The 144,179-nt window shown below is 43.1% G+C and overlaps 1 protein-coding gene across 2 annotated transcripts; it reads left to right on the top strand.

The window, feature by feature from the left end:
- Positions 1–68,305: 68,305 nt before the first annotated feature.
- On the top strand, positions 68,306–135,302 carry LOC144251814 (lymphocyte antigen 86-like). Of its 2 annotated transcripts, none has more exons than XM_077794528.1 (5): positions 68,306–68,444; positions 93,094–93,184; positions 94,511–94,638; positions 129,273–129,325; positions 135,111–135,302. In XM_077794528.1, exons 1-5 carry the CDS (start codon positions 68,306–68,308, stop codon positions 135,192–135,194), a joined length of 495 nt encoding a protein of 164 aa, XP_077650654.1. In that variant the 3' UTR covers positions 135,195–135,302. The 2 variants fall into 2 exon arrangements, with proteins under 2 accessions (XP_077650654.1, XP_077650655.1); XM_077794529.1 differs by having other exon boundaries at positions 135,115–135,132.
- Positions 135,303–144,179: the final 8,877 nt, after the last annotated feature.

The following is a 144,179-nucleotide window of genomic DNA, read 5'->3' as shown; positions in this document are numbered from 1 at the left end:
AGGGTGCACCAATGAGTTTAGCCTGCAGTTGCTGTTAGGAGAAAAAAAAAAAAAAAGCAAGATGTAACATGCCCAGGGACAGTAGGAGTGGGATCCCAAATAATCACATAGACCTAAATAGCCCCCATCCTTTTCATTCCCATCATTCCCTAGGAGGTGACTGACAGATAATCCTTTCCCAGGGGCTACGGGTTTACTAAATAGTGTTGATCAAGAAGATATCTACGTGAGTGACTTAGACAACTTGACCAGCACCTGTGATGGGTTTTCATAGTTCCTGTCCCCCAAGAAGACTGTCTTTAATCAGATAGTCTGTTATCTTCCAAGTAGCAGGTCAGACACTCAGGCCTTTGGCAGTCAAATATCCAGAACTGCCCTGGTCAGTGAGCTGACATGGCCCTGCTTGTCTTCCCGGGCCCAGGTGGCATCAACTTTGACAGCTGTGAGAATGGCACATGTGATCTGGAAGTGCAAGAGAATTGGCCCCACGGGGCTCACCTTGGACAAGGAGGGTATAGGAATAAAGAGTTAATTCCTCCCCTTTCTCCTCCAGGGTGGGTGGACTGCAACACAGTGATGGGGCTCCTCTGAGGATGGATACCTGAGGCAGAGCCACCAGCCCATGTAACGGGGCCCAACTCCCTAATGCACCTTCTGTGGATTGTCCCTTCTGGCTTGCCCACTCTGCATCTCTTGCTGCTGCTCCCTAGGAGTTTCCTCCTGATGAGGTCACACCACACAGGGCTAAGACAAGGAGAAAGGACTCCGGCTGGGAGGTCGTAGATCCTTCATTGCATTGCTCCAGACAAATCACCCTGTTACTGCACAGTTGCTAGCAGTATTAGAGAAGGTCCCTGTGTTGGCCATGTGTGTGATGAGCTACTTTGAGAGGGAAGAAGGGAAAATCCCCTTACAAAAGCAAAGTCGAGCTGAGAACACCTCGGTTTTGTCCTGGTTAACATATTGCTGAGTCGTAGCACGTTATCGTCCACTTGCTGCCGGTGCATCTTAATTGCAGGCAAGGTAGGCAGGAGGAAGTAAACAACCCCCCCGAGTGCTGGCCTTGCAAAACCAGACCTCTAAAGCAATGACAAACGTTCTGTTTTGCAACAAAGCAGGACAATAATTGGGTTTCAGACAAACAAAATAAAAGACAACTGACTGAAAGCATTTTATTTATTTTTTACTTCAAATCAAACCTATAATTCATTAGCATACCATTTCCCACTTCCCATCTGGAAACCAGAAATATTGGTGATATACATCATGTACCAGGATCCGACATAATCATTTAAGAACCATAAATTTGAATGCAAGCAGAAAATTTGTATTTTATTTGTGGTGTGTGTGTGTGTGTGTGTGTGTGTGTGTGTGTGTGTTTGTGAGACGGGTGCTCTCTCCCTTTAGAGGAGTATGATTTAGATCCATTTTTCGAAGCACTGACTCTAAACTCAGCGCATTCTGGGGTATTCCAGAATTTATGTTCTACTTCACATTTTTCAGTCCCACTATTTCTTTCTAAGGTATCCCAGTGGGAAGTAACCAAAAAACCATTTCTGCTTTTCTTTCCTCAAGAATCTTAAAAGTCGCATAAGAAAGATGAAATGACCAACAATGACTCCCGAGGGGAATCTGAGAAACGGTGAAGATTCACGAGGCCTTCTTAATGCCCAAGTCTCACGACTGCATGAATGTCAGAACCCACAGGGTGGAGGACACAGGAGTCTGAGCCCTGCTTGAACTTTTACGGGGGCAGCTAATGACAAAAGATGTCCTCTTCCTCCCAAGAGGCACTGTCCACCACCCAGTAAAACATACCGTGCTGTCGTTCCCAGTTCCACCCCTTCCACTCCTCAGGGGAAGGACTTGAAGGTAGCCCAGCGGTACCAACCATTGGACTTAGTGTTAAAACGTGTTCCAGGGCAGCTCTGGGCCATTGCCAAGGACACACAGAAAATATTCCATCATTGCTTCCAGGAATGACTTCCTAAACAGGTCTGACCCTTGCAAAAAAAAAAAAAAAAGAGAGAGAGAGAGAGATCAGCTCAGGCTTGCACACCATGCACCCTTTGAATATAGTGATCAAGGTGAATTCATGCCACCTTCATAGAGCATTTAATGCACAGGATGGAAGAAAGAGAAACACTTGGATCTTGAGGCACTCATCATCTTGAACAGCAAAATGCAAAGCAAACCATCCTTCTCACGTGCCGGTAGTACTATAGATGCCTTACTGAAGACCTTGGGGGTGAAGAAGACAATAAAATGCTGCAGCTGGGAAGAGAAATATAGAATCCACTAGGATCTGGAGATAGACATAATCAAATATATACACCCAGATGTCCTAGGTGGGATTTTACAAATATCAAGTCACATCTAACACGTTGCCTCACGTGGAAAACTAACAATATTAATCATATTCATCAGTCTCAGTATTTTGAGTTTGGAATTAGACCCCACGGACATTGGCCCAAGCTTTTTCCATTTATCAGGAATGATCTGTTCCCTTTTTCCTTCGGGGCTCTTCATCTCAATGTGCTACAGGCCTCTCTTGAGGGGAAAAGTCAGCAACAAGAGCCACAGAGGGTTGGCAATTTGCAGTGCTATTGTTGTGACAATTCTGGCTTCCAAAAAAAAATTATTAAGGAAAAGGACCATCTCTTTGAAATCTGCATCAAGTTGTTAAGGCAACGAGACCAAGATTACGCCAAGAAACGTTCACCCATCAGCCCCCTCTGCCCACCCTGTTATCCCTCTTGCGCGTTCCCATCAGTTGTGCCAAATCACTGAAATCATGGCTCCATCTCTGTCACCTCATCCTGAGCCTTTGAAATAGCAACCGGAGGAAAGTGTGGATCTGAAAGATGGCACGGTAGTACGTATGGGTGCGAGGTTGTGTGTTTGTGCGCCTGCAGGTTTGTGTGCAATCTTGGAATCAGTTCATCCAATTTTTCCGTTAAACTCTGTCAGATTGAACCCAAGAGGTAGGATAATTGACAGTCGTCTTGGCAGCCCACGATTCAATGTGGGGGTGGCGGAAGGGGTGGTTGGAAAGGAGAAGGAGGAAGGGAGGGAGGATGGTGGAAATAGGAAATTCAGAGGGTGGGTAATGCATTCTAATTTGAAAGGGATCCAACAGACTGGGAGGAATCCAGATGTGGGACTTTTGAGAGAGGCGGGGGGCCGGTCATTCTGTCTACATCAAACTCAAGTCAGAAGATGAGCTTCTTGACCATGGAATGACAAGAGAAAAGAGAAGTGGCCTGGGGATGAGAGGAGACTGAGGCCACAAAAGCTCATTTGTAACCAGTGCATTTGTAACCAGGAGATTGAGGGCAGGACCTAACACGGGGAGCCCGTGTGAAGGCAGACAACCTGAGCAAGCAGTGCAGAGTCTCTGGCAGGTGAACAGGCTCTGTCCCGTCCCAGAGGTCAGGGGTGGATTCTGGATGTTTCTCCCTCCCTGGGTGTCTGAGCTCAGAGGTGCCCGGGGGGAAAGGGCTCCTGTCTCCCACACCTTATGACCCAGTTTCTATCTGGCTGACAGGTCTTCGGCCTCGGATGACAGTTCTGCCAGCTGCTCAGGAGAACCAGCTGTGAGTTCTGGGAACACGTGTCCACCGTAATTGAATGGTTTGCAGTTGGGCTCCTGAAAAGGAACTTTTTTTTTTTTTTAAGTGCTACATTTTATTTCACGAATCAGGACTTAACTGGGTAGAAGAAGACTCAGAAGACTGCCGAGTCCAGGGGTATTTCCTGCTGTCTTCGTTAGAGAAATTGTCTTCGGGGTGGGGGTGCCTATTCACAGGGGATCCCAGGGCCCCTGCATAGGAAGTGAATACCTCTTCCCAGGCAGCCGCTCCGAAACATGGGTGAATCACTTTGGAGAGCTCTTCACGTATAGATTTCTTATTCGAATCAGACCAATCCATAAGAACCTTGGGAAATTCAGCCCAGGAATATGATTTTTTTTTTTAACAATCTCACCAAATATTTCTGAGGCAGCCTTTTTAAAGAACCCTTTCTCAAACTGTCTTTTGGCCCTCCACCCATCCTCTGTAAAAAAAAAAAAAAATGATTTTTAACAGTTGCACAAGAAAGGAATTTTCTTGGCAAGGCCGATAAGAATGAGGGTGAGGGTGCTGATCAGGAAACAAAAAAAAAATTCTAAAATTGACATTTGTTTTCACCATGGTATTTATTGGTAAGATCAAATCACATACAAGCTTCATATAAGATGAGTATCTTTAGCAGCAGCAGAACTTTGCATCAAAAATGGCTGAGAAAGCTCACAGCTTGGGATGATGCCACACTTGTGTTATGCAAGACTGAACTTATCCATTTTCCCAGCATGTCCACTTCTCTGAACCTGAGTCCCCTCTTGTTTGGGCTGTAGACAGGCTGGGAATTCTCACTGCATTATTTAGGGGAACACATGAGACCCAGATCAGAGACTTAGAATCCTGTCAGGCTACACAGAGGAGGACCACTCCCTCTCCTCCCCATCTTCTCCAAAACCTGGTCAGCCAGGGCATACCACTCCCAGGGAACAGAAAAATCCTCTGCATTGCAGGGAGACGAACTCAGGAAGTAATTTTCTCCTCTTACCCCTAGCCGCAACACCAACACATCAAAACCCACCAAGCTGAGAGCTAACATCAGGCGCACACCTAAATGAATTTCTCAGCTTTTCTAACTCACAGGCTCCTTCTCTTAAAAAGCTCAGGCGATACAAAAATGCGTAATTTTGGCAGCAAGTGGGAAGATGTTGTCTTAGCTCTTGCCTCCTCTGAGTTTGTCTTCAGATGGGAGCTACTGATCTTGCGCATTTCACAGAGGAGGGTTTGGGTGGTCAGAGGCCTCTTCAAGTCAAGGCTAGGGCCAACAGAGGCCAGAGGCTGTGGGAGACCAGGAGGAGGAACAGGATGGAACAGGTCTCCTGGGAGAGAGCCCCATCTCCCTTACTCCGATTGTGCTTTTTATACCTTGCTGGGTGCAGACAGAGCTGTGTGCAACTTTTCTCCCCCAGAGCCAGGAGAATTCTCAGCAGCCCAGACTACCAACAGGAGATGCAAGTCCAAGCCTCCCTCCCAGCCTAGCTTTCCGATTCTTACCTTTGAGTTGTTGGCTAGAGCTTCGAACCATCCAGCCCCAGGCCAGCTACCTAATGCGGGAAACCGAGTACAGCTTCAACTTTTGAATGTTAGGTGCAACAGCGTGGGACTCCCAGGCAGGGGCACCTTCCCCCAGAGCCCCGGCAGGTGTAACCCCTGTCCAGGTGAGTCCTATGTCCTGGAGTGCCTGGCTCTGCCTGCTTCCTTGGCCTCCAAACACCGAATTCCCCGTATTATACAGCAGCCAGCTCTGCCTGCACCTCAACACTCACCTCTTTTGGTGTTTCTCCCAGAAAGTGCCAGGACTTTCAATTCATCTTCCATATCTCATTATCCAAAGCTCCTATTCTTGGTCTCCAAAAGTGGTCTCTTTTGGATGTAGGGTTTTTTTTCTTTTTTTTTTCCCCCATGTCTCATCCCATATTTCCAGGGACCATATCACCTTTGCTTAACCAATGCGAGGTCCCAAAATAGCTCCTGGATCCTAGAACAATCCCCCCCACTTCAACAAGATCTGCCAACTTCTCTGAAGAATTCTTGCCACAAGTAGAAGATCTACCTACTTCCTTCTTTCACCTCTCTCTCCTCCATAAAGTCCACATTAAATCCCCTGCTTTAAATTTAACAAACACTTGCGGAGTCGTCTTCGCAGCAGGGATCGGGAACTCTTTTGCGAGGCTGCTCACCGCCAGCCTGGTATTGAGTGTGTTCACCCAGAAAATATGCACGGAGAACCTTCCGTATGTTAGGCACGGAGAAGATATGGATGCACAAAATGGGGTAGCTCTTGCCTATCCTCCTATCTAGCGAAGAAGAAAACAATGGATACAATAACAAGAAGTAAAATTTCACATTTTTAAATTGTTGGAAAAACAACAGGAGGGATGGATGGTAGAAAGTGATCAATAGGTAGGAGGTACAGCAAGACTAAATCTGGTGGTCAGGGAACAATTCTTTGAAAAAGTGACAAGACAACTAGAACAGAACTCACCACAGCAGGAACTCTGTATGTGCACCAGGAGAAACTGCCGGAGCTCTGTTTTCAAGGAGGACCAAGGGCCCCTTGGGATTAACTATAAATCTCATTAGTAAAATAAACTCAAAATCTCTAGTGTGGCCTACAAGATTCTAGGTACTATATAGTTCCTTGCAATCTCTCTAATTTCTTCTTGGGCCATTCACTTCCTCTTATTAATATTCAGCTAAATTAGTGTGTTTTTTTGTTTCAGTTTCTTGAATAGACCCAAGTGTTTCCCTACCTCAGGTCCTTGGCACGTGCTGTTTCCTCTGCCTGGAATGCTGTTACCACTCTCTCTGGATGGCTCTTTCTCATCATCAGGGCCCCACACTGGGAGAACTAGCCAAAAAAACATTTAGTCACTGAGGGCTTATTTGTGATGAAAGGTGAGAAAGGGCTACTCGAAAGGCTGGACCCCAAGTTCAGGATCAGAGCAGGCCTCCCAACGTTCACAGAAAGCCCCCAGAGCATGAGTCTGGAATTTCGCCTTCCCAGCCATTTCCAAGTAGAGAGATCAGAACAGCGGAGACCCTCTGCAGCAGTAGCCAACAGCATGAAGGTCACGGAGAGAAAGAGAAACCCTCTCCTGGTTGAGCTCCAAAACCACACACCGTCACTGTGACTCTCCAGAATCCACAGATTCCAAGGAGAATCCTGTTCTCGGGGCCCATGGCTGCTGTGGCTCCCAAGTGGGGCCACTTGTTGAGCACGGAACTGGGTCTCACCGCGCCGCTGACTGTGCTCCGGTGTGCCATCACAAGTGCCCTGTCCCTGCCCCTGAGACGGGGCTGCCACCAGGGCTCCTCAGTGCTCCCAGTGTCGGGGTGGGGTCCTCTCTTCTCTGCACCACCCCTCCAAGTCCTGCTGCTGACTGGGGTCCGCAGGGTCACGGGGAGGCCTCCACCCACGTGGCTCTGTGGGTGCAGGTACACAAACACACACAGGTTTCCATGGCCCCCAACCTCCCTGTCCCCAGATTGTCCAAAGCTGAGCCCGTTTCTCGGGGTACCTGGTCCTAATGAGTTCCTGCCCCAGGCTGACTCCTGTTTCTCACAGGCAAAACTCCATCTGGTAACAGGTTTCATCCTGCTTTAAGGGGCAGACAGACGACATCAGAGGGAAATACGAGAACAACAAGAATGGAGTGTGGTTTGGGGGACAGAGCATGAAGAATGAGTGGACTGGATCAAAGGAAAAGGAGACCCTGAGAACAGAATATCTGGCTTTTCTTCCCTGAATCATTCAAGTGAGATGCACGTGGGACATGACCACGCTCTGGAACAGTAATTGGAAAGTTAAAACCCTCAGGTACCCAGCAAGCTGATGGGGACGGTTATCTCAAGGTTTAAATTTCGTTGTCTTTTCCTTCTTTCTTTCTTTCTTTTTTTTTTTTTTTAATTTCCAAGATTCCCAACTGTTTGCATTTGAGTCTGAATATATGAATCCAAATCTTTCTATCGTGCACCAGGAAAAATGCCATCCAGTAAGAGGGTAGGAAAGAGGATCCTGTTCAGTTGGGCTCACCGGAAACAGATGAGGGTCCACGTGCAAATGACTTTTTGGAAAATGTGTCCCTAGGGAGAGCCAGAAAGGAAGTGAGGGAGCAGGCCCAGGAAAGGAAGAGCCCAGTAAGGTCTTCAGTCTGCCCTTTTGGGATTCAGGGGTATGTTCTGCAAGATGGAGGAACTACACCTTACAGACTCAGCAGCCATCAGCCACGGGGCAAGGCTGCCCCAGGGGCCATAAATTCCCTTGGCACCTCTCGATCTCAGATGTGGCAGTGCCCTGGGGCTATGGAAAAGGGACACTCCCGAAGCCAACAGACACACAAAAATGGCATGAAAGAAAGCAGAGGTGATCCGGGCAGAGCACAGACATCCTCTGCTACAGGGAGCAAAAACCAAAATGAGAGAAAGGTTCAGACTGCCCATCTACATAATGAGGTGATACAGCTGTTCTGTGGCCCAAATGCCTTGTCTAAAAACTGGAGAATGCAATACAGCCACACATAGTCCACAATGGGCCGTGCATACTGTGTGATCCCCCGAATTATAATGCAGCTAAAGAAGTCCCCTTGTCTAACGACATCGTAGCCATTGTGGCACCATGAGGCAAGGCATGCCCCGTGTGCTCGGGTCACACCGGTGTCAATAAACCTCCGGCACTGCCAGCCACACAAAAATATAATATCATGATGAGGGACATGATACCTGGTAATACTAGTAAGTGGCTCTGTGGCTGGTTTATGTCTTATGATGCCATATATTTTATTGTTATTTTACAGTGTAGTTTTTCTATTCACAAAAAGAAAAAAAAATATTCCTGTAAAATATCCCTCTGTGTGAGGCCAGCAGAGGCCTCATCCGGGCTGTGTTTACCATCCTGTGTTTTCCTTCAGGAGGCTGCGCCCAGAGATGGACCTAGACCCCCTGGGGCTGTGTAAGTGCACTCTGATATTTACACAATAAGAAAATCACCAGATGGCACAGGTCAAAGAATGTGCCCAGTTATGAATCCAACGTGCGTCTGTGACACTGAGGTAGGATAGAGGAAATAAAAAGATCGGAAAAACCAAAAGGAAGAAGTAGAACCTTAATCTGAATCCCACAGACTTTTTCAGACCTGTCATTCCCCACATCAGGTCTTGGGGTGAGGCCTGTCACATCCCAAATTTCTGGGAAACTTGAACATCTTAGAGTTACTAAAATTCATCCATTTAGCCCACGGCAGGGGCACACACCTGTAACCCCAGCAGCTTGGAGGCTGAGGCAGGAGGATGGCAAGTTCAAAGCCAGCCTCAGCAAAAGTGAGACACTAAGCAACTCAGTGAGACCCTGTCTCTAAATAAAATACAAAACAGGGCTAGGGATGTGGCTCAGGGGTCAAGTACTCCTGTGTTCAATTCCCCCAAAATTCACTCACTTAAAAAAATTACTTTGTGCACCCTTAATTAGCCCACAAATAAATATATGAAGCAAAGATAGATATACTATTTTAAGAAACCTCTGCTCAAGAGTACTCTCCCAAGTTGTCTGCTAATCAGATAATGGAGATGGGGACCACCTAAGGATCCTGAGAATGGGCAGACCCCCATAAACCAGCTGGTGATCACCAACGGAGGGCATCCCTGTATTTCTCCCCATGTTCACCCCTCACCAAGCTTCTTGGAAAGGAAGAGCCCCAAAGCATCTCTCACTCACTTTCCCTTGAATGTGTCTTCCTCGTTTGGCTAAGTAGTAGACAATTCAGGAACAATGCATTTTAAGCACCGGAAAATATCAGCTACTCTAAATATTTACCTGCAAGTGTGACATCAGCTGGGACTACGATGCTTGATATTATCCCCAAAGAAATGCAGTGCCCACCCATGGACCCCCAAAGACTCAGAGGTCCTCAGCCTCTTTCAGAAACCAGAGGTTGCATTCTGTGTTACCAGGAAACTAAGTGGTTCCATGGGGCAGGAGGGACTTGGACAATATCGATGAGAAAGATGGAAACATTTCTCTGGTTAAAATTCAACCTCAAGTGTGTACCGTGACTCCTACCCTGAGCCTCTCTTGGGCACACTCATGAGCAGGGCTTTCAACACACCCCACAACTGCTCATGAGGTTAGCCCCACGCACACAGCGCTAAGTTAGGAGCCACGAGGGCGCCATTTTTATAGCATTCGAGTAGCACAAAATGTTGATTTTTCTCTGGAGAAGACTTTTTGAGAATCAGAGAGAATTAGTCATGTTTTCCAATGTGGGGATTTTAACAGTTGTGAAATGATGAAGGAGCCTGACTCAGCAATTCCAATATTGCAATATGTCACCTCACTGTCTTGTTACTTAAAATTACATGCTTTAGAAAAAGAGTGACTTTAAAAAGAACCCAACCAAGGTTGGAAAGAAAAGAGAGATGTGAAGGCAAAGCAAGGGGAAAATATGTAACTGCTGAACATTTTATAGAGCCGTTTAACAATTCTGAGCTCATTTAACTCTTTTTTTTTCTTAAATAGCACAGTGAATAGGCATGTTTATCCTCTCAGTGAATTCTACGTTAGAAATGCACTCATTAAACAGTGACTTATTTTAAATCTATAATACACAATCTGAACTGGATTTAACATGTTGCTAAATATTCAAATGAGTCACCCTTTGGGTCTCAGATGAATAGACTTTCACTAGACAAAGATGATTAAGTCGATTCAAGACCACCCTTTTGCTCTCAATCCTAGCCTCTTCATTAGGTGACTCCTCATTAACTACCCTGAATGAGATACAAATAGCAGTCAGGTCTTGTCCATTATATATGAAAATGGGGCCATTAGGAAGCACAGGACTCTTGAGGTGTCTTCCAAGAAGAGGGAAGGGTTTGAACTTTTTTAAACACACCTCTAGGTTTCCCCTGTCAAAAACATACATTTGCAAGATGGCGAGTCAGGGTGCAGAGGAAGCTAAAAGACTCCAAAAGAGATGGCTCTAATGAGGTTGGTCTCATTAACACTTGGGATAATTAGGGGACCTAGCCAGAACAAAGGCAACCCTGGGCAAATTTGAAGAGTCAGAAATAGCTCCATAAAATGTTAAATGCAAAGATAGAAGAGGTATTATGCTTTAAAGAACTAAATAAATTACTGAGTAGAGCAAGCCTCAGAATTTAATACAGTCAGGAACTGCAAAGAAAAGAGGGAAGGTTTTATGGTGATGAGATTATTGCTCCCTATAATTCACCAAATTTTACCTAAACACATTCCTCTCCTGATATATGTTTTGCTCCTATGGTGGGAATACCAAATATCAAATACATTGAGAGACCCCAGAATTGTTCTAGACAAAATAGGAAGTTTCTAATTCATCCAAAGAAGCTTATGCAGATTTCAAAATGACTCGGTGGTTATGTACATTGAACCAAACTTCGGGTAAATTAAATACAATTCCAACCATGAACTCCACCAAGATTTTATGTGAATTTGACAAATCTGTTCAAAAAGCTACCTAGAAGAATATAGCAAGCAATTTTCACAATAGCTAAACTATGGAACCAACCTAGATGCCCTTCAACAGATGAATGGATAAAGAAACTATGGTATGTATGTATATATGTATATATATACATACATACCATATGGAATATTACTCTACCTTAAGAAGAATCAAATTATGGCATTTGCCAGTAAATGGATGAAACTGGAGAATACTATGATAAGCAAAATAAGCCAATCCCAAAGAACCAAAGGCCAAATGTTTTCTCTGATGTACGGATGCTAATTCAAACAAGGTGGAGAAGGGGGAGAATAGAGGTATTTGGGACTAGACAGAAGAGAGTGAATGGAAGGGACAGGGTGTGGGGGTAGAAATGATAGAATGAACTGGACACTATTACCCTATGTGTATAAAGGATTTCATGACTTGTTTAACTCTACCTCATGTACAACCAGACAAATGAGAAGTTAGACTTTGTTTATGTATGAGGTATCAAAATGCATTCTACTGTCATGTATAACTAATTAGAACAAATAAAGAAATATTAAATTTCTTTGATTAAAGAAAAGAAAACAGAGCAAGGAAATTTACTTAACCAGATACTAGAATAGTACAAAGTTGAAGTCATTAAAAAGAAAAAAAAACAAAGCAAAACAAAAAATAGGTAGTCTTGGCATTGGAGAAAGAATCGATGGGACAGAACAGGAAGACCAGAAATAAACCCAAGTCACTGTGAGAAACTGTTCTGTAACAGAGATGGCATTATAAATGTGTGAGAAGGTTGGAAAAAAATTTATTAGCTGATGTTAGAAAAATATCACAACATTTTTAAAAATGACAAACAAAAATATAAACATAAGTGGATTAAAAACCCAGATAATAGGAAAATGAAAACCATGACATCAATATAGATTTTTTAAAAAAATATTGTGAAATTAGAATATTTGGAAAGAGTTCTTAAACAACACTTTTTAAATTCAAAGTAATAAAAAGGTTAACTATGACAAAATTAAGTAGAATCCTACAAACTTAACATATCAAGACAGAGTGGGACGAGAGATACACAACACCTAAAATGAACTGGGGTTAATATTAATACCACATAAGGAACTCTCACATATTAACAAGAAAGAGGTACTCTGTTTTACAAAGTGCCCAATTAATATGAATAGTCAATTCAGAGAAAGAGGAAACTCAAGCAGCAACTTTGTGAAAAAATACTCAACTTTATCCACAAGATTCAGAGATATGTAAAGGAAAATAACATTACACCTGTTGGGTTGGCCAAAATGGGAATGCTGATAAATGTTGAGCATGAGGATGTTCACATACGGGGACCTCTTACCCTGCTGGTGTGAGAAAAGCCAGCTACAGTGTATGACTATTTTGTTTGACTAGATTCAGTACCACTCTGCCACCTCCCTGGGAAGGAGTGTGCTTCCTGTGACCATGGGACACAGCCTGGTCTCATGTTGACTTCCTGTGTACTTCTCTGCCCTTGGACCTTCATCCTGGTCATGTGACTTGCTTGGGCCAATAGCATATTAACAGTAGTGTTTTGAATACAGGTTTGAAAGGTGGCAGTTTGGTCAGGCTTGATCTCTTGTGCTTCTGCTTTTGCCATAAGAAGAACATGTGCTACGTAAGTCCACCTTGAGTCCAAGGAGGATTAGAAACACATGGAGCAGTACTGACCCAAGCTGAACCTGACCAAGAGCCAAGCCTTGCTGAACTTCTAGCTGACCCACAGATGTATGAATGAAAATAAATTATTGTGTTTTAGAATGGACTGAATGCTGCCCATGACAGTTTGTTTCACAGCATTATCTTGGGAATAGCTGACTGATACACTGATACAGCATTCAATCAGCACTTATAGATGTATATCATGAGGTAAAAAAGAGCCATACAGCCTTCTCTACTTTTTTCCTTGTTGGCAGAGAATGTATCCCACTGTGGGAGATGACTGGACAAAATTCCAGACATCTTTATTTCCAGAGTCTGTTGTAACAACTTAAAATGCTAGTCAGTAGGACCCAGGGAGAAATCCACTAAGAGACTACTGGTAAAAGTCTTCCTCTATAATAAGAAGAGATACCTAGGAAAAGCTATGGCCCTTTTCTTCAGTGGCTGTGAGTATATCTCCCAGAGCTGCTAAAACCATCTTGAAACCACTGAGAAAAACAACTGTGACTACAGTGAATGGTAGAATCCAAAGGTGGAGACCATCTGGATCCCAGGCCACACCCCTGAGCTGCCAGTTCATCCTCTAGTCATCTCAGTTACATGAGATGCCCCAAGTTCTTAGTATTTAAGCCATTTTTAGGTGGGACGCTAACAACATCCTTCATTATTCATGAACTGACCCACTAATCTCAACTCCTAGACGTGAGCAGGCATAGACATAAGGAGTCGGGGTGACAGACAGTATCCATCACGATGATGTTTTGTGGTAGCAGCACTTGGCAGGCACCTAGGTGTGCACCACCTGGAACATGGATGAATAGAATGCCTGCAATAGAATATCAGAACAATCCAAAGTCGTAGACAATATTTCTATGAAGGATTTCAGTGAATTTCAGAAACATGGCATGAAGTATTAAAAGTAAAAAATGAAATGGGGTACATAACCGTGCCATTGGTGTAAGTACAGAATGCCAACTTATAAAACATCACCTGTTTTCCAATGATCTGTGTCCATTCAAGGAAAATATTGAAAACATTACAGTGCATACATAAGTGGGAGAAAAGAACATGAGCAGCGATGAGTAAATGATCTGAATAAATAATTAAAAATAAATAATGAAAAACTGCTGCATGACAAATGACCCCAAAATGTAGTAGTAGCTTTAAAACAATAACCATTGGTCATCTCAAATTTGTAGGGGTAAGGGACCCCGGCATGGCTTAGCTGGTGGCTTCTGACTCACATTCTCTCACAGGATCCCAGATGGTGCAGGGGCTGTGGTCTCATCTGAAGGCACAAAGAGAGGGAAGATCCACTTTCAGGTCCATTTGCACAGTTGGTAGCAGGGTTTTCTTTGTGGACTGCTGACCAAGGGTCTCAGTTCTCCCTTGGCTGTTGGACAGAAGTCTCCCTCTGCTCCTCGCCATCTGGTTCCTAGGACAGCTTGCAGCCCAAGCAGATTGATTCCCTCAGAGCGAGCGAGTGACAGAGTGGGAGAGAGAGTTCAAGGTGGAAATCACAGTCTCACATTTGCCACATTTAATTTACAAAATGTCAGCCCCTAGGTCCTGCCCACACTCAGAGGGAGAGCATTGCACAGGGACATGGAGACCAGGAGGTGGGGACCACTGGAGAACATCTGAACGATTCCCTGTCACAGCCCTGCTATGGTACGATGACCAGCGATGATCACTTACTATGAAGGAGGAAGTACCATCAATCTGACTCTATGCAACTCAGGTTCAAAACATGGACAGGAAATCAGATGGAAAAAAAGAACTAATGTGGCTTTAACTTTTACATACTTGCAGGTTGAGTGATACTTCATCGGTGCTAAACAATATTTGACACACTGAGTAGTCTTGGGGGCCAAAATGCTGACTTTATATCTGAAACTCTCAAGTAATACAAAAGAATCGTGGTTTTATTGTTAATGATCAAGATCAAGAGACAGAAAGAAAACAAAAGCAATTATTAGCATATATGCCCATTGAAAACAGCAAACTCAAATCCAAATTTAAGGTGAAAAATACTATTTTAGGGCATGAAAAAAATTTTGGGTGGTCATTCGGGTAATTTAATAAGATTACAATATTTCCCCCATTTGACAGATGGAGAATCAGAGATATGGAGGGCAGTGACTGACCTAGGATGGTGGCAGGCACGTCCCTCCATCAAGTGACTCTGTCAGGCAGACTCACCTGCCAGAGTGGAAATGTGATCTTTAAATCTCTAAAGACCATCGAGCATGACCCTAGATGGGCTAGAATTTCACACAAACCTCCTTTCCCAGGAAATTCACACCAAAGAGTTAATTGCATTGAATTGTTCTGTATTTAATTTTTGTCTCTTGCTCATAAGCCCAAGTTCAATTGCAGCCTCCATTTTCTGTCTAGAACCAGAGGAAGGTTTCTTTTACTTTGTTTCAACACTATTTTCCTGAAGCTCTCTCATCCTTTTCATGCTCTCATAACAGCGTTAAGTCCATGAAAAATTAACAGCCCCATTCAGCAGGGGAGCTAGCTCCTTTTAAAAGAAGGTTCTGGCAAACCCAACACCAGAACATGCCTCTCCAAGCAGATCTGCCTACGAAAGGTACAGTGCGTTACAGCAGCGTCTCCCTGGAGTGTGGCTCTCTAGGGCTACAGCAATTACATTAGCTTCCTTTTATGCTTCCTCTCCCTTCTCTTCTTGAGTCGCCTCATATAATAGGACACTCTGGATCTGTGAATTTGCAAAATCAAAATAAGCCACTGTCATGACTTAGGAGCCATTATACTTCCTTGGTCTCTATGACCAACGAGGGAAAGCTGATATCTCAAAGTCCGGATTCTACAGACAAAATGACATTTTTTCGGTTGCTGAATAAAACAATTGAATTTTATGGGTAAGACATTTTGTCCGCAAGAAAGAGTTTAAAATATCAGTGTCAACTAGGAAAATGTGCAGGGGAAACATGGAGAGAAAATGTACTTGCAATGCAAAAGTTCCTCCTGTGTCTGGAAAATTATATCCACAGAAGAGACAAGTTGATAGAGCATTTAATGAAAATTAAAACTGTTTCTTTCTAAAGCTAAAAATATAACTTAGATTTTTGTTCATTTTTGTCCATAGTTAAAAATAACCATTTGGATTACGATTTTTCGCTGGGGGGAAAAATGATTGGATCTTTCTAGGTGTCATTAAAGACTCACTCTGAGTGAAATAGCTAAGTATCCAACCAGACTTGGTCAATTGGCCTCCCTGGCTAAATAAGACCACCATTCTCTATCACTGAACCCAATTCTCCTCCTTTCCCCAACCTCGAGCTATTCTGACTTAGCTTGCTCCAGACCTCATACTGATTAGGCATCATTTCATAAAATCATAGAACAACACCATGTGACTCAATAACTTCAGGCTAGAAGAGGGCGTGACCATAAGGGACGGACACTGGCTGACAGCCGATGAAAAGCCAGTCAGAGTGAATTTTTGTTTTCCAATGCCTTCACTTCCTGTCATCCCTCAGTACCAGACTCGAGTGGATGGGTCTCTTTCCATTGGTGCTCCATCTCTGCTGCAGGCCAGACAGATCTTAAAAAAACTTAGCCCTGGGAGCCAAATTAGATAGCCAGGTTAGGAAACAGCCCTTCCTGTCCTCCCTGCTCTCCAGTCCCCTCTAGGTCTGATATTCTTTCTATCTCATCACTCAGCTCCAACAACAGCCCTCCAATTCAATAGTCAGTTCTTGTTTTTGACAGACTTGCTCATTCCCTAAAGCCTCTTCGAAAGTCACAATAACCCCAGGATCTTAGAATGAATAGAATGAAGTTGCAGGATGTGTGAGTCAGCTTCATGTACAAACTCGTGAAGGTTACCTCTCTCTAAATCTTTCACAAGTCCACCACCACCTTCCTCCTTAAGTTTTGCAGGTAGTGAAATGATTGGGCACAGGACATGAATTTCCAAGGAGCATATGCATTTTTTAAAAAATATTTTTTTTAGTTGTAGATGGACATAATACTTTTATTTGTTTGTTTGTTGTTATGTGGTGCTGAGGATTGAACCCAATGCCTCACACATGCGAGGCAAGCACTCTGCCACTGAGCCCCAATCCCAGCCCGTGTGTTCATTTTTGCATGAAGTGCTAATTAACGTCACTCTGATGAACCAGAATAATTCAGAGAAACACTAACAGGTCCTCTCCTCTTCCAAGGCTGTGTAAAATCTCTTAGGATCACATCAAGCCACCTCCATTCCATACACACACACACACACACACACACACACACACACACACACACTTTGGTCATTCTATATAGAAAAAATACACATTAACCATTCGCTCTATAGGATACAAAGTATAACATGGCTGCTAAAACAGCTGCACAGCCCAGAGCTGTGAGCAGGTTGATGGTCTGAAGGAACCCAGAGCTCTAGCAGTAGTGGTTGTACCATGAGCTCTTGAAGCAGCATAAAGCAGGTATAGGAGAGAACTCCAGTTAAAACACAATTTTAAAAAGTAGTTCTTCGGTCAAAACTATTGTGGTCTGAAGTCATTCTAAATCACTGCAAGATTCAATAGAAACTCAAAGTGAACTGCACACTAATGGATTCTCGAAAGAAAAACACATTATAATTGAACCGTCGTCTTATTCCTTGGCACACTTAACAGCTGGCCTGACCACACGTGGAGTATTAGGCGGGATTCTGGCGCCATATTTTAAGAGGGAGAATGACAAGCTGGAAGGCCTTCAGAACAGGATGAGCTATTCAGGAAACTATTTTATAGGAGAAATGGTAGAAAGAACTAGGGATCTGTAACTCACCCGTAGGAAAAATAAGGTCCCCACCTGCAACTGAGGGAGAGGCTGGCAAGTGGGTCTGGGACTCCAGGGAAGGGGCATGGAACACCTAATCAAGCCACAAGCCCTCATCAAGTAAGTGCAAACTACAACAACAGCGAGACACTATTCCACATTTTTGCACTTCAAAAAAATTGCAATATGCACCCACGTGTCTTTTTTTCCAATGCAAAATGTCTACTGTTTCACTGCTGAGAGAGCACAGAAAGCTTCTGTGCTGATCACTTTGGGAATGAGGATTGTGATGGTTTGGATGTGAATTCATCCCTGATGGGACTCACTGAGTGGTAACTGGAGGCAGGTGGGGTGTGGCTGGAGGAGGTGGTTAACTGGGGCCATGGCTCTGGGGTATATATTTTGCATCTGGAGAAAGGAGTCTCTCTGCCTCCTGATCACCGTGATGTGAGCTGCTTCCCTCTGCCACCTTCTTCCTCCCTGATGTTCAGCCTCACCTCGAGCCCCCAGGAAAGGAGCCGGCCTTCTATGGACTAAGACCTCTGAAACTGTGAGCCCTCAAATAAACTCTTCCTCCTCTATAATCGTGATGGTCATGTCCTTTAGTCACATCGGTGAAAAAGCTGCCAGAAACAAGGATCAAAAGTTTATTTATACCTCGGCACCAAATCTTTTCCCAGCTAAGAGTTTACCTTAAGAAAATCATCAGAAAATGTCTTCAAAGGCTGTTGGAGATAAATGTCTGTCCGTAATATGACGCTTACCAAAATATGGGGACCATAGCCCAAGTACCCAGTAGAAATCTCTAGGTGGTCTTCACTGATCATTGTTGGGCTTGCCATGGGCCAGTCATTGCTACATATTTTCCTCATGCCCCCCCCAACATCCCCCAGAAGCCCCATATGGGGAGTAGTATTATCCCCATGTTACAGATGAGGAAGTTGAAGTGCAAAGATGCTACGACGCTCAAGGCCTCCCCAACTGTGCATGATAAATCTGAGATCCCAACCCGAGCACCCTGGACGCAGGCCCTGCATTCACAACCACAGGAGGCTAGTTAAAAAGTCATCACCTGGCACAGCATGCAACACCATTTTATAAAGTCAAATAGAAGAACATGGCGAACTCACCAGGGTCAGCACAATCGACCTGGACCCCATTTTTAAGAAAATAAAGACCACACTGGCCTTTCATCAGTCTTTGGGCATCTCTCTCCTGTTCTGCAACTTTCTGAAGACCTCCCTACCGTGCCCTTCTGGGTCCTTCAGATGGGACTCTTCCAGGCCAGAGTGACCTCTGTCTCTGAGCAGCTAAGAGCTGACCTACGGTCTCTGGCCAGCTTCTGCTTTTCTCTTTCCACCGCTGTTGTGCTGCAAGGTGGATAGATGTGACTGACTAGGAAGCATATTTTTATTTTTATGTCCTTCACACACATGAAAAAAAAAGTATTTTCAGACACATTGGAAAATTAAAAGTTAACCATCGGTTCATTTCCTTTTTCTTTTCATTTTAGAATAATTAGGAGAACAATGGGACGGTCGATGTGATTACTAAGGAAGTTTCAAAACAATGGAGGGTCATCTCAAGCATCTTCCCGAATGAAGTCCAAGTTTTTGTATCTTTTCTTCATGCGGATAGATCCTTGTTACCATGTAGAGATAAACAAACAAACAAAAACCTTAACTGCCGCAGTCCGGCTGCAGCAAAATAACCGGGGGGTGACGAACAACTTGTGTACATTGATACAGCAGGAGTGGGAGCCGTTTATTGTAGGACAGGAGGGGTAGATATACATTCCACACAGCTTACCTTAATTAATGTAAACTAGATACAGCAGTCAACCAATAAGGAATCTCCACACTTAATGGCTCGCTGGCGCCACCTCACAAACCACTCCCCCTGGCAAAATGCCAGGCGCCATCCTGACTTGTTTACAGACTCTAACACTTAACTAACAAAAAAAAAAAACCAAAAATATAATTGTTGCCTTTTCTGTTTTGGAAGATATCTGACTCATTTTGTGAATGCAAGCACATGTTTTAAAATTCTGTTTATTTTTCTTCACAAAATCCCATTAAAATCTAGATAAAAATATAAATGACCAAAGTGGGGTCATTTATCAATACCAGTCATAAGTAGGAAAGAATATCTATGTGGAATTACCTCAAGTAATGCAAAGAAGTTTGCCATAGCAACAAAGGTATGCTGACCTAAATAACAACAGAGTCTTTAAAGACAGTTTATTCAGGAAACATTTGCAAATGCAGAACGTGTGGTACATATATATATATATATATATATATATATATATATATATATATATATATATGGAGGTGGCTTGAGGTGGGCATGTTTATTATCCACAAAGCAACCAGAGGAGACAAAGCAAATGGAGACAAAGGTTTTTAAAGGTAAAACAAGGAGTATACATAAGTTGTTTTGAGACAAAAGGCTCAGCGATGGCACTTAACGCATCAGTGCACACAGGACATCGGGCATGTGTTCTTGTACCTTAGCTCACCATCCTGTGCCACAGAGAGAAAGTTGCAGTTTGGAAGTCCTTGGCAAGGGTTTTTGTTGCAGGTATATAATACGTAGAGGAACCCTTCAGAGTCTCCTTAATAGATAGGATAGGCGTGTGAGCATGAGGGTCCTCCTAGCTTTATTTTACTTTATATATATATAAATTTTGTCAGATTTTGACAAGAGCGACTCCATTTTGACTCTGACAACATTCACAAGTATTGTACGAAGCACTGGTGGAATACTCAGAATTGCTCCACAGACCCAAGTTTGGTTTGGGGAGAGCTGGTGAAAGCTGTGGTCACCCTGATCTCCCCATTCCTTTGACTTAAACAGTAGCACCAGGGTTCATGGACAGTCTGGTGCCCTGCCAGAGATGTATCAGCTCCCTGGAGGAACCACAGCCTCCCATGGTCAACCCCACCCCTGACCGCGAGCCCCTGTTTCCACTGAGCTAGCTGTCAGGGTGGATCATACTGTGGTCCCTTACATGCTACATGTTGCCTCATTTCTGTACCAAATCCATCCAGATTTGAAGAGAGTGTTTTCCTTCATTTTCACCAAAAAAAAAAAAAAAGCAAGCAAATAAATAAAACTCATGCTCATACCCATCTTCTGTGTGGCAGACTTCAAATTTACACCTCAGCAATGCAAACTACAGAAACTGCACATAGGATAACACAGTTCCAGACCCGCTTTGGATCTCCTCCCCGCCATGAGTGGTTCGCTGTGAGAGGTTCACGGGTTACATCAAAACAAATCTTCTGTCCCCTGTGTCTTGCGGACTTCCCTCGACTTCTCCTCTTTCTCTCAATTCCTAAGTCCTGTTTATTTCTAGTGCAGATCACTTAGCTCTTTTATTTCTTATTCCTGCTAACCCCATGTGATTTGTTATTTTTTAAAAAATAAATCAAAAGTAAGAGCCGGTTCCGTGTAACAAGAAGGCTGATGTTGCTGTTGGAAAGGCTTGTTTTCATGTCATTTCCCTTGGAATCATAGAGCTGTGTAAGTCATTTGGTCCAACACCTTTATCTTAATAGGTGAGAAATCCCTAAAGAGAGAAGAGGGGAGGAATGACTTACTACAAGGTTTTACGTGACAGTAGTGTCAGAACAAGCATGAAATCCTCTTCTACGGACCCCAAGGACTTAGAACCAGCATATATTACAGTGATTATAGCAGCTCAATTCACAGTAGCTAAACTATGGAACCAACCAGATGCCCTTCAACAGAGGAATGGATAAAGAAAATGTGGTATATATACAAAATGGAATATTATTCAGCTTTAAAGAAGAATCAAATTATGGAATTTGCAAGTAAATGGATGGAGCTGGAGAAGACCATGCTAAGCAAAATAAGCCAAATCCAAAAAAAAAAAAAAAAAAAAAAAACCAAAGGGCAAATGTTTTCTCTGGTAAGCAGATGCTGATCCATAATGAGCGGGGGGTAGGAAAGAATAGAGGAATTTTGGATTGGGCAGAGGGGAGTGGAGGTGAAATGAATGGGGGAATGAGATAGACATTATTACACTAAGTACACGTAGGATTACACAATTGGTATGACTCTGCACCATGCACAATCAGAAGAATGAGAAGTTGTACTCCACTTGTGTACAATGTGTCAAAATGCATTCTACTGTCATGTATAACTAATTAGAACAAATTTTAAAAATAACATAGCTATTGAACAAAAAACTACTCCCAGGAACTTTGAATCATCAGATATTTTTGAGCACCGAAATGTTCTAGGTTGAGTAAATGCCTTGTCTGATACATAGATCCTTTTATCCATGGCCTTAAACTACCATTTCTAATTTATAAATACTATTTACTGAAAATTCTCCAAATGTTTACATCTCCACTCCTGACCTCGGTTTCATCCTTGTGCACCCAAGGCCTTCTTTACCAAGCCCTCTGGCTGATGAACAGGCAAAAGGGATGTCTTAACTCCTTCTTAGCCCCTTCTTCAATAGTTCCTTCCCCAGATTCCCCAATAGCATTGTGGTTGACCAGTTGCTTGAGCCAAAAATCTTCTGAATCATCTTGGATTTTTCCCATTCAATTATAACCTACGCCTGCCCTCTTGGTTTCTTTCCAAGATACATTTTGAATCCATCCCCTTCTGTCTCCACCATGCCAGCCTTGTCTTCATGACCTGACAGCAAGATCACTGGAATAATTTCCTTGCAAGAGTTCATCTGCTCTCTTCCTGTTGCATAAAATTTATTACCCACAAAGCAACCAAAGTAATTTTTAGCATGTAAATTGCATGAGACTCTCCGACTCCAACCCTCCAATATCATTCTGAGGCACTCAGGCATGACCCCCAAGTCACTTGCTTAGGCCTGTGGGGGGCTCTGCGTGGCCCGTCACTATTTCTCTATGATTAAATATATCATTCTTTTCCTTTACAGTTTTCATTTTGTGTCTTAAGAAATCCTTCCTACAGCACAAGATCCTTGGGATATCCTCCTAATTTTTTTTTTTCTCTAACTGCCTGTGATCATCTATCTAGAATTGATCTGAGTGTGCAAAAGTGTGATCAAGGAATCCAGTTGAATTTTTTTTTCCAACATAAATAACCAATGACCTTCTCAGCATTAGTCAGGTAGTGCATTCTTTTATCCCTGGGAAAATCTATTTCCCCCAGTGAGGTCTATTTCAGGCTTGCAATTCTGTTTCATTGTTCTGTTTATTTTTTTCTGTAGATGTGAGCCAATACTGCATTAGAATAATTTATATATTGTAGCTTTATACTAAACCTCCATATCTGATAAACTAGGTTCCTTACCTCCTGCTGCCTTTCTGTAGGAAAGTCTTCATTATTATTGGATCTTTGCTCTTTTATAATTTTCCTAATAATTTCGCTTGATTTATTACTGGCTGGCTTGTGTTTTATTGCTGTTGCAAAGAGCATCATTTTAGCGTATTTTTGAAATGTCTGTGGGTTGATTTTTAATATCGATCCTGTATCCACTTACTATGCTAAATATTTGGGGATCTCTTATAATCAGCCCACGGTTTCATTTGGATTTTCTTTGCAGAAAAGTATAATAGCTGCAGATAAGGATAGTTTTATTTCTTCCTTTTCAATTCTTACCATTTTTCATTGATTCATGTTTTCTTTGTTCTAGTCTCTCTCTCTCCTTCCCCTTCCTTCCATCACTCCTCCTTACCTCCCTTGTCCCCCCATCTTTCCTTCCTCTGTCTCTCCTTCCCTCTCTCTTTTTCCTGATCCACTTATGAAATGTTAAATTTCCAGAACAACATTAACAGTAACTATAACAGGGTCATATTTTAAAAAATTAAATAGAAAGAGATGAGTAGAATATCAAAGGGGATCGAGAGGAGAGAGGAGGACCACTATGTACATGTATAATTATTTTTTAAAAACACACAAAAAGGAAGCAATTATGGTAGTATGCAGCATTTTCTTGAATATGATTTTAATTCGGATGCTTCTAATGTTTCATCACTACATATGATATTTGCTGAAGGTTTTGGGTATGTTTATTTTTTCAGACTAATGATTTCTAGGTCCTGTTCATGTAAACTACAAATAGAGATTGAACATCATCAAATGTTTTGTCTGCATCTGTTGAAATAATCTTAATGCTTTTCTCTTCTAATCTAGTGAATAACAAATTGCAAACACCCCAGGATAACTCAATGTGGCCCCAGTTTTCACACACTGTCGGATTTAGTCTACCCAAGTTGGATTTAAGATATCGCACCAATGTTCATGGTGAGCTCCTACCATCTCTGCCCAGTTTAGGAAACAAGAGTGTACTAACCTCATGACATAAGTTCCCTCTTTTTTATAATTTTAGGAAGAATTTCTGAAATATATTCTCTCTTCCTTGAAACATCAATACAGCCAACTACAAAATTATCCAAGCCTGCTTTTCTTCTTTCTGGGAAGATTTTAAGCTACTAATTTTCCTTTTTGATAAATGTTGTTTGTGCTATTTTTTCCTTGATTTAGGTTTATTATATTTTCCTAGAAATTGTCTTTTTATGTAAAGTTGCCAGCTACTGTATATGATTTTTCATAGACAGTTGTTCAATTTTGTGTTTTGTATCTATGATCATATTCTTTTGATTTATTCCTAATTATTTAGTTGTGCTCTCATTTTAATAGAATAAGTTCACTAGGGATTTGTCTGTATTCCTAATGTTTTTCAAAGAACCAACTTTTGACATTGCAGGTTCTCTCTGGTGCATTCACTATTTTATTCATTTTCCCTCTTTGTATTTATTTATTTTTTATTTATTACTTCCTTGGACTTCCTCTCTAATTGCTGTTTTTTTTTTTTTTTACCAAACTTAGTTTGCCTCTTTAAATCACTAATTCTACACCTTTCTTCTTTTCCCATAGAGTCACTTAGACTTTCCTTGAATTTACTTCTTTAGCAATCACCCTTAGATTTTTGACATTTAGTACATTTATTATCATTCTGTTATATCTCTCCAATACTAATTCTTGGAAGTTTTTCTAGACTTGTTTTAAGGACTACTGCATGTACGGTAAAAAGCTACATATAGTCTTGAAAAGATGTGTTCTCCAGTTATTAAAGATTTTAGGTGCAGGGCTCAATATATACCTATAAACTCCAACTGTTAGCTATGTTTCAAATCTTTTCTACACTTGTTTGTGTCCTCTTAATCAATCTAATACTAGAGACATCGCTTAGTAGAGGATTTGCCTATTTCTCCTTGACATTTTGTGGATATTTTCTTTCTATATTTTGTATCCATCTTATTAGTTGCATATGTATTTAAAATTGATATGCACTACTGGTGAATTGAGTCCTTCAACATGTCATAGTTACACTATATGTAAATATAGATATAGATACAGGTACTCTAGGTTGGTTTGGGGTCGAATAGTTGTTTTCTTTGTTTACCTTATTACCTTTAGCCTTTCTATATCCTTAATTTGTTTTTTGTTGTTCTAAAAAGCAAATAGCTAGACTTTGCTTTTTATCTGGTCTGACTAAGCTCTGCCTTTTGATTGACAAGCTTTGTCCTTGTATATTCACTATGACTACTGAGGAATTGAATTTATTCCCACTGTTTCAACTATGTCAAACTCATCCTTTCCAGTCACTGTATATCTTTCATGCTTTTCCCTCCTCTGTTCATTGAACTCTGTGTTGTTGTTGTTGTTGTTGTTTTCTGTCAGAGATCACTCTTGAAATTTTACCATGCAGATTTAATGTCAAACATTAATCCAGTCTCCAGGCCCCTCCTGAGAAACACTTTAACTTCAATCATCTTCTTTGCAACTTGCATATTATTGATATCTGCTACCTGGGTTAAATCTATTTTTTATCCCATAAATATGGCATTATTAACATTACTGATTTAGACAGTTATTGGCATTATTCTGGATTCATCGTCTCTTTTTCTACAGTGGATCTTTTGGAATTTCATTTAGTTCACATCTGTTAGAGGTAAGCTCTCTCTGTGCTTGTCTGAAAAATGGCATTATTTTGCCTGTTTTCAGTTACAGTTTTATAAAAACTGTATCCAGTCCCTGAAAATAGTCAGAGCTTTTCGGTTTAATAAATAACTATTTATTTTCGCCATGTTTAAGGTACTTGTTTTATGTTTTTCTGTCTCCTGCTTCCATTGTTGCTGGTGAGAATTCTAACATTAGTCATATATTTCTTCTTTTTTAGATGACCTAGACTTTCTTTTCGAATTAAGACTGTCTTTTATACTACAATGACCAATGAAATACTACAATGGAATGTATTTTACTTACCCTGTTTATTTTTCTTTTATCCATGAAAGACCAACTTTTATCCTTCTGGAAATATTTTAGACAGTGTCTCTTCAAATTTCCCCTCCCCACACCATCATCTTTATTGTCTCATTTAAATTCTGATTAGACATACCTTAGACCTTTTCATTTTATTTTCTAAGACTACATAGCTCTCTTCTATGTTTTTCTCTCTTTGCTGTATGGGGGTAATACCCTCAGATAGTCTCCTCTAGGTCTGAACTCTCTTTAACTTACATATAATATGTTGTTAAAAACATTCATCGACCTTTCATTTCAACTGATACATAGACATACCGATTCTATTTATAGAAGTTCTATTCGCCAGTTTTCAAATCCCTCTGGTTATCGCTGATCATCTCTTATTTTTTCCTCATTTTGTGATTGCATTTATTTCTCTATAAATTTCATATTTTATATCCCATATCTAAGAAATCTAATATCTAGAGTCATTGATGGTCTAAATGCATTTATTTCTGCTGACTCTCACTACCTATGGCTTGTTTTTTATTCTTATTTTTTTGAGTGCTTATAATTTTTATTTGGAGTTTATATGCAGTTGAATTGAAGCCCTGGGAATTCCCTGGCGTTTACGGAGCAGTGCTCTCCTCGAGGGGTGATTTATGTTTGTTTCTGCAAGGTGCCTGGAGGCCCTGAGACAAACACTTGTCATGACATTTCAGCTCACTCGCAAGTCCCACTGTCACTTTAAGTTGCAAGCACAATCACAGTCCAGAAACTAATATAGCCAGTCCCTGACAATAGTCAGAGCTTTTCGACTTAATATCAAACCTGCTCTCCTCTGGGCACCTGCAGAGGAAAATCTGAGTATGGCTCCTCCTCTTTTTCCTCTTTCTCTCAGCATTTCCTTCCCAGTACAGCTTGCCATCTGCAGCCTCTGACCCCTCCAAGATTAAGGCAGGGCAAGAGGAGATTAAGAAGAAGAGGCCAGAAGTATGGTGGGTTGGTTTTACCTCTTAGGGACAATTTCATGGATACTTCAACAGAGATGCTTCTTCTGGACTTTTCCAACTGTAACTATGAGACTTGAGTGATATCTTTTTTTTTTTTAACATAAAGACTTTTTTCACACAAGAGTGTTAGGTTGACAGCAAAATTGAAAGGAAAGTAGAAAGAGTTCAGGGAGCCAAAGAGGCGGCCTCCGGATGCACAGTCCAGCCCACCATATGCACTTCCCCACCAGAGTGGTGACAGTTGTCCCAGTCAATGAACCGAAATTGGCACCTGCTGTCACCCAGTTTATGTGAGCCTTCGCTCTTGGTATCATACATTCTGTGGATGTTGACAAATGCATAGGGACAGGAACCCACCGCTGTGGCATCACATAGGATAATTTCACCACCCTAAAATTTACCTATGCATTGCCAGTTCATCCCTCACTCTCCCCCAACCCTGGCATCCTCTGACCTTTTTTACCATCCCATAGTTTTGTCTTTTCCAGAGTGTCATCTAGTTGCAATCAGGCCATCCATCCAAAGATGGCTTTTCCGAGTATCTCCCATCATTCAACAACATACATTTGAGTTTCCTCCTTGTCTCCTTTTATTTCCCCTGAGCACTCGACAATGTTCCCTTGCATACATGGACTATGGCTTATTTACTCCTTCACCTCCTGAAAGGCATCTTAGTTGCTCCCAAGTTGAACAAGCTTCCCGCCCTGGGCATCTGACCCACCAGGAGGCCCTCTTGCAGCTTCTCAAAATTGGGTCCATTATCCCCTCCAATCTGTCCTTGGGAGCAGAGTCTTCCAATAGCTCAGGTCAGCTCTCCGGCTGACAGAGACCAGCCCCTGCTCTGGTCCTTCCTTGAGGCAGCAGCGACAGTCCTTTATGCCTACCTTTCGGATTACCTGCTGGTAACAGAAGCTCAAATACAAAAGCTCTCCTGGCCCTAGAACATTAGCTTCCTCCAGAAAGGCTGTGTTTGCGACTATTGTCTGGAGGGCAGTCCCTGTGCATCCCAGTGAGACCTGAGGCCCCTGGCTTCGGGTGCTGCACCTTGTACCAGGGCTGCTCTCCTGATTTTTGCTCTTATTCCGGTGGCTTGATCTTCAAGGTCTCAACTGGCAAGGTCTCACTCCTCCTCCTTGGCAACCTGAAGTGCAAGTCATGTCTACCCAGAGACGGGATCGTGCCAGCGTCTTGGCTTAGCTTTTAAGCCTCTTAGCAGCTGCTTTTGTTTGATTTCTTGGCATCTCACTTCACATGCACAGCTTAGAGATCAAGAAGTGGTTTGCAGAGAAATTGCACGGAGACTCTCAATTTTCTTGGGTTCCTTTTCCTCTCTGTTCATGGTCCATCAAGTCCCGGCAATCTTGTATCCTGAACTCCAATTTTTTTTGACGGTGGCAAGCAATGAGCTGTCACTTTCTGTTTGGTTTCCACACCCCATGACACTACATGAGTCAGCAAATGGTCCCAGGGGACAAGACGGAGCTGTAAAGGCCTCACTTCAATGTGCTCCTCTCCTTCCCAACATCTTGGTCCTTCCCATCCAGCAGACTTGATTGCTCTTTGATGCTTCCAGGCCACTATTTTCTATTTCATTTTATTCAGTTTTCACAGTTCTTCAGTGCAAGGGTGATTCTGATACAAAGTCCTCCTGTACAGCCAGAAATGGAAACCTCCCCCCAAGAAATATACCAGGTGACATATTTTCTCATTTAAGGAAAATGTCCCCCTGTTGATTTTAAACGTGGAAGATTATAGGACATAGGGCATAGGACAGAAATTCTTCATTTGCAAATGCCTTTTCTTTAAAACTCTGTAAATGTTGTTCCATATTCTTTCTACATCTAATGTTTCAGAGAAAATCTTCCAAGTGGGCCTGATTTTTTTTTTTTTACTCTTTGTAAAAGGTGCTAAAATTAACTTCAATTAATGTTCCCAGCAAGACACAAAAAACGGATAAGATCAGCCCCCAACCAATGCTTGCATAAGTTTTTTTGAGAAGGGATTTCATACACCTTGAACCCTGGCAACAACCAGGGATGGGGCATGATGGGAAGTTGGGAGCAGGAATTTTGTTGGACTACTTAGTCCTCACCCCGCCCCGCTTTTTCACCTCAAGTGTGTGTGTGTGTGTGTGTGGGGGGGGGGGTTGGGGGACACTCGGAAACCCTGAGATGTTTTCTACCATGAGATTTAAAAAAACTTTCTTGCATAGACTTCTATCCATGTTTCTTTGAAACTATATTTAAAAAAGAATACATAGTGTAAGGTCTCAATGAACTTAAACGTGCACAGGAAAAAAAAATATTATTTAAGGAAACACCAAAGGATTATAATGTGTTTGGAATCTGGTAGGTATTTTCTCCTTCTTCACAGATTTACTTATTTTTTTTTTTATAAATTGACAAAGATATGTACTACCTTTTATAAGGAAAAAAAATAATACTTTAAAAATGCCTCAATATACAATGTTTAACACTGTCATGTTATAACTGTAATGTCCATATGTATTTTTAACATGCCACATATTTTAAAAATCCATATAGCAAAAGACCTGGAGAGTACATACACCCCTTCCGGACCCCAGCACCCCCCCCCCAAAAGAAAAGAACCCTGGTGTTTTTCTGTGGGTGGTGATTTCCCCGCATATCTGTGTTTTCACGTTTATATAAAAGGAGGTGGTTTAAGAAACCTCCACTTTCAGATGCATGGTGGGCCTACCTGTGCGCTGCGTGGTCGAGGCCACGACTTCAAGATGCCAGTGTTCTCCCTGCCCCAGCTCAAGGTTACCCTGTCCCCCTCCGGCCTCTTCAGGTGGCCACTGAATGGCTTCTCCTCATTACTTTCTCCATCACCTTCTCTGTCACTCAACCTCCCCCCCCCCCAGCCAGCCCCTAAGCCACTCCCAGCCAGTTCTCCATTCCTGGACCCTGGCCACATTCAATTCTTCTCACCCTCAATTTGGAAGTCTCATCTCCCTGGACGCCCATGAGCTCCTGGGAGGAGGGGGAACAGGGATGGGAGTGTCCCCACACTCCTCTAGGATGAGCTCAAGACAGGCTGCGTGCAAAGGCTACTAAACTGGACACGTGCCTTTCCTCACTGGGCTCTTCTCCTGCCTGGAAATTAAACCAGGTCCAAAGGGACCAAGAAGCGCCTGGGGGGAAAAACCCGTTTCCCTCCCAAGTCCGTCATTAGTGCGGTCTGGGAGGGGCTGCCCCTAGCTCAGTCGGGTCCTTAATGGCTCCTGCCCCAGAAACTGCCTTCAGATCGACAGCTCGGGGAATCGCGATGAAAAATTCATCAGCCTTTTCCAGTCCGCGGTCCAGCTGCGGGGGGAGCAGATGACCTCGGCAGGAGAAGTCCCGCAGTCCTTCACCGCCCCCGCTACCGCAGAGGGCGGCCTAGCGTCGCGCCTGCGGGGACCGCTGCGCCACCAAGCTGGGCGCACGGGAGGGAGGCCCCCGAGCCCGCGGCAGTGGGCTCAGGCATTATTGTGCACTTTAGTGGAAACCAGTGGGTCACTCTCGGGCCAGCGCCCACCGACCCAGATGTGCTAGAGGTTGTCCCTGATGCTTCGCCTAGTATTCTGGAAAATCCCAGTGGTACACACACCCTGGAGCCCCAGGGACCTTCGAGTTTGTAAATAGGGCGGCCCTAACGGCTGGAACTCCTAACTAGGACCTCATTCCTACCCACTACCAGCTGCGGCCACCATGGAGCGCGCGCCGCCCCTGGAGCTGCGGAGGTGGCCAGATCCAGCAGGTGCCGCAGGCCGGGAGCAGGGGTGGCGAGGGAGGATAACAGGGCCAGAGCGGGGGGGAATGCAACCGAGTCGCAAGTTTCTGGAGGCCTCTCCAGCCCTTGCCATCTGGGCACTGCGCAGACAGACGCTGCGTAGGCCCCCGGAGCTCGGCACCTCCGCGCAGCTCTGCCAGCCACGCCGCTGCGGCTGCAGGGACGCTCCACGTCGGGGACTGCGGAAAGGAACGCTGGCCCGCGGTGCGCTCACTCCCCAATTCTCAACATTTTTTCAAGTCTTTTTCTTGAAACCAAACTTCAAATAACCACCGATGACTTGCCTACGGGCCACGCAAGTACGGTCAGATGCTATTCCCTGGCTTTTTGGGGGATGCGCAGCGTTTTTCTGCTGTTTTGCTTGGGAATTAAATGTGGTGATTAGGGAAGTTTTCTATTCAGGTCAGGCTTTCCCAGGACCTCCGGGCTGGGGAATGGGCTGGATCTTAGGCCAACAGCACCATCTGGTGGTTCTGATCCACATGAGCGCGCCAGTGCGGAGAGACTGGGAGGGATGATGTAATGGTTTCACATTGGCTCCTGGAGAGGGTTCTGCGGCAGGCCCCGTGTTACGGGGTGTTTTTGACTCTTATTTTTTAAATTTTTGTTTATTTATTTATTTAATTTTTTTTTTGGTAAGTGGGCATTGTGCAAGGAGTTTATTCACAGGACCAATGCTATAGGTTGTAACAGAAATTTTCCTTTTTGCAATCTATCCTGGAATTACTGACTTTGAAACGTAGGGGTCAATGGATCTCAAAATCCAAAGACTTTCATTCGCAGCCATAAAACAGGCTACTTATCTGACTTTCCCTAGGTCCTTCCACGCCAGGACTTGAACCCATGCTGGAATCTAGAGAGATTCCTGCTGGGGAATTGTCTTTTTACTCCTGTGCCCTCTTGCATTCCTGTGACCTCTTCTGTTTTCTCAAGACTGAGGAACAGATTCCATACTGCCCGATAAACTTTAGGGACACTGATTCTCACCAGGGTCTATCTCGCTTCCTTCTGTTCCATTTCTGGGTCGTCTCACCAGGCTCTCCTGAACCTCCTGACACCTCCATTGTCTCTCTGCCCCTGGCCACCATTCTGCAGCAAGCCTCGTTTTAGTCTTGTCCCTCATCTCTCCAAGACTGTTTAGAGATGGTCATCAAACTGATTGGGTCAGCTGTGCATCTAGGCTATTCTGGAGTCTTCAGTCAACTCTGTGTTTTCAGCATTTGAATCCTGCATTGCAGGGCTCCAGGCGCTTCCTCCTAATCTTTAGCTCTTGCCCTTGCAGCACCTCACAATTCCAAAAACAAAAATCTCCTACTTTTCAGAGATGCAGTTCCCTTCTCACAAGTTTCCTTGGTTTGCTCCTTAAAACATAGGTTCATCTCCTGTCTTTCCCGCCTCCCCTCTCTTATTTCAAGGGGAAAAACATCCTTTGTCTTTTCCAAGCCAGATTCATTTGATTTTGCCTCTTAACATAAAATTCATCTGCTTTGAGCTATAACATTTAAAAACAAGAAAAGAGAAAATGCAAAAAGCAAAAGGATACTTCAAGAAATTATGATGGAGGGGAGGAAAAGGGATACCCTTGGAAACAATGTTGGCTGAATTCTATTATTGTGTGTCTGCATGCACATGTGTCAACAAATACCCACCATTGTGTATGTATCAGTAAAAAAAAATATGGAAAAAATAAAATCTCAGACATTAAAGAAGAAACTATCATTAACAATCTCAGAAGAATAGATTCCACAAGAAAAGAAATATTCAGCTGGGTGCAGTGGCGAACACCTGTCATCCCAGCAGCTTGGGAGGCTGGGGCAAGAGTATCACGAGTTCAAAGCCAGCCTCAGCAATTCAGTGAGACCCCCAGTAACTTAGGGAGACCCTGTCTCAAAATACGAAAGAAAAAGGTCTGGGGTGGTAGCTCAATGGTAAAACACCCCTAGGTTCAATCACTGGTACCAGAAAAAAGAAACTCATGCCAGGAGGAATCCTCCTCATGAGAGATTAGTGTCACAAGGCCACTACCATGTAGACCACCGTAGGATCTGTGGAGGGCAAGGTGCTAGCTCAGCCCTAAAGGTTTAAGGTCATGCCGTCCAATCCAGAACTCTTAAGCACACTGAGTGATTGAGGCTCAGATGTGAAATATGCTGTCATTGTAAGACACACATCTGATTTCATATAATATGAACAGAGAATATTAAGTAAGTCATTAATCACTGTGTTATATTGATTATATGTGGAAGTAGAAATATTTTGACTCTATTAGATTAAATGAAATTGTATTGAATTTAATTTTACCTGTTTTGTTTGACTCTCTTTAAAATGTGGTTACCAGAAAAAAAAAATTTCAAATGTAGCTTATGTTCCAGTTTTATTGGACCACGTCAGTCTAAAGAGACATATTACTGAGCTGGCACTAACCTTGTTCCTTCTGCGTTTGATTTCTTGCTCTCTGATTACAAGCTTTCCAAGCAGCCGGCCTAGCCCTGGCTCCATCCATCAGTTTTCAACCAAGGGGGAAAAAAAATCCAGCTATTTAAAAGTAAAGGAGATTCAATATGGGTTTGCCAAATTGTTCTAAAGACTGGAAGTTCGAAAAGTAGAAGGGGGTGTTTCCAGAACTCCTTATGTGCCAAAAGCCACTACCACCCACTACAGGAGCCAGTGCTGGTGGGAATCCATGCCACCCTGGCTCTGCCTTGCTGTTCAGCTGCTCCAAGTGTCCGTCCTCATGCTCTGGATATCCTAGGCAGGAGTCCATAGCTGCTGTTGTCAGAGTAGGCACTGCTGGCACTGTTGCAGGAGTTGATGGTCACCCTGTTCCACACTGACACTTGCTGAGTAAGGCCTTGCCAGAAACATAATAGCTTCTATCTCTTCACACTTTCCAATTCCGTGAATGCCTCCAACTGGCAGACAGAAGCCCAACTCGGCTGGGAAAGGCAACGGCAGGATGCAGTTTGTGGGCTTTCAGCCCTCATGGTGAAAAGTAGAGTTTGATAAGATGAAGCATGGAGACCTGCTAAAGAATCTCTCCTAGAAGAAAACGGAAACAAATAAATAAAATTGAATATACTGAAAGGCAAACCTCTGGTAGAACAGGAATGAATTATGAATAATAACAGAAAAGTAGAAGAGCAGTCAAAATTTAAAACTAAGTCAATTATAAACTCCAGGAAAAACAAAAAGTTGCACAATAAAGGAGATAGAGTCACGGCGCAATACTTGGTTCAGCTATGTCCAGTGCCTCTGTGGTTATACTAACATAAATTATGAATATCAACTTACCAAAAATTACATATAATTGTGTTGAGTTGATGCAGCAAATAGGAGAGTGCATGTAATAGAGGTTAGTGAATTTGCAATCTAACTCTTCATCTCTCATGGTAAGAATTTAATACCTAAATTCAAACTTGATTGGTGTTTGTGTGTGTGTGTGTGTGTGTGTGTGTGTGTGAAGAAATAGCAGTTTCAGTGGTTATTTAGATGCTTGTAAGTATATCCTCAATTAAAAGTTGAATAGGGAAAACAGGAACAAAATCTGGAAGGAGACAGGGGACAGGAAACTACATTTTGAGATTGTAAACCCTAGAAAATTATATAATTTCCTTTAATGATATATGCATTCTTGTACATTGTCTTACATATGAAATGCAATGTAGACTTATAATAAAATTTTATATACAAATTCTTGTCTATGAAGTACAAAAATTTTGACTTCATCATAAATAAGGAAACCCCTGCCCCACAAAAAACCTCTATTTCTCATAGAATATTCATTATGTACACAAATTTATGGTAATAATGAAAAGCAAAAGTCATCATGGTCCTAGTAAAACAACACTTAACAGCACTGAGTAGCATGATTTATATACGGAAGGAGAAGTTGAGCAAGAAGTCATTGTGATTCTCTTTAGCCAGTATTCTTTACCGCAGATTCATACAAGTGCATTTGTTCTTCAGATGAGTAATTGTAGGTACAAACAGAAGGATATGAAACACTCGTTTCCGACCTTCAGCCATGCCAAGGTGGTTAGGTAACTATGTTAGTCTACGTTGACTCTTTGAAGCAAAATTGTATTTGAACAGAGACAGTTACAGCTTCGTGGTAATGTTAAGCAGATCACGTGATCGATCCTCATCAACAGGCTATGAGTGCAAATGATTTGTGTCTCTTCTGAGCCACAGCATTTAAGAGCCAGTGCCCAACTTCGCAGCCCTCCCCCTCAGTTGCGTTGACTGCTGAGAGTCACAAGATGGCGGCTCTATCTCCAGGTACTGTCAGCACCTGGGGGTGTCACCTGGGTCACCCATCATTCAGTGTAGTTTGGTTGAGAAATCAGCTTTCATTGGTTTCAACCCTTGTGACACTGGCTTGTGCGTGCTGATGAGTCTATCCTGATACAACATTCTTTTTTTATTCATGTAATTTTAGTATGTGCTGTTTGTGGAAATCATTTTACTAATCCACCACCATAAATTCATAACCACATGCATTTAAGCCTTGGTCCTACGAAGAGCAATGGGCTTGTGCTGAATTGCACATACTATCTAGCAGCTGTGATGACTTACTTTATTGTTCAAAGAGTGTCTCAGTCAGTTTGCGCTACTGTGACAAAGTCCCACAGACGGGATGACTTACATAACAAATTTATTCTTCATAGTTCTGGACTCTAGGAGGCCGAGATCGGGGTGCCAGTATGGCTGAGTTCTAGTGAGAACCCCTCTTCTGGGTTGTAGATGGCTGACTTTGTATCCTCGTCGGACAGGAAGAGAGTGAGAGAGCTCTGTGGGGTCTCTCGTAAGGACAGTAATCCCACTCAGGAGGGCTCCCTTCTCATGACCTTTTCCCTTCCTAACAGCACCCCTCCTCCTACAGCCATCAGCTTGGGGGGTGAAGATTTCAGCATATGAATTTGGGGAGGAGGATACAGAGCCTTCTCTGTGTGAGATTAACCCACCATCGAGGGAACTGAATCCACAACCCCACGGCCAGGCCATCCTGTTCTAGCTGAGATAGTCACCAAGGACACAGGATGAGAGCAGTGAGTCTGTTCAGCCTGAGTCACACATTTCAATCATCAATCAATAACATTAATTGGAGGCCTGCTGAGTTCCATGTATTGAGCCAAGCACCCCATGAAGCTGAAGAGGAAGGGGAGAGACGCTCGACCCCCCGACACGTGGGGAAGCCACATTAAACACGCCGTGAGAACCACAGCCCAACCCATGCCCAAGAGTAGCCTTCAAATCCCAGGCCTCTGCCGAGGCCAAGGGGTAGAGAAAACTGGAGAAGTCACTGAGTCGGAGGGTTCCCAGGGATGAATGTCAAGATGGGCTCAGGTGGAGCCGAAGCACAAGTGGTAGGAGAAAGGTGAACATAGTGTGGGCTACCAAGTACCTGCACGTAGGAAAGTGAAGGAAAGAGCAAGTCACACGCAGATAGGGAGGTGTGGCTGAGAGCTTCTAAAGGGGGTATAAAAATGATCTTGGGATGGAGTGGAGCTCAGAGTTGGTGCACATGCTCAGCACGCGGGAGGCTCCGGGTTTGATCCCCAAATCAAAGAAAAAAAAAAGACACACAGGGGTGGGGAGAAATTAGCAAGGGTCTTGAAGGCCAGCGCTGAACACCATTTAAAGAAAAATTGTTTCAGGAGTTTTACAGAAAATAATTCTGAAAAAAAGAGTAAAGACATAAAGAAGACCCACAAGGATTTAATGCAATAATTAACCTATAAATATATAAATTGGGATAATGGTTTGGGATTTGGAAGGGAAGGAGAAAATCCAGAAGAAAACTCAAAAGGGCTTGAAGATGGATTCGATGTCAGGGTGGAAGAAAAGAGAGCGGAAGTGATTGGACCCAAGGTTCCAAGGTTGGGCAAACCAGAGGGTGTGTGCTGTGGGGCAAATGAGAAGCTTCCAGAGCTAACAGTAGCCATTCTCTAGAATCTCAGGGGGACCACAAGCTGGAGGCAAGGAAGAGGTAGAGAAGATCAGGGGAGAGGACAATGACCCTGCTCTACTGGCTTTTCGAAGCTGTTGATCACGTGCTTGATCATCCAGATTGTTTTCCCACTCCTAATACAAGAACTAGCCCCTGGTGCCAATCAATGAACAGTTACTGGGTGAGAGAATATGTTCTGTATCATTAAAAAAAAAATGCCATTTAAAAAAAAAATCTAAAACTAAATAAATAAATAAATAAAAAATGTCTAACTATCCATGCAGGAACCATTGCATGGACTTCTTTCCCACTCCAAGTTCAGCCTCCCTACCTGTCTTTCATGCTCGGACCTGCCCCACCCACCCTGGGATCTCTGCATTCTCTTTGCCAATAGAACCCCTATTTTGTTCTGAGTGGCAAGGTGCACAGAAACTTCTAGCTAATGTGGGTGGAGACAGTCACGTGACACATTCCTGGGAGGATGCAGAAATCCTAGGGTGATGCTTCCCTGGAGGCTTACTATAGGGGGCAAGCTCCACGGATGCGTACCCCTGTCCTTTGTCCTCTCACCCCCAAGCTACGTTTCAGTAATGGGCCATCTTGTGAACACAAAGCTAACATCCTTTAGAACCAAAGCTATGCACCCCAAATGGATGAGCAGAAGGACAGGAGGAGATGGGGGTTCCAACGGCACCACAGAGCCACTGTCCCCCATGCTGGTGTGCCTCCATAGAGATGCTAGGGTTTAAGAGAAAAATTATACTCCCGCCAACACCCTGGGTTTTTGTCACTTGTAGCCAGTGCAGTTCCCAACTGGTCTACTGCCTTTGCATATTTTTTAAGCAATTGCCCACCTGAACATCTCTGTTACCTCTTCTCAGCCACCCTTTCTGTCCCTCTGGAGGCCACACCTCCATGGCTGACCATTCCGTGTGTGATCCCTCATCCGGCTCCACAGTACCCACAGGCTCCCGCCAACGGTCAGCCTTTCTATCTCCCTGTTTCTCTAGTTATTTTTTTTTTGTGTGTGTGTGCATCTTCTCAACTACAACGTTGTAAGATTCTGGTGGCAGTGACCATGGCTGACACATTTTTATTTAGCTTTCCACAGAATCCTTGCACTTGGTACACGGTTCCCACTGAGTCGCTTCCCTTTAAAAATGTAACTCCATGACATTTTTTTTTTTTGCAATTAAGTTCGTGAACTCTTTGGTCTCAGCTTCCAACATACAGTACACTAATTATGATTTATTCAGCACAATAACACCAAACTGGAGCCCACACGCGCAGCACCAGGCCCAGCCAGCTAGTCCCAAAGCTGTGAGAAAACACCCCGTCTGGGAGCTTCCTTTAGTGAGGACTCCTGACTCTTCCTGAGGAGACGTCGAGTGACTCAGAGGCTCCCTTCTAACACTGCCACCTCTCTGTCCTTTACCAGGCCCATCTGGCTTCCTAGGGCCAAAATAGCATTTGGGAATGACTGTCCCCAAATGTACCAAAATAGATAGACTGAGAACGGCAAATCCTCTTCAGAGGCTCTCGGGTGTTTTTCTGGAATAGAAAGTAATAGCCATTCCTTTCTGGATCAGAATCCTTTATTTGCTCTTTAGACTAAAGCAGGTTCTGGTATCCCACCCCATCTGTCCCTTTCCAGCACATTATCCCCAATAACAGTCAACTCTACCCTATGTCCAGTGAATACATTGCTCAAGAATTTCCATTTGTTTCATCAATGAGCCTGTCCAAAGTCAGATGAATCTCCTCATGCAACTTGGTGAATGGACACCTCCCATCTATGGAGCAGCCCAGTCCATTCTGTTCCCTCACTGCAAAACAATTATTCCGGAACCCTAGGGGCTGTGTGTGCTGTGTCAGCCAATTGTTGCAGCAGCTCACACAAAAGCCAGATGCTGTGGAAAAACTCAGTTTGATTAACCCCAGTTGCATCTCCCTACTATGTCTAAATTCGCACTCAAGTAGGACCTGCATTGAAAAGTTCTCTAAATTATTCCTGAACTTGACTCTCTCTCCAACAGGTTGCTCCAGTTCTGGTTTTCCTTGTGGGAAACTGCAGACCGGCCAGATGGCCACTAGGGGGCTCCCGACTAACATGTCAGGGCCAGAGGGCTCAGTCCCTGAAGCTTTGTGGTATGCTGCACACAACTCACCAACTTGTTTGTTTTCTCCTTCCCCCGAGATTTAGAAAACAATAATAATGTAGCAGGGGCTTTGAAAGAAACTGTTTTTCTTTCATTTGCTTTTTGTTGTTTTTGTTTGGTACTGGGGATTGAACTCAGGGGCATGTGACCTCTGAGCCACATCCTATGGAGAGACAGGGTCTCACTGAGTTGTTTAGCACCTCACTGTTTGCTGAGGCTGGCTTTGAACTCGTGATCCTCCTGCCTCCGCCTCCTGAGCCGCTGGGATTACAGACTGAACCACCGCACCCAGCTTTTATTTACTTTTTGGAAAGAAATACAATTTAAGGTTGGCCAGCAGCATCCAACCTGACTGCGATTGGGCCACAGAAAGCCCTCCCCACTAGCTTTCCCAAGAAAGCCACCATAATGTTCCTCCAACCTGATGAATGCAGGGTGCAGGGCGTTCTGTCCTTGAAGAACAAGGAGTCTTGTCAGACCCAAGCCCAAAGTTTCAGTAAGCTAGGTGCTTTTATAAAATTAAAAATTTTATAGATCATTATTGCAGATTCATGTGCAGTATTCAATAGAGATTATTAGTATTAATCAAAAATGCTTTATTGACTTTTTTAATCAATAACCAAACAATTTCAGGTATACTTTACCTTTTTCCCCCAATGTAACATTTTTCAGAATTATAATACGTGATGACTGGTATGTAATCCCTTGAGCTTATTTATACTTCTCCAATTTTATTTGTACTCCTCCGTGTGTGTATGTGTGTGTTTACTTCTGTAGAGTCTTATTACCTGTAAATTGTGCATCCACCACAATCAAGAGATTAGACATTCCCAATGCCACAGAGATCCCTCCTGTTGTCCTGTGTAACCACATCCACCTCCCTTCACATCCCCATCCCTAGACAAGTGTCTGGTAATCTCCCTTCCACCTTCCCTTTTAAAATTTATTATGTAAATAGTTAGGGTTAGGGTTAGGGTTAGGATTAGGGTCAGAGTTAGGTTTTTTACTTGACACAGTTCATTGGACCATCCCTTAAGGCCACAAACCTGTCCCCAATTGTCTCCATTGGGCTGCCAGGTCTGTTCCACAGTTTGTACACACTCCCGTGTGTCTGACCTGTTAAAGTCCAAGGGAACTGACTAAAGATTGACCATTAAAACTGATGTGAGATTTCTTGGAAAATTGGGAATGGAACCACCGTTTGACGCAGCTATCCCTCTCCTCGGTCTATATCCAAAGGACTTAAAAAGAGCATACTACAGGGACACAGCCACATCAATGTTTATAGCAGCACAATTCATAATAGCTAAACTGTGGAACCAACCTAGATGCCCTTCAGTAGATGAATGGATAAAAAAATGTGGTATATATACACAATGGAATATTACTCAGCATAAAAGAGAATAAAATCATAGCATTTGCAGGTAAATGGATGGAGTTAGAGAAGTTAATGCTAAGTGAAGTTAGCCAATCCACAGAAAACAAATTCTGAATGTTTCCTTTGATATAAGGAGGCTGATTCATAGTGGGATAGGGAGAGGGAGCCTGGGAGGAATAGACGAACTCTAGATAGGGCAGAGGGGTGGGAAGGGGAGGTAGGGGACATGGGGTTATTTAATGATGTAGAATGTGATGGTCATTATTATCCAAAGTACATATATGAAGACATGAATTGGTGTGAATGTATTTTGTATACAACCAGAGAAATTAAAATTTTTGCTCTATATATGTAATAAGAATTGTAATGCATTCCATTGTCATATATAAATAAAAAAAGAAACTTATAATGCTATGCAAATAAAACAATTTGTTTATGAATAACACAGTAAATGGTTTCTCTATACCACTGTAACTTAGCATGACTAGAGAATAAACACCCATCTTGGAGAAAGAAAAAAAAAAAACTGATGTGAACGTTGGTGCAGTGTTTGGCACCAATGGCTAATGGTATGGAGCATGACCATGTGCCTGATTTCCAATCATAGATTCCCCTCGGTAGAACATCTCTTCATATCTTGTACCCAATTTCTAATGGGATTGATTTTTGACTATGATTGGGCTTTTTTTTAAAGAATTCTTTATATATAGTTTGGAAACTCATCCTTCACATATGTGGTTTGCAAATATTTTCTCCAAGACTATAGCTTGTCTCTTCATCTTCACATGGACTTTCACAGAGCAAAAAGTTTAATTCTGATGAGATCCAATGTGTCAATTTTTCCTTTTATGGATTGTGCTGGTTGGTAACAAGTCTCATGATTCCTTGCCTTTCCCTAAGTCCCCAAATTTTTATTTATTTTTTTCTAATCGGCTTTGAGTTTTATCTTTACCTTTAAGCCCATAATCTATTTTGAGTTAATTCTTACGTAAGGCATGAGATTTAGGTCAAAATTTATCATTTTGTCCTATTGAGGACCAATTACTCCAGCACCACTGGAAAGAGACCCTTCCTTCGTGAAATGTTTTGTGCTTTTATCAAAAGACACTTGAGCAGATTTCTGTGGATCCATTCCCAGGTCCTTTGTCCTGTTCCATTAATCCATAATGTCCCTCATAAAGATGTACAGATATTTTGTCTCAATAAAAAAGCCATCTATCCGCCTGTCCTTCTCCCAATGACTAGTCTTGGCCGCCGTTGCTACATAGTGAAACTGACTGATATTCCCCTTGTCTTCTTCCTTCTCAGGATTGACTTACTCTAGGGCCTGCATTTTTCCATAAAAACTCTGGAATAAGCCTGTTGATTTCTGTAAGAAAAAAAGTCACCTGGCTGATTCTGATAAGGAGACTGTTAGAATGATAGATCCATTGGGGTAAAACGAGCATCTCTGCTTCCTGTGAAGATTTTTTCTTTATCTCTTGGGTTTTTTTTTTTTTTTTCAAAATTTAAAATGTGTCTTGGCATAGATTTCTCTTAGTTTATTCCACTTGGGTCTTCTCGTCTTCTTGGATCTGTTATTTGATGTCTTTTGCCAAACTCAGGAGCTTTCGGCCATTCTCTTTTCAAACCCCCTTACGGCCGCCCTCTCCTCCTTGGGCTCCATGACAGCAATGCTGAATCTTGTCTCCTTGGCCGTAGAGCCCAGAGGTTCAGCTCATTTTTTTCCCTTCTGTTTTTCTCTCTGTTGTTCATCTTGGGTGAGTTCTTTCTTTCTGTCTTCAGGGTCACGAGTCCCCCCTCTGCTGTGAAAGAGAGCTTCCTCTGGCTCCTGATCATTGATGGGACGTCTTGCTGCCAGTGGGCACACCTGACAGAGGCAGGGAAATCCCTGGATGTAGGTCCCACCAGTTCTGAACACCTTCCCCAGAAGCCTCATAGGGCTGGGTGGGGGCGAGGGGGTCCAGAGACCATACTGAGGGCCCATGGAGCCAGAGAGTCACTGTATGCCCACCCTTGGAAAGATGAAGCAGAGATTGGAATGAGAAGTGACCCAGTGACCAAAAAGTTCCATGTGACCTATGGGTTACCAGAATAGATTTGTGGAGTGATAGTAGGAGTAAACCTTAACTCTATTGGAGGGGAAGGGCATCACACTTATAGACTTATAAACTTCAGTAACTATCTTGCACTACTTCACCATTCACAACCAGGGAAACTGAGGCTCGGGGAGACCCGTTACAGCTCCTAAGAGGCAAAGCTGGGCTCAGAAGCCAGATCTTCCCCTCCCTGGAAACCCATGCTTCTTCAGCTGCATCTCCTCACCATCTCTGAAAGGGTCCGGTCTCTGTCTCTGAGGTCCACCATGGGTACAATTCTTGTAAATGGAGCAGAATTGAACTTGCTTCTCACGTTCAGGTTCACCACCTTATTCATATTTGGGAAACAGCAATGCATTTGGGTTAAAACCAGGAAAGGCGTTGACTAAGGACTGAAGTGTAAGAAAGCCCCAACCTCTCCTGAAAGGAGCAGGAGTGGGGTACTCACCTGAGCAGCATTGACCAGGAGACCCGCCCCCCAACCTGCCCATCCAGCTTCGTCTCTTTGGAGTCACATACTGGAAGCATGAGATTCTCTGTCCCCTATCCAACCTTCCCCACCCTTTATGAGGATCCCCCCCACACTTTGGGTGCAAGCAAATACAGGTTCATAAATGTGATTAGAATTGGAAGAAAGCTGGAAGGGGTGGGGGGGGCAGGAAAGTGGCTAGCTTGGTGTGCATAGGACTTGGTGGGAGGGCACCAAGGGGAACCTGCTCCTGTTTCTTGTCATTCCACAGAGACAAAGGCTGGAATGCACAGAGACAAAGTCCCCCTCCACTCTCATCTCCACTAAGCCCAAACTGAGACATTTATTAAAACTGGATTTAATTTTTTTTAAATCTCTTTCATCCTAGAGGGGAAAAAATCATGCATAGCTGGTGCACCCTATAATAATGGATGTAATTAATATGTGAAGGTCTTTGCCATTTGAAACACAATCGGCTGGAGATAGAGCTGTTCCTTGGTTTTGCAGCCTTTGGCTTCCGAACAAAGTCTGCAGGTCTGAGAGGTGATGATGATACAGCATAAAACCCAAGGCCACCTTCTGTCAGCTCCTCTGTTATGTCTTTGGCTACGATGGCCTGTGGGTGTCAACTTTGGGGGGGAAATGTTATGTTTTAAATATCAACTCTCCTGAGTTTGGCTATAAATCTTTCATGGAAATTAAAGATGAAAAATACATTTCTTTTTCATTGGTCTCATTTGTCTAATAAATGCCTTAGGGACTCACAGCTCAATCAATGCTTCCAATCTCCTGAAATTAAATTATCCTCCTTTCAAGAGCTAGATAAAAATGATTTAAGTAGGAGGAATAATTTGGCTCTTATCTTAGTATTATTGAGCGAATAGCATTATCATCAATGTTTTTCCTCGCCTGTGTTATTTATTTCGAAAACAACCGAGGATTTCTGCAGAGAGAAAGAGAGAAAAGAGATTATTTCACTAAGAGGTTTTTCAAAAATAGTTGTCGTCATTAAATAGAAGGTCTCCTATTTACCCTTTGGAATAAAAGTATAAATTCTGGGCCAGTGGCCTTCATCAATTGAACATAGATTTAGTGTCCCCCAATCACAGCAGTCATAATAAATTTATAACTTTCTTATATGAGACAAGATAAGCATACAAATTAGAATCACAGAAGAAACTTAACAAAACGTCTTTATGCTTTGATAAAAATAGTTTATTTTGGCATATTTCATCTCTGTGTTGATTGAACACATATTCACTTAACAACCAATATGGACTAGACCCATGGCCAGGATCTGTGGCTACAGAGATAAATAATACAGAAGCCTGAAACTCACACCATTTATAGATGGAGAGGTACACATGGAAATAAATAATATGGATACAGTTTGACAAGTGCTATGGTAGAAATATACAACTGGTCCCTAAGTGGGAAGGTATTCTAGATGGGGTCAATCTGGATGACATAAGATCCTAGATGACCCATCCAATAGAAGTTTCTGTGCCGATAGATGGTCAGTATCCTCATTGTCCAATATGACATCCACTAACTGCATGTGGCAACTGAGCACTAGAAATTTCCCTTTCTATATCCTTTTAACAGTGGTTACTGGCTACCATATTGGTCTGCATCGGAACCACCTACAGATCTTCTCAGTTCTGATTCAGTAGTTCTGGGATGGGTCATTGTGAACTCCAGGTGACTGATGATGTCATTCTACAGATCTCACTCTGAGAAACACTGGGCTGAAGCACTCTGGTCTTCAGTGGTCAGCATAAGGTGAATATATACAATTGGCCACAAGTAGATGTGCTAGACAGCTTTCTGTGACTGTGACAAAATACCTGAGAAAACTTCTTACAAGGAGGAAAGGCTTATTTTAGTCTATGATTCAGAGGTTTCAATATCTGGTTGGCCCAGGGTTGTTTTTCTTTTCTTGAGGGGGGGCGCTTATGGTGAGTCATAAGAGTTTATTCACTTCATAGAAGTCATGAAGCAGAAGAGAGAGAAAAAGAAAAAAGAAAGAAAAAAAAGGTCCAGGAACACAACAACTCCTTTAAGGGCATGCCCCAATGACCTGCTACCTCCAACTGAGTCCTCTTTACTAAGTTCCCACCGCCTTCCAGCAGCCCATGGTTATGAATGTAGAATGGAAAGCTGATTAACTCGGCAAGTACAAATCAACCATCTCTTTTTCTTTTTACTCTTTGTGACGAGAATGTAGTTTTTTGGTAAAGCTCAAAGTATTATTTTACCTGCAATTTGGAAGATGTTTTGGAATGTATCAATAAAACAAGTGAGTAAAATGACTGATCCCAACTTAGGTATAGAAAAGAAATATCTATTGTGGCCATCAATAGGTTTATTTCTTAGAAAGTGGAGAGAAAAATTAAGCTGAAAATTAGTGGAATATAGAACAGAAACTATCAAGATGAGCGATTTACCAAGCAGGTATCATTTGATCACTCTTCTTTTTTTCTTCTCCTTCTTCTTTCTCCTTCTTCTCCTCCTTCTTCTTTTCCATACTGGGGATTGAACTCAGGGGCACTTTACCATTGAGCTACATCCCAGGTATGTATCTATATCTATATCTATATCTATATCTATATCTATATCTATATCTATATCTATCTATCTATCTATCTCTCTCTCTCTCTATATATATATATATATATATATTTAAATTTGGAGACAGAGTCTCACCAAGTTTTTGAGGTTCTCACTAATTTGCTGAGGCTGGTCTCAAACTTGTGATTCTCCTGCCTCAGCCTCTGGAGTCCCTGGGATTACAGGCAGGTACCACTGCCTCTGGCTAAATAGAAATCATTCTAATAGTGGAAAGTACATTGTACTTAAATATATATATATATATATATATATATATATATATATATATTTAAAACTTTATATTATACCCAAAGTAGTAACTCATTAAGAGTAAGTGATACATTTGGAGTGGAAGAAGAGGCTCTTTAGGGTGTTTGATATTCTAATTAATGAAGAGTGAGTCATGTAAGCAAAATGGGAAAACAGCGAATGCTCATGGAATTGGCACCAAGGCCCTCACAGCAACAGCGACAACCTCAGACTCATAAGAAACTACTGAATGAGGATCTCGGTGACACCGTGGTTTATTGGTGTTACCAACTCAATAGATCTTTTAGAGATTAATCAGCATATTTAAAACATTAAAAAGTCCCTACAGTTTTTTGTATGAAGGAAATTCAATACTGGGAGGATAAGGCAGATGGATCGACCTCAGCAACTTTGTGAAACCCTGTCTCAGCATTAAAAATAAAAAGGCTTGGAAATGTAGCACCATGGTAAAGAGCCCCTGGGTTCAGTCCCGAGTACCAAAGGGGATTGAGAAAAAAAAAAAAAAGAAAAAAATTCAATAGATGTTTGCTTCAATTTGATAAGAATACCAAATACTTACCAATAACTAAATGGAAAATGAAAAAATAATAATTTTTGCAACTATCCATAACAATAATAATCACAACCAATTCAGTCAATAAAGCTAGAAAAAAAGACTGGATTCAACCTTTCTCGTCTCTATGTAGGAAAATACCACAAAACTACCATCTTAAGAGAGAGAAGCCCAACACACAAAAATCCAGAGAAACAAGTCCTTATAGAGGAAAACCAGACAGCTAGCTCTTTAAAATATCATTTTTCTGTATTTTGTAATGTCAGTGTTGTTTGTCAGTGCTTTGAATACAATGATTTTAACGTTCATGAAATAGTTCCATCATTTTATATATTAGATTTGAACATTCATTGTGTTTTTTTCAAAGGGTCTATAAATTGTAAATATTCTAACCTCCACAAATCTGGCTTCACTTCTGTCCTGCCCCAAGTAATTGTGATCACATAAGCAAAATAATCTCAGGAAATGATTTCTTCGCTGGCGACCACGGTGCCTAATGCATAGAAGGTGCTCAATAAAAATCGACTACAGAATAAATGAAGGGTAAGGCCCACTGGTTGACTTAGTTTTCAAACCACCCAGAGGAAACAGAGGTCTCCTTCTTCAGGATCCATACAGGGACAAGGGGACTTGGTGCAGGGAAGACGCTCACCACTAGGCACCAGGATTCAAGCCAGGTCTCTCCATGGGGCATATTCTTTTCCATCTCATGCCACTCTGTCCCTGGGAGCAAAGGGAGAGTAGAGTTAAGAACAGCTCCTAAGTTTGCAGCCCAGGAGCCGAGGTTGAGTGGAAATAGAGAGAGAGCCACCAGAGGGCTGGTTGAGGGTGTCAGAGGAGAAAACCCAAACACTTTTTCTCTTCCATGTTCTCGCAATACTCAGCCACTTGGTCCGACATTTCTGCCGCGGGGCGGGCTTCCCACACACACCTGTGAAGCAGTTCTTCAGTGGACACCATCTGTGTGTCCTCTGACTCAACTTCATCGGGCACTGCTGACCTGAAGATAGCCTCAGATTCCACGGGTTGAGGGCTCCCTCCCCAGGATTTTCTCCCACTTCAAATGCCAGTTGCAATCTCCAGGCTGTGGGCTGTGATCAGGGCTCCCATCACCACCCCCCTGAGTTCATCTGCTGGGGCAGCTTGTGGAACCCGGGGAAACATATTGACCCATTTGTCATGAAGGTTACTGGGAAGTGTGACAGGTGACAGGCAGACGGAGCTGCCCAGGGCGAGATATGGGAGAAAGGCCACAGGACCTCCATGCCTCCCCCTGAAGGCCAGCCTCCAGGAACCGCCAAGGTTCAACTCTCCAGGACCCCGCCCCCCTCCAATCCTGTCCTTTGGGGTTCTTGTGGAAGCTGTATTATTCTGCATGGTTGATAACTCTTGCCGTTGGTGATCAACTCAACCTTCAGCTTCTCTTCCTCTCCTAGAGGTTAGGGGTTAGGGACGAAAGAGTCAGTGCTCCAGGTACACTCATCCACTGCTGGTGGGACTGAAAATTTGTGCAACCACTCTGGAAAGCAGTATGGGATTCCTTTTTGACCATTTGACCCATTTATCCCACTCCTTGCTATATACCCTAAGGACTTAAAGTCAACATACTACAGTGACGCAGCCACATCAATGTTTATAGCAGCTCAATTCACAATTAGCCAAGCTATGGATCCAACCTAGCTTGGATCAAACCAAGGTGTCCTTCAACAAATGAATAGATTAAAAAATATGGTGTATATATACACAATGGAATATTACTCAGCCATAAAAAGAAAGGAATTATAGCATTTGCCAATAAATGGATGAACTGGAGTCTATCATGTTAAGCGAAATAAGCCAATCCCCAAAAAACAAAAGCTGAATCTTCTCTCTGATATGCAGATGCTAAGGAGAGTAGAGAGAAGAAGAATAGAAGTCCATTGGATTAGACAAAGGGGAATGAAGGGAAGGGAGTAGAATTAATCAGACGTAACTTTTCTATCCTTGTATTTGAATACACGACCAGGGTAAGTCTGCATCATGTGCAACCATGATAGGATCTTAACGAGAATAACTTATACTCCGTGTATGTATAATATGCCAAAATACATTCTACTGTCATGTATGTCTAAAAAAGAGCAAATAAAATAAAATTTCTAAAAAGAGTCAATTCTCTAATCCTGCCTTGGTCTCTCCAGTGAAATTATCTTCAACCCTCCCGAAGCTACACAGGGCTTGCCGGCCTTCAGTTAACACACAAAAGACGCTCATCACTCTGGAGATTCCAAGGGTTCTAGGAGCTGTGTGTACAGAAAGAGAGACAAAGACCAAATATATATATATTTCACAACATCCCAGGGGGGGGAGAGAAGAGAAATAGCCTGATTCAAAAGGAAATCTTGCGGAGGCCACACTTTCTATTTGAACAGCTGGAGTACAGCTTCTCTCTCCTTGTTCTCCCAGGCTGACAAGTATTTTGAGCCCTGGGACTTTGAAAGAATCACTCCCCAGCTGTCCCTGACATTTTAAAATCTGTTCCCAGTTTGAATTAAGTGGAGTCTTCAGTTCTTGCCTACGAAGGCTCTTGCAAAAACGTTTGGAGAAAGCAATTTGTTTCAGCTTTTGTATCTTGTCGCAACTGACTTTCTAGACAAAAAAAAAATATGCACAATACAAACAGGTTTCCCCTGTCTCTGGTGAGGGCAGATCCAGGAGATACGATTCAGAGCCATCAAAAATGTGATGGACTCATCACTGAACTGGCGCAGAGGATTGCACTCGGCCATTCTCCCCAAGGACTAAGCCATCGTTTCATCAGATGTTAAGTTCATAAAGTGCAAGTAATCCTTCCATGTGTCTCCAACTGTCTAGAACTCTGTCCTGGGAGAAAATTCCAACACTGAGGTCCCCTCGGGGTGGGAGGAGGGTCCTTTTATTCCATCAAGGAGGAAATATTCATGAATTTCCACACTTTGCATTCTAACAAAGACATGGTGACTTGTTGCAGTACTTCCTGACAGATCTGTGTTAGCATCTTAGCATCTGACAAAGATAGCCCACCACAGCTGAAAACAGTCAAATCAAAACAAAAACGGATCACTTCACATTCTCCTCTTTTTCCTCTTAGAAAGCGTGAAAATTAAACAAAATTAAAAAAAAAATAGGGTGACACTGCCACAAGAAGCTGACTTTGAAGATCCCGGGGGAAGTTTCTTTCAGGTTTGAGGAAATGACATTTAAAAATGAAAGTGACAGTTTCAACTCCACAGCCTCAAATTGAGCTCTCTTTTTGAATTTTCGAGTTGCACAAATGCTATCTGGTCATTGTGAAAGATGGCAATGTTATCGGAGAGTGTTTCTAGAATACTCCTTTCTTCCCTGAAAATCACAAAATATCAGATTATTGTGAAAAATGACATCTGAATTTCTCAGCATAAAATAACGAGCCTATATTCCAGGGATAATATAAGGAAGTTAGACCACATTGTCTGTCAGGCACTGCTCCTGGCTCTGTCACCAGAAAATGACCCTGATGTCATCCACCCTCCAAATACCTTGTCGAGGTGAACAGCCGTTCCAAAATGTCTGCCCACAGATGTGAAGAGGCACAGAAAACATTCTTTATCAGGCCCAAGGAAAATGTCAAAGTCGAAGCAAGGTCACCAACTGTCTGGACGGTGAAGAAGCCATCTTTAGTCTGAGATGCTGAGAATACATCTTTCCTCCTTTGGGGGTGACTTCAACTATTCTTTCTTTAATTACGACCGTGATGGTAGTTTGGAAATTCTTTCCCAGTGTTCTCTCTTGCAAAGTAAAAGTTAGCAATCCCAGTTCAGCTTTAAAAAAAAAAAAAGTTCTAACATCTTGAAGTAGACAATTAATTCAGTGGCATTAAAAATGTTCACAATGTGGACCCATTCCAGAATTTTTTTTCTTATTCAAACAGAAACTGTAAAAGCTAAACAATAATTCCACATTCCCCTCCCTCAAACCCTGGGGCCTCTACTTACTTTGAATCTCTGTCAATCTGCTTATTCCAGGTGACTGTCAAGTGGAGTCACATGATACTTGTCCTTTGCTGTCTGGTTCACTTCACTTAGGATGTTTTTAAGCTCCAGACTTGCCATGGTGTATTATAGTTTCATTTTTTAGAGAGTCTGAAGAGCACTGCGTTGTGTGGATATACAACATTTGGCCTCTCTGTTCATCATTTGACTCTTGTCAAGAATGCTATGAACATTGGTGCACATCTTTTGACTCTTGTCAAGAATGCTATGAACATTGGTGCACAAATATCTGAGTGCCTGTTCTTGGGAATACATCTATGAGTGGAATTTCTGTATCGTATGGTGAGTCTGTATCTACCATTTTTTTTTTCTTGTCCAGGGGATTGAACCCAGGGGTGCTCAACCACTCAGTCATATCCCCAGCTCTTTGTATTTTTTATTTTGAGACAGGGTTTCAAAATTTAAAAGTTGCTCAGGGCCTTGCTTAGTTGCTGGGGCTAGCCTTGAACTTGTGATCCTCCTGCCTCAGCCTCCTGAGCTGCTGGGATTTACAGGTGTGGGCTACCATACCTGGCTGTGTTCTTGAGAAACTGTCAAGTGGCACGTGATGGCTGCACCTTTTTACATTTCCTCAGCATGTGTCAAACCTCAGGTTTCAACTCATCCTTACCAACACGTTATTTTCTGTTGTTGTTGTCTTGGTTCTGCATGTTTGTGAGTGTGTAATGTATTTCATTCTGCTTTTGATTTATATTTCCCTAATAACTCATGATGTTGATCTTTCCATGTGTTATAGATTTTCTTGGAGAAATGCTTATTCAGGCCTTTTGCTCATTTTTGAGCTGAATTGTTGTTGAGTGGTAGAAGCTCTTTATATATTCTTAATATTAATCCCTTCTCAGATGTGTGATTTGCAAATATTTTCTCCCATTTTGTGAGTTGGCATTTCACTCTGTTGATAAGGTCCTTTAATAAATAAATGTTTTAAATTTTCATGAAGTCCAATGTTTCTACTGCTGTAGCATGGATGTGGTTTGCGTGTTACCCAAGAACCAATGTGTTGAAGCATGGATTAGGGTTACAATGTCGGGAGATGGTAGAAACCTAAGATGTAGAGCCCAGGAAGAAAAGACGACCTTGGATCATTGGGAGTGTGTATCAGAAGATTAAAGTAGGTCTTGTGTAACCCTTGCATAGTTCTCATGAGAGGATTGTTAAAAAAAGGAGAAAGCCTGGTGTGCGTGCGTGCGTGCGTGCGTGCGTGTGTGTGTGTGTGTCTCCTTCCTGCTTGGATATGTGATGTGCTCCTCCTCTGTGACCCTTGTAATTGTGACTCTCAACCAGCTTGCACTAAGCTGTTTGGACTCTCAGCATCCAAAACCATGACTCAAATAAACTATTGCACTTTATAAAGTTAACCCACATCAGATACTTTGTCATAGTGTCAAAAATGACTATTATCTGTGCATTTTACATCATATCCATGAAATCATTGCCAAGTGCATTGATGTGAAAATTCCCTAACATTTTACTCTAAGAGTTTTTGTAGTTTCAGCTCTTAAATTTGAGTCTTTGGTCATTTTGAGGTGTTTTTTTAAATTATATATAGCATAAGCTAATCCTACAACTTCAAACTTTTGTATGTGGATATTTGCTTTTCCAGCACCATTTGCTGAAAAATACTATCCTTTCCCATTGAATGAACTTGATTTCCCTATTAAAATAATTATATATCTGAGGGTTTACTTCTGGTCTCTCTATTAGGTCCCACTGGTCTATATGTCTATCTTTATGCCATGGTTATGCTGTTTGATTACCATAGCTTTGTATAGGTTTCGGAATCAGGAGGTATGAGTCCTTCAACTTTGTGATTTTTTTTTGTACTTATTTTTATGTGGTGCTAAGGATTGAACCCAGTGCCTCACATGTGTGAGACAAGTGCTCTACCACTGAGTTGTTATTTTTTTTCAACATTTTTTGGGGGTCTTCAGGATCTGAGGTTTCACATGACTTTTGGGATGGGTTTTCTATTTCTGCACAACATGCCATTGAGATTCTCCTAGAGAATGCATTAAATCTGTAGATCCCTTCAAGTAGTAGCCACATTTTAACATTTAATCATATTAGGTCTTCCAATCCAAGAACTCCGATCTCTTTCTATTTATTTATGTTTACCTTAATTTCTTTCAAAAAATGTTGTTTTTTGAGTCTAAGACTTTTATCTTCTTGGTTAAAATTATTCCCAAGAATTTTATTCTTTTTGATGTTACTGTAAATAAAATTAATTTTATTAATTTCCTTTTCAGATTGATCCATATTAGTGAACAGAAATACAATAGATTTTTGCATTTATTTATATCCTGAAATTTTGTTGAATTAATGTGTTTTATTACTTATAATTAATAGCTTATTAATTTATTAATTTTATAAGTTTGTGTAATGTTTAGTTTTCCACATGGAAGAAGGTCATCTTTAACCACACGGAATGTTAATCACTCATTTCTGGTTTGTTGATTGTTCTCACTGTTGTTTATTTTTCTGATGCTGGAGATTGGACGGGGCCTCAGGCATGCTGGATGAGTGATATCTACCACTGAGCCACACTCTCGAGCCCTTTCCTTTCCAATCTGAATACCTTCTATTATTTTTATTGCCTAATTAGTCTAACTAGAACTTCAGGACTAAGTGGAATAGAATAGTAAAAGCAGGAATTTGTATCTTGCTTCTGATCCTAGGGGGCTTTAGTCACCTTCTTTGCTGCTGTGACTAAAAGACCTGACAAGAACAAATGTAGAGGATGAAGCATTTATTTGAGGGCTCATGGTTTCAGGGGTTTCAGTCCATGGACATCCAGCTCCTTCCCCGGGAACTCGAGGTGAGGTAGAACATGCTGGTGGAAGAGTGTGGCCGAGGGAAGAAGCTCACAAGATGATCAGGAGGGGGACAGAGAGGTCTCCACTCACCAGACAGAAAATACATACCCCAAAGCCACGCCCCCAAAACCACCTCCTCCAGCCACGCCCCCACCTGCCTTTAATGACCACTCAATTAATCTCACCAGGTGGTTAATTCATGATTGGCTTAAGGCTGTCACAACCCAATCATTTGTCCTCTAAACCTTCTTGCATTGTCTCCACATGAAGTTTTTGGGAGACACCTCACATCCAAATCATAACATAGGGGCAAACTACATTTTATTTAAAATTAAAAATGTCATGTTTGTAATTTCAAATATAAACCTCCCAAACTGAAACACACAGATAAAAAAGATGGAAAAGATGAACAGATTTTCAGTGATCTGTGTGATAATATCAGTCTGACATACAAGTAGCCCGAAAGAAGATAAATAATGGTACAGAAAAAAAAAGTATTTGAAGAAATAATAGCCCCCAAATTTCCAGATGTTAAGTAGTTCAACTCAGAGATCTAACATGCCCAAAGGACTCCAGTCAGGATTAACACAAATAAAACCATATCAAGACACATCACAGTCAAATTTCCAAACACCAAAGATAGTAAAAGCTGTGAAGAAAAAAGAAACGTTATCTATAGAGTAATTATAATAAAATGATCTCTATCTGCTCATCAATTCAATATTAATCAGAAAATAATGAGACAACATCTATGAAGTGCTGGGTGAATAATTGCTACCTAGAATTTTATATAAAATTAAAGCATCTTTCAAAAATGAAAGTGAAATAAAGACATTTTCAATACACAAAAACTGTCATAAGCAGATTTTCACTTCAGCAAATATTAAGGGAAGTCGTTCAGCTTAAGTGAAGTAATAGTAGATGCAATTAGATGTCTCACAAAAGAAGAGGAGCAGAAAAAAATGGTAAATATGTAGACAAATACGAATGATCATTTCTCCTTTATTTCAAAGAAACTGACTTTAATTAGAAGAAGCAGTCCACTGTGGGTCATGCATCTGTGCAAGTTCTTGTAGCATGGGCCAGATTACAAGACTTATCTGTCTTCTGATCAGGAGTAGCTTCTGTAGCTGGTCACCAGGTGACTAAGTAGCAAGGCAGGTATGATGACAGGAGAACTTCTCACCATGGTAGAAAGACTCAATTGTTTGCCCCTTTCTACAGTGGTTACTCCTGGCTCCAAAAAGTTCTATGCTCCCAGCTCTGGCTTCCTTACCTGTATCGCAAAGCTTCCGCATGTACAGCATCCACCCAGGTCCATCACATTGCCCAGGCAGGACTTGGAGGCAAGAGGAATCAATGTCAAGGTGCTGATGCTCAAGCTACAGATGACATGAGCAGTGAGTAACAAAGTCTCCGACCCGGGAGACCCACGTCTTCTGCCAGCCCCTGTGAAACAATCAACTTGTTAGTTGGCAAGTGGGATACAGTCTCCAAATCTTCATGGTTTTTTAACTGATAAAGCAAATGGGAGGGAGAGAGGGAGGGAGGAAGGAAGGAAGGAAAGAAAATGGACTGGGGTTGTGGCTCAGTGGTAGAGCACTTGCCTCGCTTGTATGAGGCACTGGGATGGATCCTCAGCACCACACAAAAATAAATAAACAAAATAAAGATATCGTGTCCATTTAAAATTTAAAAAAAAAAATTAAAGAAAAGAAAGAAAGAAAGGTAATATATTGTTGATTTTTATAACTCGTAGAAGTGCCATATATATGTGCAATAGAATGAAGAATAAAAGCAGTTAAATGTGAATGTATCCTCTGAAGTTTCTTACAGATCCTTAACTCAAGAAATATAATATGGATCACAAATGAAAGTCACATAGGTGATTTCAAATTTTCTAGCAGACATATTAAAAGCATAAGAGATAGAAGGCACTAATTTTAGTATTCTATTTTATTTAGCCCAGTATTTTCAAAAGATTATCATTTCGACACATAACGGACATAGACATCCTTAGTGAGCTGTGTTACATTCTTCTTACACTAATTCTTAAACAGACAGTGAGTATTTTCAACCATCAGCACCTCTCAATTTCTTTTAGTCGTATTTCAAGTGCCAGCGCTCCTTACAGCTATACCAATGGCAGCACAGCCCTGAGTCAACAACTAGCAACAGGAAACAGGAGGCATCACAAAAACGTCAATAGAGGAGATGACATGCAACAGAGAAACTCTACCTACTGTATTAATAATCCTGAAGAAGGCAGGAAACTAAAAGACAAAGGATAGATAGGAGAACTCACATTCCCAGGTAAGATCAAGTAATCTTTTGTCACTTCCAGCCGGGACAGGGCATGAGAACCGTGGACAAGTGGGTGGGAGTGATAGAAAGAGTCTGAGTCCCAAACCCACCAGTCACACGCTTTGTGAGCTTGGACAAGAAGCCGTCTTCTTCCTCCTGCATGTACCCTTTGATCCTGTAGCTCATTGATTCTTCTATTTGTTTACTTGGGGCAATATTTTGCTGTAGTGAAGAAAAGGGATTTGGATATTGCTCTCACACTTGAGTCATAGTTCTGCCATTATAAGACCTTGGACAAATGACTTAATTCTCTAAATTTCCGCTTCCTCGTCTAAATGACAAGTATGACACCATACCTATCTCAAGTCCATGTAAAAATATACTGATTTTTTTTTTATTATCATTGTTGTTCAGTTCTCTAGCTCTAAAGACCAGATGTCATTCAGAACAGTAAGAATTCAAGAGCTAATGACAAGGTTTTTCCCTCAGTAGGGAAGGCAGACGTATAATATCTGACGGATACCTAAGTGGCTACCATGAAACGGAAGCTAAGAGACAAGCAAAGCACAAGGGTAAAAACATAAGTGTCTCTATGCAGATGTTCCTATTATACTTCATAATCTTTTTTCCTTGAGAAAACACCACAACCAAGCAGCCTGAAAAAAAAAGTGGATATTTTTCTGACCCAGCTATTCTGTCCAATAATCAGTACCAATGAGTAGGTAGTCAATTATTCTTATTTAACTTAAAAGAACAGTTATCTACCTGATTACCAAGAAGCTCAAATCTTCTGAAACTTGTTTGAAATGGTTAGAAACCAGAGTGCTTTTGTTATATATATTTTTTTTCCATTGGCATTCTTTTTCAAAAGAACTGTTTGTCTCCTAATGAGGGCTACCAGGATGTGAGTGTCAGATCCACAGAAAGCATTTTCCATCTGTGCTCAATCGGATCTTGTTTTCAAACCTGAAACTTGTCAAATGAAGCTTCGCTTTTCACACAAGAGTCTGGCTGGCCAAGGTCACACAGCCATCAGTGGTGGGACCAGAACGCAGACACGGATTGCTGGTCTCCACGACCTTTGGCAGTCTTTTCCTTCCCAATGTCCCTTCACTGGTGGAGACTTGGAAGAAAGCATTTGGGAACATCAGCATTGCCTATTTGCTCAAAGGTTAAGAAACTGGCCCCACATTTCCAATTGCTCTTAACACACACCCAGAGCCTCCCAAAGGGACCAAGTCCTCTGAGTTGCAGTTATAACAATAGCAGCTGTCCAGAATGTGTTCACACGGACAAGGGACACAGCTGAAGAAATAAGCCCACAACTTCTCCGCTAATCCTGTGCAAATACAGGGAAATGACCAGGACAAATACAATATCTTATGTCAGGTATTATTTTTGTTTTTATGTATATATTATACACACTGTGTTTTACTGATAGTCTGCATCATCCTGAGAGTAAACTCAAGTCTCAAAAAAAAATCTCATAGCGGGACTTTCTTTACCTGCACCAGATGATAACAATTTAGTCAAGGATAAAGAGCACCAGGAAAAAGTGAGGTGACAATAATGTTTGTGGAAAGGAATTTTCATGAAGGTCTTCATCCATCTTAACTAGTCTCTTAGTTTCCATTTCTTTCATTCAAATTTGGTATCATAATAGAAAATGAGGCATTACCATGTGCAAGAATGAGCAAAGGAAAAACGACAAATAAACAGAAATAATAATGCAAAAAAATCCTATTGTATTATTGCTAAAAGAAACTTTTAAAAGTATAAGGAGAAACCAATGTTTGTCTGCTAAATTGACCAAAAATCTTTTAAATAATAATGCCTAACTGCTGATAACATTGTGAAATTGCTCAATATAATTGAAAAAAATATAATTGCATGTATCAAAAGCCTGAAAATTTTGGTAATTCTTTTTACTAAGCATTTTGCTTTTAGGATTTACCCTGAGGAAATAATCATGGCCAAACCAAAATGTAACGATTAGACAATTCACTCTATAATTATCTTCTATTACATTATTATAACAACTGTCTACAAGGTCAAAAGTAAAAACTGATTAAATAGATCATGGTCCATCCATAGAGTAGTATATTACAGCATCAGTCATTAAAAGTTATAGAATCAAAAAATTCTAAAGGACCAATGTGAGCAATGTCAAATGTTACTGTACAGTTCATGCAATGTGTGTGTATGTGTGTGATTGAAAGGACATTTCACGAAGTGACAACAGTAGTGACCTCCAGGTACCGAGATTACTGGTGATGATTTTTTCCCCTTTCTTCCAACTTCCCGGTCCCACAGGGGAGAGTTGGCCTGCATGTTCCAATGGTTCTTCGATTAAAATATATTACTTTAACAACGAGAAGCAAAAAGAAAAATGAGAAACTGGGCTTTGCTTTTGAAAAAGATGACAACACTTTGTTAATTTCTTGAGAAAGTTGAGAGAAAGCCCTTGCTTTACCTGACTTGTGATAGCCCCTGAGTCTAGGAGTCCCGCAGCCCAGGATGAGCTTGTTGGGACCCACTATCCTCTGGATTTCATCCATTCAATCTAAAATATCTTACTGAGTCCTTAGCATGTGCTAGGCACTGGGCATAGAAGAAAAAGCAGAAAAGAAAAACAAGGAAGAGAAAGACTCCCTGCTATACTATGGAGAAGTCTGACTTAGTTTGTTGTTGTTGTTGTTGCTGCTGTAATAAAGCATGAGACTGGGCAATTTGTTAAAAAAAAAAAAGGTAGTTTATTTCTTACAGTTCTGGAAGCTAGGAAGGCTAAGAACATGGTGTCATTTGTGGGGGAAGGGCCTTCTTCTTAGCATGGCACAGCATAACGTGGCAAAGAGCATCACATAGTGACACAGTGCAAGGCTGCTTTATAACAAAGCCACCACCTTATATTTTTATGAATCCATAAATGGACCATTTGATGCACGAGAAACCTCAGGACCCAATCACCTTCCAGTGGTCCCCATTCCAAATACCATTATCCTATTTTGGGGGGGGGGATTAAGTTTCTAATACATGAATCCTTAGGGACCAACATTCAAAACATAGCAGTGACCCCCAACTGAATGATCGATCAGGAGCAGTGCTGTGAGGAGGTAGGGTCCCAAGCTGAATTTAGAGGGGTCTCCCAGACACAGCAGAGCAGCTGTCTCCGGGAAGCAAGAATGAAACCCGGCTCTCGTGGAAGTGTCAGCATCATGACCCGGGAGCGGCTCCGAGCATCCCCAGGCATGTGCTAGTGATTCTGGGACAGGAGAAAACAGGCCGGCAAGACTGGAGTGCTGGGTCAGAAGCTGGAGATGGAGGGACAGATCTACAAGGGCCTGACAGGCACAGTCGGGGGATCACACTGATGGGCATTGGTAGGACATCCCTCAGCAGATTCACAGTCCAACACCATAACGCTGAGTGTGGGCTGGAGAATGGAATTCAGAGGGGCCCTGTCAGAGGCCAGGAGACCATGAGGACCCCTGTTTGGGGAGCCGGCAGAGGGCTGCCCAAACACACAGGTGGGAAGAGAGATCCTCACTCAGTCACCTTCCCTTTCATTGTAATTTATGAGAAACAAATTATTTTCAGTGACTTCATCTTTGACTCCCCTAATGAGAAGTCTCCAATGTTGCACTTCAACTGCTGTAACAGGGGCAAGAAGTGACAACTTGGAGCTGGGGACTTTAAAAAAAAAACAATGAAGTTGCAGGCGAGTGTAGAAGTCACAGCCATGAGAAGCACCAAGTGTTTTGTTCCTCATTATTTTCTGATAGCCTTACAGCTGGAACGGACATATTCATGATGCAAAGGAAGAGCTCAGTATCTGAATATTAAGCAGTTTACCATGAACTCTCTGACCCTCTGCTTCACCAGTGCCCAGTGGAGATTGGAAAAAGGTGCCGTTTATTGGCTTCTTCGTGGGCTGGTCATGTCGTCCCACCCTCCAAGGATTCTCTCTTCTCTTTCAGAGCCCAGTTTTTCATTGTCATTTTGCAATGCTCATGAGAAGATCCTTAGGCATCGTCTAGAGGCCCGTCCACTTAGTCATTTGCCACAGTGTCCACAATCCAGCATTAGCTGATGACCAGAGCCTGCAAACTAGAGGACTGAGACGCTTCAGGCCTCAAGGCAGCTACCATTATCTGGTTCCATCTAAAAATAAAAATATTAATACAGTTTCCATTTATTGATTACTATGGACTTTTCCATAGCTATGTAAATTAATATTCAGGGAGATCATGAGACCGGCCAATTACACAGAGTAGAGCCAAGATTTAGCCCAGACCTATCTGACCACCAAACCCATTTCCTGAGCAATACTACAATTTGTCCACTCCATATGATGGACAGAAGCCTAGGACAAGCCTGCTCCTTGCAGCTACATGGGCCAAGTCCCAATAGTGTCCAAGAAGGGGCATATTTTGCTCTGATATCACCAGGGGGGAAGATAAGCAAGCCTCAATAAGCAAGTTGTAAAGAGGACATTTCTCCGAGGTCAAGAACTTGGGCTCTGGAAACTATATGTCCAACCAATGACCCCACCACATGTAGGATCTTGGATAAATCACAAGCTACCTCAATTTCCTCAACCAGAGAATGAGGATCACAACACAAAAGGCCCAGAATCCCTAAAATGTTATCTTTGGGTTTCAGAAATTAGGATTTCTAAATTTCTTGATTTTAGAGAGGTCATAGAGTCTGCATTTCATCCCACCACCATTGTGTCTGGTACAGGCCCCAATGCATACTAATCAACCCCGTGAATATTTTTGCAGTGAAACAAATTAAGGTTCACCTAGGTGGGCTATATTAAAACTAGAAAAAAATTATCATCAGTCTAGATGGCATTTTTTCATCCAAAGAATTGACTTAAAAGAAAACCTTTTCTCTTTCAGGGCTTTGGGATTTCAGAGTTGCAGAAAAAGTAGTGTGGGAGGAGTGATTTATGGAGCTGTATCCACCTTTTGAGGTTGTTGTTGTGGGGATTAATTGTGTAAGGGAGAGTGTGTGTGTGTGTGTGTGTGTGTGTGTGTACACATTTAAAGAACGGCTGGCACATAACTGGGCTTGGTACATTTTGGCTATTCTTATACATGACCAAAGAGAAAAAATACAGGCTACTTTGAAGATTATTATTTATGTGTCAAAATTACTGTGGGTTGGGTTTACTATCCAGGGACTAGAAAGCTCTCCACGAGACCTTTTCAGAAGAGTTCTAGGTGGATTCAGCAGCTGCCACCAGTGGTCAAGAAAATCCACAGAGGTTATGGGGTGTAGCTCACTGGCAGAGCACCTGCTTACCACGTTCAAACTCCCGGGTACCATCTACAGCTCAAAGAGAGGGGCAGGGAGAGGGAGGTAGGAGGGAAGGAGGCAGAAAGAGAAGAAGGAAGGACAGAATCCCAAGCATCTGATCCTAAGAATAAGTCCTTTGATTCCGACCTTCCAACCTGTCTGTCCAGCCGAACATGCTCTCCAATAATCTGGCTCCAATGTGACGAGTGCTGACTTCACAGTGACAACTGGGAATTCTGGAGCCTGGAGTGGGAGGTGCACACCAAAGCCAGAGCCTGGGGGTCTAGCTCTAAGGATTGAGCTCCTTCTTCACATGACATGAAAAATGAAATAATTCTTCCCATTTTGGGCTACATGTCTGGTTTCACCCCTAATGCTTTTCTTTAGTGTATTGAAATCACTTCCATTTTATCCAAATGGAATCTTGAACACAATCTTAATAGGAGCCGCAGGATTTTCGCTGTAAGTAGTCAATGTGTCCCATGCTGTAGAGGATTTTTATACAGTGAGCATCAGCCCTTTCAGATTATACCTCGGTCATGGTTTAAATACACGGTGTCACCCCAAAACTCATGTATTAAACAATGAAAGAACGTTCAAAGGCGAAATGATTGAGTGACGAGAGCCTTGATCTCATCAGTGGATTAATCCACTGATGTGGATTAACTGTAGACGAGTAGGGTGTGCTGGAGGAGATCCTGTCACTGGGGATGTGACTTTGGGGTTCATATTTTGCCTCAGGAGGGCAAAGCGCTCTCTCTCTCTCTCTCTCTCTCTCTCTCTCTCTCTCTCTCTCTCTCTCTCCTTGCTTCCTTATTGCCGTGTCCTGAGCTGTTTTCCTCCACGATATCCTACCACCTCACGCCCAGAGCGATAAAGTTGGCTGTCTATGGACTGAGACCTCTGAAACCATGAGCCCCAGATAAATTTTTTCTCCTCAATATTGTTCTTGTCATTTCTTTGGGTCACGGCGAGGAAAGAGCTGACCTAAACAACCTCTCTTCCCTGAACTCAGAGCAGTTTCTTCTACTTTGATCAGCTATTGCAATTGTTTTTGCCCTTGAAGTCATTGGAAAATTGATCAGACTGATCTATAGCGGGCCCACCTCTTCTTGGCCTGGCAAACGTGCTCCTCCAACAGAAATCATTTCTGTTTGTTGTTTATCATAGAATTTATAGACCCATTGAGAAGCCAAATGCTCTGTATATTATGTCCCTGAAATAATTAAACATTAATAATGATAACAAATGGACTAACAACAAGAAGATGGGAAGACAGTAGCGTATCAGATAAGCCTGCCACAGTTTGTTCATGGCAGAAAACAATGTTGGAAAATCCTGATGAGCTACTGGTCTGGGGTTAAAAAAGAAAAAATTTAAGTTTATTGCCTGTAAGCAAGAGTCTGTTGAAAATATTTCAGTAAACTCAGTCCAATTTTCTGTGTGGAATACAAACAATTTTTCAACCAGCAAAGTCTCTTTTCTTTTATTAAACAATTGTGCTAAACAAATTTGTTTATTGATATTGCTTCCCATAGAAGGAAAGCTCTGTAAAAATGAGGACTTGGTTCTGGTGAGTTCCTGGGGCTTGGGATTGTAGCTGCTTAATATTTGTCGAATAAATAATTGAATGGATTTGAGGCAAGTCAACAAACAGATGACTTTTTCCCCCCACGTGTAGAGAAAGCAGGTGGCAGTTTTCTGCACATTTCTCAGATACATACATGGGATAGGTGACGTCAAGAGCCCAGGGGACTTTGTGGGCATCTTGCACTTTCCATGGGTGGATCCCAGGAGTCTGAGAGGCTGTGGGAGAGACTCTGAGGAAAGGTTCAGGAGGACAAGATCTTCACAGTTCTACAAGATCGGAACAGAGCCCACGTAATAGAAGGCGTTGAGATAACTGTCCCATCAGCAGGCACCCGCGAGGGCTGCTAAACTGTGTGGGTCATGGGAAGTCGCCTCCTTTCTGCAGAGACAGTCACAGGGCAAAGGAGCCCAGGAGAAACTGTTGCCTACCACAGAGTCCCCCACGATGGGGACATGATCTGAGAAACGTGTCCTGAGCGGTTTAGTCGTGGTGTGACTATCACAGAGTGCACTTACGCAGACCTAGACGGCACTGGAGGTTCGCTCTGGCAAGCAGACCTCTTCCACCCTCGGCTGACCTGGAATTCTTAGTCCAAAATTCTTCAGCAGCCTTCACAAGAGCGTTCCCAGGTCCACCGCTCCTCCAGTGAGGATCCCTGAGTCATCGAAACCAGCAGTAGATTCAAAACTCATCCCCGAGTTCAGCCTCATTCAGACACTGAAAACAACCTTTTTGCTTTGGCCATGATTGGCGTGGTGCCAACAGGGATGCACTCCTGCGTCTGGTCGTCAATCCGTGGTGGTGCTAGAAGCTTCTCCGCCTCTGGTACAGGGCCCTCTTGCAGTTTTGTTAGCCTATGGCCTGCAGGGAAGCACAACTTTCCACCGTTCCTGACACTTTGTTCTAGTTTTTCGAGATCTTAGCTATGTTGGGATGGGGTGCCCCTGACTGGTGAGCAAGAACGTGACATCCGTGACCTTCCCCCTCAGGGTCCTTTCCAGTTTTAATTTCATTTCCAGGTTAATTGCTCAAGATGGCCTCTTGCTGGTGCATTAGCCATGGATTTCGTCTGCTTAGGGGCCATGATGAACAGAAGGGCCTGGGGAGAAACCAAGCACAAGACAAAATGATGCCATCGGGAGACGTGTTGAGATGCGTGAGGCTGCTGCTGCCCACCATCCCGTGAGCAGTGTGTGTGGACGGAAACACTATTGTGCAGCACCCAACAGCTTGCACACCCGAGGGGGATGCGCAGAGGAGGCCACAGCTGAACACAGATAACGGTGAAGGCACAACTGCCCGTGGAGGCAAAGAGCTCTATCATCAACGCTTGGTGTTAAAAAGCAGCCGGCTACTTGCCCTCTGCTGGCCTGAACCTCCTTCCACGTCCTGGGGAAGTCTGACGCCCACTGAAGTTGAACCACTTTCCCAAGGGGCCTGTATTTCCAGAACCCTGTGTTGCACATCACACCAATGCAAACATGAACATCTTCCCCTTACACACACATGCACACACACACAGAATCCCCAGGGACGTAATTCTCAGACAGTTGTCACGCTGCGTATTACACAGCAAACAATCTAGAATCTGTTCTTCAAACACCTTTGCTTCATCCTACCTGCAGACAGGGGCTTCACCCCACCCTGCAGCAACCTTTGACAACTCCCTTCCCCCTTCTTCCCTCCACTCCTTACTTTTCTCCCTCTCCCTCTGTAACACTTTTTCATGTGGAGAAGGCTCATCCTTAGGCACCTTCATGGTGGGACTCCTGCTCTGAGTCACACCTTTCACTCTCCAAGTCTCTTCAACACAAGAGTCCCTTCTGAAGGACACTCTTTCTGTTAACGTTCTTACTCTGCAAGAAAAGAAAGACCATCACCAACCTGACTTCCATGGGAAAAGCCAAGTCTGAGATGCAGGAAGGGGATGGTCCACGTAGAAGATGGATCTGGGTGAGACCAGGGACACAGCTTCTTTAGCCACACCTTGCTAAGGCATCAGAAGTCCGTGTCAGAGCCTGACGATATATTTGGTCAAATATCATAAATGGATTCTAATTTTATTCATAGTTAGGGAACAAGACATTCTCAAGGAATTTTTTTGTTGTGTTTGTAAAGCTTCTGGTTGAAGAACTCAAGGTATCATTAGGAATTGATTCCTGAAGATGGGCCATACCTAGGGATTTCAGTCAAACCCTGGTTCTCAGGAAACAGAACAAATAAGTCGAATTCCTTAGAAAAAAATAAATAGCTTACTCCTTTTTTCCCTGTGAATATGCTACATGCTATTTAAACTTACAGCTATAATATAACAAAATAATCTTTTATTAAGAAGATTTTTTAAAATTATACATTTCCAATGGAATCTTACTCTGCCATAAAAAAGAATGGGATTCCACCATTTGCAGCAGCCCGGATGGACCTGGAGGACATTGTGTTAAGTGAAACAAGCCAGGTGCAGAATAATAAACACCACATGTTCTTACTCATATGCAGAAGCTAAAAAGCTGATCTTACAGAAATAGAGAGTAGATGAATAGTTACCAGAACATGGGAGGGGTTGGGGGACAGAGAGAGGATGGCTCACATGTCCAGGGCACAGTGGATAGGAGGAACAACTCCCATGCTCTACAGCACAGTAGGGTAATGGATGGCTGACATCAATTAGTTGTATTTTTCTGCAAGATAGCTAGTAGGGAGGATTTTGAACATCCCCAGCACAAAGTGATAAATGTCCACGAGGTAATGGACATGCAAATTACCCTGATCTCATCATTACACAGTGTATACATGTACTGACATGGCACATGGTACCCCCAAAGCTATGTATAATTATTACATCAATTAAAAATAATATATTTAAAAATAAAATAAAGTATATATACATGGATGGATAGATAGATAGATAGATAGATAGATAGTACATTCTATAACAGATCAAGTCCTATAACCCAAAGCGAAGTGTTCTCCGGGTGCAGCCGCAGACCAGCAACACCAGATCAGCACCAGGGAACATTTTTAGAAACACATGTGCTTAGGCCCTTCCTCATACCTGCTGAATCAGAAGCTCTGGGGCAGGGAAAGCAGTTGGTGTGTTAATAGGCCCTGCGGCTGACACTGATGCTTGTTTGTGTCTGAGAACACTGTTCCACTGGGTCTCTGAATGGCCATATTGAATATTTCTGAATTCCAGTCCCTTGGATTAGATTCTCTTCAGTGTGGAGTCTGCTGATTAATAAAAATCTAAGGCCCTGTCCTCAGATTACATGCTTTCTACAGTGTTTGCTAGAATTCTACCCCAAGGTGATGGGATTGTGTGAGGAGATGGGCTTTTGGGGAGGTGATTGGGTCCTGGGGGAAGAGACTGGGATTGATACCTTTATAAAAGAGACCCTAGAGATCCCCGACTGCTCTACCCTGAGAGGAGAAGGCGCTATCTGAACCAGGAAGTGGGTCCTCACCACACACCACGGCTGGTGCCTCAGAACTGTGAGAAGTGATTGTTCTTGTTTAAGCCATCTAGTCTATGGTCCTTCATTGTGGTAGTCAGAATAGACTAAGGCAGCATTCCTGCCCCTGCTGCCCACCGCTTTCAATCAGGATGTTACTCCCTACCCTGCACTCCAGGGTCCTTCCACTGGGATTGGTCATGCCATAATCTACAAGAAAGGAAGATCTTATCCTTAATTGCTCTCCTAATTCACATGTTCAGAGCTAACTCAACAATTCCTAGAACATGCAGTTATCCCAAGGGAAAGCTTATTTGTTCCTATTCTGGACTTACTGTGGATACAACACTTCCACAAAGGCCCATGGCTAGATGCTCACTTCCTGAGATCTTGCTCAGAGCACTGCTGACCTCCCCTCACTGGGACTATGTGGAGTGTATTAGTCCTTTTTCCATAACTGTAACAAAATAACTGAGGCTTGGTAAGTTATAAGTAAAAAGGTTTATTTAACTTATAGTTTTGGAGGCCACAAATCCAAAAAGCACAGTACTGGCTCTAGTAAGGACCCCCTAGGCTACATAATAGCATGGTGAGTGGCATCATGGCAGGAGCACATGCAAGAGGGAGCAATCACACCGTGAAATAAAAGGGAAAGACCAGGGAAGGGTCTGCTTCTTCTTTTATGAGAACCCTCTCTGGAGAGTGAACCAGGTTCCCATGAAAACTAATTAATTCCTTTGGAGGGCAGTGACCTCCTTGACCTAATTACTTTCAGGTTCCCATGAAAACTAATTAATTCCTTTGGAGGGCAGTTACCTCCTTGACCTAATTACTTTCCACTAAGCCCCACCTCTTAGTGGTCCCACACCACCTCCCAACGTCACCGCACTGAAGACCAGGCTTCCAAGGGTTAATCTTGAAGATCTGGGGAAGCACTGAATCACAGCATGGGGCTAGCTTGTTTCCTTCTAGAGCAACTGACCACCTCTCCTCGGGACTCAGCTTTCTCCTTGGGTTCTGTCAAAGCCAGTTTTTACCTAAACTTGAACCCGCGTCAGACCTTCCTGGAGCACTGGGCCCTCGCACAGTTTCCCACTCAGCATGTCTTACATGGAGCCCAGAAGGTGCTCTTCTAACAAGCGCCCAAGGAAGCCAGTGCTGTTGTCTCCCCAGACCACTGTAAGGACCACTGTTGAAGACCACCATCACTGAACTTATTTGCACACAGGTACCTTTAAAATATCAGTCCAGGCGTGTCCCTTCCCCAAATAACTACTCTTTAATATCTCCCTAAAAACTCCAACTACTCACCAATAAATTCAATATGTTTGTTTTTCTTCATTGGTGATTAAATCTCCACCTACTACCAAAAGCAGTTGTTTTGGGAGGATTTTGTTGTTGTTTTGTTTTGTTTTGGTACCGAGGATTGAACTCAGGGGCACTCAACCCTTGAGCCACATCTCCAGCCCTTATTTATTTAGAGGGTCTTTACTGAGTTGCTAAATGTCTCCTTTTTGCTGAGGCTGGCTTTGAACTCACGATCCTCCTGCCTCAGCCTCCCAAGCCACTGGGATGACAGGTGTGTGCCACCGTGCCTGGTCAAAAGCAGTTTTAAGGTGACTTTAGTTCTTATTTCGCCACTGGAAGAAAGAGTCGACTTTCCTAGTGCACTAGAAGAAATGCCTGCCCTCCCTGGGGAAAGAGTGTCCTCTGTTGCTCCTGACTTCCGCGGGCCTTGCCCCTGTCTCCGGTTCTCTTAAACGAAGGTGGAGCTGGGCATGGAGGCATCAAGGTTGAAGAACTTTGCTATCCGGGCAGGGTAACGGAGGTACATGGAGGAAGGATAAGATGATCTTGGCTTTGAAAAGAGAGCAGGATGCCTATCACATTCATGATCCCAACAAGGACCAGCCAATTAAGCCAGACTTAGAAGGAACACCCTGCATCCCCGCCCTGCAGGTTCCCCCCACCAGGCCAAACCCACAAACAGCACAGCCCTGACTTTCCCCCCAACACTCCCGGAGCCCACGTCTGCTGCTCCCAAAGCCAGGTCCTATTCTCTTCAACTGGACAATGGAGGGCTGAGATCCTAAACCCAACAATGGAGCCCAAACCAGAGAAAGCAAAATGCCAATAAGGCAAAGCCTCATTCCAAATTCCAGATATCAGTCTGCAGCCCTCAAAATGCCCAGTGCTCCCTGCTGGTCCCAGCCAGATCCCGGGCCCACGGCCCACATCGGGATCCTCCAGAGGCCGGGAGCTCCTGATGGGAAACACGTGGAGGCCTGTGGTTTATCGTTCCTGGGTTTACAACTCCACCTGGGGCTGGGGACGCTAAGGAGGGCCGTTTTGAAGGACCCCAGGCACAATGCCAGGCATCCCTGGCTGGTCTGCTCCCTGAGAAAACAGAAAGTCAACATCCCCTGGATGCCAGACCCCGACCAGCCTCATCCTGACCACCCAAGTGCCCGTGGCCCCCCGGGAATGGACTTCACCTCCTGCTCTCACAGTGCGCTCTCAGGAGCCTGAGATTTGAGAAGTGAAACCCAACAGGCCTCTCCCTTCGTCAGAGGAGAGGAAGAGCCTCTGGGGCCCTTTTACTGGGCCTGTGGGTTTTCTGTTGGTCACACACACAGGCCCTCGCCATGAACGGTCTCGCGGCTGCCCTCCTGGTCTGGACTCTGATTTCTCCCAGCGGCGGAGGCCACGGGGGCAGAGGGGAAATGTGGCCCACACACGTGGCCTGCAGGAACGAGGGCTTGGGGGTGTTCTACCAGAGCTGCGGTGAGTTCTTTCAAATGTCCACCTGTGTTTACGGGGAGAGCAGGCCTCCTGCTGTGGGCTGTTTAAGGGCTCAGTGGGTGTGGGGTGAAGGGAGAGGGGGACCAGCCACTTTCTCCAGCTGCAGTGAGTCTGCAGGGGCGACTGGGAGCCCATGGGAGAAGGAGGGGTGGAGGGAAGAGAGCCTGGTGAGAATGACCCAGAGCGAGTAGAAGAAACCAAGCATCGAGTTGCAGCAGTTCACCAGCAAAACCCAGGAGCCCCCAAAGAACAAAATGACCAATGGGTCTTCCAAATCATGGAACCTCACCCACGGAAAATTAGGAAAAGATGCCTCCGAGAGGCTTCCCCCCGCCCCCCAGGTTGTGCACCTGGGCTCACCTTCCAGTATGTTTAGTTTGCAAGTTACCCCAAGATCCCCATCCGCCTCTAGAACTTCCAGAGCTGCCCCCTGGGGCACCATCGATCATCCATCTTAATCAGCAAGCTCTGTGAGAGAAGCTGTGGATGCAGGGGTTTCTCTAGAGCTAAGGATCATGAAAGGGCCTTGGTTTGAAGGGGCCTTGCAGACGTCATGTGTGGGAAACTTCTTCCCAGGTGCAGCTGTGTTGGGAGACAGGACAAAATGAGAGATGACGCTATCAGGGTCTGACCCACTGAATCACAGATCGGCGTCATTATCCAGGAATCCAGGAGGAGGGGAGTGACAGAAGAATAGATCTGGTCTCCCCGACCCCTTTGTCGCTCTGCTGCGTTATGACACAGCAAGAAGTCCCCTGGACCCTGGACCTTGGGCTTCCCAGACTCCAGACAATAAGCCAAGAATCTCTGTCTTACAAATGGCCCCGTGTGTGCTGTTCTGTTACGGCAGCACAGACAGGAGAGGGAGACTGGGCGTCCCCCAGTGGCCAAACCAGCCCTCCCACAGGAAGGTCAAGGTCCAATGAGTAACATGTCTGAACCGCCCCACTGGGGTGTGTCTCAGTCCCCAAGGCTGCAAAGTATCACCCACTTAGTGACTTTAACATCAGGACACCATTGCCTCAGAGTTCTGGGGGCTGCAGGTGTGAGGTGAAGGTGTGGGCAGGGTTGGTTCTCCTGAGGCCTCTCCCCCTGCCTTGCAGACAGCTGTCCACTCCCTGTGTCTGTCCACATGTGGGCTTCCCTCCTCCATGTGTCACTGTGTCCTGATCTCCTCCTCTTAGAAGGACACCAGTCAGATTGGATTAAGCTTCATTTAAACTTAACCACCTCTTTAAAGACCCCCAGTTCAAACCAGTCACATTCTGAGGACGGGAGTTAGGACCCAGCACATGATTCAGGGCAGACACAATTCATGGTGCAGGTGCTGATCCAGTCCCTCTTGTTTCCAATGGCAATGGGACCCTGGATCGTTGGTATCCTGTCCGTGTAAGATGTAGAATAATAGCAAGACTGGAGATGCCCAGAGTGGTCAGAATGTGTCTTCTGAATGTTTCATCATCATATAAAAAGTTGTTACCTTTCAGACTATAGCCACTACTGCCAAATCACTGTCACCAGAGGCATGAGGACTGGGGACATCAGGGAAAGAACTAGGACCTATAGTCTGAAGATCTGGGGTGTGACTCCCCGCCGTGGGAGGGAGGGGAGCTACTCCGCGGAGCCATTAAACCTCAGGTACAAGCCCTGCTCTCGGCTCTGGGAATAAAGGAATGGAGGTGTCAGGAGTGTGCTGTGTCATTAACGTAGATGAAACACCTTGTGTCTCTCCACAGTGTCAGAATCTATTGAATAATAAATTCACAGGCGACACCACTTTCATCTCTGACAGAGGAATACTTGTGGGTCACCTGGTTGTCACAAGCCAGGCAAACACAAGTTTGTTTTTTTTTTTATTCCCATCTTAATTTCTAATATCTAAACACTCAAGTCACATGCACTTTACATGATGATATAGATAAATAGGTCACAGAAAGACTAAGAAAGGGTCAAAGTGGCCGCTGGCTTACAGGATGCAATGGAGCCAAAAGCCCACTGTAGGTGGTCAGATAAGGATTTTAACCAATTCCTCAGAATTGTCCAAGCAGAGGGTCCAGATGGACGGCAGTTTCAGTCAAGTGTCAAGTGTCCCTGGGGTGTCAGCTTGGAGCCGGCTCTGTGTGGTCTTTGCAAGCAGGAGAAACCACACTTGCTGAAGCCCAGTAGGGACAGGAAATTGCAGGTCCCTCATGGTGGCAATCTATCTGGACAAGGCTATGATGAGTGACCAGGTGACAGGGTCAAGGAGCTACCATGCACAGTCTCGGGGTGGAGGACTCCTCCTTTTATGTCTTGAGGGAAGGGTTCTCATTTGGTGGGGTTGATAGATTCCCATGTCCCATGTGACTGCTGTGATTTGGGATGCCCACATGTCTGGGTACGCCTGGGTTTGGTGTGGTCAGTTGGCATGTATACATTATCTATCAATTTGTGCCTTAGGGGGTGCGGGGCAGGTGGTAGTTGTTGACTTGCACAAACAAGGTGTGGAATCATTCGACCTTGGCACTTGAACTCCAAATGGGGTAGCTCACGGCAAATTACTGCTTGAGAAAATAGTATGACTCAGGTTCAGGCACAGCCTGAAAACAGATGTTCTCTGCGTCCAAGAGTCATTCGGAGCAGGACACAACCTGATCGCCACAGGGGGACATGCAGTCCTCATCCAGGAGCCATGGGAGGATCAGGCAATGAATCCTTTGTATGAAGGAAGGGCTGCCACAGAAGCAGGCATGGTGTACCAGGGGTCAGGGTGTTCAGAAGAGTGTCAGGTTGGTGCTGTCCAAGAAGAATTCATTAAACTTAAGTTGAAATTTAGCAAATGAAAAAATATAGCAGTGGTCACATCTCATATTCATTGGAGGTTTGCTTATATGCATCAGGGATCATGCTAAGTGCTTTGTAGGCATCCTTCTCACAAACATGGAAACTGAGGTTTAGAGATGTCAGCTAACTTTTCGGAGGCCACACAGCTAAGAGTGGTGGAATCACACCCCTAGGGGCACAGAGAAGACAAGACATTGAACAAATATTTGTGGAATTAAAACAAATGCATCCCCAGCCTGTCTGACTCCAGAGCCTGTTCTCTGAATGCCCCTGCTGGCTAGAGCTTGTCCAGTAGGCAAGATGGAACAGAGAGGGGACAGGGGAGGAGAACTTGGTCACATAGAACAGCACATAGGAAGGCAGGGAGACAACGGCTTGAACTGGTTTAGCATTCAGAAAGATGAGGAAGGGCTGTAGGCACTAGGCAGGGGTGAGAAATGAGGCAGGAAATGTGGGCAGAGCCCCAAGACCAGGATGGGTTCCCTCCCTTTAGCAATGAGGAGGTTGAATTTTGGAAAGATCCTTTGGAGAGTGAATAGGAGCATGGATATTGAAACAGAAGCTATTTGTGGCTAGAAATAGGGTGCGTAGCCAGGGAGAATAATAATTCTGGAAAGACACCATGAGAGTGTGAGTTAACATCATTTCCACAGCCTGAGTATCAGGGGAGCTCTTTGGTAGACTTTTGGGTCCGTCGAAGGGCAAGCTATGTTCTGGAACCTTCTGCAGGGTCGGGTGTACCTGACAGCCATTTTGGTTCAGGCCTGAGTGGTGACATCTCCCTGCCCAGAAGGGGGCAGCACCCGAGCCCTGGGCATGGATGTCACAGGGCAAAGGCCACACTTCTGTGAAGTCCAGACCTCCCAAGCGCTCAATGGAGACTTCTAGATCTCATGGTGGGGCCAGAAGTGGGAGGGCTGTCTGACAAAACAAAGGAGCCATTGTTTCCTAGGATTCGGGCTTCTCTTTTCATCCTGTAACTTCCATGTGTCAGGAGCAGGGAGGAGAGTAAGGTCTGTTCTGAATACTACAAAAATCCTTGAGAAAGAAGGAGCTGCGTGTGCAGTTTCTGGGCTCTGGATACCAATCAGGAAGTGAGCAAAATTTTTTCTGAAAAAGCAGAAGGAAGTCAAAAAGTCACTGTCTCCATCAGAAAACAAAAGCATCTTCTTTGTTTAATTGTCAAATAATACAACAAACCCGGGGACAAATGCGCACCAGTATATCGACTTCTCCAAGGCCCCTGGGACACCAAGATGTGAATTCGATTACTGAAATACATAAGATTAGAGGAGGAAGTTGGCAGCCGTGGGAGACGCAGGGTGTGGGGAAGAGTCAGGGAAGGTGCTAGGAACTGAATGCTTGTGTCTCCCCGCAATTCCTGTTAAATCCTAACCCCCGAGGTGATGGCATTAGGAGTCAAGATCTGGGGGAGATGATTAGGTCACAAGGGTGGAGCTGCAGGTATGAGATTAGTGCCCTTTTAATAGGCACCATAAGTACAAGAAAATTGTAGGATTCCTTTCAGAGAATCATTGTCATAATAATTTCTCTGTTTTAAACGTCAGTTTAAAATTTAACAAACTCCCTCCCTTTGTAAGCCTCAGTTTAACCCTTATGAGCAGCCCTTTGAGGTAAGCAGGATGTTTATCTCCATGTTCTGGATGTAGAAACTGAGGCATATGCCTAGTGAGTATGGAAATAAAGAGGCCAAACTGAGCCATGACATTGAACCTACGAGTTCTGACTCCGTGCCCAGCGATTCAGGGCTGGGCGGGTTGGGCTCCTCCCTCTCCAGCATCCACTGGGAGCCTGCAGCAGCCGCAGGGCGGGACCTCCCCCTCTGCTCTTTTTAGCCACAAGGACCAAGTTCTCTTCTGCTGTCAGGTGGTATCTGGAAATGCCATCTCCCAATTCAAAGAGTCAAACGAAGGGCCATTCTCTAATTATTAAAAGCAGTGTTTACCGCAGTCAGAGCGCCCTGTGCCGTTGGCGTGTTTATTTCATCTGGAAGCCCATTTCCCACAACCGACAATGGCTTCCTCTGTGCAGTAGTTGGTGAGCGGGGACCAGAGGGGAAACTGTTGTGGGTGAACCCTATGGGACCTGGCCAGCCCCTGGGAGTTTCCAGAGTCAGGTTACCATGGCTTCTGGTCATCATGCTTCAAATAGCCATTGACACCTGCTCTTCTGTCCTTGAAAGCAATCAACTTTGTCCACACTTCCTGCCTAGGCTTCCTGTGTTGCTGAAGGTTGCTACGGGGTCTACCCGACCTTCAAAAAGTCCCTTAATTACAAAGTCTATATCAGGTCACTTGGACCTGCATAATCGATCCATCCTGGTGGTCAAACAGGACAACTAATCAGACTTGAAGAATGCAAAACAATGCTGGCAACATTTCCTCCAAAATAGAGAGTGAACTGCAAAGGACCTGACCACAAAAAACAATGAACAAGGCATATTGATAAAATGCTCATAGAAAAAAAAAATCTTAAACCATTTTTCCTAAGAACCTAATAATTCTGAAGTAAATGGAGCAAAGAAACAACATTTTAAAAAATCACAGGCTATGTAGTCATGCCTTCAAATACTGCATACAGAAAGCAATTTATCTCTTATTTTCCCAGATTAATAGGGCTATAAAACTGTACAATTAAGGAAAAAATAGACACATAGCCACAGAGATAGAGATGCAGTTCCAAAGTGATAGCTTTGGGTATACAGGACTGAACAGTAGGCTGCTTCAAGCGGGACAAGATTTTGGGTTCAAATTTAAAGACAGGAAGTTGATAAAAGAAACACAAGGTGTCAATATCGACATCCAGGTATTTTAAATGCTAGTTGAAAGTGAATTGCTGTAGGTGTGTGTTGGTGGGGCCCAGTCACCTGGATGGATACTCCTGGTTTCCATTTGGTGGTGACCATTTTGCAGCCAAAAAGCAGTGTTAACTCTCCTAAGCACTTTGTAAAGGAGAGGCTGAGTAATCTGGAGAATAGAGACCTAAAGAGGAGAAAAGGCCAAAAGTCGGTGGTTCTAGAGAGACCTCTTGGGCAGGCAAGAACTATCTTCTGAAATGCTGTTCTTTCCAATCTCCAGCTGAGACCCCTGTGGGCAGCTAGCTCTGTTCATCGGTTAGGAGGAGACTCTTTGGAGAGGAAAGGAAGAGGGAGGGCTGTCCTCCAGACTGGCAGCTCTTTTTGTAAAGCTGCAACACAGCACAATCCCAAGCAGCAGCCGGTGTTGGTAATCCTGGGCACTGCTCAGACCCAAGCCTACAGGAGGAGGATGCAAGAGGGCCATCGAGGGCCAGGTGAGCAAAGGTGAAGGAGCCCACACTGCCCAGGTGGGGCTTGTGCAGCTTGAGCACCTGGCAGAGTCCAGCAGGCACTGGGAGCCCAGTGACTAAGGAGCACGCAGTTGGCAGAGGTCATCTGTACTGTAGACAACAGCGGGAAGACACAGCGCAGGGACCGTGCCCAGCTCCTTCCAACACCAAGCAACAGAAGGGCGTTTACATTGAAAGAAAAGGGTGATGGGCTCAGAAACAACACGCCATGTAGGCTGGAGTTGTTCTTTTTCTGGGACACCCTGTGAGCGACTATTCCAGGTCCCTGACCAGTAGCTTTGTTCTGGGGTGCTGGGGAAACCAAGTGGGCCGCGGAAGAAGTACACTGGGGTCCACCAGGAAGCCTTAGCCTGTGTGAGGCTAACGGGTGATTTATGGGCAGCAGGCAGCATGCATGTCAGCCCTTGGCAGCGCCTGTGTGGTATCCAGGAAAGCGTCATTGTGTGGCCCTTCTTGAAATTCCTAGCCAGTGAGCCCTCCAGGGCCTCTCCGCCTTTAGAACAGAGGTGAGTGGTAACCAACCCAACTGCCAAGGGAAGCATTGCCAGCCCAGAAACCCCTGGTCTTCTTTCCAAGCACAATTCTTCGTCCGAAGATTCACACTGGCTGCCTGGTCACCCAGGGAGCTATCAAAGGGCTCCCTTATTTGAAACCTGACATCCATCTCCCTTCTCACAGGGAGCTCCAAACAGCCCAAGCCTCAGTAAGAAATCCAAAATCGAGCCATCAGGATTCCCTTTGCCTCTTAACCATTGGAATCCTTTCCCACGGTGGGGCTCTTTCTTATTCGAAGGGTTTCTCTCTGTTTCAGTGCTCAATTTATTCTCCTTATACTGTATTTTCAATTTATCCCTTTAAACAATTAAATGCCACCTACTACAACCAAACTTTTTTTAATTCAACAAATTATATACTTTTTGCAGATGGGTAACTTGACCACAGATTCAGTGATTGAATTATCTTAAGCATTCACCTAATGCAGCAGATTTTTCTAAAATGCTTTCAAATCTTTAATAGTAAAGTACACACAAGCCATCACACCATCGTTCCACTTATATTTTTCTCAACTTTGCTTCAAAAAATATTGATTCCAATGATTCGCATTAATTTGCTTGGCATATTTATGTTGATATTTATACTTACCTATAACTTTTATACCTTCTTAAAGATGTGGTGACATTTATTTCAGCATTTTACTGAACGGCTAAAGATAAAGATTAATCGCCTCAGATCAAGCTAGGATGAGGGTTTTGAGTGACCCTCAGTGAATTCTGGACTCAGTGATCAATCAGCAAATTGAGATCTCTTTCCTTAATGCTGCCTACTAGATCCTTAAGACCCTTCCTTCTACAAAGCTCCCCCACTGCGGTGCTTTTCCCTCAAATGATGTGCTCTCTCTGTTGTGCTGGGTCATCGTCTTGTAACTCATTGTCCCCCCTGTTATTACTCCTTGGTCTGCAAACATCCTTGAGTTTATGCCTGTCATGATCCCCATCCACATATAATCAGAAGCATCACTTAGAGGAGAGGATGGATTCCATCTGCATGATCCAGGCTCATCTTTACCATTTTTCACTAACTCCATCTTAGGACGCAGTCCTGACCTGTCTTTCCACTTGGACATTCCATGTGATTTCTGGTCTGGATCTGACTGTGGTCCGGCTTTCTACTGAGGTTGTTCCGTGGGACCACCTGTGCTGATGGGTCCTTGGGTTCTGTTCTTCCCAAGACTGTTGAGTTCCTTCACAACTCTTTGTCCTTACTCCTCCTTACTTACAAAGAGAAAAACCACATAGTTCTCTCTGGTCTATCCACCTGGATGAAAACATCCCGAATGTCCAAGTAACTGGGAAGGAGGCTTCATTCTAAGGATCTCGTACTTAAGACGTGACCCAGTTCCCTTCCGTCAGCACCTGGACACACCTGCTAAGTAATTCTGAGAGACAGAGTCACAGGAGATGAGGTCCTGCAGAACTCAGAAAACCAGACACTGTCTTTCTTCCCATTCCCAGCAACTGTCTTGAATGGCTAGTGCCGTCACCCCATCAGCAGAGGGTGGGGTGATAGAGTGCATCCTACCGGTCCACCCTCCTGTCACAGATGAAGGGTGCAGGTCACACAGGACCATGGCCACTGTAGACATGGAGGACTGTGGCTGGTTCTGTTATAGTTCTCAGTGGCTCTGGAGGAGAAGGAAGCCTGCCCCAACATGGGGTGAGGGACCCAGGGCAGCTGCTGGGTATTGGCTTGATGTCCCCTGAGACAGACTGAGTGTGTCTGTGGCCTCTGATGAAACACTCAGGTATGAGGAGAAGCTGCTGTCTGGTGACTCATCTCCCCACAAGCCTGGCGTTCTGCAGGAGGGGTCAGCATTCCGCCAGGCCCTTCCCTCGGGCAGGCTAGGGGTTCCCTTAGAATGTTCAGGCCAGAGGGAGCCTCAGGGCTTCAACCCAAGGGCCCCCCTTGTTCAGAAGAGAAAACTCTGAGCTAAAGAGGCTGTGTGTCCTAACCGTGGTTGCAAGGCCAGCCAATGGCAGGGCCCCAGAGGACCCTCCCAGGCAAGCTCTGCTTCCTCTTCAAGCATAAAAACCACCGTGAGAACTCATCCAGTTTTAGGTCAAGGATACCACGTAAACTAAAACCAGGCCCCCTTCTTTATACCCACATCTCCAAAGTGCAAAGGACCTTTTTAGGCAGTCCTTCTTTTGAGGTGTTTTACTCACACACCCCTCTTGCCCAGGACCCTGTAAGATTTTTTTTGTGTGTGTATACAAAAGATCCATGGGGCTTGGTTATAATTTTGAGGTCCAACAATTCCATAAGATTGCTACTAATACAGATTTCATGTGGAATTGACATATAGCAGTCCCCTCTTATCCAAATTCCCAAGACTCTCAGGGGATGCCTAAAATGGTAGGTTGTATCAAAACCTATATTCTATGTTTTTCCAACATATTCATGCCTAAGATAAGGTTTAATTTATAAATCAGGCACAGTAAGAGATTAGCAACAATACTAATAAGGTAGATAAAAAAATCTGCTGCCACATAAAATTACCAGCATTGTTACTTTTGTGCTTTGGACCCTTTAATAAGTCAGATAAGAGTAATTTGAACAAAAGCACACTAGAGTACTGCCACAGTTGACCTGCTAACTAAGACAGCTTCTAAGTGACTAACAGGTGGGTAGTATATACAGCATGGATACTCTGGACAAACTGATGATTTGTGTCTCAGGTGGGGTAGAGGAGGATGGCATGAGATTTGCTCATGCTACTCAGAATGGCTGAAAATGTAGAAATTATAAATTGTTCATTTCTGAAATTTTTCATTTAATAATTTTGGACTGTGGTGGTAACTAAAACTGTAGAAAGTGAAACCACAGATAAAGAATACTGCATTTTCATGAAGCATTGAAAGTTCAAACACTTGTTTAGAGTAAAGGCTGCCGCATTCTGTGATATGAGCTTCATTAAGGATGCTAACAGCCTTCGGTAAACAGAAGAACACAGCAGGGGACAGTTGATGAAAGTATTACAGGTGACCTGGGACCCTAAAGCTTGAAAGCTTGATGCCAGACCTGATTCTTCTGGTCTTTTCTCCATATGTGAAGGAGCTTGCTACCACCAACTTCCACCATCAGAGAAATGTCAAAATCCTCCCTCCCTCTCCACGAAGATCATCTGCCTCAGGTCTGCATCACTGGACGGACGGGATTCCCAAGGGGAAGTACTGGGAGCTTCAAGGCTTCTAGCCCTGACCTCCACTGAACTGCTTGGAGCCCAAATAGATTGCAGAGTGGACAAAAAAGGTCATTTTTCTAGAGTTTTTCCCACCTCACACTTGGCTTCAGTTTTGACTAAGTTAAAAGACAACTTGTATGTAAATGAGTGTTCAGATTTTCAAAATATACTCAAGGAGAAAACGGCCAGTCACTCTTGGTTTGCTCGAACCAGTGCTTAAACCAAGCATGGGCTTGCATCCACTGTCCCAACAAAAACCCATCTGAGGCTTTAAAGTCAGTCACCACGAGATGAACAGGAGGTGCCTGGGCATGCTACCTGATCTCAGCCTCCTGGGAATTCGACCTTCAGAATTCTAGAAAACAACAGCAGAAGAATGAGCAAGAGAGAGAAGCCACAGATACTTTTCTGCAAAACCACATCCCCCACATTTCAAAGGCACAAATGCCATTGGTAATGGTGCAAAATAAATGCACATTCAGTAACAACTACACTTTGAATTTTGAGTCTGGATCTTTTCTCGGGCTGGCAATCTGAGATGTGTAACTCCCTCGTGAGGCTGGCGGTGGCAGTGAGCCACGGCTCCCCAGATGCCCTGCTGTGTTGCTAAGCTGTGACTTCAATAGGTGAGGGACATTACATAGATTTCAACTTACAATAGGTTTATTGGGACCTAGCCCCATCACGCATCGAGGAGCACTTGTAACGAATGAAGAGGATCAGTTTCAACTTAACAAAATAAAATGTCGGGGACAACAACATTCACCTCCTCTTTAGAGGCAGTCTGTTGTTCCGCTCCATGGAATTTCCATGTGTGATAGTGGGTCAGTGATGCCCCATGTCCTAATTGTTTAAAAGAAGCCTAGAGTTCCTCATCTGCAAGCTCAACTTCCCAATTTACACGTGTGGCAACTAGGCTAAGTGCTTTTAAACATTGTTTAGACCCACAAAGTGGATCTGAAAGCCAGGCTCAACACTCGGGCCACCAACTGGCAGTCTCTCCTACAGAGGAGGGGGCAGTGCCATGGGTTTACACCTTTCTGTGCTACCCCCACTCTACCCCTTCTCACCTTGATACAAATCTCCAAGAAACATCTCACTGTCAGTTTTACCATCAACCTCCTTAGTATCAAAGTGGCTTCGTCACAAGAATCTCCAAGAGTGCTACATACCTAAGCTGTGTATCCACTTGTTCTATTTTGGAATACTATATAGTATACTTTATACTATTTGGAATGTTCTCACCAAATCCAAAGTCAGGTACTCAGGTATGTCTAGTTCATGCCAACCTCAAGACCATCTGTAGCGTCAGTTCTGACCCAAATCTGTTCAAATGGTTCTTGATACCACAAAAGCAAAAAAAAAAAAAAACTTTGTCCATATTACTGTGGAGGTGAAGCCATAGCTGCATACTGTGCTAACAGTACGCAGAATTCATATTCCATATAAATTAGAGGAATTGATTTAAATATGAAGTTCAAGGTTTCCCTAGAAAGGAGAGTGAAGAAGAGACACGGGGAAGAGAAGGGAGCGAATCCAGGTAATCACCCAGGGAACCAAGGCTCCGTCCTTCTGGGGACCTTGGCTCACCTCTGTGGAATAGGCCTCAAAGACATCCCCTTGGAAGGAGAGAGAAACCAGAGTATTATTTGGTGAGAGCTGTTCTTAGGAGGCCCTGACTCAGCAACTCTGGTGCAACTGCACTAATGGGGCAAACTGACTCCTACATCTGGAGAAAGCCCTCAAGCAGAAATTCATAGTATTCACTGGAGAAATCTATGGTGAGAATAAATGCCGTGTGCCTCAGTCCACTCCGGCTACGATGACAGAATACCTTAGATCAGGAAATTCATGAACAACAGAAGGTTGTTGTTCACAGTTCTAGAGGCTGGGAATTCCAAGATCAAGGCACCAGAGGATTCCGCATCCTGATGAAGGCTCACTCTCTGCTTCCTAGATGGTACCTTCTAGATGTGTCCTTACGTGGTGGAAAGGACAGAAAAGCCCCCTCAGTCTATTATAAAGTCACTAATAGCATCTATAAGGGTGTCGCCTTTGTGGTCTAATCACCTCCTCACATCCTCACCTTTCTTTTCTTGTTGTTGCTGTTGGTTGTTATGGTTACCAGGGATTGACCCCAGGAACACTTAACCATGGAGCCACATCCCCAGCCCTTTTTATTTATTTATTTATTTTTATTTTGAGACAGTCTTGCTAAGTTACTCAGGGCCTTGCTAAATTGCTGAGGTTGACTTTGAACTTGCAATCCTCCTGCCTCAGCCTCTCCAGTCTCTGGGATTATGGGGCAGTGCCACAGAGCCCAGCTCAAGCCATGACCTTCTAAGAGTTATAGCCGTGCAGGTTTTTTTATTCCTGGATAGATAAGAAAAAAAAAATACACTATTAGGCAAAACAGAAGGTGAGTTATCTAACTCTGCCTGGTCTCTAGGGAAAATAAATGTTTTTTTTAAGAATTAGTCTCCAGATATGATTCCATATAAGTTTGTTATAATATATAGTATGTGTAAATGTGCAAATATTATCTTCATGATTTAAGAAATACAAAGCCTACCAATTAAAGTGGGGTTTTTTTTATTAGAACATCTGGGGCATATTTGCAGAAAGAAATGTGCATCTCCTCTGGAGGAACACACACCTTTAATTCATATTTCACAGGATTTCTAAAGATTCAACCATGAACTCACAATCCAAAATTTAAAACCATGCAATGAGGGAGAATTAGCAGAAAATCCAAACAGTAGAACTATACCCCTAAAAATATCAGATTTTGACAATATAGATACAGAATATAAGAATGTATAACTTTTTTAAAGACATAAAAGTGGAAATTCACCAGGCACAGTGGTGCACACCTGTAATCCCAGTGGCTCCGGGAGGCTGAGGCAGGAGGATCATGAGTTCAAAGCCAGCCTCAGCAATGGTGAGGTACTAAACAACTCACTGAGACCCTGTCTTTCAACAAAATACAAAATAGGGCTGGGAATGTGGCTCAGTAGTCGAGTGCCCCTGAGTTCAATCCCTGGTACCAAAAAAAAAAAAGTGGAAATTCAAAACATGAGAGAAGAAAAATATAATATAAAAAAATCAGGAATAAAATAAAACCTCTTAAAATAAAATGTTTCATTGTTGAAATAAAAAAAAAAATAACAGCTAAAACCCAGATTTCAAAATAACTGAAGAGAGTGAACTGGGTGAACAGTCTGGGCCTATTATTCAAACTGTATCACAGAGAAATGATGCAATGGAAAATTTTAGCTACAACTACAGGAGAAAACTAGATAGGAGCAATTTCTGAAGAAAAATGTTGGAAATTTTCCAAAACTGTGTAAGATATGAATCTTCAGGTTCAGTAAACAGAGCGACTCCCATGCAGATTTATAAAAGGAATTCTACACCAGATCAATCAAAATAATACCACAAATCACCAGAGGGGAGAAAAACAGTTTAGGAGCAAGAGAAATTATATAACAAAAATTTTATTTAGACTGAGAGTGGATTTGTAGAGAGCAAGAACAATATCCTCAGAGAAAAATAACAATCATCCTAGAATTGTATATACGGCTAAATGTCATCCAATAATGAGAGTGAATTAAAGACCTTGGCCAAACAAAATATATAGAGTGTTTACCACCAAAAGACACTCACTAAAGGAACTGTAAGGATATTTCAGAAAGAAATGAAATGATCCCAGAGGTGGCTTCTGAGATCCAAGCCAGAATGGCAAGCAAGATTTGGCAAATCGAACAAGAATGAACACAAAGAGGGTAATATCTAGTTTGGAATGGGAAAGGATCCGTTTTCTATGGCTGCATAACAAATCACCCTTAATACAGGAGCTTAAAACAACAAATATTATCATCTCAGTTTTTTAACGGGGGGGGGGGCAGCCGGAGGCAGGAATGTGGGCGTGGTTTAGTTGGATATCTCTGACACCTGGTGACCCAGGTGGGCTACCGTCATCTGCAAGCTTGACTGATGGACAGGAGGGATGCTTCAGAACTCATGTGAGTGCACGGCCCCAGGCAGGGCTCAGAAGATCCCCTCCCAAGCTCACTGATGAGGCTGTCAGCCAGGTTCAGGTTTTCTGCAGCTGATGGCCAGAAATATCAGCCCTTGCCATGTGAACCTGTCCACCCGGCTACTCACATAGCAGTGTGCTTCCTGAGAGAGGGTAGAAGGGGGAAAGAAAGACAGATGTCACTGTGTTTTTGTAGCCTAATCTCATAAGCTTCTTCTCAATACTTTTTTCATGCTCTACCATTTAGAAGTCCCTGAGCCACTTGAGAGAAAGGGACTGCAAGGGTGCAAAGATCCAGAGCAGGGATCAGAGGGGGACCTTATCCAAGGCTGCCCAACATAAGGGAATAATGCAGTACCAAACTGAAGGATAACAATGGCACATGGAACCGGTGATTGAACATGAAGCCTTGAACGTAACTTTCCTGTCCTTGTCCTTACATCTTTCAGGGAAGAGAGTGAAGATAAATGTGCGGTTATGCAGAATGAAAAAGTTCTAGGGATCTTTTGCACAACAATGTGAACAGACTTAACTCTAACGCACTGAAAAATAGATATGATGGTCAATTTAAGGCCATGTGCTTTTACTGCACTATAAATAAACCAATGCATATATACATACCCAGGGGAAACTGGTTTAAGATAAATATGAGCTTTAAGCTTCATTATGTAAAACATTCATGCTAAAATTAGAAGGGGAACTACTACAAGACTAGAAATTTATAACTTCCAAACTAGTTTAAAAAAATTTTAAATACAAAAGCATGTTGGAAAGGAGCATAGAAAGATCATGAAAGAAAACCCAAACTAAGCCAGGTGCCATGGTACAAGCCTATAATCCCAGCTCCCAACATCTTGGGAGGCTGAGGCAAGAGGATCACAAATTCAAAGGCAGCCTCAGCAAAAGTGAGGTGCTAAGCAACTCAGTGATACTCTGTCTCTCAATAAAATACAAAATAGGGCTGGGGGTGCGGCTCAGTGGTTGAGTGCTTCTGAGTTCAATCCCGGTACCCTCCCCAAAAAGAAAACCCAAACTAAGATGAGCAATAGTTATAAAGATATTAAAATCCTATTAAATAAAAAAATGAGTGAATTAACCTGATTTAAAAACAAAATTTAAAATGCCAGATCAACAGTCGGCTATCTGCTCTCTAAAGAAATGCACCTATGATCAGAGCTAGCTACGGTGAACATTATATTTAGTGGATAAACATTGGACTCATTTTAAAGTCTAGAATGAGGCAGGAAAGCCCACCATGACTTCTATTCAATATTACACTGAAGGCTCAGATGAAAAAAAAAAAAGTCTGAGAATTTGAAAGTAGGAAACAAAAACATTTTTATGTGATTTCAATGTGACTGCCTACATAGAAATACGTAACCCACAATTTACTGAAATTAATTGCACTAACAACTTATTTGAGTACTGATTTATTACATTATTCCAGGAGGTAGCTAGCATGCACTGCCTTAGTTTGTTCATTTTTGTGGCCTGAGAGTACAACATCATAGGACTAGACTCCATCATATGACTAGGCTACAATTGAATCCCTCCTTCTCTGGTTGAACATTCAGGTTCCTTCCAATTCTTTGTCCTTACAAACTACTGTGAACATCTGTTATTTATGCTTCCTGTGTCAGAAATGTTTCCCAGTTCGGGACTTTGCTTTCTCCATCCTTGAAGTTCAAGCCCGGGCAAAGGTGTTTGGAATGATTGCTGCAGCATCCTCGGATCTGTCTGGTAATGTTTCCACACACACGTGCAGTTTTTAAATGCTATGTTCTGAAAACACACGAACAGATGGCAAGGAAAGGCTGAACAATATCCAAACAGTTACAGAGGTGGTGTTAGGAGAAGGGTGTAGTGTTGAGTCAGGCTTCTTGCAACTTTTCTGTGCAGCAGATGATGATGAACTCTGGCTTTGTGATGAACGTGGGATTGGGGCGGCGGGGAGTAGGAGGCGGTGGGGATTCAGCAGGTGCACTGATCCCATTTATTCATCTGAAGGTCACTTTCCCATCTTGGTGTTTTCATGGCTTCTTTCTATCTCTCAATACAATTCTCTTTATATTTTTAGCAAAACCATTTTTAATCCTCTAACGAAGAGGGGAATAATAAATACTAGGGCGGGTTGATTTAGGAGACAGAGAAATGAGTACTTTCCTTGATTAGGTTTTTATTTTGCTGGCAATGGAGCCAAGCCAAGAACAGTTGCTTCCTTTCTCTTCCAGCGTTGAGTTGCAAAGGCTTATAATCCCATGTTATTCATGCCCAAGAGATCCTACTCCCAAATATTCTGGGTTAGAACATCTCTCTTTCCTGGAAAGGAGAGCTCTCTTGCTGAGCTGGGACATCCAGAAGACTCATCAATGAGATGTTAAGAGATGCAAGAAGAAATGGTGAAGTGGCTTTGGGAATGAGGAGTTTGATTTCCCAGGTTTGGGTCCAAGACATTCTGGAAGCCATTCCCATTGGACATCCACATTGCCTTCTCTGGAAAGCTTTGGGGAGCCGGGGATTTTGTGCTCAGGAGATATTGGGCCTCTGGTTCTCTGCAGAAGACCCAGTCTGTGACCTCTTGCTAGAGTCACTCCTCTGCCCTTAAACCAGAGAAGGCCACATTGGGAAGCAAAGTCGTCCTGAGCCCCCTGAGGCACGCTAACATGGGAAAGAAGGCCCTTCATGAGTCAGCAGGATTGCTTCCCAGGAAAAGTGGAAATTGATTTTTTTTTTTTCCTCCTGGGGGTTTGCTAGGGCGTGGAGGCAGTGTAAGGAAGTGGAGGAGGAAAAATAATAAATTAAATTGATCTCCTTCAAGAAAGCCTTGTGCAGAGCTGGGGGCGGGGGGGGGGGGCAGAATCTCAAGAACTCGCCATTGTCTTTAGGCCTCTGCGTGTGGCAAGAATCACCTCTGAGGCCCTGAACGCAGCCTTGGGAAGGAAGGGATGCCACTGTCCCAGGCATCCAAGCTGTCCCCTCCCCTGCACAGCAGTAACAATTAGCCAAGGCTGCTTTGCTCCGGGTGGTACTGATTAGTTCACAGAGCGAGTCTTGCCAGAGCCCAGAGGGCTGAGAAGGTACAGCAGTTGCAGACCACCCATTGGACGAGGTCCCTCTGACTTCTCCCTGGGGAACTGCCTGCCAGATTCCCCTCACATCTCACAGTCCCTGTGGGAAACAGTCAGGCCGTTTCTTATAAAATTAAATATACACTTACCACGTGCCCCAGAAATCCCACATTCATGCATTTATCCCAGAAGAACGAAAACTATGTCCGTGCAAAATCCTACCCATGGAGAGTCGTGACAACTTTATTGGTTTTAGACAAAAACATGGTCAAATGTCCTGGCCTCGGCAGGATCTTTCTGAAGGGAGCTCTGGGAACTTAAGATCTGTGCAGACCCAAGCAAACACCACCCATAAACTACAGCTCAGTTCCAGGCACAGAGCTCCTCCCAAGCCCTGCAAGTGGCACAGGCCTCCTGAGTGTGCCCCAGGCCCTCTCTGGTCCTGGCTCTCCCGGGCTCACCCCTCACTCAGATCTGCCAAAATTTTGCTGTTCTTTCATGTTCTTCTCCAAATTAGGATTTTTTTTTTTTTTTTTTTTAGACAGATGTGCCCTATATTTTACCCTCTGCCAGTCTCCACTAACCTTTGTTGTCTGTCCTTTTAGCTCTATCTTCTTGGTCCCTGGACACCCATCTCAAATTTTTTTGGGACAAGGATCATGTGCTCAGAAAGTGAAATAGAAAAAAGAAAAAAAAATCTTTTAGGGACTGTGGCAAGACCTGCAGCTAAGGAGAGCCCTGCCTTTCTAGAAAGAACCCTTGAGGAGCCGCTAGGGGAGCTGCTGAGGCCCAGGGGTAACTGGGTGTGACTCTAACTCCCCAGCACTGAAGCAAGGAAAAGCATATTGCTTCTGTAGAGACAAAAGGGAGAGGAGAGGCAGAGAGGGACCCCGAAACAGATATCAGCAAGTGGTTGGGGGAGGGGGAGGGGGGAGGTAGCCCCGAAATTCCCTAAATCATCATCAACTCTATAACACTTGTGGACTGCTTTGTCAAGACATTTATTAGGAAATTTATTAAAGAGAGACATTTTGAGCTTGAAATGATGCATGTAGATACAGGAGCCCACCTATAAGATAGTAGTATACCCAGGGAATTAGCAAAAAACCTGTATGGATTATTGCAATGGTTTTCAAATGAGGTGAGGCAATAAAATCACCCAGGGAGGGGTTAAGAATCTCAATCTGAGGAAGCCTTACATTGGAACAGCTGGAGGGAGACCCAGGCATTTGGTATTTTACACTACTCCTCAAGTGATTCCATCCTGCAGCTGTGTTTGAGAACTGGTAGCAAAGATCATCCCTAACCTCAGAAGCATGTCCAGGGCAATCCTATTTACAGTAGTCTCCTTTATCCCCAGGAATATGTTCCAAGCCCCACAGTGGATGTCTGAAACCACAGTGCTAAACCTCTCAGACACGATAGTTCATTCTTACTATAGATCTTAACAACCTCAACATAGGATTTGTTTTTTTTTTTTTTCATTTAGTCAAAAAACCTTCATCCTTTCACTTAGTGGAAGCACATCACAGCTTCTCTTTGGTGTATCCAAATTGATAGTATGATTAATCTTGTGCTTTGGGGCCATTATTAAGTCAAATCAGGATTACTTGAACATAAGCACTGCAGAACTACCAGAGTTGATCTGATAACCAAGAAAGTTACTAAGTCACTGTTGGGTGGGTAGTGTATACAATGTGGATACACTAGACAAAAATGTGATTCATCTCCCAAGCAGGATGGCTCAAGATTTCATCACAGTACTCGGGATGTCACACAATTTGAAAACTTGTGAATTGTTTATTTGGGGGAAATTTCTATTCAATATCTTTGAACTGACCACAAATAACCACAGCAAGCAAAATTACAGTTAAGAGGGGACTATTGTATTATGACACAAAAACCACCTCCCCTGCTGATGGAGGCCAAACAGGTTATTTCGGGGTGGGGGTGGGGGTGAATTCAAAGTCCAAAGTGTGTGTTTCTACCCTCTTCTGTCAATAAAAGGCAATTAATAATGAATTCCATTTCTTTTGTAGTTGGAAGCAGACAAATGAGGGATCCCAAATTTCAGTTCAGCAACTCAAATATACCTTCACACTAAAAAATTAATTCATCACAGTTACCAGGCAGCCTGCAGGGCTCTGGGGTTCCTAATCTCTCATTTTATAAACAGTAGATATTCCATGGTGATGGTGTTAATTCCATTTTTATTACATTTGCTATCTGTTAAGGTCTGCAAATAAGTCAAAAATAACACCTGGTATTTTGCCAGAGAAATGTTAGAGTTCGTAAACAAGTCTGGATGGTGCCTGGCAAAATGTCAGAGGGAGTGGTTTGAGAAGTAACAAAATTGAGCCATTAAGTTTGGAGATGCCTTATTGGTTGATTGATGTATCTAGTTTATGCTAATTAAGATAAGCTGTGCAAAATGTATAAATAGCTCTGTTGCCCTACAATAAACGGCTCCTATTCCTGCTGTATCAGCGTACACAAGTTATTCGTCACCCCCCCCCCCCCCCCGTTATTTTGCTGCAGCCGGACCCTGGCAGCTATCAAGAACCATGTTTAGGCATCTACATGTCTCAGATGAAAAGAAACCATCTCACATATACAACTTTGAATGGGCAAGGCAAGTCCCAGTGAAATCCTGGCAGAGCAGACTTGAATGGGAATTGAACTACTATTATTTGAAATAATGACCCATCAGGGCCATGCTGTGCCGTTCTATAAGTAATAAGATTTGACAAGTGGGAAAAAAAGATGAGGAAATAATATAAAAACATGGCTAGAATACTTTCACCATATTGTAAGTTATTTCCTTTTGGCAGAGAGAGGGAAGGGGACAGAAGGAGCGTAGTGGAGTCAAAAAATGGAAGACGTGAAGGTTAGTTTTGTGACATGCTGGTAATGGAGAGTCAGCCATGGAATTTCAAAAAGCATGGCCCTCTTTTAGAGATCCACAATGACCCCTGAATGTTATCCCATGCACTCATACAAGAAAATTAAAATACCCCGATCAAAACACAGCTGCCCGAGACACAAACTTTCAGATCAATGCACAGCTAGATGGGAAGTTGAAGAGCAGTTTGCAGAATTGGTCATCAGCCAGCCTGCTCCCTCTGAGCCCAGCTGGCTCCTCCAACCCTGGAGACATCAATGTTGACAGAACAGACAGAAAGCGGGTGTAAGAGTGAGGTCAAGGAAAAATACTCAGAAAGAACAGCGCTTCCATTTCCCTAGGAAGTCTGACTTCCTTCCTCAGCTCATATGCCACTCTACAATGAAGTGTCTATAAGAAGCCCAGGAACCCTGACTCTCATTAAGCTTTCAATTATATTGTTTTAGAAAATCCAAAATCAGTTGATCAGATTTATATATATTAAAAATCACTCGAGGCAAAGTCTCCCATGCCCAACCACTACTCATCCTGTATGAGAACTATTTAAAAATTATAACCTACTATGTCTTATTTTGGTAGGTGGTCCTGAAGCGTTTTGAGCAGGGGAGTTGCTGTTATCTAGTGAGTAGAAACCAAGGATGCTGCTGAATATCCTATGATGCAGAACAGACCCACAATAAAAGATTGTCTAATTCAAAAGAAAATCAATAGTGGTGGGGTTGAGAAACCCTGCTTTAGGGTTCTCAGTGAATTGAGAATAACCTTTTATAATTCATTGAGCAAATAATGGCTTGGGGCTTAGTGCCCTTAGGACACGATGCCCCTAGTGCTGGGGAGTCTGATTAGAGATGAGGGAGGTATTCAAACAAATGTAACATGGAGCTTGCTAAGTGCCTAAGTGGAAAATATAAATAAATACCAGGAAGGACAGAGATTTAAGAGGGTGGGATTGGGGGATGGGAGGAACCGAGGTCACTTTTCCAAAACAGTCTGCAAACTGCATGCTTATACTAAAAAAAAATAAAAATAAAAAAATAAAAAAAATCACTCATCTCATATATCAATTTGAAATAACTAGTAGAAAAGTTTACCAAATCCCTAAGTACTTTGTAAGCAATCCATCTTTGGACTTCTATGTGCATTTCCTCGGTGAAAAGCAACCTACTGTTTTCTTTGTGGTTTTGTTCCCTGTTAAGATTGTTTTTCTAACAATGTTTTTCTAATGCCATGGAAAAGCTTCATGTCCTTCCCCTGGCCTTAGTTTATTCTACCTATACTTTTAAAATATTGATAAACATACCGTGGAATTCTGTAACTGCTAATTAACCCAATGATGCGTACTCAGCCTCTTCTATTTTGCCTCAGATGGCAACTTAAATTAATCAACAACCCTGAAGATGGACCTTCCTGAACATCTGTTAGCTGGCCTCCTTGTCTTCCAATATTGAGTGCCAAGACTGTAGTAGAACATTGTCTCCATCCCCCTAGTCCTCTTTTCTGAGTTGAAAGAAGCCCTGAGACAGCATGAAGATGCTTAGGAAGGAATCTAATGAGCCTAAGGAAAAAAAAAAAAGATGTTTTCCCCCAGGAAAAGTAGTGATCAGTCCAAAGGGGTTTTGATTGAAGGTGCAGCTGTGTTAAATTTGCAAGACTGAAATTGCCTCCTGATCATTTCCAGGGCAGACACCATAGCCACTGATGTGTCTTCCAGCTCACCAATGCAGATGCTCAAACTGTCTGGAACATTATCATTGGCAAATGGGAGCTCATAACTAAGCTGAAAGAGAAATCAGTTATAAACAAGAACTACCCGGTGCCATACGCCTCCACAGAAAATATTCTGGGAAATCTAACAGATCCAATAGTTGACATACAGAGTGGAGGCTCTGCTTTTTGAGTATCACTGCACAATACTAGACATCAAATTGCTTCCTTGCTTGTTTTTAAGTCTGGGTTTGGATCTTGATACTTTCTAATGCTGGGATGTGAGAAATTTAACACAACCTCTCTGAGTCTGTATTTCCCCACCACAGAAATTAAGAAAATCAGACCCCCCGACTTCTCCCTCCTGCCCACTTCTCTCTCAATTACTCTATTCTACCAATTTGGATCCTGTTGGGAAAATGGAGACCATATCAGTTATTTTAACAGAAGGAATTTAATATGGGGAATTGATTAATCAGTTGTCAGAAAATAAAAAGAGTAAAATAAGGACACTGGAGGAATAGCACCGCCCCCAGGGGCTAGGAGAGCTAAGAGCAGATGTTGGGGTTATTGGAACCTGCATGCTTGAAAGGACCTGTGGGGCTGAGACCGACTGCAGAGGAAGGGGCAGCCACTCTGAGGAAGAGTTATGGCAGAGGGTTGGGGACCCACAGATTCTGGAAAGTGCAAAAGAGAGCTGGACACTAGAACCAGTGGGTTCCTGTGGAGATGGGCCATCGCTGCTGATGCTTTCAACAAGTGCACCAGAAGCAAGTCCCCTTCTGGCTCCAAGGTCCGTCTCTCTCTGACACCTCAACCTGCAGGTGACAAAGGAGTAACAGGGTTGCAGACAGGCCAGTTTCACAAAGCAAGTGCAGAGGAGCGGATTTGGAGCTGATACACAGATAGGTCAATAGATGCCATCCATCCAATTATTATGCATATTAATGGAGTGATTCCTGTGTGTAGACTGTGCCAGGCGCTGGGTGGTCTGGAGAATGAAGTGGAAACTCTTACAAAGTGCACAGCTCAGTGCTTAGTAGAGGGAGACCTTGACTAAAATTTAGTCTCTTCAAAGGGGAACTCTTAGATACTGTTGGTGGGAATGAAATTAGTGTAACCATTATCAATAATGGTGCGGAGATTCCTCAACAAACTCAAAAAACAATCCAGTGTATGACCCAGCCATCCCACTATTGGGTCTATACAAAGGAAATTAAATATGTGCAGAGATATTTGTACTTCCGTGTTTTCTGCAGAACTAGGCACAATAGCTATAATATGAAAACAACCTAGGGGTCCACCCATGGATGAATGGATAAAGAAAAATGTGTGATAGCACCACAGAATATGATTCAGCCATAAAAATAATGAAATTCTGTTATTTGCATCAAAGTGGATGAGCCTGGAGAAGGTTAGGTAAGTGAAATAAATCAGGAACAAAAATACAGATACCACATGTACTCATTCATATGTAGAAGCTAAGAAAGTTGGTCTCCTAGAAGAAGTGATTACCAGAGGCTGGGAAGGGGAGAGAAAAGATAGAAAAGTGTTAGATAAGAAGATGGAATATGGTGTTCTATAGCCCAGTGCGGTGACTACTGTTAACAATAATTTATTATATATTTCAAAATATCTAGAAGAAAGGACTTTGGATATTTCCAGTAAAAGAAATGATAAATGTTTGAGGTGATAGATTTGCCAATTACCAACATTTGATCCCATTGCTCATTGTATAAACATTCCAGAATATCATATTATATACCTCTATAAATATGTACAATTATGTGTCAATTTAAAAAAAAAGAATGAGAAAATAAATTAGCTCTCCTCTATTAGAACCAGTGGTAAACATAAAGAAAATGGAAAAAAAAAATAGAACAAACCAACAAACCCAAACACTGGCCCCTCCTTTTGAGAATTCTCATGTGTATATGAAGTGTTGTAAGGATCTGGCACAGAGCAAAGCACAAAGTTGTAGATATGCACACACTTTAAAAAGTTTTTCAGACCTAACTATTTTAAGAATTCAAAGAAACGAAAGGCTGTTTTCAGGATTATCAGAGAAGCCTTCACAAAAGCTAGGAATGAACCAGAACTGAGTGTTTAGACAATGAACAAAAAGACTAAGATCATCTGAGATGGGAGAGAGTTCACAAGCAAGTCAGGTATGCTGGGAATTGGCTGAGTGTGTACATGGCCACCCCAGGCTCCAGGGATGCGTGAGACTGAGTCTCAAGGAATAGATTTGTGATGTGCAGTTTGGAAGCTGGAGCCAGTAGAACATTTGTGCACTTACTCTAAGACATAGATGAGCCATCAGAGCTTTTTGAATGAGCATAAGTTATGTTTAAATTACATTATCATCATAGACTCTGTCATATCTAACGCAATACCCTGCACATAGTGGAATATTTGCAGAGGGGTATTATTATAGTGGATGGGAGTGGGTAGGATGGGGTGGGATGAAATGAAATCACAACAGCAGCTCTTAAATTTGATAATCTGCATATTTTTCTCTCTGTTTCATTATAATCATCAATATTTTATGAAGTATTCTCTGCAATTAATGAACAATTTTAAAGCCAAAAGTTCAGGAGCCAAAAGAATTCAAGCAAGCTTTTTTCTTTCCTATTTCTCAAAAAAAAAAAAAAAAAAAGAATTCAGGCAGAGATAAAAATTCAGAAGATAAAGTTTGAATGACAAAATCATTCACCAGGCAAAGATGAAACCCAATGATCAAGATGCTGTCCTAATTCTGTGGCTCAGGACCCTGTTGTCCGTGTAAACAGAGCCTTGACCAGCTGAGGTGGACCAGCTCTAAGAGTGGACCCAACACTGACTTTGGAGAGACCAGGAGTTGCTGGTGAAAACTTACTTTTTTAAAAAGTATTTTTGTAATATTCTTTTGAATAAATTCTAGTGAACTTGGGTTAGTTAACACAATTGTTATACAATATACACATGAATATTCTATTTTTTTTTCTTTTTTTTCTTCTTGGCAGATCCTTTGCAGGATTTCGGCTTTTCTGTTGACCAGTGTTCCAAAAAATTACAACCGCATCTCAGCATTAGATTTGGCATCATTCTGAGTAAGTAGAAATTATGACCACGAAATAAAGCACGGCACAACTTCCTGCCCCACACACCAACTGACTCATATGATCAATAATGGCTGGCTAGCCCAGTAGTCCCCCACCATTCTCTGGAATTAACTCTGTTTCCACCTTCAATCCTCTTTCTGGGTAATATCCAAGTAAAGTATCACTCTCATTTAATGTTCCATTTTTCTACCAAAAAGACTCTATACACCTCTCTGGATGGAATAAGCACCTGAAATCAGTATACCTAGTGAAAAAAAAAAAGAAAATATTTTTAAAATATATTTTTCAGTTTTATGTGGACACAATATTTTATTTTTATGTGGTGCTGAGGATCGAACCCAGTGCCTCATGCATGCTAGGTGAGCACTCTACCACTTGAGCAGCATCCCAAGCCCCAAGAAAATATTTTGAGACTAAGTATTGCTGTCTCTCTAGGAGAGATCCTTTGCTTATGTATCTCAGCCACAGACAAATCTATTCCCTTCCCCAAGCAGCATGGTTTGTCATTTGCATTATTTTGTGTCTTGAGCAGCTAATCCAAGTTCTTAGACCTTGACCCAGGCAAAGAGGAGACAGTCTCTCTACACAACCCAGTCAATGAGCCACAGCAATTTCTGTTGTGTTTTTTATTTGATCATGCCATTACAATCTGCTTATATGTTTGCTCTAGTTACTAAATTATCTCCTTTCCTAAAGCAGTTTTATCAAAACCAGAGCAAAAGGATTCCATCAACCTAGCGTGTGGGACCATCCAGAGAAATAGAGCGGACGTTCCCAGAGACCGAGAACCCACCCAACTGTGTGTTTCTAGAACTTTGCACAATGTCAGGACTCTAGCAGCATCTCAAGAAATATTTTGTGGAGAGTATGAAAGAGAGAAAAGAGGAACAGGAGTAGGTAGAACATAAAAAGGAAGAGAGAGGAGAAGGCAGAGAGCTGGGGAAACCAGACCACAGAGGTGCCTGCGCCTGCCTGGCAACATCAGGGGTGTGTGTGGGCTGACCACACCCCACATGGCCACTAGGGATAAAGGGCACTATGGAGCTGAGAAGTTCTGGAAGCCCCCTGCAGACACCTCATTAAGGGGCCAGAGCATTGAAGGTGAGCCACACAGCAGAGGAGCCACCTTGCCCCAAAGAGGTAGCACTTGAGAATGGGCCGGTTTTCATACCCAGGGTCATCACAGTCCCCTCAGTATGGTTTCAGTGTTGTTTTACTAGGGAAAAAAAAAGTTTTCCATACAAAGCAGTCAAAGGGAAATAAGGGTCCTTGTCTCCTGCTGTGGAGTCCTAGTGATGGCCGCCTCCTCTCCTTTAAGGGAAGATATCCGGGAGCTGTTTCTGGAGGTGCTCCTCCTCTCGAAAGGCGCTTCTGTTCTGAATTTCTCCTATCCTATCTGCGAGGACGATCTACCCAAGTTTTCTTTCTGTGGAAGAAGGAAAGGAGGTAAGTCATTGCCCGACCCAAGGCTTACATCTGAGGTCAGAACCCCGGGACCGAGCCCACTGCCCACCCCCTCTCCCCCATCCTGGGACAAGTTGAGCCTCACTCAACAGCACCTTTTAGAAACAAATCACAAGAAACGCCTCCCCACAGGGCTGTCATGAGCCTCAAAAATGAGACATTGTATAGAAGATGGTCTCCAAACGGGATTGTTCCTGTGAATAGTGGCACCTTAAGAAAAAGGCTAGAAGAAGAAGGGTCCAATCACTTCCCCAAAATCCATGAAAATCCAATGCTGTTCCCAGGTTCGATGATTGGTGCAGTCTTGTTGATAGAGCAATGGACTTCGAAAGAGGAAAGACAGTGAGACTTAACCACATCTCACTGCTTTCCCCTGCGGGCAGTTGATTGACAGGGCCTTCAGGTAGCTAGACTGGAAGCAGAGAAAGCCCTATTACATTAGCTGCCTTTCCTTCAGTTCACTAATCTGCTACCCCTCCTCCATACACAGCCAAGAGCAAGCCTGTCCCCACCCCTCCTGTCCTTGTCCTCACCTGCCAGTCAAACCAAGCCTCCTTGTTTTGTTGGGACAAGTGCATACCTGGTGTCTGAGTGGCAGGCCACTCCCCTCGTGCTAGGTGCATGAGCAGCAAACCGCTTACCCTGTAGGCACAGCCCTGGGCGTGAGGCTGCGTGTTGCAATCCCTGTGCTTGCTCCATGGCCCGCTCCTCGATTGGTCACTGCAAGGACAGGTGGCAAGAAATTGCACTGGTGGCTGCCTGTCATCTGCTTAGCTACTGCCTATATATACATGGTAACTGCGCAATGAAATCAGACCTGCTTCCTGCTTGGTCTCCAGAGGTCTCGAATAGTGACCTCACAGCCACACTCTCCTCTATCCTGTTCCGTGGACGTTCTCGCTGGACGAGAGAGCCCACGCACTTGTTTAATTAAAATGTGGGTCAGCTCTACGGCTGACCTCCTCTGGTTAGTTGTTCTCCACTGGCTAGTCCCCCTCCCAGGGACTCCTTCCTATTCTCATTGGACAATGGGGAGCATAACCCAAACCCACACTCCAGAGTCATCCTCCTGTCGATTTTCCCTCTCAAGGCAGCTAGGGTTGTAAAACAGCAAGAATCCTTGCAAAACGCCCAATTTTCTTTTTTGGGGGAGGGGTACCAGGTATTGAACTCAGGGGCACTCAGCCACTGAGCCACATCCCAAGCCCTTCTTTTATTTTAGTTAGAGACAAGGTCTCACTGAGTTGCTTAGCACCCCGCTGTTGCTGAGGCTGGCTTTGAATTGTCAATGCTCCCACCTCAGCCTCCTGAACCACTGGGATGCCAGGCGTGTGTTACACGCCCAGCCCCAATTTTCCTTTCTAAGTGAAAGATCTAGAAGCAATTGGAGTCCCCTTCCTAGACCCAGGGATACAGATAAAAGATGTTTGTGCAAGAAAAGAAATCAGGGAACTTAGAGGAGGGTTGACCAGAAGGACGTCTGCAGAACTTCACTGTGATTTGCAAATGACAGTTCTTGCAGCTCTGCTCCTCAGCCTCCTTTCTCCCATAAGTGTGTGGCAGACAACTCACTTGCAGCACCCACCACATGGTACTATACCTGTTTACCCCTGTCTGTCATCCCCAGCCGACTACGAATTTCCCAAGTGTGAGCAGTATCACCTTGGTTAGCCCCTACAGTGGCCCGTAGGCACCAGTGGAGGACCGGCTCCAGGTCACCTGGTAATTACCAAAGTCTGTGGATGCTCCAGTCCCTTAGACAAATGGGGTGGTGTTTGCACAGAACCTATGCACATCCTCCCGTATGTTTTAAATAATCTCTGGATCACTTGTAATACCTAATACAATGTAGATGCGATGTAAACTGTTGTTATACTGTATCGTTTAGGGAATAATGACCCAAAATTTTGTGCCTGCTCAATACAGATGCATTTTCTTCCAATTTTTTCCATCTGTGGTCAGTTGAATGTTGGGATAAAAAATCCAGAGATAAGGAACTCACAGACACAGAGGGTGGACTGTATCTCAAATGTGCCTGAAATGTGGGGATCATTAACTACAAATACATGTGTGTGTACATGCACACACACACACACACACACACACACACACACACACACACTGAAGTGGTAGCATGCCAGTTATGCATTACATGCACATCTGGAATGCCACACTCTGCCATAGAAGCTAACATTTTAAATTCAGAGGCTTCTTGGGTTATTAAATTGTTACCATGTCAATTAAACACAAATATCTTAAAAATAAAGATAAAAGAGAACATAGACCTGATTGTATAGAATGTTCTGGAGGAATTCAAATCATATTGAGCTGATGATTAAATAATTCCCACCCAGGAAAGGCTAACCACTTAATAGGCTGTCACCTATGGCCAACATCCATTGTCCTATCTCAAGCCTCTTGATTATATTTTCAGTTTTTTTTTTTTTTTTTACCAAATAAGGGAGCTTGAACCCAAATGTGGAGATGGGTCACCTGGAAGTCCTACCAACTTAACAAGAAAGTACAGACACTAGATGTCTTTCCAGTCCCTAGATCAAGTCTCTCTCCACCCCTGACACAGCTGCCAGCTAACTCTTCTAGTCAAAGCTCTAGAAATGTCACCTCCTGCCCAAAGGACTTCAAGAGTATCTTTTCCTGTAGAATAAAGACTGTCATTTTATCAATATTTTTAAAATACATTTTTTCATCACATGGTGATCCTACATATTTATGGGGTATACTGTGGCATTTCAATACAAGTACTCAATGTCTCATGATCAAGTCTGAGTAACTGACAGATCTATCACCTTCAGGTACAAAGTAATGCTGGAAACTTTCAAAATCCTCTCTACAAGCTATTTTGAAATAATCAATTAAGTGTCAATCATAGTTCTCCTACTATGCTGTAGAGCATTAGGACCCATTCTCCTATCCAGTAGTATCTTGAGCCCACTAACTCTCCTCTCTTCTTTCCTCAGCCCACATTCTTTTCTGGCTCTAATAACTATTACTCTATTCTCTACATCTTTGAGATCGACATTTTAGCTTCCATTCATAAGTGAGAATAGTAACTATATTTCTGTGCATTATCTCTCTTTACATAGTGTCATCTACTTTTACCTATATTGCTGAAAATGGTAGAATTCCGTGCCTTTTCATGGCTGAGTAATATTTCAATGTGTGAATATATGTGTGTATGTGTGTGTGTGTCACATTTTCTTTATCCATTCATCTGTTGATGACCACCTAGGTTTATTCCAAAGCCTGAGTTATTTTGATGACCAAAGTATATCATAAATTTGACTATCCCTCCTCTCTAGCTACATTTCCCTCCATTCTCCATATGCACCATTAACAACCACCTCAACAAAATATCGCCATTTTCTGACCAAGGCCTGCACATTAACACATACAACATTGTTTAGGTGGTCCCCTTAGCCTGTAAAGCCTGCTTCCCACTTTTCTTCTTCTGTCCAGATCTAACCCAAGAAGCCTCCTTCAAACCCAGCCAAATGAATTGCTCCCTCTCACTTCTCCCAGAGCATCATGTTCTATTTCTGCCACAGACCTTATCTCAGCTGGAAGTGTATTTGTGAGTGTGTCCCCCATTAACCTTTCTGCAGACAGGGCATAGAGAGCTGACGGAAAAGATTTAATAAATACCTGGATTGTATTTGCATAGGGACACACGACTGCTTTAAACACAGACCTTACCGCCCACCTCAAAATGACCATCTCATGATGCGTATGCACAGCACGAAGACACAAAGCAAACAGTAAATTCACTGGGCCCCTCAAGCTTAAGAAAACCTTATTTTTTTATCCCTCTATTCATGACCTTAATAGAATTAATACAACAGGAGAAATACTGTTCCCTCAAACGATTTGGGGTGTCTAATTTGGTGTACCAGCTCAGAAGCTCGTGTTTACCTCATTTGGATGCTGGGAAGCTCCGCAACCATTTATTTGCTTTATTGCTATGGGGATGATACTGCATAGGCAGCTGAGGAGCTGGCATTTGGGGACCTGCCAGGAAATTTCAGATAGTGCAAAACAATCAGAAGAGCAATATATAAATGTTGCATGCACAAATGATTATGTAAATTACATAAGCCAGAGAAGCTAACATTTTAAATTCAGAGGCTTCTTGGGTTATTAAATTGTTTTAACCCACCCACAAATCCACCACAGGAAGGATTCTGTTCCAGAGAAGTGACTGACACTAGGACGAGAAGGGGAAATGACACCAGAGACACAGGGAGAAGTGAAGCCAGTCCAAACCCAAGCACAGGCTGCTGTGACATATCATGTAGGAAACTGTCCCAGGGACCTGCAGGTTCTTCCTAGCAGAATGGTGAGAAAACTCAGTGTCCACCGTGGGCGGCACACTCCGGCGTCCACTGCGGTTGAGTGATTGCTATCATTGCCACCACATTTCTGTGCCTCCCTCTGCAAACTGCATCCCACTGGCTGTCCTCCAAGGCAGATGAAAACTACAAAATTAGTCAGGCTTAGTGAGACTGCAAGTGTAAAATAATGTCTCCTTTTCCTCTGGGCTTCCCTTTGCTAGCTCTAAAGCAGGAAGTGTATTGGATCCAAAGACCAAATGATGCTCTTCTGGCAGCATTATTAATGGGGTGATTGACAACTGGGGAAAAACAACCTGTGTGTCCAATAATAGGGGATTCATTAAGTAGGTCATTGTTTGGCCAAACCAAGGAGCCCACAATATGCTGTGATTTTAAATGATGTCATAGGGATTATTGAATAACATGAAAATGTAATAATATTATTAAGCAAAAAAGAAGCAGAATATCTCTGTTGGATCCTGTTTTTTATTTAAATGTGTGCAATCATAAACACCAAAAGAACTCTGGATGTAAACATTTAGGAGAGAAGAGTAGTTCTTTCTAAATGGTAGAACTGAAGGCCTGTGTTTTTACCTATTTTAGAAATCTTTGCTTTTATGATGAATTTGCAAGGTTATGCTTTCAAATATTAGTTCATCATTGCATAAAAGAAGAGAGACAAATTCTCTTTTCCCCATAAAGTAAATCTAAGAGTTTTTAAAAGGGAATCGTAACCTATTTTATATTAAATGATATATGCAGTTGAATACACGTACCTCATTTTATCGTACTTCACAGATACTGCATGTTTTACAAATTGGTGGATTCTGGCAACCTTGCATGGAGCAGGGCTATAGACACAGATGTGCTCACTCTGTATCTGTGTCTCACACTTTCTTGGCCACAAAGGTTTTTTGTTTGTTTGTTTGGGTTTTTTTTTTTTTTTTGGTGGTGCTGGGGGGTGAACCCAGGGCCTTGTGCATGCAAAGTAAGTACTCTACCAACTGAGCTATATCCCCAGCCCCACAAAATACTTTTTATTTAAGGTATTCACATTGTGTTTTTAGCATAACATTCTTACACATTTGATAGACTACAGTACAACATAAATGTAACTTTAATATGCACCCACCAGGAAGCCCAAAAAGTCATCTGTCACTTTATTGTGATATTTGCTTTATTGCTGTGATCTGGAAGCAAGCCCATTATGTGGAAGGTGAATGTATAGAAAGTTCTGCATCAAAGACTGGCATAGAATGTCAGGGCAATTATGAAGTATCCACTCTGTACTCTTTCCCTACAATCCCTTTATCCAGGTACTGGGCTCATTGAGAAGGTGACAGAACAGGCAACATTATATCTTCTACTCTGTGAGTATTTCCTGAGACCCTGAGCATTGAATCATATAGATCTGTTCCACTTCACCTCCGTGTTGTACAACTAAATCCATAAGCTTGGCCTCAATTTTAAGGCTAAAGTGAGATTAATTGAAAGTTTTAATGACCACACCAAATTAGTAAACCTAAGGAAGGAAGCTATAGTCAATTCTCCTGATATTCAAGAACAGTCTAGCTGTAACTAGCTTAGGTCTGGTCCATAGCCACCAACTAATTGTAGGGAATTTATTAAATAGGTCATTGTTTAGCTAAACCAAGGGGCACACAATAAGCTGTGATTTTAAATGATATCATAGGAGATTATTGAATTACATGAAAATATAAGAATATTATTAAGTGACAACCAAGCATGTTCTAACAAACAGGATACTCCAGGGCCCTCACTGCACTGGATCTCAATTGCATATTAGTTAGACCCATGCTATTCTCTGCAGGGACCACAAGCTATATGTGGCTCCTGACCCTCTGAAATTGAATTGAAACATGTCATCAGTGTAAACTACGACTCGGTTTTAAAGATGAAACATGAACCAGCCAAGTGACAGAACAGCTACACGTGCCTGCGGGGAATGCGGACCGGACCCACTAGGACAGGTCCAGCGGACGGCTGAGGGCCAGGCCCGTCCCCTCCCCCAGTGTCTGCAGGTAGGCGGGGGACTGTGAACACCAGCAGAGCGGGCCCAAAGCCTGCTGAGGGGCGGAACCGGCCCCTCCCCCAATGCCTGCAAGCGAGGCGAACCTGCAACCCATCAGGACGTTAGGCCCAGCAACCTACGGAGTGACACAGGTGCCCCTGGCGCCTGCTGGGTAGGCGGACCTTTGACCGACCAGCAGAGCAGACCTAGGGCCTGCCAGCATGGTAGACGGATCACACTAATTGGAGGAGGATCACAGCCACTACCTGCCCTGCAAGGGTGATTTTTCAACTATACAAGAGCAATATAAATAAATAGAGGGAAAATATCAAAGACACAACAATTTCACCAAGCAGAAAGAAACGCCAGCAGTATGAAACGACAAGGAAAGAAAGGACCACAGGCAATGCAGGCCAACTCAACTTTAGAAGAGGTAATAGCTGCAACAGATGGAATGTCAGATAGAGAGCTCAGGACATACATGCTTCAGATGATCTGGAGTCTCAAGGAAGACAAGAGACAGCAAAATCAGACAATGAAAGATCACATTGACAAACAAATCCAGGAAGTAAAAGATCAATTTCACAGGGAGATAGAGGTAATAAAAAACAAACAAATAGAAATCCTAGAAATGCAGGAAACAATAAACCAACTTAAAAACTCAATTGAGAATACTACCAGCAGAGTGGATCACTTAGAAGATAGAACATCAGACAATGAAGACAGAGTATTTCAACTTGAAAAGAACATAGATAGCTCAGCAAGTCTACTAAGAAACCATGAGCAGAACATTCAAGAACTATGGGATAATATCAAAAGACCAAACTTAAGAGTCATTGGGATACAGGAAGGCACAGGGCTCCAAACCAAAGGATTAAGCAATCTATTCAGTGAAATAATACAAGAAAACTTCCCAGACTTGAAGAATGAGACAGAATCCCAAATCCTAGAAGCCTACAGGACGCCGAACGTGCAAAATCATAAGAGATCCACACCTAGACACATTATAATGAAGATGTCCAACATACAGAATAAGGAGAGAATTTTAAAAGCTACAAGGGAACGGAAGCAGATTACATTTAGGGGTAAACCAATCAGGATAACAGCTGATCTCTCAACACAGACTCTAAAAGCTAGAAGATCCTGGAATAACATATTTCAAACTCTAAAAGAAAATGGGTTCTAACCAAGAATCGGGTATCCCGCGAAATTAAGCTTCAGGATGGAAGATGAAATTAAAACATTCCACGACAAACAAAAGTTAAAAGAATTTGCAGCTAGAAAACCATCTCTTCAAAAAATCCTTGGCAAAACACTACAGGAAGAGGAAATGGAAAACAACAATGAAAACCAACAGTGGGAGGTAGGACAGTAAAGGGGGGAAAATAATCAAAGAGCTAAACAAATCAGGTTTAATAGCATTAATAAACAAACTATGGCTGGAAGAACAAACCATATCTTAATAATAACCCTAAATGTTAATGGCTTAAACTCACCAATTAAGAGACACAGGCTAGTTGAATGGATCACAAAACAAGACCCAACAATATGCTGCCTGCAGGAGACGCATTTGATAGGAAAAGATATACATAGACTGAAGGTGAAAGGTTGGGAAAAATCATATCACTCATATGGACTGCGGAAACAAGCAGGAGTGTCCATACTCATATCAAATAAAATAGATTTCAAGCCAAAGTTAATCAAAAGGGATAAAGAGGGACACTACATACTGCTCAAGGGAACCATACACCAACAAGACATAACAATCATAAATATATATGCCCCAAACAACGGGGCTGCTATGTTCATCAAGCAAACTCTTCTCAAGTTCAAGAATCTAATAGACCACCATACAATAATCATGGGAGACTTTAACACACCTCTCTCACCACTGGACAGATCTTCCAAACAAAAGCTGAATAAGGAAACTATAGAACTCAATAATACAATTAACAACCTAGACTTAATTGACACATATAGAATATACCACCCAACATCAAGCAGCTACACTTTTTTCTCAGCAGCACATGGATCCTTCTCAAAAATAGATCATATATTATGTCACAGGGAAACTCTTAGTCAATATAAAGGAGTAGAGATAATACCATGCATCTTATCTGATCACAATGGAATGAAACTGAAAATCAATGATAAAAGAAGGAAGGAAAAATCATGCATCACTTGGAGAATGAACAATAGGTTACTGAATGATCAATGGGTTTTAGAAGACATCAAGGAGGAAATTAAAAAATTCTTAGAGTTAAATGAAAACACAGACACAACATATCGGAATCTATGGGACACATTGAAAGCAGTTCTAAGAGGAAAATTCATTGCTTGGAGTTCATTCCTCAAAAAAAGAAAAAACCAACAAATAAATGATCTCATACTTCATCTCAAAATCCTAGAAAAAGAAGAGCAAAACAACAGCAAAAGAAGTAGAAGGCAAGAAATAATTAAAATCAGAGCTGAAATTAATGAAATCGAAACAAAAGAAACAATTGAAAAAATTGACAAAACTAAAAGTTGGTTCTTTGAAAAAATAAATAAAATTGACAGACCCTTAGCCATGCTAACGAAGAGAAGAAGAGAGAGAACTCAAATTACCAGCATACGGGATGAAAGAGGCAATATCACAACAGACACTTCAGAAATACAGAAGATAATCAGAAATTATTTTGAATCCTTATACTCCAATAAAATAGAAGATAGTGAAGGCATCGATAAAAAAAAAATTCTTAAGTCATATAATCTGCCCAGATTGAGTCAGGAGGATATAGACAACCTAAACAGACCAATATCAATTGAGGAAATAGAAGAAACCATCAAAAGATTACCATCTAAGAAAAGCCCAGGACCGGACGGGTATACAGCAGAGTTTTACAAAACCTTTAAAGAGGAACTAATACCAATACTTTTCAAGCTATTTCAGGAAATAGAAAAAGAGGGAGAACTACCAAATTCATTCTACGAGGCTAACATCACCCTGATTCCGAAACCAGACAAAGACACTTCAAAGAAAGAAAACTACAGACCAATATCTCTAATGAACCTAGATGCAAAAATCCTCAATAAAATTCTGGCGAATCGGATACAAAAACATATCAAAAAAATTGTGCACCATGATCAAGTAGGATTCATCCCTGGTATGCAAGGTTGGTTCAATATACGGAAATCAATAAATGTTATTCACCACATCAATAGAACTTAAAAATAAGAACCATATGATCATCTCGATAGATGCGGAAAAAGCATTCGACAAAGTACAGCATCCCTTTATGTTCAAAACTCTTGAAAAACTAGGGATAACAGGAACATACCTCAACATTGTAAAAGCAATTTATGCTAAGCCTCAGGCTAGCATCATTCCGAATGGAGAAAAATTGAAGGCATTCCCTCTAAGATCTGGAACAAGACAGGGATGCCCTCTTTCACCACTTCTGTTCAACATAGTCCTCGAAACACTGGCCAGAGCAATTAGACAAACGAAAGAAATTAAAGGCATAAAAATAGGAAAAGAAGAACTTAAATTATCACTATTTGCAGATGACATGATTCTATACCTAGCAGACCCAAAAGGGTCTACAAAGAAACTATTAGAGCTAATAAATGAATTCAGCAAAGTGGCCGGATATAAAACCAACACGCATAAATCAAAGGCATTCCTGTATATCAGCGACAAATCCTCTGAAATGGAAACGAGGACAACCACGCCGTTCACAATATCCTCAAAAAGAATAAAATACTTGGGAATCAACCTAACAAAAGAGGTGAAAGACTTATACAATGAAAACTACAGAACCCTAAAAAGAGAAATTGAAGAAGACCTTAGAAGATGGAAAAACATACCCTGTTCATGGATAGGCAGAACTAACATCATCAAAATGGCGATATTACCAAAAGTTCCCTATAGGTTCAATGCAATGCCAATCAAAATCCCAACGGCATTTCTTGTAGAAATGGAGAAAGCAATCATGAAATTCATATGGAAGAATAAAAGACCCAGAATAGCAAAAACAATACTAAGCAGGAAGTGTGAATCAGGTGGTATAGCGATTCCAGATCTCAAACTATACTACAGAGCAATAGTAACAAAAACAGCATGGTACTGGTACCAAAACAGGCGGGTGGACCAATGGTACAGAATAGAGGACACAGAAACCAACCCACAAAGCTACAACTTTCTTATATTTGATAAAGGGGCTAAAAGCATGCAATGGAGGAAGGATAGCATCTTCAACAAATGGTGCTGGGAAAACTGGAAATCCATATGCAACAAAATGAATCTGAATCCCTTTCTCTCGCCAAGCACAAAAGTTAACTCAAAATGGATCAAGGAGCTTGATATCAAATCAGAGACACGGCATCTGATAGAAGAAAAAGTTGGCTACGACCTACATGCTGTGGGGTCAGGCTCCAAATTCCTCAATAGGACACCCATAGCACAAGAGTTAACATCTAGAATCAACAAATGGGACTTACTTAAACTAAAAAGTTTTTTCTCAGCAAAAGAAACAATAAGAGAGGTAAATAGGAAGCCTACATCATGGGAACAAATCTTTACTCCTCACACTTCAGATAGAGCCCTAATATCCAGAATATATAAAGAACTCAGAAAATTAGACAATAAGATAACAAATAACCCAATCAACAAATGGGCCAAGGACTTGAATAGACACTTCTCAGAGGAGGACATACAATCAATCAATAAGTACATGAAAAAATGCTCACCATCTCTAGCAATCAGAGAAATGCAAATCAAAACCACCCTAAGATACCATCTCACTCCAGTAAGATTGGCAGCCATTATGAAGTCAAACAACAATAAGTGCTGGCGAGGTTGTGGGGAAAAGGGTACACTTGTACATTGTTGGTGGGACTGCAAATTGGTGCAGCCAATTTGGAAAGCGGTATGGAGATTTCTTGGAAAGCTGGGAATGGAACCACCATTTGACCCAGCCATTCCCCTTCTCGGTCTATTCCCTAAAGACCTAAAAAGAGCATGCTACAGGGACACTGCTGCATCGATGTTCATAGCAGCACAATTCACAGTAGCAAGACTGTGGAATCAACCTAGATGCCCTTCAATAGACGAATGGATAAAAAAAAATGTGGCATTTATACACAATGGAGTATTACTCTGCAGTAAAAAATGACAAAATCATAGAATTTGGTGGGAAATGGATGGCATTAGAGCAGATTATGCTAAGCGAAGCTAGCCAAGCCCTAAAAAACAAATGCCAAATGTCTCCTTTGATATAAGGAGAGTAACTAAGAACAGACTAGGGAAGAAGAGCACGAGAAGAAGACCAACATTAAACAAGGATGAGAGGTGGGAGGGAAAGGGAGAGAGAAGGGAAATTGCATGGAAATGGAAGGAGACCCTCAGGGTTATACAAAATTACATACAAGAGGAAGTGAGGGGAAAAGGAAAAACAGTACAAGGGGGAGGAATGAATTACAGTAGTGGGGGTAGAGAGAGAAGAGGGGAGGGGAGGGGAGGGGAGGGGGGATAGTAGAGGATAGGAAAGGCAGCAGAATACAACAGACATGAGTTTATCAATATGTAAAGCAATGAAGTGTAACTGATGTGATTCTGCAAGCTGTATTCGGGGTAAAATGGGAGTTCATAACCCGCTTGAATCAAAATGTGAAATATGATATGTCAAGAACTATGTAATGTTTTGAACAACCAACATTAAAAAAATAAATTAAAAAAATAAAAAATAAAAAAATAAAAAGCCCTCCATTTAAAAAAAAAAAGATGAAACATGAAAAGAAAAATGTAAAAGTCTTGATCATTGTTACATTGTTTATACGTCTGCATCCATCCATTTTCTGTTGCTATAACAAAACACCTGATATTTGGTAATTTTTTAAGAATAGGAGCTTATTTGACTTGTGGTTCTGAAGGTTGGGAAATCTAGGAGGTTGGCACGAGCATCCACTCAGCATCTGGGGAGGGCCTTATAACATGGCACAGGGTGTCCCATGACAGAGCATGGCTTGTGCTAGCTCAAGTCTCTCTTTTATTATAAAGGTACAAATTTCATCACTAGAGCCACATCTCTGTGATCTCATCTAATCCTAATTATTTCCCAAAAGACTCACTTCCAAATACCATTAAGATATGACTTTGCAGTTTCAATAAATACTTAAAACATGGTAGACACATTCAAAACAGCTATGTTGAAATAATATTCTGGATATATGGAGTGTGTTAGATTTCTGTCACTGTGCCAAAATGCCTGAGAAAATCAACTTACAATAAGGAAGGTTGGTTTTGGCTCACAGTTTCAGAGGTTGATGTCCATGGTCTCTTGGCTCCATTGTTTGGGGGCCTGTGGGAGGCCCATTGTGGTGGGAACATATGGTAAAACAAGGCTGCACTCCCCATGGTAGCCAGGAAGTAAAAAGAAAGGAGGCCAGAGTCCCAGTGTCTCTTCCAAGGGCACACCCCCAATGACCTAACTTCCTCCCTCAAGGCCCCACCCCCAAGGTTCCACCATCTCCCCACAGGGCCATCAGCTGGGAATCACGCCTTTGGGAGACATTGAATATTCAAACCAAGAAATTGAGTGAAATAAAATATATCAACCTATTATTTATCAATGATAAGACACATTATTAACATATTATTAAAATTGCTTTCAGCGTTTAAAACGTGGTTACTAAAATATCAAATCATATATGTGACTTACTGTATTTCTATTGGACAGTGTTTGCATTGTAAACTCCCTTTAAAATTTCGGAGATCCCAACACCCAGACCAATTACACCCAAATCTCCAGGGTCGGATCCAAGCTAGTTAGGTCCAGTGTCCAGGCAAGGCTGAAGAGCAATATCAGCCTTATCTAAGAAATGATCATAAAAATAAAATGTTGGTCCCCACCCAGACGTACTGAACCAGTCACTCTGAGACCGGGGATTAGCAATCTGTCTTTTACAAACCCTTCGGTCCACAGCTCAGCAAACTTGTTATTGGATAGAGAGAGTCAGTCAGATTTTCATCACGGTGACAAAAACACCTGAGCAGAACAACTTAAAGGAGAAAAAAAATGTATTTTGAGGTCATGGTTTCAGAGGTTCAGTTGATGGTTGGCACATTCCACCATGCTGGGTCCAAGGTGAGGCAGAACATCATGGTGATGGGCGTGGCAGAGGAAAGCCAGTCACCTCCTTGGCAGTTGGGAAGCACAGAGAGATGGGATAAAGCCAGGGAGACAAGATGTAACCTCCAAGGGCACAGTCCCAGGGACCCACCTCCTGGAGCCATGCCCCACCTGCCTATAATGACCACCCAGCACCGTGGTCCTTTCAAGTTATTAATCCATCAAATGGATTAATCCACTGATGAGTTTACAGGTCTGATAGTCTTATCATTTCACCTCTGAAGCAGTCCTCCATTAACACAGGAGCTTTGGGGGACACCTCTTATCCAAACCATAACAAGATGATAGTCAATATTTCAAGCTTCGCAGATCATGTGGTCTCTGTGGCAGCTGCTCGACTCTGTCCCTCAGGTTGAAAGTCACCACAGACGAGATGAAAATGGATGGGTACAACTATCCAAAAAGACTAAAACCACGGCACTGAAATTGAAATATCAGGCGTTTCTCATACAGTGAAATGCTAGTTTTCTTTTGATTTTTTTTTAACCATTTCAAAGTGCAAAATAAAAATCATTCTCAGCATCTGGCTACTCACAGACAGGTATGGGACAGGGTTCGGCCTGCAGGCTGGAGCTTGCCAATCCCTGTTAAATTCTTGAGAACCACTACCATAAGGTAGGTCAGAATTCCAGACTTACCGCCCAAATCACTGGTGCTTAAGATAGTAAATATTTGACCCAAAGTTCAACATAAATTGAGATCCAAGTTACTTAGGAAGATGTAACATCTTAGCTTTTTATTCTTGACCAGTGCCCACAAATTAGATTTGATGCCAAGGGGACCTAACAGGAAGAGAGTGAGAATGGTGGTTACAAGGGAGAAGGAGCAGAGAGAGTGAGGGTTTCCTTTCCGCCCACAGCTGCCATCCACAGGCTGGGAACAGAAGCCCTTCTTTCTGGAAGGGCATTTAATTTCAGGAACCTCAGCTCTTCAGCGGGAGTAAACATAATTCTTTCTTGAGCAAATGAAAACTAAATAAGAAAAGATATGCCTGTGCCTGGTCCATTGGAAGTCATGGCAACCAGTCTCTCTGGGCTTCCCCCCTATCTCAAGGGAACCAAATCATTTGAGGGACTCACAAGGCTGCTCAGCGTGGTTCTCCCACAGGAACAAGGTGGATGTAGGAATTCTGGCTCCTGGAGAAGCCAGGGAGGCAGACAGCTTATCGCCTCTCACTCTGGTCAGCATCCCAGGATTTCCTGACCAGTGACTGTTCCTGCTCTGCTCCTTGCCTCCGGTTAAGGTCAGCCTCTGAAGTTCTCCTTTTCTGCTGGGGACTTGACTTCCCCCCAGAATAAACGCCCATGAGAACGTTTGCTCCCTTTCAAGGCAGTGTGACACCATCCACAGAGGTCCACAACCACAACCCCACAAGACTTCCCCACAACTGCCTCTCCAAGGAAATTCCCCCAAAGTCTAGGTCCGCCATCACTACCCCACACCACAAAAGAGACCCCCACAGCCCTGCCTCTCCTGAAACTGAGTCACGGTCACTTTAGCCTCTTTCAGTGTTTGATTTATTAAGAGTTAAACCCACCTTGATGTCTATTCTCAGTGGAGCTCCTTCTGTTCAACAAGTTTCTCAGAATATCCCACCTCAGGAAGATGAAAGAGAAGCAAGAAGTTAAGCAGAGCAAAAAAAAAAAAAAAAGTGTAAGATTCATTGTTGACCCTGAAACTAAAGTGTCCACCTGAAGCAGGAACAATCCCCCGCCCATGACATGCTCCACCTAAATTCTAATGGCGAGAAATTATTCAAAGGAAGTTGGTGGCTCGTGTTTTAGTTGCCTAAAGTATATGAAGTAAGGCCAGGAACAAGATTCTCAGCTGGAAATGAACCTTCAGGTCTAAATGAAGGGCCAGATTGAGGCCATAAAGTAAACAGAATTGCTGAAGAGACACATCTACTGTTAAACCTGGTTCTGGCCAAACCTCTGTGGATTCTGGCCAGGGCAGATCAACTTGGGTGAGGTGGTGTTGGTTTCACAGCACCATGTAAGTAATCACCTTCCAAAAATAATTCACGTATCATTTTATGGCTGGACTTGTGGATATCAACTGTATCCAACTGCAATAGTTTGGATGTTGACTGTCCCCCAAAGCCACATGTATCACAGGCTTAGTCTTCAGGTTGATGCCATGGAACTTTTAGAAAGTAGGGTCCTATAGGAGGTCCTTAGATCATTGAAATTTGACCTTAAAGGAGATTATGGGACCTTAGTCCCTTCCTCTCTCTCTCTCTTTCTCTTCTGCTGTGTGGTCAGGAAGTAAAATGGTTTTCTCTACCACACCCTTCTGCCATGATGTGTTACCAAAACAATGAGCCAATGGATCGTGAATTGGATCCTCCAAAATTATCAGCCAAAATAACCTTTTCTCTTTATAAGTTGATTATCTCGGTTATTTGTTACAGTGATGCAAAACTGACTAACACACCAACCTACTGCCAAAACCAACTGAAAACAGAAGTCTTGGCAGAGCAAAATAAATAAATCCCGTGTGTGTGCATGTGTGTATACACTGAGCACAGGTGATCACAAACTAGGGATCTGTAGCTCAAGGATTCTTTTTTTGGAAATGTTAACACCTATAATTGGCATGGTGCAGTACAGTGAAATGCAGACACAACTTAATGATGTCAGAATTCAGAGAGAGGCAGAAGTCAGTGATGCCCAGAGGAACTGCTGTCTCATGGTGCCCCTGGCCCTGTGCAGAAACAAACTGTATGAGCCAAATCTATTACAAAATATACACAACAAATATAGGCATTCCTCACCTTATGTACTGTGTAAGCAACAGGGGAAAATTGGGTTTGGACTTGATTTTAAATGCATTAATTTTAAAAGCTTGTAACTTAAAAAAAATACTACAGTGACACCTCTTGCAAATGGAAGAATTCTTCAGTCTAGGAATTAATTGCTCCCTGGTTTATCTTTTGTGTAAATCTGAACTTTCCCACTTTAAGTGTTTTTCCAAAAGTGGAGACTACATCATAATTAAATGAATTTCAATATACAGCAGAGGAGATCTCCTGGGAGCTATCTTTAAATTCTGGCATGATATTGCCCATAAGGCAAATATTATCCCCTGACAGCCACTAAGGGATTTGACTCCAATAGGAACTGATTTTACGTATACAAATTAGTGAAAGTTGTAACTACAGGGGCCACTAGTGTTGGCTCCCTGTCCTCTCTTTCTGTTAGCCAGGGTCTCTCCTTCTGGTCCAGATTTTTACTGCATGCCTGTACCTGATGATCCCCTGAGGGTCACTAACTGCAGAGCCTTCTCCATCTCATTGCCTGTAATTATTCAGAACTCAGTCTTGACAGTTCTTTTCTCTCTAGATGACAACTCAGATTTCAACAGCTGGATTTCTGGGCTCTCCCTATTTCTGTGTCAATGGGTTCCTTTCCATAGGTCTATGAAGGATGGAAATGCAATCTGTTGGTTGCCTTGATTTGGAAAATTTCCCATGAATACTTTCTGCAAAATGCCTTATATCCTGCACGACTATTGTAGAGGACAGGGGACAGCAACCTTCCAGGCAGGCGCTACCTTGAAAAGCACTGATTTATGCTGATGTCCTGACAACGCCCTTAAGGCATGCCCAGAGACGTGGCACCACTACCCTACTTTGGGCCTCATTATTCAGTTGTTTAATGCTCACTACACACACATTAGCAAATGCAAGCCCTGGGAATTCGGCTATTGATTTCTGCCATACCAGAAGGGGATTAAGAGGCTTTATCTGAATCCTCAATTTTAAATACATCACCTCTTTCTACCTATTTGCTCATCTGTGATGTGTGGGCCATATTTTGGACCACCTGCTTCTGTAAACTCCTTTGCCACCTGCCTTTGCCCTGGTGATCCCTTTCCTTTATTCTTGGTTTTTCCCAATCCCACCTCTGGGTCCTGTTATTCAGCAGCAAATGCACATAACCCAAATGACAAGGTATCTTGGTTCCTCCTCCTTGAATGAATCTATGGCTCCCTGCAGGGAGTGGAGGTTCTGTGACATGTGGGACATCATTCCATCTCTCCTGCCATCATCATCCATACTCTCATTTTACGGTTGCAAGGGGAATGTCACCAAAACCAATAGAATGGAAGAAATTTTCTGCCCCCTGCCTCATCACACTGCAGTGTTGTCATTGGGTGGTAGGATCCTTAGTCCCACCCCTATGATTCTCAAAACTGAGCACTCATCAGCGTCACTGGGAAGATGTGCTCCACTGCACATTACTGGACCATGCCCAGAGTTCCCAACTCAGTACATCTGGACAGAAGCCGGAGCATCTGCATGTCTTCCAAGTCTCCAGGTGAAGTTGATGATGCAGGTCGGGGACCTCACTTTGAGAAACACCAGCCTAGTGGATAACACAAGGTTTGAAGACAGAAGAAAGCTGGACTCAACTGTTATTTAGCCACTTATGTGACTTCAGGCAAATTACTTAACGTCTGTGTGCCTCGGTGTCCTTGTTGTACAAAAATGAAAACATTTGCGACCTCATGGGACAATAACGAGGATAAAATTGGATAATGTACTTAAGCCCTCTGAACGGTGTTTGGCAGAATAAGCATTCCATGAGCAATCGATGGTCGCTACTTTGTGCAGCTAATGGCAGATTTCTCCAGCGAAGACTTTGAGCCCCTCAAGTCGTCATCAATCTCAGAGTGGAAGTGTGCATTTTAACGAGGCTCCTGGAGAGGCAGGGGAGACTTTGAGGCTTAGACATTGAAGAACTTTATCCTGGAGAGTACCAGAAAGAGGACTTTGGTCCCATCCTGCATATTCCCCTGTGGTCCACAATGTGAAGTCTTCCTGGCTTTCTTGCACCTCTTGGGGAGACAGTCCCTCTTGCATTCCTCCTGGAATTGCAAATGTGAAGCAGCATCTCCTCCCCTCCAGCCCTTTCTTGTCTTCATGTTTTATTCCTTTTCTGCAGACATCAAGCGGCTGCACATTTCCTGCTTGTGATTACCAGGCAAAACCACTGCTGTTGCAAATTCATGGAGAATCAACAAAAACAATGATTTGCTTATTGAATCAGCAGAAAACTCCAACTCTTGAACAGCAAAAGCCAGACCCAGACATAATGACCATAATGATTTGCCATATCTCTGGTCAAGTAAAAGAGGACTCTTTCTTAGAGCTAAACAGAATAAAAGGAAATATAGGGGCTCTTAAGGAATCCGACAGTTCTGGGTGCTTTTCCTCCATTCTCAGTCAAGTGCATTTATAAATGAGCCAATAACGTTGAAATTGTCCTTTGTTGTTCTGTTGTTGAGTCTAGCTTATTAAGAGTAATGTTGACCTCAGCCCAGAAGCAATTTTAATTTTCTAATTCCAGCTTCTTTACAAGTTTTTAGCTTGTTATGAAATTCCAGAAATCAAACCCAGGGACTCATATGCTTTCATGCAATAATCATTTAGGAAGCTAATTAAGAGAGACAACTCATAGCTCCCACATACAAGGAGCAATCTGACCTTGCAGTTCCTGGTATTTGCATCTTAACAAACTAAACATCCCAAGAGCTCTAGTATGCATGGACCTTCAGAGCCCTCCTGTCTGAGAAATGTGGTCCTCTGCCAAGCTTATTTAGCGAGCCCAATCATGTTACTCTTTCCTTAGGCTCACTGCTGGTTTCTGCAAATCAAGTCAAATCCTCCTCTTCTCTTTCCTCCTATCACCATCTTCTTCATCTCCATGTCTGAGAATTCAATCAGCCCACCAATTTACAAATTGTATTTTGAGTGTCATATTAAGTGTTTGTTGGCAGAAATAGGTTGGTAGGAGGAAAGAACAACAACCTTGAATTTTCACTTACTGCCTGAAGTTATGTATCTCTCAGAGGAAACTCAGGCAACAAAAATAAGCAGGGCTTGCAGGAAGAAGAAAAAATTGAAAACAAGTCATTTCACCTTCTCCCCCTCCACCGCCTCTCATCTGTGACTTAATGATTGGCAGTGTCCAGTGCAGTAGGGGCTGGCCACCTGTGGGGGTTGAGCACTTGGGGCACATGATCCAAAGTGAGCTGTGCTCTACGTGTAGAACCAACACTGGATTTTGAAGACTTGTATCAAAAAGGAAAGTATGAAAAAAACATAAATATCTCATTAATTCTTATATTAGTTCCATGCTGAAATGGTAGCTACTTAGTAATTCAATTAAACAAAATGCATCATCAAATTAATATCATTAGTCTTCTTTGCCTTTTAAAATATAAATATATATAGAAACTATACATATAGAAAATTTAAAAATTATATTTGTGGCTCACATTATATCTGTTAGTGTTGACCCAGGATGATAGCCACAAGTCACAGGTGGCTGTTTAAATAATTTATATTTAAGTTAAATTTAAAATTCAGCTCATCTATCACACTATCTGTATTTCAAGCTCTTATTAGCCCCATGTGGCTAGTGGCTACCATAACCGATGAGGCAGACACAGAACATTTCTGTCCTTGTGGAATGTTCTATTGGACAGATCTGACGTAATAGTTTCATACTGTTCTAGATTACTTTTAACAGTCTACCCTGAACTCATTAATTTGAGTTTATATTGGAAATTTTTCTCCCTGGCCCAACCCAAACCCAAATAATTTCTTTACTGCTCAACTCCTAGATTGTGTTTGTGTTGTGATTCTGAAGGGCCCTCTGTAGGAAGCACAAATTCAAACAAAGCAACCACTCATGGCCTCATTCTCAGGCTGATTGCCTGGACCCTCCTCTCTTAATTAGAGATCACTGTATTAGTTTCCTGTTGCTGCTGTAACAAGTTACACAAAGTTAGCAATTTGCAATTTATAACACTAACATATTATCTTACAGTCTGGATGTCAGAAATCTAAAATCAAAGTGTTAATGAGACCATGTTTGTGCTGGAGGCTTCAGGGGAGAATCTGTTTCCTTGCCTTTTTTTGGTTTCTGTGGGCTACCTGCACTCCTTGGCTCATAGTCACATCTCCCCACTGCTCTCATTTCCACGTGGCTCCTTTTTTGGATTCCCTGCATCCCTTTTATAGACCCCCTTTGATTAGGCTGGTCCACCCAGGTAACCCAGGATAATCTCTCCCTCTCAAAATCCTTAATTTAATTATATCTACAAAGTCCCTGCTGCCATGTAAGTTGACACAGTCACAGCTTCTGGGGATAAGGATGTGGACTTCTTTGGGGGACCATTTAATAGTGTGCATAACTCCCACCCCTTAGCTGACTTCTGCATACCATGTGAAGAGGCCAAATAACTGTGCATAACCCAAGGAAACCACAAACTCTACATGTTTTCCACTAAAATGCCCTCACAGAAGTCAAACAACTCTGAGAACTTTGGAGATAATACACTTGCTCATGTGCCTGAGATTCCGGAAAGCTTCCACCTGCTGTGTCCCTCACCCAGAGGAGAAAGTATTTGGCTAGAAGTCAATAACATAACCCATGTGTTATAACCATTCCTAGTTGAAAACCAGCTTATTAATAGGGAGAGAAACCAGCACAGGCAATGAACACATCTCTGAATCACTGGAGAGGAAAAAGTGGAGAAGCATAAACAAACCAATTCTAGGAAGATTCTCACTTTATAATTTTATAGACAATCCATTACAAGTTTGCAGTGCATGTTTTCAAGTTGTCAATACCATTAAAGGTCTCTAAGTAGTGAAATGCCATCAAGATCTCACGAGCCCTGCAGAATGCACAGGGAAAGATATCAAAGTAGCATTGGCCCAGGCTGAGCTAAAATAATTCATGTAGAGGAACGGTAACCCAAACTCTCATTATAGTTTTGTGCCTTAAAGTGTATTTGGGATCCCAAAAAGGATCACAGCAAGTATACCCAAAACACAATGACCCTACACCCAGCCAAAGGAGCCAAACAAAATGCTGAATCCAAGAAATATTTGGATGTAAAATTGAACAATTTCTTATTACTGAGCTCCCAGTAGCAACAGGAATTATCTTCCCAATACATATGCCAAGAAATCAAAAAGTTTTCAAATCCAGTTTGTTGGAGTTCAGTTTATCCATTGTAAGTTGTACCACACTAGGCCACTATTTAATGACAGTAAAATTCCATCTAAAATAATGAAAAACTGGACTCATTCCAATTGCAAGGAAAAAATAAGAGACCCAGAATAACTAAAGCAATCCTTAGCAAGAAGAGTGAAGCAGGTGGCATCACTATACCAGACCTTAAACTGTACTACAGAGCAATAGTAATGAAAAGAGCATGGTATTGCCACCAAAATTGACTTGTAGACCAATGGTACAGAATAGAGGACACAGAGACTAACCCACATACAGTTATCTTATATTTGACTAAGGCACCCAAAATATACATTGGAGAAAAGATAGGCTCTTCAACAAATGGTGCTGGGAAAATTGGAAATCCATATGCAACAAAATGAAATTAAACCCCTGTCTCTCACCATGTACAAAATTCAGCTCAAAATAGATTAAGGACCTAGGAATTAAACCAGAGACACTGTGTCTATTAGAAGAAAAAGTAGGCCCAAATCTCCATCATGTTGGATGAGGCCCCAACTTTGATAGCATAAGAATTAGTAAACAAAGACGAATGGGGGGAGAGAAAGGGAGAGAGAAGGGAAAGCATATGGAAATGGTAGGAGACCTTCAATGATATACAAAATTATAAGAGGTTATGAGGGGCAAGGGGGAGGGGGAAAAAGGGAGAGAACTGAACAACAGCAGAGGAGGCAGAGAGGGAAGATGGGAGGGGAGGGGAGGGGGGATAGTAGGAGATAGGAAAGGTAGCAGAATACAATAGTCACTAATATGCCATTATGTAAAAATGTGAGTATATAACAGATGTGATTCTGCAATCTGTATTTGGGGTAGAAATGGGAGTTCAAAACCCAATTGAGTCAAATATATGAAAGATGATATATCATGAGCTCTGTAATGTTCTGAACAATCAATAAAAAAGAATTAATATCAAGAATCAACAAATGGGATGGATTCAAACTAAAAAGCTTCTTCTCAGCAAAAGAAACAATCAGTGAGGTGAATAGAGAGCCTACTAATTCGGAACAAATTCTTACATCAGGTAGAGCACTAATCTCTAGAATTTATAAAGAACTCAAAAATCTTAACACCAAAAAAATAAATAACCCCATCAATAAATGGGCCAAGGAACTGAACAGACACTTCTCATAAGAAGATATACAATCAATCAACAAATATATGAAAAAAAAATGTTCATCTCTAGCAATTAGAGAAATGCAAATCAAAACTACTCTGAGATTTCATCTCACTCCAGTCAGAATGGCAGCTATTAAGAGTACAAACAACAATAAGTGTTGACAAGGATGTAGGTAAAAAGACACACTCATACACTGCTGGTGGGACTGCAAATTGGTGCCACCAATATGGAAAGCAGTATGGAGATTCCTTGTAAAACTGGGAATGGAATCACCATTTGTCCCAGCTATCCCACTCCTTGGTCTATACCCAAAGGACTTAAAAACAGCATACTACAGGGACACAGCCACATCAATGTTTATTGCAGCACAATTCACAATAGCTAAACTGTGGAACAAACCTAGATGGCCTTCAGTAGATGAATGGATAAAGAAAATGTGATGTATATACACAATGGAATATTATTCAGCATTTAAAGATTATAAAATCATGGCATTTTCAGGTAAATGGATGGAGCTGGAGAATATAATGCTAAGTGAAATTGGCCAGTCCCCAAAAAAACAAATTCCAAATGATTTCTCTGATTTAAGGATGCTGATTTATAATATGCTGTGGGGGGTGGGTGGATTAAATGAACTCTAGATAGGGCAAAGGGGAAAAGGGGAGGGAGAGAAAGGGAGGGGAATAGGAGTAGGAAAGATGGTAGAATGTGATGATCATCATTACCCTAAGTACATGTATGAAGACATGAATGGTGTGACTCTACTTTTTGTACAACAAGAGACATGAAAAATTGGGCTCTATATGTGTAATATGAATTGTAATGCATTCTGTTGTCATATATAACAAATTAAAATTAAAAACTAAAAGATGGCAGGAGATTCTCTAGAAATGCATTTCTAAGAATCTTAAATTATGTTCACTCTATTCTGTACCCAAAACTATAGTTCCTATGCACATATATTTTGCTAAAAATTGTTGAGTTTCACATTTTAAGATTTTATACCTATTTGCATAATTTGATGTTTTGTTTATTTGTTCAAGTCACTAGCAGGTTCACTTTACACAAAAACTACTATCATCTTTTGAAATGGTAAATATAATTATATTTTGAAATTATTTCTATTGAGACATCAGGTTTGTTCATCTTTATGGGTTACACTGTGGTAATGCAATACATGCATACAATGTGTAATAATCAAACCATCATAATAAATATTTTCATCTCTTCAAAAAAAAAAGAATGAAAAAGACACTCAGAGAGACTGACTTGCCCCTCCCCCTTCCTCTAATTCCTCTTTTCTTAAACTTTCTGGCTTCCTCTTCTGCCCCTAATTCTGTTCTTCTGTGCACAACTGTGGTCTTCACATCTTTACCATCGCCCCCTCCCCCATTCAACCTCTGTATTTCCCCATAGTGTGAGTTTCACATAATTCACAGGGACCATCCAGGGCATGAAAACTTCCTTCCTGAATTTTAGCACAAAAGTCAAGGAAGAAACAGGTTCCATGACATTCTAGGTAGTTTCTAGACTAGGTAGCGCAATTATCCAAAAAAAAAGTCCAAATGTTTTAGCAGCTAAGTTTCTTGGGCCACCACTAGCTCATACATAGCCTTGGTACACATTAAGACAAGAGGTACTGTCTTAGTTTGTTTTCTATTATTATAAGTGAATACCTGACAGTAGGCAATTTATAAAGAAAAAAATGGTTTATTTTTGCTAACAGTTCTGGATGCTGGGAAATCCAAGGCTGGGTGGTTCATCTGGTGAGGGCTTCATGCTGCTTTATAACCTGGCAGAAAGGGGAAGGGAAAGGGCAAGAAGGTGCATACAGAGACAGGAGACAAAAGGCAAAATCCACTTTCATGATAACTAACCAAGTTCCTAGAGAGCAAGGACTCACTCCCATGAAATGGCATTAATTTCTTCCTGAGGACAGATGCTTCAGGATCCAATACCTCTTAAAAGTCCCACTGTCTCTCAAACCATGTTACTGGTGACCAGGCCCCAACACGAGTTTTGGTGAAGACAGACGTTCCATATTCTAACCGTAACAGGCAGCTCCCTCCAGGAAGTGTTCTTCATTTGGGTTCTGCCACAGTCTGGCTGGGCACACAATAACCGGGAGGTCACGAGCCACTTGTAGGTTCAAAACAGGAACTACTTTATTGCCAGAACCCCACGGGAACTCTCCAGAACTCCACGGAAACGCCACAAGAACCAACGGGAACTCAACGGGAACTCAATGGGAACTCCTAGAGAACTCAACGGGAACTCCGCAAGAACTCAAAAGTAGCGGGCACCCTAGGTAGCAGGAGCCGCCTTTTTGCTGGACAGCAGGGGTTTACATACACAACTGAATACACACCTTGCTTCAATTCAGCATCATCCAGTTACAGCAATCAGTCATTATCTTAATAATTATACACAACCCAACTCAATTATCATCATCTCAATGGCTGGCTGGCGTTACTTCTCAACCACTCCTTCCGGCAAAATGCCAGGCGCCATCCTGACCTGGCTGTGGCTCTCAACATCGTTCCTCACCAAGCAAAGATGGAAACAAGGCCTTGGAGATGGGCCACGTCTTGGGACATGATGCCAGGAAGCAGGAATGAGGGGCAGCAGGAGGGAAAGCCAGGAGGGCTGCACCAATGTGGGGAGCTCAGGCTCCATACCACTGGGACCCTTGGGGCATTGCAGTGGGAACCTCCGAATTGTCCTTCTCAGGGTCAGAAGGCACCTACGTCAAGAACTTCCTGCAGGAGTTAATCTCCTACACTTCCAGGTTGCTCTCCATGGCAGTTCTGAAGCAGAGACAGGTGCAGAGATAACAGGTCTTTGACCTGAAGTAACATCAGAGGATACACCCTGCCTCCCACCAAGCCACAGATATACACTGAAGGGATTTTCCCTGAGGATCTGTGGCACAGGACACCAAAACCACCTGCCTGTGGGACCCAGCCTAGTCCTGGGTTGCAAAGAGGACCTGGCTTGGATTTCTGCCCGCCCTCCACCAGGCACTCTCTGTGAAACCATATAGGGAGGATCTGCAGGATCTCTGCTGAGAAAAGGCATAACTGCATCCAGTTATGCCCCAGTGAGACTTGGGGATGGGGGTACTTTTCCAGGTGGGACAAAATGGTCCAGAATTGCATGAGGCCCAAATCAAAACCAAAAAGAAAAAAAAAAAAAGAAAAGAAAAGAGGCCTAAAAGCTCACAAAGCTGCCAAACAGGACACTAAATAAAATAATGAAAAATTATGAGTGAACTTGAGTTAAGCCTGGAGCTACCTGCCCACATGGCCCAGAATCCACTGAATCCCTGAGGAAGCCTCCAGTCTTTGGGGCCTGCTTGACCTATTGACAGCCTCATCCACAGAAGGTACTCTTGTAAGCCGGCCCCAGGCAAGTTCATCATTTTCTTAAACAGGTACTTGAACCAACAAGCTCTGCATCATCAGGAGACAGGAAACACCAGGCCCTGGAATGTCCAAGACTCAGGGAACAGAGGTGCAGCTCAGGGAGGAGCAGGATAACTATGCTGGGCCTGTGCCATCGTTCAGATTTCAGACTCAGGAGATACCCAGAGGCAGGGAGAGGAAAAGGATGATATTTAGAGCTCATTAAAATGAAGCAACACATTCCCTCCCTCCCATTCCAAGGATGATGCACTTGGCCAGCCTGGAACATTCTCCTACTTCCCTCTTCACCCCATCACCACCCTGTGGCCAGAGCTCGCTCCCGCTGTGCTCCTGCAGGACATGGCTGTGTCCTCCCAGCTCAACAGACCTCCCCAGTGCAGGCATCTCTTCCAGATGGGATTTCTTGTCCTTTGACATATAGACCCGGAAGTGGGATGGCTGGATTACATTTTGAGGCACATGGATTCTGTCCTCCATGATGGTTGTACTAATTTACATCCCCACCAACAGTGTGCGCAGTTCCTTTTCCTCCAAAAAGTATCACTACACTCACGATGTGGGAGCCTCAACAGATGAATGGACAAAGACAATACAGTCTATATGCTCAGTGGAATACTACCACCCATGTCACTGCAACAACTTGAATGAACATGGAGGACAGGATGCTAAGTGACGTGAGTCAGACATGGAAAGAAAAATACTGCAGGAATTCACTCACATGTGGAATAAAAAAAAAAAAATCCCCAAATTTGTCAACTCAAGGTAGAAGGATTTTCTAGGAATGAAGGAGTAAAGGAAGAGGGGAAGATGTTGGTTTTCCACTATAGGATCAGTTTGGGGGTCTAATGCACAGCATGGTAACTATAGTTCATGCTATTGCATTGTTTACTGGAAATTTGTTGATAGAGTAGATCCCAAATGTTCTCTCTCTCTCTCTTTCTCTCTCTTGCTCTCTCTCTCTCTCTCTCACACACACACACACACACATTTTTAAATGTATAATAAGTGAGGGAATGAATGTTTTTGTTAGCCCTGCTGTGTGCCTCAAGTACATCCATCACTCAATTTAGCAAGTGGCTGGTGGAGATGGCCTCCCTGTCCATCACCTTACTCTAACTAGGTGGTAGGAAAAAAGTCCAAAATGCTGAGTGAATAAATAAATGAGAACTGGGGGTCAGAGGTCAGCGGTAGAGCATGTGCTTAGCAATGCTCAAGGTCCTGGGTTCCATATATATATAAATTTGTTCTGGATAGACTAAGTGACTGGGAATCATACATTGTTACCCTATGGATTTTTACATTGTTAATCTCCTAATAATGCTTGCATATTGGTGGCATCTTTATAATAAATGTGCAGGACTGGAGGACATTCCAGTAAGGTCCTAGGAAGAGCTGGGAGTAGGAAGAAGGCTGCCTGCAGAGCGGATGCACTCAGCAAGCCCTTCCACACCAGCCTCTGCACTGGGGCCTTTTATTTCCAAAATTTAAAAATTAATGTTCAAGGCTGGGGAAGCAGTTCAGTGGTAGAGAATACACCCAGGCCCAGCATGTGCAAGGGCAGATTCTGTGCGCACACACACACACACACACACACACACACACACACACACAAATGATGAACACAATAAAAATGAAAGGAAATGAAAGAAAATAAAATATATAAATCAACTTCCTATTTCCAAAAGAAAAAAAAAGCTGATTTTTCAGAACTGCTTCCATGCGTTCAAAACCAGGGGGTTGAATTTCTTGCACATTAAAAACTGATAAGAGATTTCAAATGAAGGAAAGGAAGAAATGGGTGCAAATACACTGGGGACCTTTTTATAGTACTGGAGTGTGAGAATGTTAATTAAAGGAATCTCAGAATCAGAGAGGATCTGAGAAAGGAAGGAGTGAAGACTTAATTTTAGGTGTTGTTTCATCAGGTTTAAGGGGAAAAAAAGCAGTTCATGAGCTACTTGCAACTCTTCTCAGGAACTTCATGGGCCTCCGAAAAGCTCCAGTTGAGACCAATTTAATAAAAATCTCTCACCCCAGTGAAGGACCTGTTAATAGTGAAGAGCACAAATTAGCAAATCCTGGGGCATTAAATGAGCAGTGCACAACCTGAGACACCATTCAAATGGTGTTCTTCAAAGAGCCCTACTCAAACAGTTTTCAAAACAGAAGATAAGAACTTAACTGTTGTGCACGCTGGCTGGACCAGGAAGTTCCAAAACCTGGCCTAACCGTGTATTTCAGCACCCACCAAGTGAATTAATAATAATTCAACTAATGACTGTGTTCCTACCCTCAGGGGGGCATTCTGCTCAGAGGTTACATACCTGGTCTCCACAGGTCTTCGTGCCCTCCAGGGAGTCATTCCTATTTGTATTTTGCAAATGCAGAAGCTGAGTACAGATGATTCAGCCAATTACCCACTTTACTTGGCTGAATACTGAGTAGGAGAGCTGGATCTTGAACCTTCTGTCTGCTACCCGAGGTCAAGTTGCTTTCACTGTGTCACCAAAGAGCAGACAAAAGAGCAGGAGGTGAGCATAAAAGGAGCCCAAGGGAATCCAGGACTAGCACACCCCATCCTCATTCTGGACTCTGCTCTGGAGCCACACTGTGTCCCCAGCCCTGACGACCAGCAGGAGTGATTTCCAATGGCTCATGGCCATAGAAGTCATACCCTCAGATGGAGGGCCACAGAGGCCCATTCAACTAAAACACAGGAGAAATTCTTGCAAGTATATCTAGGAGTCACAGTCACAGACAGGAGCAGCTCTGGAGAGTGGAGAGTGGAGAGTGGAAATAAAATGATCTCTCACCAGAGCAGATCGGGCAGGGGTCTCTTTGTCCCTCAGCTCTGATGGTCCTGGCAGGGACCACCATATCCATTAGGAAGAAGATAATTTTTTAAAAGAACTAATGTGCTGGTAGCTGAACTGGGCCACTATATTGCCCACCAGCTAGGGGCACTTGTGTGTGCACTCAGGTTATGCAAAGCACCAACATTACAAATGGATCCTAATAGGCAGCCCCTCCAGACCCTGTGCGCATAGGTACAATGCCCTTCTATCTGGATGACTCTTCATACAATTAACTTTTTGTATAACATGTTACTTCATCCCCAATTACACTGGAAGGTCCTTACGGATCGGATCTGGAACTTTGACTGCAGTTTCCAAGAAAAGTCTTGCTTCTATCCAGAACCAAATACAGCCATGTGTCACATAATGACATCTCAGTCAATGATGGACTGCACCTTCAACCGTGATCTACAAGATGATGTGACCTAGTGGTGTCATGGATGTCTTGTTTGTGTAGTACACGGTGATATTCATACACCAATGAAATCAGCAAACTATACGCTTCTCAGAACGTGCCTCCATTATTTAGCAACACAGAACTGTAGAAGTTTTCTTTTAAAAATGACTAGATCTGGACACGTGGAGCAGTGAAATAGGACTGTCTGACACCCACCACACATGCATGCTCTCCTTGCAAGTACCAGGAATTGCCAAAGGGAGGAAGGTATGTTGAGGACATGGGCATTTAACAGAAGCCAAAATCCATTCTAGGGAACAGGTTTGTTTGTTAGAAATTGAGGTCTCTGGTTGCCCTTCAGAGACATTTTTAAAGGGGTACTTGCCCTCATGTCCCCAATACCATTCAATTTGAGTCATGATGTACCAGCCATGATGCCCCTGGTCCAAAGGCCTTTGGAACAGGGACAGTTTGATCTGTTTCCAAGTATTTACTAAGCAGCTGTGAAAGCCAGGTTCTGTGACAGGCAGGAAGTCACTCTGTCATGAAAAGAGTTTAGATCCTAACATCATTAATAACCCAATAAGTGCTTATTTACGCCCTCACCTGTCCCCCACTATCATCACCAGACTTGGGTGCCCTGAATGACTCATTCCCGAGTCCATCCCTCATGTGCCAGCCCCTCCCAGGCCCTGATTCTTCCAACAGACAGGGAGTCACAGCAGAGGGAGCGAGAACGAAGTCGAGTGTCAGACCCATGTCCCAATTCTGGCTCTACTCATCAATCGCCTCATTTGATGACCATACACTGCACCTGCTGAATGTCAGACACTGCAGAGCAGCAGGCCAGAGTCCTAGTCTGACAGAGGGAAAAGCCCTGGGAACAAAGGTTCCAATCCTGGTGGCCAGTGGTTTAAATGGCTCCCATCCTGTTCTTGTCTGCTGTTCTCCTAGCACCCTGCACAGTCCCGACCTATGCTGGATGGATGTTCAGTGGTGTCCACGAATAAGCAAACATATTCATAGCAAGCGTTTCTTGAGGGCTCACTGTGCCAGGTGCGTTATGAAAGTCACGTGCATTAACTCATGCGATGCTCACAAGCACCCTCAGAGGGGATGTTGTGATAACCTACCTGCTCAACTTGTAGTCTGACCCCAGAGTCTGTGCAGTGAGCCATTATAATATGCTAAGTTCAGGCAGCTGGCAAATCACAGAGGAGGCAGTAATCCTTTAAGGACACTGGCAAGGTCTTGTCCTTCCTGCTGATTTCAATATTGACGTGGATGTGACCACCCAGCACTGTGATGTCTCCATTTCTTCACCTCCTTACCTCCAACAACCATTTCCAGCTTCTGTCTCAACCATCATCTCTCATGCCAACCCTGGGTGTTGTCATAGTCTGCAAAAATGTTCCACTTCCAAACTCTCAGTGCAGGATTCTGCCTCCCAGTTTCGTTGTACCCTTCCAGCTCGCCAGTCCTGGGACCTTATTGCAATAATGGTGATACCACCCAACCACTCTGTTTTCACTAGTAAGTGCCTTCCCTTCCCTACTCTCCTGAGATTCCGTGGTCTATTATTTTAATCTTTCCTTTGCATCTGTCTCCAATAGACTTGACTTTCTCTATCACTGTCATCCAGCCAAACTACAACATTTTTTAAATGTTTTTTGGTACACAAATGGAGCACAACTGTTCATTTCTCTGGTTGTATACGATACAGTCACACCATTCATGCATTAATACATGTACATAGAGTAATAATGTCTGTCTCATTACTCCATCTTTCTCACCCTTATGGCCCAATCCCCTCTGCCTAATCCAAAGTTTCTCCATTCTTCCCTTGTCACCCATCCATTATGGATCAGCATCCACATATTAGAGAAAACATTTGGTCTTTGTTTGGGGGGGATTGGCTTATTTCACTTAGCATGATATTCTCCGACTCCATCCATTTACCTGCAAATGCCACAATTTCATTCTTCTTTAGGGTTGAATAATATTCTATTGTGTATGTGTGTGTGTGTGTGTGTGTGTGTGTGTGTTTGTGTATAACCATTTCTTTATTCATTTATCTATTGAAGGGCATCTAGGTTGGTACCACAGTTTAGCTGTTGTGAATTGAGCTCCTATAAACATTGACGTGGTTGCATCATTATAGTTTGCTGATTTTTAAGTCCTTTGGGTATAGACCAAGGAGTGAGATAGTTGAGTCAAATGGTGGTTCCATTCCAAGTTTTCTGAGGAATCTCCATACTGCTTTCCAGAGTGGTTGCACCAATTTGTGGTCCACCAGCAATGTATGAGTGTACCTTTTTCCCCACATTCTTGCCAACACTTATTGTTGTTTGTACTCTTAATAGCTGTCATTCTGACTGGAGTGAGATGAAATCTTAGTTTTGATTTGCATTTCTTTAAATGCTAGAGATGTTGAACATTTTGTCATATATTAGTTGGTCTATTATATGTCTTCTTCTGTGAAGTGTCTGCCCAGTTCCTTAGCCCATTGATTGACTGGGTTATTGTGTGTGTGTGTGTGTGTTTGTGTGTGTGTGTGTGTGTGTGAAGTTTTTTGGGTTCTTTATATATCCTAGAGATTAGTGCTCTATCTGATGTGCATGTGGTAAAGATTTTCTCCCATTCTGTAGGCTGCCTCTTCACGTCAAACTACAATACAACCATCAACTACATCAGAGTTGTTGAATGTTTCTGAGAAAAAATATACATCTGGGATGACAGGGGTATCTGAATTCATGGCCACAGACCTCAAAAAACAAAAAAGGCCCTCAACAACACTAGCACTGCCTCAAGCCATTTTCTTCCCCACTGTCCATCATGGATAGTATAAACCCGCTTTTGCTCCTCAACACACCACAGACCCCACCCTCCACTTCCCCCTATCTGTCTGCACATGACCTTCATCAAAAATGAAAGGAATCAGACAGGAGCCCCGCCTGCCCGTGGCCTAGTGGCTGACCCATAAATACCTATGCTGACCCCATTCTGCTCCCTTTCCCTCCTACACTATGGGAGTAACGTTGTGCTTCTCTCAAAAGCAAATCCTTCCTTTTCCGCCTTCTTAAACCCTCATTCCTCCATTTACTCCCTCTCTTCTGTGTGTCCACTCTTCTTCTTTCAACAGGATTCTTCCCTTCCCAAGAGGACTGTGGTGCCGCCGCTGCACACGTCATGAATAAGAAACCAGTCACCCTCCTCACATCCTCCCTGAGAGCACTCATTTCCCCTGCTTTCCTGTACTGCAAAACTCCAGCTCCCTCACTGCCATCCCTCTCTAAACCCACCCCACCTGGGCATTCTCCTCTTCAGTGCTTTTGTCAATGTCACCAAATGATGTCCAGGTTGCCAAAGCCAGTGCACAATTCTGTCCTCACTTTACTCAAACTCTGAGAGGTGGCATCCAACACAGTTGGTCTCACCTCTTGTTTGAAAAACACTCACCTCTGGCTTCTTTGATGACCTTCCCTTCCATCGCGGGTCCCTTGGTCTCTTTGATCAACTTCTACACTCAACCTCCGAGAGTCGAAGGGCTTCTGGGGTGCTTCTAGCCTCTCCCCTTCTCTGCCTGTTGATCTTGTCCCCTGGAGCTAGGGTCTTATCCTGTCCCATGGCTTTATCCCCCCTGCACGTAAATGACTCCAGTATCTATAGTTCCATTCCTACCACTTCCCCAGACTCCTGATACATACATCCAACTGCTTTCAAAGACCATTACACACACACACACACACACACACACACACACACACGTACACAAACACACATGGCTTTTCCTTCCCAAGTTCCCCCATATCAATAAATGGCACCCCCACCAGCCCCAAGTCCCCCCGACCCTCACTCTTCCTGTCCACTCATCAGTGAATCCTGTCTCCGAGTTTGGCCACGATTCTCTAGTGTTTCCTGGCCTCCACCACCTGCACCTCCACCCTTCACAACCTTTCCCTCCTCTAGGCCACGGGGGGCCTCCCTTTCTGCCTCTCCCCTCCATTCTCCATACAGCAAAACACAAAGAGAGTGTTTTCATTTGACTTTTTAATACCTTTCCCACTGCCTCTGGAGTGAAATCCAAACTTCCTTCTGCATCCTCAACATGCTGAGATATCTGTCTCCCTCTGTTTTTCCAGGGTCTTTTCAACCTGGTCCCTCTTGCTCACTGTGCTCCAGCAAATCTGTCTCCCAATTTCCCACATCAGGACCTTTATCCTTATTCTATTGCCCTAAAATTCTCTTCTCTCAGCTTTATTAGTTGGTTATTAGCCTCCTCTTGGTTTCTTTTGTTTGTTGTCTTGCTTTTTGGTGCTGGGGATCAAACATAGGGTCTCACATATGCTAGGCAAGGGCTCTGACACTGAGCTAAAGGCCCATAGCTCAAGTGTCACCTCCATAGAGATGGCTTCCTTGACCAGTCACAGCCTATCAAACACAGAATCTCCCGGTTCCTAGTTCTTGTAAATAGGTACCAAGGGGGATTTTAATTCCTCCTAACCCTATGAAGTGGTCCCTTTTATTCACATTATCAGTCCAGTCTTAAAACAAGAAAACTGAGTCTGCCCAGTGTGGTGGCACCAACCTTGAATCCCAAAGGCTCCAGAGGCAAGAGGATCTCAAGTTCAAAGCCAGACTCAGAAACTTAGCAAGGCCCTAAGCAACTTAGTGAGACCCTGTCTCTAAATAAAATATAAAAACAGGCTGGGGAGGTGGCTCCATGGTTAAGCACCCTTGGATTCAATCCTCAGTTCAAAAACAACAAAACAAAATCTGAGTCCAAAGAAAAAAATGACTATCAGAGGCCAAACAGAAAGACAGGAGATGGTCTCAGTCTGGAACCCCTCACAGCCCACTCCAGGGGCCTCTTCACCCCACCTTTCACATCACCTGCATGTTGCTTTTCAACACTTTTAATAGTATGGATATCATCTTGTTCAGTTATTTCTGCAATGTGAGCCTCCTCATTAGAATATAAGCAACGTGAGGACAGAGACCATCACTGGATCCCCAGGGTCTCCCACATACTTGACAAATAGTTGGTGCCTAAATGCATAACTAAATCAAGAGCAGAAACTTAAAACACTTACGTGGATGGCTGCCCTGGGATTGTCGCACCTACCATGGTCCACATCTGTGTGACCACTAACGATGAGCAGATCATTCTTGTGTCGAGGGGTTGAATAATGTCACCTGTGCTGTGTCTATTTTTCAGAGCAAGTTTACTACGCGGGTCCTGTTGATAATTCTAGTTTTGATGTTCCCGAGGTAAGTCTGAGTTTTCCATCTTACGTTGTTACTTAATTATCGTATTGAACATGTCGTGAAGATGGAGACAGAAGTAGAAGAAGAGGGGGGAGAAAGGAAGAGGAGGAGGAGGAAAAGCAAGGAATTAAACAGTTTGAGATTTTTCCATAGGCCATCACTAAGAAAACCCTTTCTCAATAAAGCTGTGACTCTATAGTGGACACTTAGAAGTGTTCAATGCATGGCTTTGCCCTTTTGGATGTTCATTTGATGTGTCATTGAAACTTTAGGGATTTTCCAGGCACAAACCCCACTAAGAAGGATGCTGGAGTCTTGTGCACAGGATTGCCAAGGTCTATGGGGCTCCATATGGCTACACTGATTGGGGTGTGGGGAAGGCACCACGCACAGACTGGCAGTTCAGAGAAAGGAAGATGCATGAAACCACAAAGGCTTAAATGTCCCCCTTGTAACTATTATCCATGGGCTGTGTCTTAGTTCATTTTCTGTTGCTATAACTGAATGTCACAGACTGGGTAATTCATAAAGACTAAAGGTTTATTCAGACCATGGAGACTGAGAGGTCTCTAAGAAGAGGCTGCATCTGGTGAGGTCCTTCTTGCTGGTGGGGACTCTCTGCAGGGTCCCAGTGTAGCCCAGAGCATCACATACTACACAGAAAAGACAGAGATAAACTGCTTTTTATAACAGACCCACTCTACAGACTACCCATCAATCCATTAAGAATGGATTAATCCATTTATGAGGGTATACCCCTCACAAGCTAATCACGTCTTGGTCCCACCTGATCTCACCTATTTACTGGGGATTAAATTCAACCCAGGTTTCGGTGGGAACATTCAGACCATACATAGCAGGCTAACTAAATAAAGTGCTCATGTCCTGGACCTTCACTGGCAAGACTCACAACTAACACTAGAAATTTATATTTATTCCATAAAAGTTAAAACTCTGAATAATGTGATTTATGAAATGTCTGAATTCGAGCCGCTCTGGCATAAGCAATATATTTTCAATATGCTACTCCTTCAAGAATCTTACGGAAGAGCACGAAAACAATTGTAGAAATGTAATCATTTAATTTCTTTGTTTTGTTTTGAACTTCATTTTACCAGCCATCCCAAACCTGAAAGAGCCACAAGAGACGAGACTCATCCATAAGGAATCTCCTCCACTTAGCTTCATTTCTGGGTTTACTTCCTTTCTGCCCAGCCTCTGGGTTTCTGTCCCACAGCAGCATCTGGAGAGGCCACCTTGGGTGAAACCCCAGCTTTCTCTCCTGGAATCTGCAGGGTTTTCTCCTTAGGTGTTTCAGTATAATATAGAAATTTTTCAAGAAAGGAAAACTCATCCTCTCTTCACTTCTAGGATCCAGGGCCAAAAAATCTTCCAGATAGCTTTTTTTTTTCTCCTTAAATCTTTGTTATTTGAATTTTTTTTTGGTCTCATTTTCCTTCTGCTACCCCACAGGAGACTGACATAAAAGTTGCTAACCATTGATTTTCATTTTGCATAATTGGCTTTTTCTTTAACTAGCTGCCCTTAGCAATCGCTGTGAAATAGAAAAGGACTTTTTAAAGTCATAGAGCCCTTCTGAAAGAAAACTCACCAGAGATGTAAAAAGCTTTACAGGTGTCCCTTGATTTACAAAGGGGCTATATCCTGGTAAACCTATTGTAAGTTGAAAATAACTTACAATATTCAATCAAAAATGCATGTAATGCACCTAACCTACCAAGCATCCTAGCTTAGCCACAAGTACATTGTAGACTGTTGGTTGCTATCGCTTGGGATTGTGTGGCTAATGGGAAGAAGCCTCAGCTCTCTCTTGGTGCCCAGGATCAAGAGAGGATCATACTGCATATCACTATCTAGAGAAAAAAATCAAAATTCAAAATTCAAAATATCTTTTCTACGGGATGCATATCACTCTCAAGTCATCCTAAGTCGAACCACTGTGACTCGGGGACCAAACCTATTGCAGTCATTTGCTAAGCTTAGAAGAAAAGCAGTACCTTCCTTCCTTAACCCAGAGCAATGCTAAAGGAGGCACGGCCTGATGTGAGGGCAAAGCCATGGTCACGTCTCCTGGGCCTGGGCCTCCTCCCCTTCTGAGGCTCATGCCTGGGACAATGGCAGTCCCTGCTTGGTCAAAAATGTAGCTCAATATTAAGTGCCTTGGTATTACTTTTCATTTATTTTTTAGGTAGAGAAATAGACAAATACTACTTTCAGTTGACATGTAATAATTACACATATTTATAACATATACTATTATATTTCAATGTTTGTATACAATGTACAGTCATAAAATTGGCATGTCTATCATCTCAACATTTATCCTGTTATTTGGAAACATTCCAAACCATCCCAAATAGCTTATTTTCCATCTAACACACCCAATTATTTAGCCTAAATTGAAGTCTTGCATGCAATTTTATATCTGTTTATGCCTTCTATCTTCTTAATTAGAATTTAGAGATCCTTTGGCTTCCCAAAGCATATGGACAACAAAGTATAGGTACAGTCTGAACCATGTATTACTAAGGAAGCAAATACACATTCCTAACTCACAAATGCAGTGTCCTCCTCAAGAGCACAAAGACTGCAGCCGTCTGTCCACCTGTCCCCAGATTGTCACAGTTGCCTAAAGACTATTACCATTACCAAAGTATGTGTGCCTTGTAATGCATCATCTAGAGCACCTTCCTCCAAATACTCCATTTTCTTTTCGACTCATAAAGCAATAATGAAAAACTCATTTGGTTTTCAACAATTTTGCAGACTGTGGGCTTGCATGCACTTGGAAAGTTAAACAAGAAGTAGAGAATATTGATGATGTTGATTATGGTGATAATGGTGGTGGTGGTGGTGATGATGAAGAAACACCATTGGATAAATTTCAACTGGCCTTTACTCATAATTCATTCTCCAACTTCTACACTGCTTTGGTGAAATTCCTAACACTGCTTCTAATATCAGAGTTGCTTGACATTTGACCTGAAGCATCACAGAATCCTCAAGCTGAATCACCTAATCAGTCCTCACACCCAAAGAATCACCCAGCGCATAGCCTGCTTCTCTCTAATGCAATTTCCACCTGAGCCTTTGCTAATTGCTAGAAAGTTGCCCGCTGCTACCAAAAGCTCCCGATCTTGCAACTTCTATCCAATGGTCTGATTTATTCCTTCCCTCTGGCTTGATACAGATTAAACTCCTTCCCTCCTTCGGGTGACAGGCCGTTCAAAGATGTGCCAGGCATTTCTTATGCATCCTTCTCTCTTGACTTTTCTGCTCTGCTTGCCACTACCTCTCACCACCCTGAGTTTTCTTCTCCAGACTGGTGAGTCTACAGACATGCTACCACAGTGTGCAGAGAACAAGACAGAAGCATGTCAACCCCTGGGATATTCCCACAATTCCTCATCTAGCATGGCTGTCATGGCCTCTTGCAAGTGGTGATATGCCACCAGCAAAAAGTCCTGTTGCTAGAAAGGAATCCTGAAAGATGGCACCCTTCTTCGTGATAGAGCATTTTGGTTCTATGCTGTGAAATTTTGCCCCCACCGGGATTTCCTCCATTTCAACAAATGATACTTTATCCTCCCCATTGCCCAGGCCAGAAGGCTTTAATCCATCTCTTGCCTCTCACTCACTTGGGTTTCCTCAGCAATCATAGTGGCTCTTCTTTCCAAATCTATCCCAAACCCAGCCCCTTCTCCCTATCCACCAAGTCATGCTCACCTCTCACCCGGATGACTGCAGTCTTCTCCTACCTAATCATAGGCCTTCACCCTTTCCCACTACAGCCTCTTTTCAACATGGCAGAGAGAAATTCTATTCACATATAAATCAAATACAACCACTCTTCTGGGGAAAACGGTCATAACTTGAGTCCCTTTTAGACCCTTTTAGACTGGAAGCCAACATCCCCACCCTGACCTGTGAGGTCCTAAGGTTCTGGATTCCTGTGGACTCCCACTCTCCCCTCCTCTCCTTTCTCTCCTGGCAGCACCGCTGGCCTCCTCAAACTCTGAGCCATCAGCCCCAGAGCAGCATGGCGCCCCCCTGCACCTTCTTCAGGTCTTTGCCTAAAGATCTTTCTCTCAGTAGATCCTCTCTTGACCACCATCCTTAAAATTGCAAACCAGTTGAGGATACAGGGGTAAAGGTGCATTCATACATTGTTGGTGGGACTGCACACTAGAACAACCACTTTGGAAAGCCGTATGGAGATTTCTCAAAAGAGGAGAAATGGAACTACCATATGACCCAGATATCCCACTCCTTGATATTTATCCAAAAGAACTAAAATCAGCATACTATAAGGATGCAGGCACTTCAATATTTATAGCAGCTCAATTCACAATAGCCAAGTTACGGAACCAACCTAGGTGCCCTTCAACAGATGAATGGATACAGAAAATGTGGCGCAGACACACAATAGAGTTTTACTCAGCCATAAAGAATTAAATTATAGCATTTTCTGCTAAGTGGAGGGAACTGGAAAACTTCATACTAAATGAAATAAGCCAGACTCAGAAAGTCAAGGGTCAAATGTTTTCTCTCATGTGCAGAAGCTAGAACAAAATAAAACAGGAAAGGCAGGTTGGGGGTTATTCCATGAAAAAATAAGGGAAAACAGTGGAGTAGAGGAAGGGAATAGAGGTGGAAGGAAGTGGGGTGGGATGAAATGTGGAGTGAAATTTACCAAATTCTGCTGTGTATGTATATGAATATTCCACGGTGAATTTTACCAATTCAAAAAACAATAAATAAATGCAAGGAAGACCAGTAGAGTATAGAAAGGGAAACAGGGAGAGGAAGGAGGGAAGAGAAACAGAAAGAACTGGGGACTGACAGAGCAAATTATATCCATGCATGTATGATTATGTCAAAATGAAGCCTGCTATTTTGCATAATGATGATGCACTCATAAAAACATTTTGAAAACTGCAAACCAACATTAGTCCCACCCTCCCCAGCTCTCCCACCCACTCCTTCCTGCCCTGTTCTCCTTAGCATCAGTATTTAACAAGCTCTCCATGGTCCCTCATGTGTGGCTTGTTCATCTCTCCCAGAAAGACAGAGCCAAACAGGGCAAGGAGTTGGTTTGTCTTCTTCTACTTCATCCCCAGTATCTGGAACCAGGCCTTATACATAAAAGCTGCTCAATAAATACAGTCCATCTGGGGGGTTTGTTTCAGGATCCCTTCAAATACCCAAATCCACAGATGCTCAAGTCCCTTAGATAAAATGGTGTAGGATTTGCATAGACCTATGCACATCATCTGAATATTTTAAACCATCTCTAGATTATATAGAATACCTAATACAATATTTAATATAATATAAATGTTGTATAAATAAGCAGGATGTGGTGATGCATGTCTATAAACCCAGCAGTTTAGGAGGTTGAGGCAGGAGGATGCAACTTCAAACCCAGACTGAGCAACTTAAGGCTCAAATTACTTAGTGAGACCCCGTCTCTACATAAAAGATAAAAAAGGGCTGGGGGTGTGGCTCAGCGGTAAAGTGCCCCTAGATTCAATCCCTGGTATATATATTTTACATAAATAGTTTTTATACTGTATTGTTTAGGGAATAATGACCATGATAAAAGTCTGTAGCTGTTCAGTACAGATGCAACTCTTTTTCAAACATTTTCAGTCTGCAGTTGGTTGAAGCTGTGGATGCTGAAACCTCAGGCCCAGAAGGCTGGCTGCTGAATGATTGACTATAGTGTGTGTCCCCTGCCTAATAATTTTCCCTGTGTCTCTTGCAGGGAGAATACCAGGTTTTGCTGAAACTATATAATGAAAACCATTCCACAGTGGCTTGTGCCAATGTCACTGTCATTGCCTCCTGACTGTGGCCTGCAGGCAAAAGCACAGTAAGCTCATTCTCATGGGAACTCCAAGGTCCCCAGACTCAACCTGCTTTGTAAGAAGAACCAGTTGATGACAGAGACTCTGAAGAACTTCCTGAGCAGTGCAGCAGCTAAGTTGAGCCTCAGAATCAAATGTCCGCACACTCCACAGATGGAATGAAGCCCTGGAAATTATGTGCTTCCGGGGAGCCTCTCAGTAGTCACTAAGCAGTCTCCAGGGTCATTTCTTCCTTAATTAGTAACTCAGACTTACCTTCTTTTGGATTCCTTAGGAGCTTTTCCTCACCGTTACCCAGAATAAAGAAAACTAGCTCACAAGTCTTCAGCATGAATTTTTCAAAATATCGTAGAACAATACTGTCATTAAAAAGTCATTTTCTCCAGATACAGACAGGTGTCACCTGCTGGCACAGCATAAGTCCCTCTAAGAAATTCAGAAGCATGATGTTCCAGTTACAACTAGAGAATCTCACAAAACGCTCGTTTCCCCTTCATCCTCTGTGTCAGCCAGCTTTCCGTCACCACAATAAATACCAGGGACAATTGACCTATGAAGAGAAAAGGGTCACTTTGGCTCACAGTTTTGAAAGTTCTGTCCACAATCATTTGGCCCCTGCTGCTTTAACCTGTAGCTGCCAGCACATCATGGTGGGAGCATGTGTTAGCGCAAATCCACTCACCACACAGGCCAGGGAGCAAAGAGGAAGAAGAGGGATTGGGGTCCCACAGTCCCCTTTAAGGGCACACCCCACATTTCCTAAAGACCTCCCACTAGACCCCACCTGCTAACGGCTCCCCCACTTGACAGTAGTGCCACCCCAGGGAATCAAGCCTTCAACATAGGCCTCTCGGGACATTGGAGATCCAAACCACAGCATCCCCCAGAGCATGATTACACCCGACCTCAGCACAGGATGTCACTCATTCCTATATTCATTCATTTATTTAAGGAAAAAGTGCTCAACACCTAGCATACAAGGCACTGTGCTCCTAGGATACACTGAGAACAAAAACAGGTACTGCCCTTGTCTCCTAGAGGCAGTTCCTGAAATATTAAGAAGCCACATGACCAGCAGTGAACTAATTCATCTGCATCTTCAATTCCTCAATAAATGAGCAAATTGCCCATCTTATTTCCAGAGCCAGCTCCGAAGCCCAACTTCTCATCTCCTGGAGTACAGATGGCATGGTAGGCTCTGCAGTCCCTTCAACAGGCTGTTCCCTCCTCCCTGCTCCTCTCCTGCCATGGTCCCTGGGCCCAGTGTCTGGCCCTCTTGCTCTTGCCACTGGTCTTCAGTAGGATGGGTGGGTTGACTTTGTCATCTAATCATCTTTTTTTATTGAGAGAGAAATAGAGAGAATTTTTTAATATTTATTTTTCAGTTTTCAGTGGACACAACATCTTTATTTTATTTTTATGCGGTGCTGAGGATCGAACCCAGCGCCCCGCGCATGCCAGGTGAGCATGTTACCGCTTGAGCCACATCCCCAGCCCATCTAATCATCTTTTATATCACAAAAGTGCCACTATGTTAGAGATTAAAAGAGGAAAAATCCCATAGTTCAAAAAAGGCTTATTGTTATTAATTCCTACATGGAAATAATTAAACCACCTGGAATGGCCAGCCGTAAGCTCCTGTTGGCAAACCAGCATCTGAGATTTTCTGGGTAATAGAGAGACAAAATGATAGCAGCATCCCCATCTGGTCTGTAATCCTTCAGATAAGACATTTATGACTGCACCAGGCTCAGGAGCAAACCTCTGGATACAAACCCAGGGAATGGTGCTGTCATACACAAGAACAGCAAACAATTTCTGACCCTTCACTGTTCCCTTCAGCTGGAGATATTTGCCCTACTCTCTTCTCAGTAAACAGTCCTACAACTAGCAAAGGGCCTGAGGAGATTCTGTGTACTCACATATCCCAACAACTCAGGACAGCTGTTACAAGATTCCAAAGGCACACACAGAACTCAGCTGCTCCTATCCTTTGCACTTCTCCTTTAATTTGACATCGGGGGTGGGGGAAATTCAGATACCAGTAGGTTTGGATTAAATAGTGATTTCCATACATGGAGCTGACCCTTGGCATGGCTGAGTGACTGCACCAGTAAGTAGCAGTTTCACTAAGGATGTGACTTGAGAGAAACAGAAAATGTTTCTCTATCCCCAAATACCCTTTTTCTTAATGTCCTGTCATGGGCCTTGGAATAGGCACCCCAGGATGCAGGAGGAGTGAGTACCACAAGCCAAGCTCAAGCCAGACCTCTGGGTGGTGGTCCAGGGGGTGGTAAAATGGTCCAATCTATCCAATACCTTGAATTTACTTCTCTTCTCACAGAGTTCGCTGCTGTTTCAAAAATCACCATCAAAAACTACAAAGATTTGTTCACAATAGACTTGTGAAAGGGGAGTAGAGTTTGGTCCAGAATTAGTTGATGTACCCAGAACCCAAGAACTCTTGTGGAAATCAGCCAGCTCCAGTCATTCTGACACCTACCAGCCCTGCTTTATATTTTGAGGGAAATTTCAATCCCTGTCTATAAAGCATTTTTTTTAATATTTCTGAAGGAAATTTCATAACTCAACCTGGATCGAAAGTACTGAGACTTGGTTTGCTCCTGTGACCTCTGAGCCCTGAGGAGACCCAGGCAGCTGCCAGGGTTTGCTGTGGAGGTTCACGCTATCACCAGCCCTTCCCCTCCATTTCTCTGCCCATCTTCCTTCCGCCTCTGGCCTCCCGGAATATTGGCTTCACACCATCAGGCAGTCTTTCCTGGAACCCTGCCATCTCGGCAGTTGCCAACCTCACACCCACTCTGTCCTCAGGGCTGGAGAGCCCTGCTTTCTCCTGAAGCCCCGCCTTTCATTTCTGATTGGACTAGCTTGGGTCACGTGACCACTCCTAACCAATCACTTTAGCCCTTCCCTGATTGGCTTGGCCTCAGTCACAGGCTCCACCCCTGCAGATGAATCCGTGTCAGTTCTAGAGGTGCCACATATTTCCTAAGTGGATGTGCAGGGAGTCCAAAGAAGGTAAAGGGAAAAGATGCTAGAAATTGAGAACAAATCTAAAATCAGGCCAGTTTTTGAGTTCAGTTCCCCAGCTGCTCACTGAGCAAGTAATACGTTTTCCAAGCCTCCATTTCCTCATCTCTGAGTTCCAACTGTAATAACCTTATAGAAAAACTGTGAGAATTAAATGCCAAAATGCATATAGAGCACTTAGTACAGTGCTGGACATCTTATTCAATAAAAGTGAGTTATTAGTGCATTAGGGTGGGTGCTCACCTGTGCAGATAGAGCACTGGGTTGCCTAGTTTCCTTCTCCTGTCCTCTTACATCAGGGGGTAAATAATCATAGAAGCCCAGCCCTCACTCATAAACCCATATTCCTTCCTAGGTCCTGCATTGGTTCCTAAGGGTAGCTAGCTTTCTCAGACCTGGGAGGGGGGCATGTTCCCTGAGCTGTCTGCATGGACCATAACTCTGCAAAATATGTAATAGTAACATTTTATCCCAAAACAGAAAGACAAGTTTCTCCCAAAACAAAAAGACAAGTTTCTCCCAAAACAGAAACACTATAACCAGGCCAAAAAAGGGCCTTTGAAATGTGTGTGTGTGTTAATTAAACTTGTTTCCTGCAAATAAAGACACAGAGCCAAGATGTGAAGAACTAAATGTAACATCTGCAAATTTAACAATTATGTCTGCCTTCAGAAAAAAGAACAAAACCCCAAAATAGCTAGTGAGAGAATGGAAAGGGCCACATCCTGATTATAATCTGGACTTGTTAGAGGGGAGACAGCTTAACATCTCAGCAGTTTCATTTCAGATTTGAATTGGCTGGATTCTTCTCAGTTGCCAAAACCAGTGCCCCTAATTTCCAAGTCGCTTATCAGGCAAGTAGGGGTCCTGTAGGAGTCAAGAATGAGTTATTTTATCTCTAGTATTATATATCTTCAGTTTTTCAATTTGGAACTGAAACCTTCAGCTGTCTTCAAATGTAACAGCCTGGATTTTTTTTTTTTTTTCTGTAACACAGCTTTCCTTTAACATGTGCCGTGGTTTGGAATAGTGTCACCCAAAAGCCCATATGTCAAAGTCTTGGCCACCAGACTGTGTTGCTTCCTAGGATGATGGTGGAGCCTTTAAGAAGTGGGGCTTAGTGAGAGGTCCCTAGATCATTGTGGATGTGAGACCCCAGCCAGTTCTCTTTCCCTCTGCTCCCTGGCTGATGGGTGAGTCATTTTGCTCTCCTACATTGCCCCACTCCATTTGTGCTGTCTCACCACAGACCCAAAGCAATGGGGCCAATTGATCATGGAATAAAATCTCTAAAGCTGTGAGCCAAAATAACCCTTTTCTCTTTACAACATGATTATCACAGTGATATCACAGTGACAGAAAGCAGACTCTTACAGTATCTTGGTCTCTTCGTTCCTTAGGAAAAGAGTTTATACATCAACTCCTTTGGCCAAAAATGATGACTCCTTCCACCAGGTGATTTCTTTTTCCTGAAATCCAAACAAGAATAGAAAGAGAAAATATCCAGGCCTTTATCATTTTATTGTGAATTTTCTCCTTTTCTCTCTTGCCTAGAAGAGGTAGAGGAGGGGCCACAGAATATTATAAAAATAATGAGAATAGATGCCACCAGGTTTCCACATAAAGATGGACTCAAGTGATTTTAAAAATGTAGGTGCAGAAAGACAACATCTGAGCCGACAGAACAGCAATAATAAAAATAAAGCATTTAAACATTTTTTTTTCCTTTCTTTTATTTTTGTTGGTGGGGTAACCAGGAATTGAATCCAGGGACACTCAACCACTGAGCCACATCCCCAGAATTTTTTTTTTTTTTTGAGACAGGTTCTCACTAAGTTGCTTAGGGCCCCATTAAGTTGCCGAGGCTGACTTCGAACTTGCAATCCTCCAGCCTCAGCCTCCTGAGTCGCTGGGATTACAGGTGTGTGCCACCCCTCCCTGCTAAAACACATTTTTAAAGGCTAACAATAGCTCAGGTGTTTTCTCTATGTCTGGCACTGTGCTAGGTATTTCACCTGCATATTAATGCTTAATCTCAATACTTAACAGCCTATGGGTGGCTAATACAAAGATACACATTATAGAAGACGAAGCTGGCACTTCGAGAAGTTGGGTAACAGTCCCAATGTACGCCGGGCTTGTAAGCTCAACCACTCCCCTGGGACTCAACTCTGTCTGACTGAATCCACACTCTTTCTACTTGTTGTGTTATGCCAGATTCGTGGGACCCCAATAGACCTCCAGAGTCTTTATTGCAAGCTCGAGCCTGGACTCACAACCGTTCCCGACACAGCGGTCCCAGGGAGTGAGTCCTGGTCCTTTGTTCAGTGAGATTTTATAGGTTTTGGGGGGATACTCTGTGCATCACAACATCACACAGCAAATCATTCCATACCGCGGGAAAGTCAAACAACAGCTCTTAACATTGATGAGCACATTCATTGGCGGGAACAAGTTGGGTGGGGGTGATTGGCTAGTACAAGAGGGGGATTCCTTTGAACTGATTGGTTTAGGCCACGAGGGGAGTACATGCTAAACTACATGTTTTCCCAACATGTTATCAACCACCATAAACTACTGGGGGGTCATCTGGCATCCCAGGTATTTTCCCTGTCTCACGCTGATTGGAGGTTTCTAGGGGGGTTGCTATGGGTCCTCACGTAGCCTGACTGAGTCAGGGACACCTGTTGCCACCGCAGACCTCTCCTGTTATTTACAGACAAACAAGTCAGCAGGGTGGGTATGTGCTTAGGAGTGCTCTGTGGGTTTTTTCAAGGACAAGGGTCATGCCCCCTCCTTGGACAGGCCTTGAGACAGAAGCTGCTGTTATTTATTTATTTTCAAAAATGGAGTCCCATCAGTTTCTCAGTTGTTGTCTTGGTTGGTGAAAAGCACCCTATGGTTTTAGTTGTGGGCTTGCAGAATTTGCTGACCCAAGCAGAAAACAAGCTACCAACACGAGTCGACAAACAGTGAGACTAATCCATGGGCAAGGTACGGAAGGAAAAAAAGACCATCATGATGCTGCACTTCTGAGTTCTGTGTCATGCAGGAACTCCCCTGGACTCGTCAACAAAAACCTAAGGTCACTCACTGTCACACCCACCTGGATGAACCCACCAGAAAGTTGTGGCTCCTTCACTTTCTCCTCCCTCCTCTACTTCCCTCCATAAATATATATTCAGCACCTCCGACCCATTCAGTGCTGTATTAAGCACAATACATAGAATCTGAAAACAAATAATATATAATGTAATCCCTGGTCAAAGCCGGCTTATATTTAGGAAAAGAGAAGAAGGAAAGAAAGAAAAATCTCTCATGATGGAGACACCATGTCAATGGAGCACTTTGGCTGCAGGTGGAGAAGGACCGTGCTCTGATCATGGTTGGGAGCCTAGGAGCTGGATCTTGAAGTGTGAGTGGGATGTCGTCAGAGGTGCCCGCAACAGGAAGCAGTCCCAGGTGTGCTGCCCTGGCCTGCAATCCTGGTGTTTCCATTTCAAGTTCTGGGACACAGTGTGTTTCTGCTCCCATTAGGCAATGAACACAATTTAGATGAAAGTATATAAAAGTATATAATAAAGCTTTCCTCCTAATTCTTAGCTGTGATTCTTTTTTTTTTTTTTTTAATATTTATTTCCTAGTTTTTGGCGGACACAACATCTTTGTTGGTATGTGGTGCTGAGGATCGAACCCGGGCCGCACGCATGCCAGGCGAGCGCGCTACAGCTTAAGCCACATCCCCAGCCCAGCTGTGATTCTTAATACTTGATGAATTGGCAAATATGTATGAAAGTCTACAGAGGACCCAGAGCTCCCAAACCCACTCTAAGCCTGTCCCCCAACAATAAGCCCCTGTCATCCTCCTGAACAACTGTTATTCTCACGACTTCCTGTGTCCTCCTTTCTTTTCATGTTTGACTCATGCTCCAAATCCACAGGAGAGTGCAGAGGGTGTGGGGCCAATCCAGTGAGCAGGAGCTCTGTGGAGGGTCCCCTGAGGACAGGGTCAGTCAGGCTGAGACGGGTGTCAGAAAACAAAGGGCATCAGAACTCAGAACAGAAGCTGCACGGAGAGAGCAGAGGTTGGAGAGTCAGAGAAGCAGGGGCCAGAATCAGCCCTGTCAGGGGTGGTCTGCAGAGAGGAGGATCCAGGACATGGGCCTGAGGCAAGAGGACAGGCCAGGGCCAGGTCGTGGCCATCTGGGACTCTGTTCTTCTGCTTTGGTCATGCATTCACTTTTCAGAATGTGCTGCGTTGCCCGTAAAAGGTAAGACTCATGATCTACAACGTCACAGGAACCAGGGTCGTGGTCGTTAGTACTTCTCTTCTTCTCTTCTTTTCTCCTTTTATTTTTGCCTTTTCCCACTTCATTTTGGGGCACAAAATGAAAGGAATTGAGAGACAGGCTAACTCCAAAACTCCCCTGCGTGGACTTTGGGGCAAAGCTCAACCTGGCCTGATTCTCTAGCTCTGAGGAAGGACTCTTTCTCCAGCCTGGAGGCAAATATCATGACTTTTAGAAGAGTCATTTGGCAAAGTTATTTGGAGGGAAAGAAACCTGTCACCCCTGCCTTTGTCCCAAGTCACAGTTTTTTATAACCATATATTGGATTTGCCCAGCTGCCTCTCAAGAGAGCAAACTCCTTGCCTGTGTCCGTGTCCCCACCCCACAGCAGTCACACCCCAAAGGCCGTCCGTCTGAAGTGGCTCCTTGTTTGGTTTATTTTTGCTTATTTTGGGGATTTCATTGGTAGATGTCGAATGGCTTAGACTTCAGTCGTCTACTGTCATGTTCTGATTTCCCAGAATCTTGGAATCTGAAAGAAATCACCAACACGGAGCTGAGTTGAACCTGTTCTTGGTCTCAGAAAGTTCAGAAGGATCCCCAAATAAGAGTTCTAAAAAAATTAATTATTGGGGGCTGGGGTTGTGGCTCAGAGTAGAGCCCTCGCTGCACACGTACGGGGCCCTGGGTTCAATCCTCAGTACCCCAGAAAAATAAATAAATAAAACAAAGGTATTGTGTCCAACTGCAACTAAAAAAAATAATAATAAATATAAAAAATAAATAAATTATTAAAAATAAGCAGAACTTTTTGAAGGAAACTGAGTCTCAGCTTAGCAAAAGACACGGTGCCATCTCGTCTGGGTATTTCCAAGGTGGAAGTGATGATGTCAGCATCCTGCGGTGGGCAGACTCCTGGGGTCAGAGGAAGAATGGGAAACACACGCTGGGGTCCCAGTGCCCAGCCCCCCAGATCTGCAATACCGCCATGAGGAGAGAGAAGCTGCACCTGGCTTCACGGGGGATTTGGAGAGCTGCCAGGGCAGCTGCAGCATCCCATGACAACCTGGGGACAAGATGGCACAAGGCCCAGAGGGTGGGACAGAGCAAGGCTTGTTCCATGAAGCTGGAGAGCCCTGGCACAAAGGGGAGGGAGGGCAAGCCAGACCTGGGCCTTGGCAGCACGCTGGCCCTGGTCCTCCCAGCAGCAGTGAGGACCTGCCTGCCAGGGACCTCATGATCCTGGACAAGAGACTGGGGGGAGGGGAGAGGCTGCAGCAGGAAAGGAGGGCTCTTCAGCTGCCGTGAGGCTCCCAGGAATGACCAGCGTAGGACACGAGAAAAGCCTAAAGCGATTCTGTCACACGCCAGAGGGATGACAAGTCAGTGACATTGAATGAAGTTGTTATTGTTCAAGTGTCTTAGTAGGACAGACAGTTGGCACTCCAGCAATTCCCAGTGTCGCTGGTGAACGGGATCTCCCTCCCCCAGAGCCACACCAGACCGGGGATCCCATCTCCTTCCCAAGCACTCCACCCCGGCTCCTTCTGTCCCCTCCTCCACGGCCATCTGGACGTCCACTTGGGTCTCCTCGTAACGCAGGCACTGTCCCCCACAGCACCGTTT

The sequence above is a fragment of the Urocitellus parryii genome, unplaced genomic scaffold (genome assembly GCF_045843805.1).
Source record: "Urocitellus parryii isolate mUroPar1 unplaced genomic scaffold, mUroPar1.hap1 Scaffold_229, whole genome shotgun sequence".
Lineage (NCBI taxonomy): Eukaryota > Metazoa > Chordata > Mammalia > Rodentia > Sciuridae > Urocitellus > Urocitellus parryii.
This window is presented reverse-complemented; position numbering and strand designations above follow the sequence as displayed.

What these genes read in the sequence shown, in the direction of transcription:
- LOC144251814 (XM_077794528.1), top strand. Translation starts at nt 68,306, where the DNA reads ATGAACGGTCTCGCGGCTGCCCTCCTGGTCTGGACTCTGATTTCTCCC. An exon ending in TTTGGCATCATTCTGAGTAA is followed by an intron (nt 93,185 to 94,510) that starts GTAGAAATTATG and finishes CTCTCCTTTAAG; the next exon opens with GGAAGATATCCGGGAGCTGT. An exon ending in CTAGTTTTGATGTTCCCGAG is followed by an intron (nt 129,326 to 135,110) that starts GTAAGTCTGAGT and finishes TGTCTCTTGCAG; the next exon opens with GGAGAATACCAGGTTTTGCT.